The sequence below is a fragment of the Balaenoptera ricei genome, chromosome 2 (genome assembly GCF_028023285.1).
Source record: "Balaenoptera ricei isolate mBalRic1 chromosome 2, mBalRic1.hap2, whole genome shotgun sequence".
In the NCBI taxonomy this organism is placed as follows: Eukaryota; Metazoa; Chordata; class Mammalia; order Artiodactyla; family Balaenopteridae; genus Balaenoptera; species Balaenoptera ricei.
Window position 1 is genome coordinate 163,145,502 of NC_082640.1, and position 143,182 is coordinate 163,288,683.

The following is a 143,182-nucleotide window of genomic DNA, read 5'->3' on the forward strand; positions in this document are numbered from 1 at the left end:
GTCTGTCTCCTCTTTCTCCACCTCAGGCAGATGACACTCTGTGAGGGCAAGGACCTTGCCCGTTTTATTCACCATTATATCCTTAGCACCTACTGTGTGGCAGGCACTGTTCTAGGCACCATGGATCTAAATCCATGCTCTCATGGAGCTTATATTCTAGTGGAGGAGACAGATCAAAGCCATCTTAAACAAATGAATGATATAATTTTTAGTATTGATGAGTACTTTAATAAATAAAGCAGTGTAAGGGGATAGAATGTGTCTCAGGGAATGTGGAGGGGTGGTGGTGGTTAGATAAGGGTGATCAGGGATGGCCTCTCTGGAAGGGTGATGATGAAAGAGAGAACAGATTGCTGTGACAGAGCAGACCTTTGAAATTATGGGGGAACAGCAAGTGTAAGGGCCTCAAGGGAGCAGGCAGATTGGCAGGTTGAGGAAGAAAAAGGAAGCTGGTGTGACTAGAGTGGTGTGAGCTGGGGGAGATGGGTGGGAAAAAAAGGCTGGAGACAGAGGGAGTGGTAACAGCCATGGGCAGAAGGGAGGGCTGGGTAAAGAGTTTGTATTTTCTTCTAAGTGTGATGGGACACATCTGTACAGCACTATTCAGTTTCCAAAGCACAAACACCATCTCACTTGATCCTCACAAGAACCTCTGAGGTAAGTAGGACAGATGATAGTTCATATCTTTTATCAAGAAGGAAACCACCATTTTATTAAGACGAAAATGAAAGCTCTGCTAAGTGAGAAAACTTGCTTTAAGTCACACAGTTCAAACAAGATTGTGTGAATCCGTGGTGTTTAACCTTGGCTGTGCATGGAAATCCTCTGGGGAGCTCTGCAAAATCCTTCTATCTGGGTTCTGTCCCTGCAAAATGGATTTAAGAGCTCCAGGGTGTGTCCCAGGAGGATTGTTAAAGCTCTCCAAGTGATTCTGCAGGGGCTAGAACTCTACACTGCTCTCAGTCTACCCACTTTTCACTATATGAACTGCCTTCTTGCCAGAGCCTTTCCACTAAACTGCCCATTAAAATCACCATGGCAACTTTGTAGGAATTACTGAGGCCCAGACTCCAAAATCAGAATTTCTGGGGCTGGGGCTCAGGCACTAGCTTGTTTAAAAGCCCCTCACTTGCCTATCTGCTTTGGAGCCTCCCACATATATTTTTAAATTTTTTCTATCTGCTGTTGTCTTCTTTCTTGTTCCTTTTGAGGTTTATGCCTTTTTTATTCCTTTCCTGTCATTTTCATGGGATTTTAGGCAGGCGTGGATTTAAATGGGTATACTAAACATACCATGTTGAACTGGAAACCTGCTAAATTAAAAATTAAAAAAATTTTAAACTATTAAATTTTAATTATAAAAGTTATACATACATTCACTGTAAAAAATTCAAATATTACAAAAGGGTACAGTATAAACTGAAAGTACGCCAGCCCCACATCCCCCATTCCCGTTCCTCAGGGTTAGCTGCTAGCCTGCTGGTAACGATTTCATAGTTAAAGTTAACGTCCAATTAGAGTAACCATATTAAGTTTTTAATATATTTTCTCTCTCTGTGGTTTAAAATTTTCCATTTTAGTTTAAATGTCTTTATGTCTTTTACTGTATTCTTCATCTTTATGCTTTTTTATATGAATTTTCCTATGCCTGGTCTGCTCCCCAACACCCTTCTCCCGGAGAGCCCCTGTTCAACCTTTGATTCTCAGCCTATAAGTCATGTCTTAGTTTACAAAGCATTTCAAAATCTCCTGGGCAAAATTAATGCTCCCTTCTTTATGTTCCTATACCACTTTGTTCATACCTCTATTCTAACACTAATCACACCACTTGGAAATTATTCCTTTTTAAAAAAAAATTAATTAATTTACTTTTGGCTGCATTGGGTCTTCATTGCTGTGCGCGGGCTTTCTCTAGTTGTGGCGAGCGGGGGCTACTCTTCCCTGCGTTGCGCGGGCTTCTCATTGCAGTGGCTTCTCTTGTTGTGGAGCATGGGCTCTAGGCGCATGGGCTTCAGTAGTTGTGGCACGTGGGCTCAGTAGTTGTGGCTCACGGGCTCTAAGAGCGCAGGCTCAGTAGTTGTGGCGCATGGGCTTAGTTGCTCTGCGGCACGTGGGATCTTCACGGACTAGGGCTTGAACCCGTGTCCCCTGCATCGGCAGGTGGATTCTTAACCACTGCACCACCAGGAAAGCCGGAAATTATTTCTTTTTTTTATCTTAACACCTATACATTGCAAACTCGAGGTGGTGGCAGCTGTATTATGCAACTCTATACTACTGTTAGCTTTGTACTGTAGCCCTGTACTGCAAGTGTCTTCTCCCAGTTAGTGGCTTGTCTTTTTTCTTCATGCCTTTTGATGGGGAAGTTCTTAACTTTAACGTAATCCAAATTTATCGAAGTTTTCTATACCATTTTGCTGATGTCATTTAATAAACCCTTCCCTGAGATAGTAGGAAATTTTCCTTCAAAAGTTCTGATTTTACTTTTTCCTTTTAAATTCTTTAATCTATTTGGAATTAATTTTTTGTGTTAGGGCCCAACAGATAACCAGTTGGTTCAGCTCATTTGTCAGCTCTGTCATAGATCAAGATTCCACATGTGCCTGGATTGTTTTTGGGCTCTCTAGGCTGTTTCATTTTCCCTCTCTGCCTATCCCTATACTAATATCCCATAGTCTTAATTTTTATAGCTTCATAATAAATGTTGATATATGTAAGGATAAGTCCTTGAAACATGTTACTCTTCTTCAAGAGTGTTTAGGCTCTGCTTTGTCCTTTGTTTTTCCATACAAATTTTAGCTTAGCTTGTAAACGTCCAGAGAAAATCCTGTTGGAAAATTTATTAGAATTGCATTGAATTGATAGATGAATCTTCCACCCCATCTCTGTTCCCCCACGAAGTAGCTCAAGAGATGTTTATAGAAGGAATGAAGGTCTGATGATTGTCTCCAAAGTACATCTTATAAACAAACATTCAGTAAATAGAGGTCAATGAATGAATGGGGGACAAAATGACTAAGATCGATCAGCACTTTCTTACTATTCAGCAACTGTCTGTAAAATTCTTCTTTGCCTGTTGTTAATACACAAACCCACGACTCCATCCTCCTACTGAACACAAATCTATGACCAATTTGGATAGCTTCTTGAAAATAAGTTTTCAGGAAGGCTCCTGGCCGCAGCGCAGGCAAAGAAACAGGCTATCTGACAGGTCAAGTGTCTGCGACCCCTCTGCCTCCCTAGGTGGAGCGGTCCAGGGCGACCGCGGTTGTTCTTTGGCCCTTGTCCCCGCGGCTTAGGGAACCAAGAAGAACTACAACTCCCGGCAGGCCGCGCGGCGCCCCGGCTTCACTAAGAGCAATCCGGGGGTGGCGGCAAGCAAAGTTCCCCGCGAACTCCCGCCACCAGGCTGCTGCTGGAAGCCGGGAGCCGCGTCTCTGTTTCCCACGGGGTGAGTAGGGGCAGCTCCTCGGAGGCCCGCGCAAAGCCCGGGCTGCCACGGCCGCGGGGCGCGGGTAAGCCAGTATGGACGTGCCGGGCGCCCGCCTCCGCTGGGGCCTCCAGCCGGGAGGGAACCCTGGGCCGGTGACCTTATCACCCGGGGCCCGGCGCGCGGCCACGTGACTCGGGTGACTGGCAGTGCCCCATCCCCTCTGCGGCGACTCTCCAGCCTGGCTCACCAGTGGGCGGAAGCGTGGCGCAGTCCTGCGTGTAGGTAGAGCTGGAGCTGGAGGGAGGCAGCAGGCGGCTCACCCAGACCTCCTCAGCCTAGATGGTCTGTGGGCTCCGAGGCGCAGGCGTCCGGGGCTGGAGCGCAGGCTGGATAAGAGCGGGGGCGCGCAGATATCCTTGCCCTCCTCAGGGACCTGCGCGACCCCGGAGCGCGCCGTATCTATAGCACTTGGCGGGGCCCTGAGCTTGCGGGGACCTGAGCTTCCGGATCGCACAGTAAACGTGTGCTGATGACAGCGCTCTGTGGAGAGAAGCCTTTAGAAGACGTCTAGTACAGCTTTCTCCCCAGGTTAAGTGGCATTTCCTTTCTACTAACTAGGAAGTCATTCGATTCAACAAGTGCTTATTGATCACCTCCATGATTCTTGGCACTTAGTGGCTGCTCAGGAAATATTTGCGGTGTTGAAAGTGAATTAGACTTTATCCGTGCCTTCACACGTTTTCTTTAAGCAGTAGTTCTCAAACTTTAGCGTGCATCAGAATCACCTGGAGGGCTTGTTACAACACAGAAACCTGGACCCCAGCCCCCAAGTTTCTGATTCAGTAGGTCTGGGGTGGGGAGCGAGCATTTGCATTTCTAACATGCTCCTAGGACTTACGGATGCTGCTGGTCTGGGAACATACTTTGGAGTATCACTGTTTTGTAGGAAAAATTCCTGTGAACTTAAAGCACCAACTCGTCACTCCTGGTCCTGGGCCTTTCTGTCCTGGCTTGCCAGTTTAACTTCGGTAGTGATAGAAAACATGTACGTATTACTTTGTTCACTGTTTCTTCCCCCACATTATATACAGATTTTCATGTAGTCTACACTTGTGTCAATTTTCCTGGGTTACATCATATTGTATCTTTGGCCATTTCTCAGCAGCCCTCAGGATGTAAACTTTGACCTCTGCTGGGAGAGTTTACATTTTTTCCCTTTCTGATATACACTTATTTTCTTGTCACACAGGGGACCTATAAGACAAGAATAGTGCTTGGTTCATGCATTCCCCGCCCCCCCCCCAAGTCACTGAATAAACCATCTCAGTTTAGCTATCTACATCAGAGGCACTTCAGGGACCCACCTCAGGGCCCAGCAAGCCCTTGTCTCATCCACCTTGTGCTCTCTTGGCTGGAGCAGACACACCTGTATTCAAGTCCTGGCTGCATCACTTAGTAGCTTCCCAGCCATGTTTCTTACCTTTTCTAAAACTCAGCTTCCTGATCTGTAGAATGAGGCTCTAATAGGATGCACCCCAGAATGTAGTTGTGAGAGTTACATGAGATGTTTAAGCACTTGGCACTGTACATTTCCGGTTACAGTCTCACTCACTCTTCTCCTCTTGCGTGCTACTCACTCTTTGTGCTTGGTTTTCCACTGTTCTCCCTGAGTCCCCCTATCTCTGGATGAAGTAAGTGGAGAATTCTATTCCTGGCCTGGATGAGATTTATTTTTCCCATCTACTCTGGGACTTTGGCATCAGTTGGGGATTCCTTTAATCAATATTGATTGAATCACCTTCTGGGCATCAAACACTAGGAAAGGGAGTGATTACATTTGGATTACATTCCTATCTACAGGGCAGGGCAGGGCAGGCTATAAACCTGCTCAGGTCAACTAGATGGTCCCTCAGCATTGATATGAGACATGATGGTATCATCCACCTTGGTTGCTTTTTATCTACATCAGTAACCAGTTTTCCCTGAAAACCGGATCACTCTCTCCAAATGTATTATTGGGTCTTTTCCAGTCTTGGGAGCAGACCAAAAGAAATACTGCTCGTTTGTCTAACGGTCTCTCTAGGAAATGGGAGGAGGAGCTGTGGTCACTTTATGGGATTAATGGGATTGGAGCCCTAAATTCTTTCCTCTGTGGCTATTCTCACCTGTGCACCAAACAGGGAGCGGTGATTCTAGGCTTACTGTCCTGTAATGTGGCATGGGGAGCAGGCAGGAGATGGAAGGTAGCTGAAAAGGCCTAGCCCTGTGAACAGTAAGTGCTTGGTTCCCTATTTAGTTCTGTACAGAGGGTGGAATTTCATTTGACCATCAACTTTTAATTTGTAGAACTTCCCAGACGCTCCTCTTGCCTTGTCTCAATGCTTGCTAGTATGTTTCCTGTGGTCCAGCGAGATGGATTCCATGCTCATCCTTGATTTGACAATAACACAGCTCTCCTAAATGTTTCATAGCCTGGAATTGGTGGTTTCTAGTGAGGTGCTTTGGTTGATCTGTGACATACTGTTGATTTCCAGGGTGCCAAGCAGTGTCTTCCCTGTGCCTGGCACTGTTTGGGGGTGGTAGAGGGTCAGAAATCATAGTGACTGATACAGTTACTTGAGAATGGGGTTAAGAATGTTGGGGATTGGAGGTCTGCGAGTCCCTGTCAGGAAGGTCACGTGCCATAAAGAGAAAGGGCTGAAGGTCTACTCTGCCATTTACCAGCTGAGCCACCTGGGGCAAATCACTCACCCTCTCTGCTCCTTGGTTTCCTCATTTATACCTGGGGATGGTAGTAATATCTGTCTCACCTCACTGGGTTGTGTGGAATAACTAATGAGATAATGAGTGCAAAGGGCTGTGTAAAGATCAGTTATTGCTAATATTATTATCTAATGGTTAGGTTTTAGGGTCCAGTGGCCCCAGGCACCTCCCCCTCCCACCCCCAACCAAAGAAAAGGATGTGCTGTTAAAAGAAACAACTCAGGTGAAAGTCAAAAAAGGCAAGTAAACAGAACAGGGCAGGTGATTCATTAGCAAAAGATTTAATAATGAAAGGTGTTTTTCATCGACAGACATATTTCACGGCTGACAGGGTCTTTTAAAATTGCTACCCCGAGGGAAGCAACTCATTTACATGTTAAAGACTCACTGACACCTTATGGAAAACTCCAGCTCCAGTCTATTTAGATACAGTTTGACTCCTATATCATCTATTTTATGTTTTTCAATTTCCACCTCTTTTATTACTGAAGACATTTGCATGAAAACTGGGTCTTGGGAGTTGTGTCTGCTTTGCTGCTGCTTCCCCACTCAGAGGTGGGCTTAAGGCTGGGGTGGCCTCGTTGCCTAGAGGGACAGGCCTGGAGGATGGTGCAACCTGAGGAGGATGGGGCTTGGGGAGGGAAGTCTGGGAGGGGTGTTGGGGGTGACTGGAGGAGGATGGCTGTCGAATTGTCAGCCCAAGTTTGTGATTCTCACCTGGGAACCTGTGTTGTTACTGACTCTGTACAGGTCTCATAGGGTATAGTTTACCCCTTCATTAATTCATTCATTCAGTGAATACTTTTGGAGCACCTATTCCATGTGCTAAGCAAGGTTATGGCCATCTATAGCCTGCAGGCCAAATCTGACCACACCCATTACTTTACATACTGTCTATGGCTGTCTTTTGCCTTGCACTACAATGCAGAGTTGAGTAGTTATAACAGAGATGTTATAGCCTGCAAAGCCAAAAATATTTCTATATGGTCCTTTACAGAAAAAGTTTGCTGACCCCTATTCTAGGCAGAGAGAATAGCAAGTGCAAAAGCACTGAGGCTGGAATGTGCCTGGTGTGTTTGAGGAATGGCAAGGAGGCTGGTGCCATTGGGGTGAAGTGAGCAAGGGGGGACAGTGGAATGGCCTGAAACACTGGAGGGAACTGGGGAGTCAGATCATGAAGGGCCTCGCAGGTCATGCCAAGACCTTGGCTCTTTTGAAACCACGTACCTCAGACTGGGACTCGAACCCAATTGCACCTCAGATGGGATTCGAATCCAGCCAAAATTCCTATTGGGACTCGAACCCACGGGCTGGGACTTGAACCCACTGTCTTTTAATTAAAATCACTCACCTGGTGTCAGGACTTACTGAAGCTCAGGTTCTTTATGTCTCAGCGCAGAAGGAATTCAGTGAGAGGCAAAGTGATAGGCAAGAAGTAGATTCATTAATATAGGACACTTGTGAGGAATAGAAGCAGGCAGGCAAGGGGGCTCTGCCCTGAGAACTAAGTGGGAAAGCAGGTTTATTTCGTGAGATACACACTCCATAGACAGATTGTGGGCCGTCTCAGAAGGCGAGAGACCCTGAGATATGGGGTGGTTAGTTTTTATGGGCTGAGTAATTTCATAGGCCAATAAGTGGGAGGATTATTCCAATCATTTCTGGGAAGGGGTGGGAATTTCCAGGAATTAGATCATCACCCACTTTTTGGCCGTTTATGATCAGCCTCTGAACTGTCATGGCGCCTTTGGGTGTATCATTTAGCTAATGTATCACAATGAGCATATAATGAGGCTCAAGGTCCACTGGAAGTCGAATCTTCTGCCATCTTGGGCCTAATTGGTTCTAACTAGTTTATGTCATATCCTCAATGGCTGTGTCATTCTTTTAAAGGTTGTGCCCTGTCCCCTTCCCTCCTGTCTCACTTTGAGTGAGGTGGGAGCCATGGGAGAGTTTAGAGCAGAGGAATGCAGAGTTTGACTTAAGTTTCCATGTTGAGAATAGACTGGGGAAATTTTCACTCTCTCATTCATTCATTCAGTCTTTTTTTTTCTTTTTATTAGCAGACTTATTTACTCACTTATTATTTATTAGCGAATTCTGCCCTTTGCATTTAGTGGAAGAGGCAGATATAGGACCAGATTATTAGAGGTAAAAGCAGTGTACAATGAGACCACAGAGGAAGGAGCAAGGAATTCTGAGTGATTGGCTGACAAAACTTCATAGAGGGATAATGCGGGATTGAGTGTGGGGTGGGGATATTTTGGGAGATGAAGCTGGAAAGGTGGGTTGGGATGAGAATGGGGTGGGCCTTGAATGCCTTGCTAGAGAATTTAGACTTTTTGGTAGAGAGTGGGTAGGTAAGAGTGATAAGAATGCACTTGTGGGTTAGGATGATGATGACTTGCGTGGCAGAGTGAAGGGTGGCTGGGATGTGGGGAAGTGTTTGGAATGGGGAATGGTTGAATGGTTCAGGCAAGATGTGATGGGTTTCTCCCACCTCCTTTATTAATTGTACAAGGTTGTGCTGAATTCTGGTCCCTGAGAGCTACGAGTTCTTCTATATAAGCTCTTCAGCTTTTCAGAGAAGAAGAAATGAAGTTTAAGATAACAATAAGGAAAAGAAGTCTCATTTACTGAGCATGGTAGGCATTCTGTTAAAGCAGCATCTCACTTAATTCTCACAGTGACCCTATGAGGTAGGTACTATCAAGAGCCTCTTTTGTAAATGGAGGCTCTAAGAGGTTGTGGTTTGCTCACGGTCACACAGCTGGTAAGCAGTAGAGCCGGGGGTTCTTCCCAGCTCCAGAGGCTGAGTTCCTGACCACCGGTTGCTCTGTACTGCCTTCTTAGTGTGGGCTTTTCTGCAGGCCCCACAAGGAAGGTCCCTGGATCACCCCTCATGGACCTTTTCGAACTGATGATCTTGAAGGAGGAAGGTGTGTGAGGAGCTGAGGGCACTCAGCCTAATTTAAGGCCTGCGTCCGGGTCCAACTGGGAACCTGTGTCTTGGCAGAAACAAGGTGGAGGGGACATTGAGTGTGCTGCCCCTTTCGATAGCAGATACTACAGGCTGAGGGTGTAGAGAGCAAGATTGAAAGGTAGGGCTGGCGGGGGACTGCCAAGATGCTAGAAGTGGGGCATGCAGAAGTTGATAGGGGAGTAATAAGATCCTTTACTAAGCCTGGCATTGGGTGAAGACAGAATAACAACCACCACAATGGCGGTGGTGGTAATAGTGTTACTGGAGGGGGACCCCTTCTAGGGTCCGGGCGTGGGCTCTTGTCTAACTCGGAAATGAATTGTCCAAGGAGACACACGTACTGACAAAACAAAGGGCTTTATTGAAAAGAGGCACTCCAGCGGAGAGCAGCAGGGTAAGGGGACCCAGGAGGACTGCTCTGCCACGTGGCTCGCAGTCTCAGGTTTTATGGGGAGGGGGTTAGCTTTCTGGGTTGTCTCTGGCCAATCATCTTCTTTGTGCTCATATTTGGGGTCCTTCCTGGTGGCACTTGCATCTCTCAGCCGAGATGGTTTCCAGCGTGAGGGTTTCTGGGAGGTTGGCAGGACATATTATGGGCAGGGGTCTCCTCCCTTCTCTCGGCCCCTCCCCAATTCTTCTTTGGTGGCAGCTTGTCAGTATCCTGCTCCTTATTGGGACCTCCTGTTGTGAGACAACTCATGCAAGCGGTTATTACCATGCCTGGCCAGGGTGGGCGGTTTTGGTCCAAGGTTCCATAACAGTAGTAATTGCTACTGTGTTCTTACTGTGAAGGTGGCACCTTGCTAAACATTTTGCATGATTTCCTCATTCCTCACCACTTCGTCAAGTAGGCACTGCTATGATCATCCCCATGTTACAGACAAGGTCACGGGATTCAGAGAGAGTTAGCAGTCTGCCCCTGCCTACCCGATGTGTAAGTGATGGTGTCGGGACTCAAACTCAGGCCCACTGGATTCTGGAGTGCTTATTCTCAACCACCATGCGCTCTCTCATCTGAAAGGAACGAGTGATGGGGTAGGGAGGTTTTCATAAAACAAAGAAGATGTAAAGAAAGGGGACACTGCAAAGCAAGGTTTAATTTATTCTTTTTGTTTATAAACCCCTTTCTTGCAGAGTTAGGAACTGCTCCCAGGAGTTGGGCCAGAGCATTTGCTTTTAGTGAAAGAAATGAGTTTCTTAAATTATCCCTTTAAAAATAATTGCTTGCATGGGACTTCCTTGGTGGCGCAGTGGTTAAGAATCCACCTGCTGATGCAGGGGACACGGGTTCGAGCCCTGGTCCGGGAAGATCTCACATGTCGCGGAGCAACTAAGCCCATACGCCACAACTACTGAGCCTGAGCTCTAGAGCCCGCGAGCCACAACTGCCAGAGCCACAACTAGAGAAAGCCCGCATGCAGCAACGAAGATCCAATGCAGCCAAAAAAAAAAAAAAAAAATTGTTTGCAGTCATCCTTGTGGGGTGAATGCAGTCATCTGGGGTTGCGAGTGGGTAGGATAAACTTGGAAGGGGGCATGGTTTCACTGATGAATTTGAACATATGAAGCCTCTCTTTATTAAAAATGAAATATTTAGAAGAGTGGTTCTCAAACTTTGCATAAAAATAACCCATTATATTTCCTATTTCCTAAAATGCAGATTCCTGAGTCCTACCCCCAGCTTTGATGATTCAGTGGGCCAAGGGGTGGACTTCAGAAATCTGCATTTTTTTTTTTTTACTTTGCTACATCATTATCATTATTATTATTTTTTTGGAGTATAGTTGATTTACAGTGTTTCAGGTGTATAGCAAAGTGATTCAGTTATACATATATATTGTTTTTCAGATTCTTTTCCATTATAGGTTATTATAAGATATTGAATATAGTTCCCTGTGCTTTACAGTAGGTCCTTATGGTTTATCTATTTTATATATAGTAGCGTATATCTGTTAATCTCAAATTCCCAATTTATCCCTTCCCCCACTTTCCCCTTTGGTAATCATAAGCTTGCTTTCTATGTCTTTGAGTCTAGCAGAAATCTACATTTTTGAAATGGCACCCAGATTGATATTTTTTGCAAGAGTTCTTCAGACCACACTTTAGAAATGCTGGCTAGGAAAAGAACACTGCAAAGGGAAAAACAATGGGATTATAAAAAGAACTGGGTCCAGAAAAGTCAAGAAAGGAGAGAAAAAGAAACAGAACAGGTAGGAATATAGAAAGCACAGAAGATGGTAAAATTAAATCCAAATACATAAGTGATTATGTTAAATGCAAACAAAATCAACTATATGCTATTTAGAGAAACAGTTTAAAGTGTAAGTTGAAAGTAAAAGATTGGAAAAATATGTCCCTGTGGATACTTTAAAAAAATCTGTGACTATATTATGAGGCATGAGTCAAAATAGACTTTAAAGAAAACGCAGACAAGGCTGTTTGGAGCAATTGTTTCCATAGAAAGGGGAAACAGAGGCACAGAGCAGGGAGGGGATGGTCACAGACTGAGTCCAGGGCAGAAGCAAACAGGGTGATGACCTAAATTTTCCCGCTGCATTTGTGCCAGGTTTGCAGCTGCAGGTGGCTTGATGGTGGCACTTCTGGGTGGGACTTCTCCACTGGCAGCTGCAGCTGTGGTCAAGGACTTTAGTCTGATACAGAATTACTAGGAATTGAAGGGGAATCTGCCCACTGGCTACAGTGGCCCCAAAGACTGTGCAGCCACCTGGCAGGCTGAGCAGTACAAGTAGGGTGGGGAAGGGGAGCCGGGAGCCCACTTGGTCCCACTGAATGGGAGTGTGAGTTTGGTTAAACAGAGCAAATCAGCAGGTGGACCTTGAGCCCCTAACCAGAAAGCAGCCTGGAGGACTGTGAGTGGACAAGGTAGTAATAGGCATGGTGTTTGCCCTCAAGGAGCTTACAGTCTAGAAACGGAGCTGTCTATTCTAATCAAAATAAATATTTTGAAAATCAGTCAGACGTGGATGGCTTACCTGGCTGGTCTGACCAGCTGCCATCTTGGCTGTGGTTACTTCTGACCTGGGCATGGGGGCTAATGACGCCTGTGTGTGCTTAGTGGTACAACCATAGTTTCCATAAGAGTGGTTAACATGCACTCGCTTCTCTTATCTAAAACAGCATCCTTCATCACGTATTCGTCATCCTTCCTCTTACCCACTTTGATTTTCTTCTCAGCACTGAATACCTGCTGCTATTCTAATACATGTCTGTTTGCTTGTGATCTGTCATCCCCTCTAGACTGTAAGAACTTTGTCTGTTTTCTTGGCTCTCTCCCTAGTGCCTAGAACAGTGCCTGGTACTGTTGAAGGAAGAATGACTTTGACAGTTGACTTATGCTGGGTAATGTGCTAAGCATTTCATATACACGATCTCATTTTATCCCAACAGCTTGTGAGGTAGGTATCATCCTGTTTTACAAATGAGGAAACACAGGTGCAATGAGACTGAGGAAGTGACCCAAGGTCATACAGTCTAAGTGGCAGAGCCTGGATTTGAATTTGACTACCTATGAAACTCTTAACTGTTCCCCTTCCTCTGCTTTCCTTCTTCAGGTTCTGGGGACATGGCCAGGAGGGCTCTCAAACTTGCTTCGTGGACCAGCATGGCTCTTGCCGCCTCTGGCTTCTACCTCTACAGCAACAAGTACTTGGACCTCAACGACTTTGGCGCTGTCAGGGTGGGCAGAGCAGTTGCCACGGTAGGTTCTTCTCCTTTTGGGAGAGGCAGAGGAACTGCAGTATTACTTGTAGGTGTTCATACATGTAGCAGATGTACCTGCCAGTCACACATATGTGGAGATTCACATGTACCCTTACATGTGTGAAGCTCCCACTACACAGTTGCACAGGCATGGATGTGCACCCCTGTGTACCTATATCCCTGTTCACACAACCTCTGGCATCCTGAAGTTAAACAGAGTGGGATTGCACGGGGTCTCTGTTATGAAACCTTTACCTTTACAGAACCTCCTTATCTTATTTTAGTGACAGACTCAGGAGGCTGTCTTCTCAGGAAACACATGGAAAGAGGGCTTTGCAGCTTTGATTAAATTCTACCAGAAAACTTGGTCTGCCTCCAGGGAGCTCGTGAATGGTTTGTGATGCAGGGCTCATGCTCAGAGTATCTATGCCTTGAAGAACTTTGCAGATCCCCTCCAAGCTCCAAACTAACAGAATCTGAATTGAATATTTGACTGTTAGAGGTTTTCTCCAGTGGTTCAGGAACATCGTTCTGGTGTGATCACATCCTCTTTATCTCTGCTGAAAGTGGCTGTTCCAGACACCCCTACATAATTGCTCCATTGGTGGGTAGAGCGCCACATGCGTCATGCTTTCTTTCCTCCTTTGTCTGCTGCAGGATGAGCTCATGCTTTCTTCCCCTTGGTGTAGATATACTCTGATGCACAGTCTGTCTGGGCTGTTGTCTGATCATTTCCTTAATACTCAGTGTTGTCCCGTCTTCTTCCTAGCCTGACTCAGATGTGGTGCCTGCTCCTTAACGTAAACTGGGTCATAGACTCAAGATTAGCAAATAGATAAACAGGCCATGGAATATGTTGCGATTCCTAAGTGTTTGCTGAATGCCTTTTTTGGGCCCAGCATTGTCTTATATGCCTCAGGGGTAGAAACGAACTGTCCCACGCAGGTGCAGCTTTGAATGAGCTTCTGGCTGATGAGTGTTCACATGAATGGGTCAAAAAACAATCTAGGGCTTCCCTGATTGCACAGTGGTTAAGAATCCGCCTACCAATGCAGGGGGACATGGGTTCGAGCCCTGGTCTGGGAAGATCCCACATGCCGCGGAGCAACTAAGCCCATGTGCCACAACTACCGAGCCTGCGCTCTAGAGCCTGCAAGCCACAACTACCAAGCCCGCGTGCCACAACTACTGAAGCCCGCACGCCTAGAGCCCGTGCTTCACAACGAGAGAAGCCACCACGAGAAGCCCGCGCACTGCAATGAAGAGTAGCCCCCATTCGCTGCAACTAGAGAAAGCCCGCGTGCAGCAACGAAGACCCAATGCAGCCAAAAATCAATAAATAACTTGAAAAACAAAACAAAACAAAACAATCTAAAGCCATGTATTGTGTCAAGTTGCGTGACTCGGGTGACAGCTGCTGTGGGACCTCAGACACAGGAGTGAGTCCTGTGGGCTGGGGTCAGGATGAGTGCCTTAGGGAAAGTAGGGTTGGATGGAACCTTAGGGATTTGAATTGTTGGAGAGGAGGGAAGAAGGCATAAATCAGTGCTTTACAAACTAGCCACTAGGCTGTATATTCTTTAAAGGCCAGGGCTCTGGTCTATTTTTGGGGAGGTGATGTTTAAAAATTTTTCTGTATTGATGTATGGTTGCTGTACAATATTATATAAGTTGCAGGTGTACAATATAGTGATTCACAAGTTTTAAAGCTTATGCTCCATTTATAGTTATTTTAAAATATCGGCTCTATTCCCCGTGTTGTACAATATATCCTTGTAGCTTATTTTATATATAATAGTTTGTATATACCTCTTAATCTCCTACCCCAATTCTGCCCCTTCCCACTGCCCTCTCCCCACTGGTAATCACGAGTTTGTTCTCTATATCTGTGAGTCTGCTTCTTTTTTGTTATATTCATTAATTTATTGTATTTTTTAGATTCCAGGTGTAAGTGATATCATTCAGTATTTGTCTTTCTCTGTCTGACTTATCTCATTGACCATAATTCAGGGCTCTGGTCTTGATTAGCCTTGTGCACCACTCAGGCCAGGTCTTGCTAGTGGTTGGTATTCAGCAAGTATATGTGGAATGGAATAAAGATTTGGGAGTATAGACAAAGGAATGGACTCTTCTCAATACCAGCCTTGTAAGCTCCTTAATTTCTATGGGCCTCAGTTCCTCAGTTCTAAAAGGGAAGGTTTGGGCTCAGCAACCCTTAAGGCTCCTCTGTGCCTGAAGATACCTGGGAGCCTGTAATTTCCTGATTCACCAAGCATAAGGGAACCTCTCTTGGAGTTTTTGCAAAGGGACCCAGAATTAAAACTTATGCTATTAGAGCAAACATAAATATGAAATGGTGTTTATTTGTGATAAAGAGGGGTGGGATAAGTTTATCCAACAGCATTCATCCAACTAGTATTTATTGAGCATTTACCTGTGTGCCTGGCACTGTGAAAGGTGCAGGGGATACGATGATGAACAGGAAGGACATGCCCCTGAGCTTATAGAGCTTAATTTCTAGTGAAGTGGAAACCATCCATATACAAGGAAACAAATGAGCAAGGTAATTTTGGACTGTGGTTTGTTATGATAAATAATTGGGAGTTCCTGGTGGGTGGTGGTAACTTTAGATTGAGGGTCTCTGCAGGGGTAGCATTTGTGCAGAGCCTTGAATGACAGGACGAAGCCAGCCAGATCGAAATATGGGGGCAGGGCCTCTTAGAGGTTGGACCGCTTCTCTAGACATACCACCTGTGTCAGGGGGCTGCAGCTGCAGGCCTTGGACAGAGGAGTAATATTTGATGTCTGGTGCTAAGCCTTCCTCTTCCTTGGTTCACAGACAGCTGTCATCAGTTACGACTATCTTACCTCCTTGAGGAGTGTCCCCTATGGCTCAGAGGAATACTTGCAGCTTCGATCCAAGGTAAGGGACCTGTGGGACCCATCTGAGCCAGGCCAGGCCTGGATAAACCCTGAAGTGACTGCAAAGCCAGCAAGCTTCCTGTCTGCAGCTGGAGGTGGGCGGGGGCAGTGTAGGGATTGAGGCTGGGGGCTTGGGAGGAAGGAGAGGGGGTGTTTTAGTGCCCATGGGCTGGGCTGCCAAGCTGCCATCAAGCTGGACCCCCCAGGACTGAGGTTATAAACCTATAAGGTGCTGCTGGGGAGGCTGGTGTGTGTGTCTGGGGAGGGCACGTGTCTGGGATGACTCAGGAGGGATGAAGGCTCTGTCCCTGAGATAACTCAGCTGGCATCCAAACTGCCTTGTCAGGCAAAACCCAACTGAAAGAGGTTAATTGCTTTCCTGTCCTGTGAAGGCTACACCGGGGCCTGTTGTAGGTCTCTGAGTGGAGCTGTCGACCACACACTCTGTTCTCATTTGGAACAGGCTAGTTGATTTTGGTGCTATGTCTACATGTCCCAGAGAGTTGGGGGATTAAGCAAGAGGGCACTTGTGTGGGATGTAAGTTGAGTTTGAGGTCAAGTATAGATAACTTTGGTTCTCCCAGAGAGAAGTTTGTGATAGATCTGTGTATCTTTACTCAGCCTGGAAGGCCCTTTGCCCCTTAGAAAATTCCCAGTCATCCTTCAGGACTCAGCTCCAATACTTTTCCTCTGTGACACTTTCTTCCTCAGTCATCCTAGGTGGCTGGAATAATTAATTTTTTAATTTTTATTTAAACTTTTCATTATGGAAATTTCAACCATCCATAAGGGTAGAATCGTATGAACCCCTATGGAACTGTCATCCAGCTTCAGAAATTATCAACCTTTTGCCAATCTTGTTTCATCTACTCTCCCCTTTATTTATTCATTCCTTCATTTACGTCTTTATTCATTTATTTATTTATTATTATTTTTTGCTGAAATATTTAAAAACAAATCTCTGGCATCATGTTATTTCATTTGTAAATACTTCAGAATGTATCTCTAGCAGATAAGGACCTTAAAAAAAACCTTAACTACAGTACCATGATCATACCTAACAAAATTGATAATAATTCCTTAATAACCTCTAATAGCTAGTCCACATTCAAACCTTCCTTTTTGGGACTTCCCTGGTGGCGCAGTGGTTAAGAATCCGCCTGCCAATGCAGGGGACACGGGTTCGAGCCCTGGTCCAGGAAGATCCCACATGCTGCGGAGCAACTAAACCCGTGCGCCACAACTACTGAGCCGGTGCTCTAGAGCCCGTGAGCCACAACTACTGAGCCCGCATGCCACAACTGCTGAAGCCCATGTGCCTAGAGCTCGTGCTCCGCAACAAGAGAAGCCACCGCAATGAGAAGCCCGCGCACTGCAAGGAAGAGTAGCCCCCGCTCGCCACAACTAGAGAAAGCCCACGGGCAGCAACAAAGACCCAACACAGCCAAAAATAAATAAATAAATAAATTTATTTATTAAAAAAAAATCTTCCACGTTGTCCCCAAAATTTCTTTTTTAAGTTGATTCAAATCTGGATCCAAACAAGGTTCATATATTATGTTTGGCTGATGTTTCCTAAATCTTTTTAAGTCTATAACATTTCCCCTCCCTCCTTTTTTTGGGAGCTATTTGCTTGTTGAAGAAACCAGATCATTTATCCTGTGGAATTTCCTACATTCAGGATTTGGCTGATTGCATCTTCACAGTGTCATTTAATGAGAAGTAAATTCAACGGTACACAATTCAAAATATATAATATTTGAACATACAAAGTGACCCTCCTATCCCTGTTTCTCAGGTACCCAATTTTTCTGCCTGGAGGTGATCATCATTTCCTGTATATCTTTCCAGAGAGATCTTCCTATTTGGATTTAACCACTCTATGTTCTTTATTCCTGTCATAGATGATAGTTGGTTATGTCTTTCTCTCTCTTTAGACCATAAATTCTTTTAGATCAGGGATGGGTCTTTCTTTTTTACATCTTCTGTCTCTAGCAGTGATGCCTGGGACTGAGTTGAGTTAACGTCTGTCTCAATGCCAGGCTGTACCCTGCTAGCTCCCTGCCTTGGGAGAGGCCCCAGAAAGAGAGTAAGGTTTGTAGTCAGAAGACCTGAGTTTGTGCCTTGGCTTTGAGAAGGTCATTCAGACTTTTGGAGTCTGTGGTCTACAGATGGTTATACCACTTACTGAGGATTATATGGATAGTTTCTGAGACAGTGTGTTGTGAATGTAAATGTAAAGCAGGTATCAGGAATAAGTCAGATGTCTACTAGAAGGTATGCTCCATGAGGACAGAGACTTGATCTATGTTGTGTATCTTCACGTCTGCAGCACCTACTACAGTACCCAGGACACAGTAGCTCCTAAATAAAGGTTTGTTGAACGAATGAATGAATGAAACGTTAGTTTGTATTGGAAGATCTCAAAGTCCTTGTCTCTGAGACCTAATGCCCCCTGCTTTTCCCTACCCCCTTTTCTCCATCTAACCAATGGTATGGGCCTTGGAACCCACCAGAGCCACATTTTGCAGAGAGGTCCAGGCCAGGGCACAGGGGCAAGCCCTCTGCCTTGGGGAATCTGCAGAGCAGACAGGGGGATGGATGTCGTGAAGACAGTTGCCCTTCATGTGTAAGTCATCTGGAAAGCAGTGGTGCTGCAGGTCCTGGAGAAGCTTGGGGGATGCAGTTAGGAAAGTACAGTCTGGCAATTGACAAGAGAGCAGCAGCGCGAGGTGACTGGCACCAGATAACAGGGTGCAGGCTGGTCCCTGGGAGTTGTGCCTGGGAAGGGAGAGCCGGCCGGCGCTAAAGAGCACAAGTAAATACCGCAGGAGTGTTTTCTTGCATCGGAGCACTTATCTGTTCTGGTCTGTGAGACTGAAAAAGAAGTGAGTGAAGGGTAAAACATAATTATCTCACCTGTTAAGCCAGCGTCCCCAGGTCCCGGAGTGTGCCAGAGCCAGGAGCTTGGCAGGCAGTGACTTCGAGAACCACTTTCAAGGTTGGTGCTCAGCTGGCTGGGATCGCAGTGACTCAGCTCTGCTTCGAGAGGGGGTGGGAGCCAGCGTGAAGATGTGTTTTCTAGGGGCACAGTGGCACTTAGCTAGGCAGTGAGGGCATGGGACTGCACCCAGATGCTTTGGAGAACGAGACTCCAGGTGCCCAGGATGCTTATAAACAGAAAGGACGGGTGTGAACTTGCCTGTGCCTGAAGCAGAAAGAAGTCACTGCTGGTACAGATGTCCAGACAATGGGCTGGAGGAGGCAGGACTGAGTTGATTCTGACCAAGGAGTCGGGGTGTAGTGGACATATGTTAATTTTGCAGCACAGGAGCCATTCTTGTTTTAGGGAGCAGCATCTAAACTTTCCTTTGGGGAACCACTCCTATCTCATATACATGCCATGAGGTTTGAGTGGAGCTCACCCCACCCTCAGGGTGGGCATGTGACTTTGGCTATCAGTGTAGTCAATTCCTCTGGCCCTAGTGATTGATTCAAGGATGAGTATCTAAGCCAGTGCTGGTCAGTGAACTTAAATCAGCTCCAGGACTTTTGGGGGTGTCCCCCCTGTGACACTGTCTTTTCTGCTGGATTAGCTGAGAGTATCAGATGTTGGCTTAGAGCTGCTGGCAGCCATCTTGCCACCACGAGGGGAGAGCCCATCTGTGAATGGAGCCAGTATTGTGGAGAGATGTATTTGAGTCCTAAGCTAGACTACCACTGGACTTTTCAATTATTTATGCTCTGATAAACTCTTGGGGAAGCATAATTAGGGTCTTGATAGGTCACAGAAGGACCAGTAACTCAAGGAAAGAAATGAAATTCAGAAATTCCAAGGCCCATGAAGGATGAGGAGATAGAATGATGGTGCTGGGTAGAATTTGAGCCATTTTGGACCTAGAGCTCCTGGTCCGTCACCAAACACCTCTACTTCCCTAACTGTAAAGTGGGTCTTTGCCCCAGCTAAGTTTGTAAGAACAGAGATGAGAAGGTTTTCTTAATTAAATACTGTGGATTATTTAACCAGCCAGAGGGGAGATCTAGAAGCACAGTTTGCCTTGATAGCTCCTTATCATTTTAATGAACAAGTTAATTATTTTCTATTTTTCTTATTTTTACATTTATTAATTGGAGTTATTCTATAAGAAATAGCTGTCCCTTCTCAATCAGTTATTTATTTTTATCAGTATCAACTCATGGATATTTATTTTATCCTATGGGTTAGAGTCCAAAACAATCATTATTTCTTTTTATCACTCAAATTGTTCTGACTTTGGCCATTGGGAGCTTCTTCAGGTTGTCTCCTGTGTTCTTTTGATATGCCCCATCATATTTTGAGCACTATCTTAACTTTCTAGTACCACAAGTTGCCCCAGGCTCATCTTGTATTTTCATTGCCCAATCCCTGGAATCAGTCATTTCTCCAAGGAGCCCTGATTCCTTTTATTGGAGAATGGTATTCAGAAACCAAGATGTGGATGCATATTGCTACTGGGGTGCTGTTGTTTCTAGGCTCTTTCAGGAGACATAGCTAGGAAATATATGGATGTATACTTACTCATGCATAAACACATCTGTCTATTAAAAAACCATGAGTTCATGCTGATACCTCTAATTTCAATCTAAACTCACAAAGTTCATTATAGCCTTCTCCCTTTCCTTATATGTAACTTATTTCTCCGACAGTGAGAATGCCTATTATCTACAATATATTCACTTATTTGTTCAACCCTAGTATACCCCAAATTAGTTAACACCCCTAAGGCATACAAGAGCAGAGAGAGTGGCTCAAGATGAATTAAGGGGGTATTTGAGCTGGGTTTGGAAAGATGCATAAGATTGAAACATGTAGCATTGGGGGACAAGGTAATCTGAGCTGAGGTTGATGGGTAAAATTTTGGCGATTGTCTATAAGAAGCAGAGAGTAGTTCAGCGTTACTGGAGACTAGGTTATGAGTGAGTGAAGGGTTATACTGGGAAACAGAATTAGAGGTAGGTTGCAGAGGGACTAAAGGCCAAGTTTTATACCATGGACAGTAGGGAGCCCTGGAAAGTTCTAGAGTAAAGTTTTGTTAAGCTGTTAATGAATGAGAATGCTTAAAGTCATCAGTTACTGAATATTTTTTGAGCTTCTGCTTTGAGTTAGACAATGAGTAAAAGTGGTGTGTGTGTGTGTGTGTGTGTATGTATGTGTATGTGTGTGGAGAGGATAAAGCAAGAGAGTGAGAGAAATCGCATGTGCCTTTTCCTTTCTTAATCGGAGTCCTAATATAGGGAGGGGACCTTGATTGTTGCTGTGACTGGGACTCTTTAGCTGAATTCAGTTTCTTGTTATGGAGCAGGTCACTGGGCTCCTGTGGTGTGCTTCCTGGGATGCTTCAGGTCTGCAGTATGTGTGCGTCATATTAGTTACTATAGTACTTAATAAATATTTGGGCTTAGGAGGTAAAGATAAAAATACTCTTTTCCTCTTTGCCCAAGAAGCAGAACCAAGGAGATGCAGGACTCTGCCAGGTAGAGATCAAAACGTCAGCTTTATTACTGATAAATGTTGGGTTGGATCACGTGGCTTGGGCCTGTGAACAAGTGGGCTTGTTGAACTTCACCCCTGAATTTGATAGACTTGCCTACCCAGGCACAGACGTAGCAGGACAAGCCTCTCAGATGGGGGCCTGCCTCTTAGGGCAGGGAGGGACTGAATACCAGTGTTCTGCAGGTATATGCAGATCCCAAAAGGGAGGAGAGAGGAAGAGGTGAGCTGTTTCTTCTCCCAAACTCACCAATCCGGTTGACGATTCCTCCTCCCACAGGGAGGGAGGGAGAGGGAAGAGAGAGGTTGGGAGCTTTACACCTCTAATGGGGCTCCCTCCACGTGCCTGCCTGAAACTTAGTGAAAGGAGGTTTACCTGCAGCACTTACCCTCGGAGGGGGAGGTAGCTTTAAATTTGCTGTAAGAACCTTTTGTGCCCATTAAATCCTGCTAACCTTTACACCTGACCTTGTATAGGGACACAGGCTGCTTCGGGCTTGAATATGGGCTGACAATTTCAGCATTACTGAAATCTGCATTTAGAGGGAGGAGTCATATGCTGTCTACCTTTAGAATTATGGCATGTGGTAGGGTATTTTGGGGGAAAATGGACTCCACTTCTGACCAGTGGGTATTGGTCAGAGGAGAAGAATAAGGAGCTCAGATAAGGTGATGGCTATTTATAATCGTTCCATTGAACTTGAGAAAGACATCTTTGGCATCAGCTAACTCAAACCTGTAATGTACAAATGTGATACTGGAGGCCCAGAGCAGGGTGTGACTTCTTTAGGCACCCCCCAGCCCGCTGCAGGTTTTGGCAGATCTCAGACTTGGTCTTGGCCATCCAGATCTTGCCCAATCTCATGTTCTTTGCACTTTATACTTGGTTGTCTCCCTTTTTATCCACTTGCAACCTGGGGGAAAGCACCAAGTTGGATAGAAAGTAGAACCAAAGATGCCTGTGCAGCTTCTCCCCCTGGTCCGCGCCCTCTGGTGCGAGCCCTGAGGCTGTGATGCTGCCTGGGGTGGGCTGGGGAAACACAGAGGAAGAGAGAGAAGGGCAATAGAGCCTTCTCCCTGGGATTCCTTTACTTATTTAACCCATCAACCAAAGAGTTATTTATTATTATTTTTTTAAATTAATTTATTTATTTTATTTATTTTTGGCTGTGTTGGGTCTTCATTTCTGTGCGAGGGCTTTCTCTAGTTGCGGCAAGCGGGGGCCACGCTTCATCGCGGTGCGCGGGCATCTCACTGTTGCGGCCTCTCTTGTTGCGGAGCACAGGCTCCAGACGCACAGGCTCAGTAGTTGTGGCTCACGGGCCTAGTTGCTCCGTGGCATGTGGGATCTTCCCAGACCAGGGCTCGAACCCGTGTCCCTTGCATTGGCAGGCAGATTCTCAACCACTGCACCACCAGGGAAGCCCCCAAAGAGTTATTAATTCAACAAATATCTGGACTTTGCACTCCCCAGTGGAGGGGAGTGTAGACCCTCCAAAGGAATCAGTAGATTGCTTTGGGAGTTTCACCTCTTAAGCTATTGAGCAACTGCTGGTTTTGAGGCTAACCACACTCCCAGCTTAGTGAGGGTATGATAATTCAACAAGCATTTTAAAGCTCTTCTTGCTTTGCAAGGGGAACTGTAGCAGCGTTTTTAGGAATATTCTCTGAAACCTGGGACTATTCTGGCCAAACCAGGACATGTCTTCACCATTCTTCCATCCACTTGTTATTTTAACCAACATTAACTGAGCCTGCTGTGTGCCAGGTCCTGCGTCAGGCTCAGGCTCAGAGGATATAAAGGGAAATAAGACTCGATCTCTGCCCTCCAGTTGCTCACAGTCTAGTGGGGGAACCAGACGTGAAATCTCCAGTTGCAGAAGGTCAATGTGTTTTCATTCTAGCTCTGGCCCCTGACAGCAGCTAACTCCTAGCCAGGAGGATCGGGGTGGGTGGGGTGGGCGTGGTGGGCAGGAGCCCTGCGTGGGAGGGGCTGCTAACCCCGCCTGGGGGGGGGGGTACATGCCTAGAAGGCCTGGAGTTGCCTTTTCTAATTGTGTTGCTGTTCCTTTTGCACGTTTGGTGTCTGTCAACCTGCCGTGGAGGCTTTTCAGTGAGTTTTAATGCACTCTGTCCCTCAGATCCCCTTTTGCTGCTTTTGTTTGTCATCATGGAATATTTGCCTGAGAATATTCTGCACAGAGGAGGAGGGAAATTGAATCCTTGCTGTCTTGGTGACTGGCTTTCTCAGAGTTTGTGATAATTTCTGCAGGAACATGAGCTGCATTTAATTTGCTCTGGTTGGGTCATCTAAGGACCAGGCCTGTGGAGTAGGGAGACCAGAGTCTGCTACTGAATCTAGCACCTCCTTTTCAGTTTTCTGCATACCCAAATCTTTCTGAGTACTGCATTGCAAACCTACACAACTTGCTGCAGTGGCCCTGACCCCAAAGTCTTTCTGATTCAGAGAGAGTTACATAGCAGGAGGCTCTTGGGCCTTGGTGTGGGCTGGGGAAAGCCTTGGTGGGGTCCACTCCCATTAGTGGGGACCCTGGGGGAAAATGTGGTGTGCCTTGAGCTTCCCCAGGAGACTGGGCCCACTGTGTGGTGGCTTCTCTGTAGTTCCCAGGCAGACCACACAAATGCCAAGCTGTCTTCCTGGTTGCTCTAGACTTCTCAGTGACCTATGGACCATGGCCAATAACAGTACCCACGTTGCCATGCCTGCATACCTTTTATATTTTTAAAAACATGTGAAATATATAAGACCTAAAAAAAAAGTATAAAGAATAATTTAGTGATCACCCTTACACTCCCTGCTCAATTTCAGAAAAGATACCTTACCCATATAATTGTAGACCCCTAGGTATTTCTTCCCTGATTCCAGCCTTCCTCCTGAGTAACCAGTTGTCATTCCCATGCACTTCTTTATACCCAACTATTTATGTATTGGTATGATATTTTTCATTTCACTGACTCTTTTTCCTTTACTTGGTTTTGTTCTAAGCAAACATATCTGTGAAATTGCAGGTTTGATAGACTAGCTTTCTTTTTTGGGGTCTAATGCATATGCAAGTAAGACGTGTTCTGGATACCACCCAAAATTGCCTCTTGTACCACTTTTTTTTTTTTTTTTAACACTGGTACCAGGTCACACTTAGAGAAACACAGGCTGCACCATCGGTAGCAGATGCTGGGCCAGACTCTGGCTTGCGCCCTCCATTGCCTCGGTCTTTCCCCTGCTGGGTTTGGCTACGCTCTTTCTAGCTTTTCTCTTCCCCTAGCTCACCCTGTTTATCTCCTGGGGCTGCTTTGGGCTTGAAGCTATGTGATGGGATGGTATTTGCTCCTGCTGTGCAGAAGTAGCGATCCCTTTCCAAAGGGCACAGCTGAAATAAAACAAAATCAGAAAAAAAACCAAAAAAAACCCAAGAAAACCCCAACGAAATCAGCCCCTGGGTTTCCGGTGATGGGAGGCCATTGCCTGTGCTGGGCGTCTCTCATCCTGACCAGCACGATTATCACCATTAGCCAGTTCCTCATTTGCAGTGTCTGTAGCTCCCTTGCCTACATGGGCTGCCTTGACGCTCAGAGCTGGCTTTCTGCTGCTGCAGATCTGCTCTCCAGCTGCCCCTGCCACCTGGTTCTGTGGAGTGGCCAGAGGAAGGCAAAGGGCCCTGCTCCCCAGAGATGGTGCTGTGTTGAGGGTTTAGCCTGCCCGTAATGGGGCAGGAGCTGGAGAAACCCCAACTTCAGTCTGTTCTTTGCTCATCTCAGATCCCATCCCAGACTAACCAGGGCTGGGCTTCTCACTGCTGATTGCTTTTTCCACTGAAAACCTCCCTGCCGTTTCCTTTCTTGTCCTGGACTGGGTGCTTTCACCATGACCAAGGTCTTTCTACCTCTGCAGGGAAATGGAATGAAGCTGCGTGATGGGGGATTCGGAGTAGGCAAAAGCTAGGACTTCCTTACCGCTAAGGTTCTTTAGTACTGGACTGGGTTACCAAGGACAGATGTGAAATCTGTATCTGGAAGGGCAGCTTTCCAGAAAACAGCAGAGACTTTGTTGTGGAGCTCACAGATGGTTTCTCACCTGTCAGATGGGGAGCCTTAAAAGTACAGATTCTTAGACTCTATACTCTAAAATTTATTTTCAGTGATTCTGGGGTGAGGCCTGGAGAACCCATTTTTTAAAATGGGTTCCCCAGGTGGGCTTCTTTTTTTTTTCCCCAGGTGGGCTTCTGATGCTAAGAGCAAGTGTTTACATTGACTGAACATCACGAGACAGGCACTGTGCTGAGAGCTCTCTCTGTATTATCTCCTTTAACTTCACAGTGACCTCGAGGTAGATGCTATCATTATCATCCCTATTTTAGAGATGGACAAACTGAAGCACAAACAGATTAAGTGACTTGTCCAAGGGCGTACAGCTAGTAAGCAGGTATATTAGTTTCCTGTGATTGTTATGACAAATGGCCACAAGTTAGGTGGCCAATGACAACAGAAGTTTACTCTCTTACAGTTCTAGAGGCCAGCACAATGAAAACAAAGTGCCGACAGGGCCACGCTCCTTCTGGAGGCTCTAGGGAAGAATCCTTCCTTGCTGCTTCTGGTGGCTCCAGGCATTCCTTGTGGCTGCATCACTCCAATATCTGCCTCTGTCTTCTCTTTTCTTTTCTTCTGAGGACACTTGTCATTGGATTTAGGGCCTATCTGGGCAATCCAGGATGTTCTTATCTCAAGATTCTTAACTTAATTAAATCTATGAAGACCCTTTCTTCCAGTTAAGGTTACAATCATAGGTTCTGGGGGTAATAAGACATGGGCATATCTTTTGGGTGCCACCATTCAACCCACTATAGGGTCTTGGATTTAATCCCAGATAGGGTGGCTCCTGAGCCTATGCCTATAACCACTCAACCTCCTGGCTCTGTCTCCTGGACTGGATGAGCTTCTAGGCTTCCTCTAGGCCAGCAGTCGAGGCATGGATTAACTTGCTGTATCGGGGAGTTGACAAACCAGTACTTTCCTCTACCTCTCTCCTATCGCCTCGACCCTCCACCATTTCTCCTGAAACCCTTTGGGCTGTTCATCTCAGATGCAGAAATTCTCGCACCTTGATGTGCTTGGGAGGTGAGGCCCTAGGGGCTGTGAGGCCACACTCATACTGGCTTGGGCGAGATGCATTTTTCTTGCCTCAGTGGCCATGTCTCCAAAATGGGAATCGGTGGAATAGCAGAGGTAGATGGAAGGCCATAATACAACTAATAACGTTGATGGAAGGAATCTGCAGCTGTAAGGGTGATGGAGGCAGTTGTTAACAACACTAATAATCTAATAGCCTGTTCTTGATTTTCTACTTCTCACTGTCTTGGCCCCAAGCAGCTATTTTCTACCAAATTAAAATCCACTCAGCTCCTTTCCTGTTCCTGAATAAAACTACCCTCAAAGCTCTTCCCTGTTACAACAAGACTTTTTAATAGACTTTTCCTTGTAGAACTGTGAGACATATGTCCAATTAGCAGAATAACTTCACTTAAATATACAAATAAACTGTTGACAGATAATGGCGGGACATATGTGAAGCTAATTTAAGGCAGCATGGTTTGGGAACTGGGGCACTGCCCCCTCCCACCCCCAGTCTGTCTCCAGGCCTCTCCTTCCCTCCAGTTTCTTGCTTTTGGGATGGCTCTTCATGCCCCACACTCTATAGGATGAAGAGGGATGTCTCCATGCTGTGCCCGGTCACAGCCCAGAGTACCTGGGCCACTCACCGTTCATACAGTCAATTGTGCAGCAAATATTTTTGAGCACTTACTATGAGCCAGGTACTGGGCGAGGTGCTGGGTGTACAATGGTCTATTCTTGAGGGGATAGGAGATCATTAGCAATTGATGGCACTCACAAGAGTGTTTGGTCCAGGAGGGCAGAGACTCGATCTGTTTTTCTTGCTGCTGTATCCTTAGCACTTGAAACAGTGCTTGGCACACAACAGGCTCAGTGAATACTTTTTAGTGACTCAATGGGGTAAGTAAACAAGATAATGTCAGCTCTTGCTGACTTCCCTAAATGAGATAAAACGTGGTCATGGGATAAAGAGTGATGGAAGCTGGGCTTTGGAAAATCTCTCTTACATGGGGTTTTTCAGTTGAAACTGAAAAGTGATGAAAGAACCAGCAAGTGAAGAGCTGGGAGAATATTGTTAGAGGAAGAGGCAGGGCGGGCTATGTAATTTACAGGGCCCAGTGCAAAATGACAATGCAGGGCTGTGGCTGCGTGGGAAGTCAATCTCCCCTTCTTGTGGCCCTGCTGCCCCAACCCGCAGTGGATGAGAAGCTCCCAAGGGATTGCAGCCTCTGTGCTGGGATGTGCTCAGGCTCTGGATTGGGCATGAGTGAGAAGTCCTGCTGAGTCACCTGCTGAACTTGTCGTGGTGAGGCTAGACCCCGATCCTTCCTATGCCTGTACCCAGGCCCCCAGTAGGGACGAAGGGCAATGGAAGAATGTAGACCTCTCCCAGCAACATGACCTGTTTGCCATGCTGGGTGGAGAGCAGCTGTAATTGTGGGGAGGAGGTGAGTAGGCTGGATGGAGCCAGGGTTCTGGGCTTGGGTAAGGAATGGGCAGCTGAGGACCCACCGGGGAGGTGGGACTGTGTGTTCGCTGAGTCCCCCAGTGCATGCTCCGTTGTCCCATTCGGCTTCACTTGCAACACACAAATTCAAAGATAAAATTAAGAATTTCAAGACAGCTACTCTGTATTAGTTTCCTATTGCTGCTGTAACAAACTACTATAAACTTAGTGGCTGGACTTCCCTGGTAGCGCAGTGGTTAAGAATCCGCCTGCTAATGCAGGGGACAAGGGTTCAATCCCTGGCCTGGGAAGATCCCACATGCTGCAGAGCAACCAAGCCTGTGCGCCACAACTACTGAGCCCATGTGCCACAACTACTGAAGCCCGTGCGCCCTAGAGCCTGTGCTCCACAACAGGAGAAGCCTCCGCAATGAGAAGCCTGCGCACCGCAACGAAGAGTAGCCCCTGCTCACCACAACTAGGGAAAGCCCGTGCACAGCAACGAGGACCCAACGCAGACCAAAAAAAAAAAAAAACAAAACAAAACTTAGTGGCTTATAACAATATAAATTTATTCTTTTACAGCTCTGGAGGTCAGAAGTCTATAATGGTTCTCACTGGACTAAAATGAACGTGTCAGCAGGGCTTTATTCCTTCTGGGGGCTCTAGGGGAGAATTTCATTTCCTTGTCTTTCCTAGCTTTTATTGGCCACCTGCATTCCTTGGCTCAAAGCACCTTTTCTCCATCTTCAGAGCCAACAATGTCTGGCCAGGTCCTCATGCTGCTACCTCTCTGGTTCTCTTCTTGTGCCCCCCATTCCACTTAAAAGAACCATTGTGATTACACTGGACCCACCTGGATATCCTGAGCTAATCTGTCTCAAGGTCAGCTCATCGGCAACCTCAATTTCTTCTGCAACCTTAATTCTCCTTTGCCATGTAAGGTAACATATTCACAGGTTCCAGGGATTAGGATTGTGGACATCTTTGTTAGGGGGGTATTATTCTGTCTTCCACATTAAACCACAAGTGTGGAGCCTTTCTGAGTGCAGGGTGCAGTCTGACTGCACTGGTCACATGTCCATGAAGCTGGCCCTGGGAAGAGGAGGCTACAAGCCTAAAAGTCCCGAGATGGAAACAAGCACAGCTTATTCAAGGACCCGAAAGGAGGCTGGCGTTATGGACTAGAGTAGATGACAGGGCATGTGGTACAAAATTAATCAAGAGAGGCTGGCATGGGTCGAGCACACAGGGCCTCCTAGGCCACAGTGAAAGATTAGGAACAGCAGGTAGGGATCTGCCTTAAATCTGAAAAAACTAGCAAACAAACAAAAAACAATACCCCCCCCCCAAAAAAACCCAACTCCATATAAAAAATCTCAAATATAATTAAAAAGTAGAGAGAATAATATGGTGAACCCTATACCTGGCACCTAGATCTAAAATATGTTGCCATAATTCTTTCATTTATTTATTTATATTTTTTGCTGAAGAATTTTAAATTATAGAAATCATGGCATTTCAACTGTAATTGCAACATGCATCTCTAACAACTGACATTTTTATAAGTATTGACGTCATTATCACAATGAATGAAATTAACAAGAATTCTTTAACTTCATCGAATTCCTGTGTATATTCAGTTGTCCCTCAAATACCCTGCCTGTTGATCTTCACGTTGTACCTGAGCTTTGCACCTTTTCTTCTTCTGAGGTTAGAATGAGTCTTCCTTCTCTGTATCTTTCAGGATTTTGTTTTTTGTTCCTTCCCACTCCTGTCCCACACCCAGGCCCGTGGCCTGAACAGGGTTGATGGGGAAAGGAAGGGAAACAGACTGGATGGATATGTTATTCTGCTTGTGGCCTAACATTTCTCTCTCTCCCTTTTTTTGTTTTTGTTTTTTGCTTGTAATTGCCATTCCAGAAATGCCCTCACTCTTCTAGCCACAGAGCAACTGTTGAGAACAAATTAATTATGCATCTTCTCAGTGTGTGTGATTAAGGGACAGATGGAGGGAAGGGTTCTCTTCAGTTTTTCTGGCAACTAGGTTCCCAAATGGATGCTTTCCAGACCAAAGAATGAGTGCCCTGGGCTCCCATGGGCATCTGGGTTTGTCTCTGTAGTGGCAGGCTTGCTCACTGGCAGGCAGAGTCAGAAGTTGTCAGTAATAATATTATTAATCCCTTAAATTTGCAGCATATTTGCTGTTTGCTGAGGGCCTGCGCACTCACATCAGCTCATTTGATGGGATTTCAGGGATGCTGGAACAACTTTCTTTGCTTAATACCTCCCTAAATCATTGCTGATGCTTGTAATTCCACCATTAGAGATTAATTCTTTTGGCCCCAAACTGTTCCCTATTAAAATGCAAGTAGCCTTGGCAGCTGTGTAGCATGTTTTATTCATAAAGCTTTCTCAGCCACTAGTGGCTGCCCTCCCCAAATGCCCCCTCCCGCAACTTTCTTTTTAGGATGGGCTTCTCTGAAACAGAACCTATGTTTGGAGTCTTTCTCATTCCAAAGAGAGAACTCTGCTCTCAGCTAGTTGCTGAAGCTGGGAAAACAGACAGAAACTCATGCCAAGGTGTCAATGACTGATAATAATTTCCTGTGTTACCATCTCTGGGGAGTATTTGTATTTTAAGTGGAAATTTCTGGGAACACAATACTTAGTACAGAGGAACCTGTACCCCTTCATCCTGTTATGTCAGTGGCTTTGGCCTTAGATCTCCCTTTTATTGGGCTCCCTTAGAGAGACAGAGGAGAGAGAGGGCCAGCACATCCAGTTCATGTAACTACGATTAAGCGTTGGCTTGGAGTGTCGTCCACTGTGGGTCGGGGAGAAAGTGGAGCTGACCACGTGTAACATAATGTCCATTTTGCAGAAGGAAGATGGAAGTGTAAGGATAAAATCTAGTTAGAGTGGGGCTAGAATTAAAATTTTGTCTTCAGAACCCCAGTAACACAGTTTTAGATTTTTAGAGTCAGAAGACACCTTAGAAACAATCTAACTCTGGGAAAGCAAATGCATTTTATTCGTCAATTCCAGTTGATACATAGTGGTTGAGGGGAGGGTGGAGAATGAGTGAGTCTTCGCCTGGGCTCAGTGTGTTGTGGTCGATTAGTGATGTCTGATGGGTGCCATGGTAATAGAGGGGAGGCATGTATGCCGCACTTGTATTCCTGATTCTCTGCAACCTCTCATTGTACACATGGGCCAGCTGAGGTCCTGAAAGCTGGGATGATTTGTTCAGGATTATATAAGTAGGGGTTACAAATTAGGGGCAGAATTGGCCCAGAATCCAGGTCCCTTGAATCCTGGTTCAAAACCCTTTCTTTTGAGGTATCCAGGTATTCTAAGAAGCATTTCACTGTGGTTGAAGAGCATGTGGTCTTGGAGTCAGACTGCCTGGGTTCAGGTCTTAGTTAGCTGTGTGCCCTGGGCCAAGTTATTTAACTTTTCTGAGTCATTGCTTCTTTATCTGTAAAACAGGGGATAATAATTGTGCCTACCTTATAGGGTGGTTATGGAATTAAATGAGATAATATGTATATAAAGTGTTTGGATTAGGGCCTATACATAGTGAATACTTAATAAATGTTAGTAACTTAATTAAAATTTTTATTGCCTTGTCCTTCTAGATTATTGCTGGATACGGACACAAAACCTCCCCATGGTCACCCCCTCTGCAGTATCTTGCAGAGTTACCTCTCACACACCTGCTTCTCTTCCTTCCCTATTGAATGCTCTGGGATTTTCTGTGTTTGATGTGTTCCTGGAATTTGTAATTTGGTGATGAAAAGTCCCACAGTACCAACAACCAAGTGTGAGATGGTGCTGGGCCTGTAAATGCCCACGTTTGGGGCGTCACACTTCACACTCCACAGGAGTTTGTTTTGGTTTGGGGCATCGACAAAGCCCTGGAGGCCTGGTGGGGTTCCCTGAGGACCAGCTGCCAAAGAGGCCTTGGTGGCCGTTTTGCCTGGTCTCTCCTCTGATCAGAACATTGCTATAGCATCTCCCCAGACCATCCCTGCTCCCCTGAGCCAGTATGTGCTCCCATCCCCCAACCTAGTTTGCAGACTGGGCATCAGTGCCCAGCTGGTGCCAGCCCCCTCCCCTCACACCCACCTCTCCAGTGGGCTTAGAAAGCAGGGCCCAGGCAGAGCCTGGACCCATAACTGTGCTGGGGTCCTCTTCATGTCTTAGTCCAGCCATGCAGGCCCTTGTCAGTGGTCCCTTTGGGTGACCTTGAGGGGGACCCAGGGAGCCCTTGAGAGCCAGGAGGGGTCTGTGATAGTCCCGGATGTCTGGCCTGGGGTGATGGGACTTGGGGCTGACTCCCATAGGACCATGGTCTAACCCTGCATTATTTGACTTCGCCTCTTGGTAGCGTGCTCAGTTCCTCGTGGAAGCAGGGCCCGGTGGCTCCTCTTGGAGTGTATAGGGGAAGGGAGCTGCAGCGGTGGGGAGGGCTCCCTGGGTGCTGTGATGGGCGTGTGGCTTCCGTTAAGTGAATCATCTGTGATTCCAGTCCTGACTGGCTGTGGGGGAAAAGCCTCCGCTCTGGATCCTCAAATAGAGGCCTTCTTAGGGTCTACCTGTCTGTTCCCGGCAGACAAAGGGGGGAAAGGGGGCTGTGGGAAGGAGGCCATCCCCGTTGGAGGACAGTCACATCATTGTCCCTAACGTTTGGAAGCTCTGTTGCTTTGGGCCTTTCACCTTGGATCACAACCAAGTTTGGTGGCAACCTGGCCATGTCTGGGGTGGCTTCCCTGCTTCTCGTTGTCTGGGCCCAGAGCCGAGCAGATGATTACAGCCCCAGAGCTGCAGCATGCTCAGGAGCCCAGTTTTTTCTAACGGAGGTTCAGAAAAAGGGAGGATTGAGAGGCACCTTGGAGATGGAGCTCTGGCTCTGCTGTTAGTTCTGGGATGGTGGGCAGCAGTCACATCATCTGGGAGAAGGTAGACGGGGAGGAGAGGAGAATGGGCCGGGCTGGGACTAGGAAGAGGTGAGGGGAGTGAGGCCTGGGTCCAGGCTGAAGAGGATTTTGACAGGTGCGAAGGAGAAAGGGATGGTGAGGTTATGGAACTGCCTGTGCAGAGGCCGGGGGGCAGGAGATGGCGCAGGGCTGATCACTGTGGTTGGGGATAGGGAGTGAGTGGGGAAGGTAAGCGATGAGTTCAGAGGGCACCTGGGTTGCATCGTGATGGGCCTGGTAGGAGTTTGGATTTCATACCAAGGACAGTGGGGACTTCTGGAGGGTTATCATGGAAGGCTATTTCCCTTTTCCCACTGTGGCCAGTGTCCTGCCCCTTCGTGACCTGCCTGCCTGGGCTGTACAGTCTTGTGGTCTTGTCCTGTGTCTGTAGTGAGACACATTATGCCTCCCGGGCCTCCCTCTTTTCCTTCTCCCAGTGGCTCCCTGACAGCAGTTTGTTTGTGTGACTGGTGTTTTCCAGGCCCCTGTGTGCTCATGAATTTGTTCCTAATCTTGGTGTTAGCCGGCTGACTGGAATGGGTCCTGGGAGCCCAGACTCGGCCAGGTGCCATGGCGGCCATGTGACCTAGTTGTGGGAAATAGCTGGGGGCGGGAGTGGGGAGGGCAACACCCAGGACCCATGGCAGGCACTGGCCACCTGGGCTTTTTCCTTCTAATTCATGAAGAATGTTTAACAGTGTTTTTGGAGGAGCAGCAGAGTCTAGCAGAAGGAGATGGGTTTTGGGGTCAGAAGACAATGACTCAAACCTTGGATCTCCCATTTGCTGGCTGAGTAACCCTAACAAGGCCCCTAGCTTTTCTGTTAGGGGCCTTGGAGAGAATGGTAATACCCACCCAAGGGGCTCTTACCTGGATCAGGTGAGATAATGTGTGTGAAAGGTTTAATGCACTTATAAAGAATTGTGCATTTACTGCTGAGGACCATTATTACAGAGTGTGTGATGAACAAGGTTTTGTTTCCCAGCGGCTTATATCATATGGTGGTATAGTGAATCAACAATTCAAATAGAAGCTAATGATTATGGAGAAGAGTATGTGAAAATTATAAATTAGGGACCTATTTGTACTTGCATTGTGCTGACAAGTCATTTGGCATCTTAGTTTGGTCCTCATTTTAATATGAAATTATTAACTGAACTTGAGTGTTAGTAAAACCTAAGATAATAGGAAACTCATACATACTGGGCATTCACAACCTTTATCATCTATTAATGAGTACTGATAAATTGAATGAAGACAGTCTTATTTCAAAGGCTCAAGATGGATGTTTATATAAAGTGTGGCTAAAATATTATAATTGATTTAAAAAAATAAAATAATTTTTATGTCCTGGAATTAGATAGTGGTGATTGTTGCACAAGTTAGTGAGTATAGTAAAAGCCACCAAACTGTATATTTTAAAACGGTGAATTTTAGGGACTTCCCTGGTGTCCATTGGTTAAGACTCTGCGCTTCCACTGCAGGGAGCTCGGGTTCGATCCCTGGTCAGAGAACTAAGATCCCGCGTGCCGTTTGGTGCAGCCAAAGAAAAAATGGTGAATTTTATGGTGTGTGAATTATATCTCAATTAAAAAATAGAAAACTTAATTTAATTTATTAAAGCAGTAATTATAAAAAACTTAGAGATTCAAGAAAAAATCTATAATTTCACCAATTCAAACATTATGATTTTGATATGCTCTCTTCTAACCCTTTCCTATTATATCCATAGTTCTATCAATATAATTATCTGGTTTTCTGATTTACTATGTTATCTTTAGCATTTTCTATTTTGTTACAATAATCTTCATGGTCTTCACCTAAAATAGCTACTGCACTGTGTGACTGTTCCATAATTTACTTAACCCTTTTTCTACTTTTAGGATGCATCTATCTATGTTTTTCTTTTATAATTAGCACTGTGCTGAACCTCTCTGTACATAGGGTTTTCCCCCATGTCCTGGATTATTTACTTAGGAGGGATTTCTAAAGTGATATATATGAATCAAAACATTGCTGAGAGAAATTAAAGAAGACCTGATAAATGGAGAAATATATCATGTTCATGGGTTGGAAGATTCAATATTGTTAAGATGTCTGTTTTCCTCAAATAAATCTATAGATTCATAACAGTCCCAATCAAAATCCCAGCAGGCTTTTTTGTAGAAATTGACAATCCAATTCTAAAATTTATATGAGAATGCAGAGGGTTTTAGAGTCAATTCTAGAAGATAACACTGAAAAAGAACAAAGTTGAGGACTAATACTATCTGATTTCAAGACTTACTATAAAACTGTAGTAATAAGATAGTGTGGTATTGGTGTAAAGATAGACAAACTGATCTATGGAACAGATTAGAGGGTCCAGAAATAGACCCACACATAATATGAACAATGAATTTTATACAGTGGTGAAAAGGCAATTCAGTGTAGAAAGGTTTGTGGTATATTTATGCAGTAGAATACTACTCAGTTAAAAAAAAAAGAATAAACTATTGATATATGCAACAACATAATGGGTCTCAGAAAAATTATGTTGAATGAAAAAGGCTGGATAAAGAGTATGGGCTATATGATTCCACTTATATAAAACTCTAGAAAATTCTAGTCTATACTGATAGAAAGCAGATCAGTGGTTTTCTGGAGATGGGAGGTATGTGGAGGGATGGGGCTGGAATTACCAAGGGACATCAAAGCTTTTGAGAGATGATGGATATGTTTGCAAGCTTGATTATGGTGATGGATTCATAGGTGTATACATATGTCAAAAAGTATCAGATTTTACATTTTAAATATGTGCGGTGTACTGTGTCAAAATATCAATACCTCAGTGAGGCTGTTAAAACAAAAAATGATGTTAATGGATTATGATCCTTTGAAAAAATTAGAAATCCATGAGTCCATACTGGTATAAATAAACAAATGAATAAATTGAAATTTTGGTAAAGAACTGGCTATTTATAAAATTTGGAAGGACTTTCCCATAAAACACTTAATTATAAAAAGAAAACAAGTAACTTAAGTGAGGAAGTTAGGTGGGTAACCATCTTAATGACATTATCAAAATTAACATTGTCTCTAGGGAGACAAATCAAAATTATGCACCACCAGGTTGTAATGAGAAGAACAGAGCCTGTTTATAAATTGTTGGATTCAATTAGCTAACACTTTTTAAAAAAAAGAATTTTCGCATCTATGTTCACTATGAATATTGGACTATAGCTTTTTTTCCCCTTGTATTTTCTGTCTAGTTTTGATATTGGGGTTATGCTCGTCTCATAGAATGAGTTGGGAGGTATTCTGTCTTCAGTTTTCTGGAAGGGTTTATGTGGAATTGGCAATATTTCTTCCTTAAATGTTTGATAGAATTCAACTGTGACACCATCTCAGGTCAGACAAATTTCTTTGTCTGATATACACCATTCCAGCTTTATTTTAATTGGTGTTGGCATGATTTATCCTTTTCCATCCTTTTACATTTAACCTATTTGTGTTTTAATATTAAAAGGGCAATTTCTTATAGGTAACATATATTTGAGTCTTTCTTTTTTATCCAATTTGACAATCTCTGGCTTTTAATTTGGGTGTTTAGACCATTTATATTTAAAGAGATTATTGATATGGTTAGATTTATCTCTTTCATCTTGTTATTTGTTTTCTACTTGTCCAATTTATGCTTTATTCCTTGTTTCCTCTCATGTGTTCTTTTGGATTGAATATTTTTTTCATGGTTCCATTTTGTCTCCTTTGTTGGCTTATGAGCTATAATTCTTTTTGTTATTTTTAGTGATTGCATCAGTTCATAGCATAAATCTTTTAACTTGTCACAGTCTACATTCAAGTGACATTATACTACTTCCTTCACAGAGTATAAGAATCTTATAATCATGTACTTTCATTTCTTTCTTTCCAGCCTTTATGCTATTGTAATACGTTTTGCTTTTCCATATGCTATAAACTCCATATTACATTGTTATTATTTTTGTTTAAGCAGTCACTTATCTTTTAAAGAGATATAGAATATAAAAAAAGTTCTTATATGTTTACCTGAAGTTTCTATTTCTGGTCTCTTTTTCCTTTATGTAGATCCATGTTTCTCTCCAATATCATTTTCCTTCTGCCTGAAAGATGTCCTTTAACATTTCTTGTAGTGTAGGAAGATGAATTCTATCAACTTTTATATGTCTGAAAGAGCTTTTTTTTTTTTAACCTTTGGTTTTGAAAGATGTTTTTGCTGGGTATAGAGTTCTGGGTTTTCTTTCAGTGCTTTCAGAGATGTTGCTCCACTAACTTCTGCTTGTATTGTTGCCAGTAGAGATCTGCTGTCATTCTTATCTTTGTTCCTTTCTCCATAATGTGTCTTTTCTGTGGATACTTTCAGGATTTTCTCTTTATCACTGGTTATGAACAACTTCATTATGTAGTTTTCTTCATGTTTTTTATGCTTGGGGCTTGTTGAGATTCTTGGACCTGTTGGTTTATAGATTTTGAAAATCAAATTTGAAAAAAATTCAGTGATTATTTCTTTAAATATTTTTTCTCCACCTCTCCCATCCCATCTCCTTTGGGAATTCCAACTACATGTTTTCAAGGCTGCTTGAATTTGTCCCACAGATCGCTGATGCTCTTTTCATTAAAAAAATTTTTTTTCCTCTGTGTGTTTCATTTTAAATAGTTTCTATTGGTAGGTCTTGAGGTTCACTAATCCTTTCTTCTACAATGTCTAATCTGCCATTTATCCCATCCAGTGTATTTTTCATATCAAACATTACAGTGTTCATCTCTAGAAGTTTCATTTGGATCTCGCTCTCTTTTTTTATATTGCCCATGTTGCTGCTTAACTTTTTGAACATATGAAATGCAGTTATAACAGCTGTCCTCCTTTACTAATATAGGTTTCAGTTTTGGGTTGGTTTGATTGATTGATTTTTTTTTCTCATTATGTGTTTTATTTTTCTGTTTATTTGCATGCCTGGTAAATTTTTTATTAGGTGCCAGACATTGCAGTTTTATCTTTTTGGGTACTATATATATTTGTATTCTTATAAATATTCTTGAGCTTTGTTCTGGGACACAGTTAAGTTACTTGGAAACAGTGATTTTTTTTTCAAGTCTTTCTTTTAATATTTATTATGTGGGAATGGAACAGTGTTTAGTTTGGCATATTCCCCTTAACTGAGGCAAGCCCCTTCTGGGTATTATAACAAAAGCCTCAAGAATTATGAGATTTTCCGGTCTGGCTGGTAGAAATAGACATTATATGAACACTGGGTACTGTTAACCCTAGTCTTTTGTGGTTGTTATTTCTCTGGCTCAGGTTGTTTTCTTGTGCACATGTGCTGACTAGTACTTAGCTGAATATGTGAGATGGACCCTCTGCAGATCTTCAGAGTTCTTTCTTTGTACATCTGTCCACTCTCCAGTACTCTGTCTTGTGAACTCTAGCTACTTTGGTCTTTCTGGCCTCTCAGCTCTGTCTCTTCAATTCAGAGAATCTCCTGTTCACTGCCTGGGTTCCCCTTCCCTGCACTGTGGCCTGGAAACCCTCAATGCTGTAAATTGGGGCAACCATAGTGTTCCCCTTGTTTGCTTCCCATCTCTCAGGAACCACTCTCCTTCCTTTCCTGATGCCCAATGCGTTAGAAAACTTTTTTTTTTCTTTTCTTGGTAAACCTTGTCCAGTTTTTTGTTATTTCAGATGGGAAGGTAATTTTGGTCCCCATTTGGGAAGAGATGTTAAGGGTGACATCAATATTTATGGCTTTGGCAACTCCAAGCATAGAGTTGCAATTTCCTAAGATGGGGAAGACTGAGGGAGGAGTAGGTTTGGTGGTGGTAGAAGTGGTGGGAAAGTCACGCTGAGTTTGAGAAGCTCATTGGACATTGGGTGATGTCAGAGAAGCAGTTGGATATGTGAGTCTGGAGTCAGGGGAGAGGTCTGGGCAGGGGAGACACATTTGTGTATCATCAGTGTGTAGACGGTATTTACCACCATGATTCTGGGTGAGATTCCCCAAGGGAGTATAGCTAGAGTATTGTATTGATCATGTTTTTTATTTTCTGATGCTTTGAAACTGGAGGTACTGCTGCTCTCAAGGTTAACTAGTTCCAAGAGGTAGTAAACAACTCACCTGTGAGCATGCCTTTCATAGGCAAACCAACCAATCTGGAGCCCATACCTGCCAACCACCTCTGTTACTGAGCTGTTACACTCTGGGTCACTATCCACCTGCCTTATTCACCCCAGGGCCAGGTACCAAACAACTAGGAACATCCCCTATGCCCCAAAGCCAAATGAAATACTTAAAACTAGCCACTCCTAAGTCTCACCCATTCTTTCCCATGGAATCCACAATAAAAGCTTTACCCACATTTCCCCTCACTCCCTCTCTCTCCTGGCCAACCCTGGTGCTTCCCGGTGTGGCTTTGTGTGGCATGCCAACTCTCCTACTTGTAAGGAATTGTGAGTAAAAACTTCTTTCTTTATGATAGTCATTTCCATGTCTGTGTGTCTTACCATACCTTAAAACAAATTCTAGGTACCCTTACAACAAGTATAGAAATGCCAGCTCTGGCTAAGTGAAGTACATGCATTACCTCACCTCATTTAATCTTCACAGCAGCCCTGTGAGGTAGGTACTATTATTGTCTTTCTTTTATAGATGAGCAGTCAAAAGTAAACAGAGGTTACATAACTTGCCCAAGATCACCAAATTCTGAGTGGTGAAGTTGGGATATAGACTGTGGCAATCTGATACTGGCCCTGTGCTCTTAACCAGGATCTACCTGACAGGTAGTCAGAGGAAAGACAGAGGACACTCCCAAGGAGTGGGATTAAATTTGTGGTCAAGCTCCTTCAAGACTTTTATAAACTTCAACTTGTTTTTTTTCCCCCAAGACATGATGAGTTAGTTTTACTTTTTTGCTTAAATGAGAGCTTAAAGCAAAGGGTGACATCCAGAAAAGCAACCTTGGAGACCGTCCTGGCCTGATTTCTTGGGGATGAAGGAGTTGCAGTTCCATTTTCATGATGAAAAACACACACGTGGATCATAGCACCCTGGAAAATTGGGGAAGAGATTCTGGATTCTGCACCAAGCTGGTCCAGTCTGCATGGGAGAATCTTGTCAGCTGGACTTTTCTATTTCCAGCAGATGTTGAAGAAGGGATTATTTTTTAAAATTCTCCCTATTATTGATATAATACATATTAGTTTTAAGAAATTTGAAAAATACATAAAAACCTATAAAGAAAAGTACTCTTTTAATCTCACTGCCCAGAGATAATACTGTTTACATGTCAGTGCATTTCCTTTGGGTCTTGAATCTTTGATTAGAAGAATCCGTCAAGGGGCTTGTCTGTTTTGGGGTCTGTCTGTGACCTCGTCTTTCACTGTCTCTTTCTTCCTGTGATGTGCGTGGTATGTATGTGCGTCTGTCTCTTTTGTCTCTGTCTCACAATCACACCCCGAAATCCCATCAGAGACACTGCTCAATTCTGATGGGAAGCCGCTTTGATTCGGTCTGGCTTTGGTACCTTTCTGCCAAGTTTGGGGCTCGAGATCCCTACTCTTGGGGATTTAGACACGAGTAAAGGATTGCTCTCCTTGGGCCTTTGCTCCATCCCTCCCAATCAATAATTAATCAGTACTGAGTTGATCTTATTAGCTCTTCACTGCCCGCCTCCCCAACCCCAACCCAAGCTGGCTAATGACAATGCTTTTAATTAATATGAGGCAGATGAAAGCTCATTACAACAAGGTTATTGGTAATGAGATAATCATAAGGCAAGTTACTGAGCTGGGAGTGAAAACAAAGTTGGAGGAGGGGCAGAGAGACTGTGCCAGCTGTTCCTGCCGTGTTTTGGCAGGAACGGAAGGGGGAGTGTGGGGACTCTGCAGTGAGGACACGCGACAGTGACATACCCAACAAGCTCGTGAAACCAGGTGCTGGGTAAGGGCAGGCCTCGGGTCCAGTGAGCAAATGGGTGGGCAGTGTTAGGGCAGTGACATGTGTTGAGAAGCAAGAGCTGGTGTATTAAGACTATGTAGTTTATGACCTGATGAATGAGGGGCACAAGCCTCCTACGTGGGGTTGGCTGGTAGCTCCCTCAGCATCCAAGCTTCCACTGGGGACGTGAAACGCAGTGGGTTGTTTTGATTGAAGGTACAGTTTAAATACACCCGCACAGAGGAAGTAGAGTCACAAGATTTATTATTACTTACAGATCCCAGAAGCAAGGATGCTCAGTGAGCTGGGGGAAGGGCAATCCTCCACCCCAGGTACCAGCAAGCAGGACGTCAATGCTGACAGAGGGAGTTTGCACTAAGCCAGTAATTTCTTGAAATTCTGAGTGGGACCTGCCTTCTGATCCCAAAGGATGGTGGAGCTGTAGGAGCTGGAGCTAGAAAGGGATGCTGGAGACCAGAGTGCCTGCTCTGTTATTCAACATTTGTGTCTTTTGGCTTTAAAAAAACATTTACACTTTTTGGTTAGTGGCAGTGTCCCTCACCCCCATGTGACTCTGTGTGTGCGCGTGTGTGTATTTAATTAGAAGCTGGTTGAAGGTGACTTTGGGGCTTCTTTGGTTGAAATGTGGGTGCCATTTGCAGTAGATGCTGATTCAGCTTCATGGATGATGGTTTTGTGAGTGTATGACCCAAGGTTGTCATCAGTCTACATTTATAGCTCATGCATGGCTTGCCCTGGGGTACACAGAGTCTGCAGGGGACACACATGGTCTCTGTCCCCAATGGCTGATGTGCCAGGTAACCAGTGAGTCAGCAGTAGACCAGCCTTCCTGGGCTTGTATGACCAGAGAGGGCTCCCTGCATTGCCCAGATGGTGTCCCGAAGGTGACCATCACTTTGTGCCAAGAGACACCCTACCCAGGACTGGCTCAGGCCACAAGTGAGGGGCAACAGAGCCCTGGCTCTGCTCCTTGGTAGGAGGGCTTGTTAGGGTGAGGCTAATGCTTTCTGAGGGCTGCCAGCAGCAGAGATAAATGCAGATGTGAATCCAGTCTAAAGAAAATGGTGGAGCAGGTCTTCAGCATCACACACACACACACACACACACACACACACACACACACACACACACACACAGATACATGTTGTTATGTTGTTCTCTCGATCTGAAATGCCCTCCTTTTTTTATTCTAATCTTTTCAGGTTCAATTTCAGGGGCTAATCCTATGTATCAGCCAGGAACTAGTCATACCTGTAATTTAAATATAAAGACTTATTCACTAGGAGAAGGTAGTTAACTCCTAAAAGGAGTAAAAGAAGATTCTAAAGGTGCAGAAGTAGTAAATGCATAAAGCACCTGCTCCCTCTAGGGCTGAGGGGGTGGTGAACAAGAATAGAGCTAAAGACTCAGCTGGGGGCCTCCCACCTGCAAGGCTGGGATGCTGGGCTGCCCTGGTGATGAGACGTGGTGGCGGGCACGGTCCATGGGAACAGCCTGCCGGGTGGCAGAGAAATTTGTAGGAGGGTGCGACCTGGAGCTGGTGTGTAGGAGCCGCCTGCTGGGTGGTCAGAACCCTTGCTGGAAGGTATGGGGCCTGAGTTGGTCCACAGGAGGGGTCCATCAGGCAGTGGAGAAATTTACAGAGGGTGGGCTGGTCCGTGAGGGCCACCAAAGTGGTCACCCCCAAGCCACTGACCCACTGGCTGATGAGCTGAAAACAGTGCACGGGGACAATAAGGGAGCCTCCTTGTGCTGTGGCCTTGCAGTGTCCCCCAGAGCCCCCTGTTGACAAAGCCTAACAGCGACCCATCTGACAAAGGAGAAATGACACAGGGTCTAGTACCAGTATCACAGCGCACAGCAAAGAAGGGTGAATTTGCGGCTGAGAGGCCCTGTGTTCCTGAGCTGCACACACCCCGCTTCTCCCCAGGAGCCAAGCCTCTCTAATTCCAGCCCTCTTGTTTCTCCCATCTGTGAGCTCCATGGTCCTCAGTGTGATCCCACTGCCACGTGTCATTCTCTGTGCGTGAGTGGCTCTGTCACATCTCCCCACGAGGTGGAGGGCGTGGGACTCAGTCAGCCCCCAGTGAATACACAGTGGTTGATGTCTTTCCTGGGAGGGGCAGAGACAGTGGGGTGTGTCCTCCCCCCGCCTCCCAGTCCTTGGCCTTGACCCTGCAGTGGCCTTGGCGTGAGGGCTGAGCATGCCTCCTTGGGGGAGCTGGGTGCCAGGGCAGCCTCACCGGGAGCCTCTGGTGGGACCTGGGTTCCCGTCACACTGTACCTTAGGACAAATGGACTGTGGATGACTTTCTGGCTGCCTCTTATTCGGCAGGGTGGGAATTGGGGTTGATTATTTGAGCTGTAAAGAGTCATTTGTTCATAACAGCCTGGACTCAGGGAGGGTGGGGAAACGCCCAGTTCCATATTTGACCATGTTTGCCTTCTTTCTCACTTCCTCAGAACTTGAGTGTGGCCTTGGACCGTAGTGACCTTCTACCATCTGACACCGGCCAGCTCAGTTCCCAGTCCGCCCCCCCTGCTGCCCCCATGGGCCTTTTACTCATCTAGGGAGATGTGTTCTCTCCCCACACCCGCCCCGCCTTAATTCTTAGAGTCAATTCCCTTCTCTCTGCACCCTCCTGTCAGGGAGGAAAGACTCTCCGTGGCCTAGTTTGGACCAGGTGCCCGCACTGAGGCTGGAGCGCTCTGTTCAGGGGGGTAGAGTCATGGGGACGTAGGCTTCCCCAGTAGTGGGTTGGGGCGGGATGCAGAGGTGCCCAGCAGAGCCCTCGAGGGCCTAAGGACAGCTCGCGAGTGCCCGGAGTGTGGGGCATCCCTCTGCTGTAGAGGGAGTGGAGAGATGGCTCCCTGGCTGCTGGGACCAGGGTGTTCAGGGCCGCAGTGTTCTCTTCTCAGTTCCTAAGGTAACGGTTTTCTGTATGGTTCACTCAGCAACTAACTATGTAGGATCTTTGAACGTTTCTTCCATCTTTGTTGCCAACGGTTATTTATCTCTTCATGTGGTTTATTGCCTCCAGCACACACTTAATTGTGTCAGCATCCTTCATAGCACTTAAGAGAGTGTAAGTCCATCCTAGATATTCACTCTCCCGGTTGACTTATGGGTGGAAGAGGGTACCAGGTTCCCACAGGGCACTGGGCTCCCGTGTCTTTTGTGTGTGCCCATGGCTTCATCCTGCTTCAGGAACTGTAGCTCCAGGAAGGCAGGACCCTCAAAATTCCAAGACCCTCAGCTGAGCTGGGGTGATGACTGGGGATGTGTAGCCTGGGGGCGGATGGGGGCCACCTCCCGCTCTGGAAGGATAGGTGGGCATCAGGCTGCAAGTTAAGGCCGGCTTGTCCTGCACAGCCTGCCCGGCTGCCTACCCCGTGTGCCTGATGCTCCCTGTAAAGTCTTCCTTCAGTTAACAGGAGACCCCTGCTAAAAGTTTGCTGCGTTAAAGAGCTCTAGGTTTGAAGTGTTTTCTAGACCTTCCTTTGACATTTGTTAGCTATTTCTTGATAAGCAAAACATCTGAGTTTCTTATCCTTAAAGATACCCATACTTGCCTCCCTAAATTGTTGTAAGGATTAAAAAAATCATGAATGTGACCATGTTTAAAAATTGTAGACCTCCAAACAAACAGATAGTATTATTAGTATGGCTGAGGGGTGGGTGGCAAATGCGTGAACTCAATGCATCCTTGAATGAATCATAAGTAGATTAGAATTGGTTGAAAGCCTTGGACAAGCGCTAGTTTCTGAGGGAGTGGGACTTGGACCAGGTAAGTTTTGAAGGAAAGGCGATCAGAAGCATCGGGCCATGTCAGGAGGCTGGCTGCAGTTTGAGGTTGGAATTGACTGCTCTGGGTACCAGGAGACTGAAGGTGAATGACGGTGTGTGTGTTTGTGTGTGTGTGTGTACGTACACTGGTGGGGGGGGTGGAATCAGGGTTTCTAAGCAGAGGGGGCAGGAAGAGAGAAGAGCATCCACTGGACGGTGAGCACTCACATCTCTCCGGCCCCGCCTGTCTTCCTGCAGGTGCACCTTCGCTCTGCCAGGCGCCTTTGCGAGCTCTGCTGTGCCAACCGGGGCACGTTCATCAAGGTGGGCCAGCACCTGGGGGCTCTGGACTACCTGCTGCCGGAGGAGTACACCCGCACGCTGAAGGTGCTGCACAGCCAGGCCCCGCAGAGCAGCATGCAGGAGGTCCGCCAGGTCATCCGAGAGGACCTGGGCAAAGAGGTACCCACCTCTGCCGGGGGGGGTGGGCTTCCGAAAAGGCCCCCGCAGAGTTCTCGCTGCTTGGCCCCAGGCCCTGGGGCTCCACCAGTGGCGTGGAACTACGCTTCGCAGAAACTTTCAGTGTGAAAGCAGAGAGGTCAGAAGGAACCTGAGTGGCCCTCGGTGTAAAATATTAGTTGGACCATACGAAATCGTTGATATTTGACTGTTTTTGACCTGTAACTTAATATGATTCATATGGTTGAATTTAATAATACCTATCAATTATTGAGGGTTTACTGCGCGCTCACAGCTGCGCTGTTTCCCACATGTTATCTCACTTAGTCCTCAGGGCAAACCTATGAGGTAGGTACCATCATTAACCCCATTTTGCAGATGAGGGATGGAGACTTAGAGTGATCAGCTAAAGCATCCAAGGGGACGGTTAGTAAGTGATTCCAGTGCACTGCTCTAACAGTGAGCTGTCCTAATCATTCAATGCTATGACTTTTCCAGAACGTCTCTGGGCCACTGCTTGATTACCTCCAGTGACAGGAAGCTTATTCTCTTACCTGCTGCCTAAGGTGGTCCATTCTATTATCACTCATCTCTAACTGTTATACATGCTTCCTCCTAAGGGCTAGACCTGCCTCCTCAAACTTTCCTGATCTTCATCCACCCCCTGGAGCAACAGAGAAAGGGGCTGAGGGCCCTTCCATACACAGCCCTGGTCACACTCCTTTGGACTCATGCCAGTGACCTGCAGGATGTGTGGAACCCAGATTGCCACAGTGGTGTGGATCCTTGCTGACCTGTTCTGCTCATCTTGATTCTGGGCATGGGGAGGGATTGGAGCAGCTGTCTGCAGGGCGCTGATTGGCCGATCAGGCCCAGCCTTACAAATTATGTGCTATAATTTCATGGTACCCCAGAGAACGCTAATAATAAAAAAAAACTTTTCTCTCTTCACCTATTACTATATTTGAAATTCTCCTCTTAGAGAGAGAATCCTTTGGATCTAGAACTTTTCTGAGCAAAATAATCTTAAAGTCAAGCCTAGATCAGCTGATGCCTTTCCTGAGATTATTTTATTACCTTTAGTGCCTCCCAGTTTCCCCAAATAAAATCTTTAGCAGGACTTTCAAGGTCTACCCCATCCACTTGCAAGTTGCCATGGTCTCTGTCTGCCTGGAATCTCTTTACCCCATTCTCTCCCTGTCATGTGATTCCTTGTGTTTCTAGGCCATTCGTCCATCTGTCTACCAAATGCTGGGCACTGTGCTAGGTGCTGTGTGTCCCGGCCAAATCCCAGCTCTCCTGTGAAATCTTCTCTGACCCTCTGCACACCTTTGCTTCTTCTGCTTGTGCCTCTCGTAGTTTGGTTAGTTGTGTCTAGTTGGTTTCACTGTAAGTTGTAAAGTCTGGGGATGAAGACCATCATGGTCCTTTTAATCCTGTGTGCAGTTCCAGAATAGGATGTGGTATATCGTGGGCACCAGTGTTTGTTTAATGAACCAATGGCTGATAAGTGACAATTTCCTTAGGCTACTGCGGACTAGGCAGAGAGTAGGGGCAGAGGTTCATAAAGACCATGTTCCATGTTCTCTGGTCTGCGCGGAGCTGGCCCTGGCTGTTGGTGCCTTTCTGTAGAGCTGCTATCTTGTGCCCGGCATCCAGCCAAAGGTGAACCACTCCTCAGTGATGGCCTGGCCTGGGCTGGCCTCATTAACTCACTCTCTGGGGGGGGGGGGGTCTGGGTCACGCAGGAGGTGAGCATAGAAACCTCTGTGGATTCCCTTCCTACTGAAGAGGAACATCTCCTCCAAGGGGACGGGGGGAAGATTGAGTGAAGATTTAGGGCTGGTGTCAGGAGCAGACCACAGGCTGGGAAGAGCGGGGTTAGGACGCAGGGGCCGCAGGCAGAGGGGACGAGATTGGCATGGCACAGCCGTGTGTGCCTTTGCTTCTTGCCAAGACTGTTGGCCTCCTGCTTCCTACAGCATGAGGTGCACCCCCAAATTAAAACTAAATAGATCACTGTAATAACAGTGTGAAGTGCATCATTGCTAGCACGTGGCAGCTCAATGGGGGGGCGGAGGCAAGGGAGGGAAGGCAGCAGATTAACCCTTGGAGGCCGACTCGTCTCTGGAGAGCTGGAGGGGGAGGCAAGAGCAGGGCAGTGGCTTCCTCCGAGCCAGGGTGAAGCGCGATGGGAAGCTGGGGGTGTCAGCAGTCATGGTGTGCCCGCCCAGCTGGCATGTCTGGGGTTGGAGGATGCTGCCTGCATCTTTCGGGTCTCTTCTCTAGGCCCCCCGGCCAAGTCCTCCTGAGCGTGGTGGCCTGTGGCTTCTGACCCACAGCTTGACTCGAGCCCTCTGAGAAAAGGAGGCTCATGCCAAGGTCGTGGCTCAGAGGGCGCGCCCCTCACAGCTGGGAAGCTCAGAGACCTCTGGTTTCTTACCCGGCACCACAGGCGCACAGTCAAAGTCTTCCCTCACCCCTTCCTCCTCCTCCTTCCCGGGAAGATGGCATTTGTTCCCGGTGACACACTTTCTCAGCCTGTGGGTGGAGGGAGGGGAAGGGAGACGTGTGGGAAGCAGGGTAGGTGGGTGTGGGGCTGTGAGGGCGGGGAAAGTCACTCACTCTGCACTTCCCTCCTCCTCCGGCCCCTCCTGTGACACCTCTCGGGGAGCAGCCCTCCCCCCAGGAAGATGTTTGAGCCAGCCCCACTGATCCTGGGCCCCACGCCTGCCCTGGGCCCCTCCATTCGGTCCCTGGTTCCAGGAGAGTGGTGAAAGGAAGCCGAGTCTGCCATGCATCACCACCTTCTTTCTAGGTCTGAGTCCTTGTGTGGGCTCTGAGGTTACCTGGAGCTCAAAGACTGCATAGCTGCCCCTAGATCTCAGACTGAAGAGTGGGGAGAGGTGGCCAGAGGAGCTCGAGGCCGGTGCGTTCCAGCTTGCACTGCTTGGTTCCCTCTCTGCTCTTGGGCGCCCCTCCCATCAGCAGAGGCCTTGGCGGGTCACTAACACCCTCAGACTGATCCCTGTTCCAGGCAGATAGGGCTGGCCCTGAGGGGTATCCCCAGCATGGGGGATGACAGTGAGGTGGCAGCTCTTCTGGATCCCATGATTTACACCTGGTTCTGGATCAGTCCACATCCCTGGACAGCAGCCAGTGCCGTCAGTGCAGAGGTGAGGACAAGTGAAGGGGTACCAGCCTGGCATAGGGATTGGCCTAGATAGGGAGTCGGGGGGACCAGGTAGCTAAGGGAACGGCATGTGAGGGGTGGGACAAGACCTCAGATCTCCTGATCTTCTGGCCAGTGCTCTGTCTCTTATGTAACAGAGCTTCTGTCTGGCAGAAATCCTCTGTAAATCGCTTTTCTATGTGTCCGTGTATCTGTGCCTTGGAAGTTTCTACTATTATTACCACAAAGAAACTTACTTTTTTCTTTTTCTTTTGAATGTTAGGCTTAAGTCCTGAAGGACAGGTCCTGGGAATCAGTCAGAAGTCATAACTCTAGGAGGTGGGGTCATTTCTGCTGCCCCCAAAGTGACTTGGATCTGGAGTGGATTGGGGATGGTCTCAACCTTGGTCTCCTGACTGCCCTTGGGGCTGTAGGTCCAGGTGCAGTGCTGATCTCGACCAGCAGATGGCGCCTGAGCTCGAGAGTCAGGGAGGGGTGTTGAAGACTCGGTCCTTCCTCACAGAGGGGAGCCCTAGCAGCTGGCTGAGATTCAGATGATTTCTACTCCTGGGCATGGTCCATGCTGTGAAGGGAGCCTGGGCTGACACCTCTGACCCTGAATGGGGCAGACACAAGCCTAAGGTACAAGACTGTTGACCATCCTGGTCCCAAGGAGCTCTCGGCTGTGTGTTGGAGGACCTGGCAGGGTTCTTCACACTGACCACCAGCCTATCCTTACGGCTTCCTCGTTTGGAGTAGGAGTCCTCTAAGGCCCCCTGCAGGCTCCAACAGCATGCAGTTCTATGGTTCAACACGTTTTCCTTCATTTTTCCATTTCTTCTTTCTCTTTGTTGTCTAAGCAGCTTGACTTTAGTGAGAAAGGCACAGAGCTGGAAGCTGTGGCTGCAGCCAAAATGCGTAAGACCTCATTCTGGCCCCTGTAGTCTGGGGTCATCAAGAGGTACACTCATCACTGTAATACCTGGCCATGTAAGTGCCTGCGAGAGAGAGAGAGACAGAGAGAGACGGAGAGAGGGAGAGAGAGAGATAGATATTATATTTGGGTGGATAGAAGCTTTCTGAAGCAGGTGACATCTGACCCAGGATCTCAAAGATGGGTGGGATTGGAGGAGGTGGAGGTTGGAGGAGGGGATTACGGATTAATGAGATGTGCCAAAGATGCAGGCAGTGGAAAGCATAGAGTACAGAGAGTGCACGGGGAATAATCTTGTTGACTAGTATATGGGGTTCAAGCTGGTGGCCAGTGGAGCCGAGGTTGCAAAGTTGGGGCTGAGGTTACACTGAGAGGGGCCTTTGAATGTTCTTTTCATAATGTGAGCCTGGAGGAGAGGAGGACTTGGAGAGGGGCCTGAGCAAAGAAGGACAGAGTGGAGCCGAATTTTCTTAGTAACATGGGAGATGAGGTCATCTTTTACAGGTGGGGAAGGTGGAGGCGGGAGGTTTGAGGTGTGCAGAGAGCTTGGGGGTAGGGGTTACAGTGGGACTTCGGAAGAGATGACAGAACCCTCAGCTGCAATGGGACAGTTATCTTTGGTCATAAACACACACACATATCTCTCCCCACCTCCCCAGCACATGCAGACAAGTCCAATCTCCTTACAGTGTATTTCAGTGAATGATCCAGTTTTGTTTATTGTCCCAGAACATAGTTGTATCAGATAATGTTCTTTCCAACCCTTAAGTTCTATGAAAAACCAAAGGAAATGAGGTTAGGGGCTGGAGCACAGCACAGAAATACCTTTGTTAGGGGCAATGCTTGTGCTGGTATTGGGGTGCTGGGGTTTGGCTTCTGGGCTCCGAAAGATGTTTCATCCGTCTTTTACCCCTGAGCTCCCACAGGGTGGGGATCTAGACTTGACCTTGTTTTGTAACTCCCCATAGCTCCCAGGGACGAGGGCTCAGTGTTTTGATGGGCCGTCTGACCAGAGTTGCTATGAGAATGCAGAAGAGAACCACTGTGCTTCAGATGGGAAAATGCACCCGTCATTGTTTCATACAAACCTACAGGTACGGGTGGAGGGCGATGTTTAAGTTGTAAGCAGAGTTCAGAAAAAGAGATAAAGAAGCTCTGCTCCCAAGAACATCGTTCATCTCTCAAGCTTGGTGGGGGTGGCAGAGAGAAGGCACTGTTGACGTGAGGACCAGCGGAGGCAAAAGCAGAAGGCGGGGAGGTGAGGCAGGAACTCCTGGCCTGGGCAAGGGGTTCCTGGTGTGGGACCACTGGGTGGGGGCCGTGCAGAGACTGGAACAGAGGCTTGGGTGGAGGCCTCGGGGCTGCGGGAGGGAACCGTAGGCTTGGAGAGTGATGACCGGCTCTGGGCTGAGCCATATCATTTCTGCATGCCTGCACACAGGACTTCTGCTGGCACGCAGAGAACTTTGTGAGAACTAGGAAAAGGTGCCTGAGCTGGGCATCCCTTCCTCCAGGCGGTGACCGCTCTACCAGGGCTGGATTTTTATTCGTCTATTAGTCAGGATTCGCCAGAGAAACAGAACCAGTAGGATACATGTGTGTTCTTTTATCTAATAAATAAATCGTGATTGATTGATTGATTTTAAGGAATTGGCTTATGCAGTTATGGAGGCTGGCAAGTCAAAAGTCCTCAGGGTGGGCCATCGGGCTGGAGACCCAAGAAGAGCTGATGTGCATCTGCTGGCAGAATTTTCTCTTGCTTGGGGAGGTCAGTCTTGTTCGATTCTGGCCTTCAACTGATTGGATGAGGCCCACCCATATTAAGGAGGGCAGTCTGCTTTACTCAGAGTCTACTAATTTAAATATATATCTCATCCCAAAACACCCTTACAGAAACATCAGAATAATGTTTGACCAGATTTCTGGGCACTGTGGCCCAGCCAAGTTGACATGTAAAATTAACCCTCATAGTTCCCCACACGGCCCTTGGCTCGGCTTGCACGTTTGTACCCTGGGTCCTGCTTTCACACGGCCCTTGAGCTTCTTCTTGAGCCTCTGAGGTGGGCAGGAGCCAGACTGCCTGTTGGTTTACTGGCTTTGTGACCTTGGGCATGTTACGTATCTTCTCTGTCCCTCAGTGTCCTCATCAGTAAAATGGGGATAATAACAGTACCTGCCTCATAGGCTTGCTGCAGGGATTAAATGAATTAATGAATGTGGAGCATTTAGAGCATGCCTGGCACAGAGCAGATGACCAGCAAAGGTTAGCTATTGTTTCTCCGTTGTGCTGGATGCTTCATATGTGCCAGGAACCAAGGTTCTGAGAGACTTTAAATGGTGGAGTTGGGTCTTTAACCAGGTTTTCTGATACAAGGTATGGTCCCAGATACTATTTTGCTAGAAGAATCGGCCTTTCTCTTCCCCTTCCTGATTGGTACCCAGCATTCCGTCTAGTGGCCAGCCCCTTCCCTCCCACTGTTAGAAACCTCACACAGGCTGCCTTGGAGCCTGTCTCCTGGGCTTCTTGAGCACCACCCTCCCAACAGACCCGCCCCTAGGGGGCTGCTGGCAGCTCAGCGGGCAGTTTCCTGAGGCCCATCAGCAGCACCTGCTGTGTACTCTTGGTCTGATTCCACGAATGAGGTGGAGCCACGGGTGCCCAGGGCCATGAGTTGGCGGCTGTGCTGTGTCCAGGACCCACCGTGCCCTCCTCACTTGCAGGAAGGCAGCTGGACTCAACTTCCCTTGTCCTGGAGGAGGTGGGTATGGGATGTGCGCAGGGACGAACATGCCCTGGGCTGGACTAGGGCTAGAGAAGCGCTTAGGACAGAGGTAAGAGGAGCCCTTCCTGCCCCCGGGGCTGATTCCACCTGGGGGCCCGCGGCTGGCAGAATACTTTCCTCCCTGATGACACATGCCTCCGTGCTCTCATGTTCCTTGCCGCCTTCTCTCCAATGCCGATCCAACTTCTCCCTCTCCGTCTCTTATTTGTTCACACATATTTATGGAGCACTCCTCCGTGCCAGGTACCATGCCCGCCCCCGGGGGTCCCTGCCCTCTGGGGCTCCTGCCCTGTTCTCGCACACACTGGCAGGGGCCGGGCCAAGGTCAGCTCACCCTTTACCACCCCTGGGCTGCTCCACTGGCCTGCAGCTGAGGACCACCCTGAGGGCTTCAGCTGTCTGTAGAATTGCTTCTTTCGGTCTTCTTCTGGCGTCTGGTTTCTTTGTCTCCCCAGACAGCACCCCCTCCTCCCCAAGGCTACCGTGTGAGCGTTCTGGGAATGGAACAGAAGGAGCTGGAATGTGGAGGGGATGGGGTGGGGGGGACGGGCGGGGGGAGCTGACCCTCCCTCCCGACCTGGGCTCATCCAGCCTTCCCAGCAGCTCTCAATAAAAAATACATTTATATTAAAAACATAATGAAGAATAGAAAAACATTTTGCCCCCAATAATGCTGAACATCAAAAGGAGATTTTTATCAATTATGAGAGAGAGATTTGGGCCATAAAATGGTAATTTAACGAGTGGGAGACGGCTGGCGGGAAGCATTCCTGTCAGCCGGGACGGATGGCGTGCCATTAGTCACTGGCCGAGAGACTGAGGCAGCCACACTGGCCCTTCCTCCCCAGACCTCCTGGCCGGGCTCCACCTCAGGCCCTACACCCCTCTCCAGGCCTCCTCCTCTGGGGTGGGCGGGCGCCCATGCCGGTCTCTGGGGCGCCTACCGTCCGATTCTTCTGTAGCTCCTGGGTGAACCTTACCCAGCCTGGGCCACGTCCCTCTCACGCCTGTGGAATGGAGGCCCCCGGAGTGCAACTCAAGCGCTGCCCCCGCCCCCTGCTTTCTTTGCAGCCCCGCTGGCCTCTCCACTCTTCCCGCAGCTGCCCCCTGGCTGCACAGGGTTCCCCCATCAACCTGCGTTTGTACCTCAGGCCTGTCCTCTCATGTCCCTCCTTTATTTCTCAGGCTCTTTATCATCCTTTGATAAAGGATGATAAACACCACTGCGTGCGCTCACACACACACATACGCGCGTGCGCACACACACACACACACGCATACACACACACGCACACAGACACACGCACACACACACACGCACACAGACACACGCACACGCACACACACACACACGCACACAGTGAATGCCTGCCAGGTATCAGGCATTGCTTTAAAGCTTTCACATGGATCACCTCACTTCTCACTAGAACCCTCTGAGATGGATACTATTATTCCTTATTTTACAGATAGGAAACTGAGGTACAGTGTCTGGTGAAGTGGTCCCCCTGGGCCTCCTCATGTACTCCCGGTCAGGATTAATGGCTCCTTTGCACGTCCCCCGTTGCAGCTCTTATGCAGTTCTTTGTTGCGTTAGGATCGGTTGCTTTTCCGTCTTGAGTCCCCTATGAGGTCTCGTGTGGGCTCTGTGCATAGTAGGTGTTAGTAATGTGGTTGGGTTGACTTGTAGAACTACTTCAGATGCCCGTCCCCTTGAACAGGGCTGTCCTCTCACTTCAGCCTGGTCGTCTGGTCATCTCAGAGCTCAGTTTATGTTCTCAGGATGGCAGGTCTCTTCCCACTCATCTTGGGGTTTCCTCAGAGCTCTGTCCAGTGCTCGGCACACAAAAGATGCTTAATAATGGATTATAACACGCGCTGAGACACTCCATCCAGCGTAGGACGTCGTGGTGTGGGGTTGGAGGGCCTGGGGTCCTTGGGGTGGCCAGCTCCGCCCCTGGCTCGGTACTGGCCCCCTTGTTCCCTGGGACGTTCCCATCTGAGCCTGTGGAGGGCTGTGCGAGGGTGCGTCTGGGGCTATCTAAACTACGGGCTGAGGGCCTTCCCTGGCGGTCCAGTGATTAAGACTTCGCCTTCCAATGCAGGGGGTGCAGGTTCCATCCCTGGTCAGAGACCTAAGATCCCACATGCCTGGGGGCCAAAAAACCAAAACATAAAACAGAAGCAATATTGTAACAAGCTCAATAAAGACTTTAAAAATGGTCCACATCAAAAAAGTCTTTAAAAAAAATAAAATAAAATAAAAAAATAAACTACGGGCTGAGGCTCAGTCAGGGTCTGGCTTCTAGAAGGAGCAAAAGGATCATTTCTGAGGCAGCATGGCATGAAGTTTAATAAAATACGCTCTGAATTCAGAGGGCCTTGCACAAATCCCAAATGCTACCATATTCTAATTGTATCATTAGTTCTTTCTGAGCCCTAGTTTCCTCATCTGTAAACAAGAGTGGTAATAAAACCTTTGTATTAATAGGGCTGTGATGAGGATTGAAAGATTAACCCATCTAAAATGCAGTGCGCAGCGTATGGTGAAGCCCAGTAGCTGTTAGCTGTGGTTGTCGTGTACAAGGTTGTGAGGAAGAACTGAAGCAATAAGACGGGACCCTCAGATTATATCCAGCACCTCACCTGGTACTTGGATCTTCCTGGGGTTTGACAAACACTGGATCTTCTTGTTCAGCCCTCATTGTCCAGCGACAGTTGCTTTAGACACAAGTTATCCAAGAGCGTCACTAACTCATGCATTGTAAGGGTTTAGAAATCATCTGTTCAACCCCAGTTTTTCACAGGTGAGGGAACTGAGGCTCAGAGAGGGCAAGTAACTTGCCCAGGGTGGTACAGCTGCTTAGTAGTAGAAGCAGAACTAGAACCTCGGTCTCATGACTCCTGGTCCAGGGCCAGTGCTCCTGGACTGTTCTGTTCAGGGCTGGAAGCTTAGTGCCCAGAAGGAGAGGCCCCGCACAGGAAATGAGGCCGGTCTTGCTCTCAATGAAACCCACAGGGCCTCAGGTAGCTTCCACCCTACTTGGGACCTTGTAGTTTCTTGTGGACTTTCAGGAAGCTGTATGTTCCTAAGTTCATCCCTCAAAGGGATGGATTCTCTTCTTCGTATCCTTCTATCAGTCCTTGTCTGTGGTTTGGGGAGATTATACGCATGAGCTTACCAGTTCACCTTTGGCCCACAGGCCACGCCTGGGGTGCTCCCCTTCTCTGGGATCTGTCCTGCAGGGTGGTGCCCAAACCCTCTGCTTAGCTGCTGTGTCTGGGCTGTTCTGTGGAGAAAGAAAGGGCCTCAGCTCATGGTGGTCCCACTCACTGACTCAGGAAGGTTGGGGTGACCACTTGCTGCTTTGCTCACTCAGAAAATACAGGTTTGTTGAGCAGCTGATAGGTTCTTACCTCTGTGCCAACGCTGTGGTGGATACAGAAAATGTCAAAGCCACGTCTCTCCCTCCCCCCTCCCCCCTCCCCCCTCCCCCCCCAAAGCCAGGCAGACAAAACAATACACAGAGGGAGTAATTAGAGAACAATTAAGGCCTCACCTGTGGGGCTGATGAAGGAAAGGTTTGGGGGAAGTTCAGAAGGGGGTTCTTGTAGGAGGTGGGCCTTGAGCTGGCCCTTAGAGGATGAGTAAGATTTAAGGAGGGAAAGTACGATAGCACATGAGGCTGGGCAGTGTGGTGGCAAGGGCTGACCACAGCTTGTTTTGTGCGGAGAGCAGACCAGTGGGGTTGGAATGACATGGAACTTTGTTGGGGTGTATTAGTTTGCGAGGGCTGTTGTAACAAAGTACCACAAATTGGGTGACTTATACAGCAGAACTCTATTGTCTTGTAGTTCTGATGGCTGGAAGTCCAAGATCCAGGTGTCAGCAGGGATGGTTCACCTGAGGGCTGTCGGGGAGAATCTGTTCCCTGCCTCTCCCCTCACTTCTGGTGTTTGGAAGCCAATCTTTGGTGTTCCTTGGCTTGTAGAAGCATCACCCTGATCTCTGCCTTCGCTCTCACCTGGCGTTCTCCCTGTGTGTGTGTGCACGTGTGTGTGTGTGCGCGCGTGTGTCTATCTCTGTGTCTGAATTTCCCCTTTTCATAAACGCGGTCATGTTGGATTAGGGGTCCCCCTTATGCCAGCATGACCTCATCTTAACTAATTACACCTGCAAGGACACTGTTTCCAAATAAGTTCATGTTCTAAGTACTGGGGTTTAGGACTTTAACACCTGCATATTCAGAGGACACAAATCAACCCATAGCAGATGGGTGCATTGGGTCTTCTGTGGTTGTGAGGATCAGAACCCCAACTTGATCTAGCTGAAGCAAAAAGGCATCTTGTCTAATGTAACCACATCTTAGGAAGGCTTGGGGTGGAGTTGAGCCTTTGGGGAGCTCTTCCCGGACTCTTCTCTCTGTCTCTCCACTTCTTCCTGCAGGTCAGCTTCATTCATGTTCCCTCCATGACCACCTGGCACCGGTAGCTCTCAGCCTCACCTCTTTCCAGCTGTGGCCCCAGGAGGAATTCCCCCTACCACTCTGGTTTCATTTTATAAAATAAAGTGTCCCCCTTCTTCCCCCCAATTCATGTCTATCTGGAACCTGAGACTGAAATAAGGTTTTTGCAGATGTAATTAGGCAACTTAAGATGAGTTTACACTGGATTAGGGTGGTCCCCAATGACTGATGTCCTTATAAGAAGACCATGTGACAATGGAAGCAGAGATTTGAGTGATGTAACTATAAACTGAGGAACTCTGAAGATTGCTGGCAGCCAGCAGAATCTAAGAAGATTCAAGGAAGCATTCTCCCTTAGAACCTTCAGAGGGAACGCAGGCCTGCCAACACCTTGACTGCAGATGAGCTGAGCTTTTAGAACTGTGAGACAATAAATTTCCATTGTTTTAAGCCCCTCCAGTTAGTGGTAATTTGGTGTGGTAGCCCTAATTAGCAAATACAGTTGTCTGTTCCATACGGACCAATCACTGTGGTCGGAGGAGGTGGGGCCTGTAAGATAATTACCCCCCTCATTTAAACCCCAGGGTTTAGAGTTGGGGTCGGGTGGGAAGCAGCAAGGCAGAAGAAGGCATAAAGGTGCGTAAGGCCAACAGAACCGGAGATGTTCATGTCAGCGGATGATAAAGTGAGTTTCTTTTTATTTGGTACTTGCTATGTAGTACACATTGGCAGGATGTTTTACAGATATTGTTTCCAACCCTTAACAATAATTCTGCAAGTGTGATAGATTTTGCCGTTCCAATTTTCCATATGAGGAAGCAGAGACCCTGAGAGGTTAAGTAACAGCCACAGTCACATAGCTGAAGGAAGCAGAGCCAGGCTTTGAACTCTGTTGCCTAAGGCCTTGCCCCTCCTGCATTCCAGCTGCTAGCCCTGAGGGACTGGTTCCCGGAGGGCGTTAGAATGGACATAAGTGTTGGGCCTTGATGTGTAGGCTTTAGGGGGTGGCCCCAGGCCCCAGGAAGTAATGTTAAGTCAAATCAGCTAATTGTGTGTGTGTGTGTGCGTGCATGCGTACGTGTGTGCAAGCTCCCGTGACTGATGGAAAAAGACATTTCGGGCAGAGTTAGCCAACGTTGCAGGATGGATGGAGGGGCCCAAGGCAGGAGCTGTGGGAAGGGGCTCTTTCCATCATCCACATCTGGCAGAGGTGAACTCTCCCTACAGAGCCTTTTGTAGCTGTCTCCTGGGGCTTGGCCAGTTTCTCCTCTCGCCATCCCCCTGGAGCTCCGAGCAAATGTCCCAAGCTGGGCAGTGAGTCAGGAGGCTACAAGCCAGAGGATGAATGCCACGGTCACTGCTCTTGAAGGAGCTGGCCGGACAGCTGACCCCATGCCCTCTGGGACTGCTGGAGGGACTGCAGGGTCCTCATCTTCTCCTTGAACGAAATTGTGGCCTTTCCTCCCCTTCCCAGGGAGAAGGGGTGGGTTTCCACTTGCAACCCTCAGGGCTGGGGTTGGTGGTGTGGGCCGGCTGGATGTGCTCGCAGTGGTTTCTGTCTCCATGTGAGCCAAGCAGTTGTCTTTACTGGTGATGGCGGGTGGAGAAGCGATGCTCTGGAGGAGTCCCAGGTTCTGCCGCATCCTACAGGGGACGTAATTGCCAACCTTGGCCCAGTGCTTATGGCGTGAGAGGTGCTCATCCTAGCTGGGGGTTCCCAGAAGATGACTCCAAGAAAAGGGTTCCAGTGCAAGTGGTTTTGTGGGAAGCTCAGGGTCTTCCAGTAGGAAGTGGGAACGTGGTCCAGGGAAGAGAAGTCAGCCGGTGGCTGTGTGCTCTTAAACCAGCTGCCACAGTGGGTGAATGAAGGTTAATGCTGTGGGGAGACTGGGAAACGGTGCTAAACAGTCACCTTAGAATCATCCCACCCAACAGCCAAGGGAGAAGGTAGGGTGTTTATACACCAGCTTTCTAACTTCCTGAGCGATGACTGCCCCAGAGGGCTGTTAATTCCTGCGGCTTTGGAGGAGGAGTCCTCAGGCACAGATGCAAATACAGAGAATTGCAAATCAGGCCAGAGAAGGAGGAAAGACCTGAGGGAATGGGGGGACACTGGCAAACTTTGCAGGCATCATCTCCTATAATCCTCACAGCTGCCCTATGAGGGGAAGTACTATTATTATTCCCATTTTACAGAGGAGCAAACCAAGACCAGAGAGGTCGAGTCACACGCTTGAGGTCACACAGAGAGTACCAGGCAGAGTCAGGAGCAAAAGCCAGGGCTGACTGCAGAACCCAAGCTCCTAACCACTGTGTTCCCTTGTTCTCTGTAAGGAACGCTGTGCTTTTCACAAGGTTTCATATTTCTGGCATTTGATGGATTCTCCCAGCATTCCTGAGTGGGAGGCGGGACAGGCAGATGGGGAGCCTGGCAGGTCAAGGAACTGAGTGTTTATTAAGTGTTTTCTCCTTCCCTAGCATGTGTTAGGCGTTTTCAAACACAAGGTCTCATTTAGTCCTCACAACAGCTCAGCGAGGTAGGTATCCCTTTCCCCACTTTTTCCAGATGTAGAAACTGAGATTCAGAGACGCTAAGTAACTTACTCAGTATCACACAGCAGGACAGTGGCTCAGCTGGGAACTGAACCTTAGTGTTGTCTGACTCCAGAGACCCACACCCTTCATGGAGGCGAGGGGCTGGTTCAAGGCCACGCTGATGGGCCTGTGGGACCCAGTCTGCCTCTGAGGGCCCTGCTCTTTCCTCTGACATCACCCCAGTCTGCCCTCTTGCCTTCAGCCCTGGGCTGGCCCTGGGCCTATGTTGCCTCGAGAGCCAATCCGATGGTAGCTGAGGAGGTGCTCTAAGGAGCCTGCAGGGAGGTCATCAGGCTCTCCTCTCCATCTCACCTCTGGACAAGGTGCTCCCCCTGTGTGTGTGCAGGCAGGGGCTGGCGATGGGGGAGTGGGCTGCTCCCCCACGGACTTCTGCAGGGAGGGGCCCCCCTCTCCCCCCACTGCCCCCGCTCGCCGTCTACCTGATGCTGCTCCTTGGCAGCAGAGGGAGGCAAGCCCTCCACGTCCGCCTGATTTATGTTCATCGTTGAAACAATAATGTTTAATCTGGAAAGGGCTAATCAATTTTTTATGCTGATTATGAATAGGCCAGCTGTGCCTGCTTCTTTATTCATGGAGCTTTAGGAACAAGCCCATGTCCCAGGCCAGGCTCCCTTGGTGATTTCTGCCGTAGGGGGGCCCAGCTTCAAGGAGAACCTCTTGGGGGCCTGGCCTGTGCCACTTTGGAGGTGACTCCGTGTGTGTGTGTGTGTGTGTGTGTGTGTGTGTGTGTGTGTGTGTGAGACCAGAGAGGGTAAGCTGACTCCAGGTGGAGAACCGGATGTCGTGTGCATGGGTGCATGGGTGCCTGTGTAGAGGGTGGGATGGGCTGGGGAACAATTAGGGGAGCGTTGGATGGAAGGTAAGTGTCACAGGATCACAGAAGTGGGAGGGCGATCAAGGATCAAGTCCCCTGACACCTCCTTTTACAAGTGAGGAATTAAGACCCAGAAAAGGTGAGGCAACTTCCCTAAGGTCACGCTGCTGGTTGGTGGCAGAGGTGGGGTTAGACCCCCTTATTCGGAGGACAGAACACTTTCCACAGCAGTACAAGCAGGGCAGAGTCAGAGAAAGGTACTGTGTGGGCTGCTCTCCTTGAGTTATTGACATCATACAACTCTGACATCCCGGAGGAGCTTGTATTTTAGGTACAGAATGAGCTGTAGATGTAACTTAATGAGAGGTTAAGACAGGATGAGAGAAAGTTCTCTGAAGTTTGGGCCACACTTTTCAGGTGTTCTTGGAATCAGTGAATAGGGTCTTAGGGAGGGGTGAATTAGGACACTCTCTGAAGGAGGAGAAACCTGAGTGGGACTTCAGTAGATGTAACTTAATGAGAGGTTAAGACAGGCTGAGAGAAAGTTCTCTGAAGTTTGGGCTACAGTTTTCAGGTGTTCTTGGAATCAGTGAATAGGGTCTTAGGGAGGGGTGAATCAGGACACTCTCTGAGGGAGGAGAAACCTGAGTGGGACTTCAGTGCTGTAAAAGGAGAACGAGCAGAAAGGCCTGGAGAGGGCCTTTGGGCAGGTGGAGTGGCATGAGCTGACGGGCAGAGGCAGGGCTGAGGATCTCAGGGAGGCGTCTGAATCTGAGCCAGATCAGGGAGCCTGTACCTCTGGGCCTGGCTGGTGCGGCTGCGCCACAGGCTGGGGCTCCCGTGTGTGGACCCTCCACCTCCCTTCCAGGACGTCACCAATATTTTGCTGCTTCATTTATTGGCTCAGCAGATGCGTACTGAGCTCTGCCGTGCGGGCGCCGGGGGTTGTGTGCGTGAACAAGCTGCCGTCAGGGTGCTTGTGATCCAGTTGTGGGGATGGCAGATGCTAAACAAGCGATCAGGAAAATGAAAATCTAACGACACTTGTGATAAATGCCACGAGAGAGGAGGAGTGCTCTGAGTGTGGGGCTGGGTGGCCTTTCTGAGGACGTGAGGATTAAGCTGAGGCCAGAGGGTAATTAGGGGAAGGGGAGGCAGCACAGAGAGCAGAGAATGCAGCGGCCTCAGGGTGGGGAAGACAGTGGATCTGTCTGGGGGCAGAAAAGGGGTGGTAGTGGCTGGACAGAGAGACACCCTGGAAGGTGAGGCTGGAGAGGTGCTGGGCCCATTCGGGGGAGCCGAGGTTGGCACTGACCGGCTCCCTGCAGAGGACGGCGCGGCCCAGCCTGCAGACTTGCAGGGGATCAGGGTGGAACTGGGCGACCAGTTACAAGGCTCCTGTGGTCGTCCAGGCAAGAGGTGATGGTGACTTGGATGAGGCGTGGACAGACGTGCTTTGGAGGCTGAATCAACAGGGCCCAAGGATGAATCACATGGGGAGGGGCCAGGGAGAGGGAGGTGCCACAGTGGCCTCCTGGGGTTCTGACCACAGCACTGGAGGGGATGGTGAGGAGGGTGTGTTAGCAGGTCAGCCTGCAAGCAGTTTGGGGAAGGGTCTTTCTACAGGGCTAGGGTTTGCACAGTGGCCCCCTCTCTCCTTAGTGGTCAGAGAAGGCCGGAGAGTCCACATGGGTCTGAGTAATTTGGGGTTCAGCATTGAGAGACTGGGATCCAGCACTGGGTTCCTGGTTTCCAGATATTAAAAAAGTACCCTGATCTGACGTGAGCTCCAGGGCCGTGTGTGTGTGTGTGTGTGTAACGGATTTTGTAGAAGGAGAAGCTGTTACTTGAACAGCTGGAACAGCTTCTGCAAATTAACTATGTCATCAGCATTGTGATGAGGGGTCTCTCATGGGCCCCCACTGCTCCTCCCATCTTTGGTGTGTGAGCCGATGACAGGTAGTTCTGCGTGAGGACTGAAGCTCCTTGGGAAGAGGGGAAGATGCTGTTTTGGCCTGGGGGCTGGGAAGGAATGACATGTAGGCGGCAGCTGGGGGGGCAGAGGACGCCTTGCCCTGGGACGCGGGTGAGGACAGGACTGGCTCTAGGTGTGTCACCTGGCACAGCAGAACTGGGAGCAGCTATGTGCCCTTCCTGTTTCCACATCTCAGGGTTTGCACTTGACCTGTGCTCCCCCCACTGCCAGGGCAGCCCCTTGTCACATTCCCCAGCTTTCTAGCCCTGCCTCTTGTCCTGGGAAATGCAGCAAAACAATAAAAACCGACTTGTACTGAGAGTGTTACACTAATGCTCTATCTCAGGGCCTGTTTTAGGTTCCTATTGCTGCTGTAACGAATTACCACAAATTTAGTGGCTTAAAACAATACACGTTCATTATCTTATTGTCCTGTGGGTCAGAAGCCCTGAAATTCAGGTGCTGGCTGCTGCGTTCCTTCTGGAGGCTCTGTGGGAGAATCTCTTTGCCTTTGCCAGCTTCTAGAGGCCGCCTGCATTCCTTTGCTTGTGGCCCCTTCCTCCATCTTCAAAGCCATCAGCATAGCTTCTTAAAATTTTTCTCTCTCTCTTGTCCTTTCACCTCTGTTTCTGTTGTCATACCTCTGCTCTGACGCTGACCCTCCTACCTCCCTTTTATAAGGACGCTTGTGGTTCCGTTTGGCCTACATGGGAATTCAGGATACTCTCCGCATCTCAAGAGTCTTACCTTCATCACACCTTTGGGGATTGGGATATGGACATCTTTAGGGGGCCATTTTTCTGCCTACCACAGGGCCAGATGGTAAATATTTTAGGTTTTGCAGGCCACACACTCTCTGTTGCAACTACTTAATTCTGCCGTTGCAGGATGAGAGTGGCCATAGACAGTAAGTAATGAATGGGCATGCTGTGTCCCAATAAAACTTTATTCATGGTCATGGAAATTGAATTTCATGTAATTTTCACATGTCACAAAATATTATCATTTTGATTTTTCTCTCTTAAAAATGTAAAAAAGTATTCTTTGCTTGTGGGCTACAGAAAAGCAGGCAGTGGCCTAGTTTGGCCCATGGGCTATAGTTTCCTGGCCCCCTCTCTAGATGCATAATATCCTTTAACCTTTAGAACTCCCCTACCAATGGGTATTATTATCACTCCCATTTGCAGAACGTTAGTGCAGCTAAGCAGTTTGCCCAAGGCCACTTGGCTATATGTTGGCAGATAGGGTTAGCCCGGAGTGTGCGTGGTTTCCCCCAAATGTGAGCTTTATCTTCCCCGTAGATCCAGCAAGTCTGGGGTTACCTCCCTCTAAGTTTCCTGGGCACTGCTGCTGTCACATGCAAAGTAAATCTGGGAAACTTCTTATTGGATGGAACACGCTCAGGTGTTATAGAAAGATCGCAAGGGCTTTGGTACGCGAACCTTCTTGTTTGGGGCTCTGAGGCATAGGAACATAGCTTGGGCTCATTTGCCATGTGGCATTTTGCCACCTCTCAAAGGCTAAGGAAGTCTGTCCTGACAGCAAATGGTGCCACTATAAGCAAAGAATGCTTAGGCTTTAGTTTTTGCCTTCCTATATTTTTGGATGTAGGAACATCTGAAGGTTGTTGGGAGAAGGCCTTTGGGGTTTTGTGAGGGTGAGCCCATCTGGTTTTAGAAGTATGAATGCAAGTCACTATGGCCAGGCTTTCTCCGCCGTGGGCATGAGCTGTGGATGAGGACCCTCCTCGCCAACCAGGGGGAGACCCGGGGAGCCCAAGTGGGCCTGGATTCCAGGTTGGGAGTTGGTGGTCATCTTCTCTCTGGCTCTCTGCTGTCTCCATAACTTATTCCCCTTATTCAGGGTTCACACAGGCTGTCCCCTCTGCCTGGAAGGCTCCTCTTTCCTTTCTTCAGCTAGTTAACTAGTTAACTGGTTCCTCATCCTTCAGAGCTCAGTTCTTTGTCTCCTCCTCCAAGAAGTTCTCCCAGCCTGGGTTTAATCCTCTGAACACAGGCTCTTATGGTACCAGCTACCTCTCTCTTCATGCACTTATCAGAGCTGGACATTTATCTTTCTTTGTGATTTCGTGATTAATTCCTGTCTCCCTGTTGGACTTCACGTTCCTGTAGTAACTCCAGAGGCTGGTGGCCATACCCAATTTGGACTCACTCCCCACTGAGTCCCCACTGACCAGCACAGGGCCCTGCACATAGTAGTCACTCAATAAGCATTTGTTGGATGAATAAACGAATGACCTTTAGGGAATATATTCTACTCTGTACAATGGGGGTGATTGTATCTCCTCTACCTTAACCTCAAGAGAGGGTTGAGAATTACATAAGAGCAAGATATTATGCAAATACAAGGAATTACCCATGGTTGAGCATTCAGTGCCTGCAGAACAAAGATATCCTGACATCCCTTATTCCAACCAAGTTCAAGTTCAGGGAAGAAGTGGTGAGTCCTCACATGGGCAGGCATGCAGTGGAGGGTGTAGAGCTCAGCCTGCCCGGTTCTTGGGTCTGAGCTCCTGGCCACCTGTCTCTGGACCCTGGGATGGGGTGTGAGCACTGGACTCCCCGGGCGCTCTGCAGCCCCACGGACAGCTCATCATCTCTGTACTCTGATCACCCAGGTGATGCCTGCCCTGGTGGGGCCCAGGCTGTGGGAGTCCTCAACTTCATACAGCACTGCCTAGGATCTCTGGTCTCTTTACCGCAGAGATCTCTGTCACAGGCAGAGACATAGACCTGTCACCCTGTGCAGCTGGACAAGTTATTAAGATGGGAAATGTTGAAAGATTAGATTTATGACAGCCAATGGTGGGTTATGAAGAATAATTTATCAAATGTCAGTGCCTGCAGCCTACAATTTACAGAAGGTTTGCTTAAACTGAGAAGATCTGATTGGACTGTGCCCTCCCCCACCTCTAATGAATGACAGATCTAATGGATGGCTTCCCGGGCTGGCTGGCCACACTGGGTGTTTATCTGCTTTTTATTAATCATTATTATCACAACATTTCCATAGAGTCCCTCTACCCACAGCTCTCGAAGTGCCCAGCCACCTTGAGGGAACTGTAGCCACTTCCGGGAGGTGTTTTAGCTCTCCTGGATCAGCTGGAAGGCCTGGAGACCCCTCACCAGGAAGAGGATGGGGAAATCAAACCTCACATCCATTCATTCACTAGGAAATACATATTGGGCACCAACTGTGTGCCAGGTGCCTTGGATGCAATGCTGAGCAAAAACAGAAGTCTATCATCTAGAAGGAAGGAGGGAGATGAAGCAAATATAAATTGAGGCAAAAGTGCAGTTGTGTAATTGCTCTTGAGAAAGGCAATGAACTCTGAGAATGTACACAGGGAGGCTTCCCTGAGGAGGTGACAGTTGAGCTGTGATTTGAAGGATGGGTAGGAATTCCCTCGATGAAGAATTCCTATTCATTCCTTCTAGGCAGAGGGGATGGCACGTGCAAAGGCCCTGGGCAGTGAGGGAGCGTGCTGGTGGTCAAAAGAGGCCATCTCTTCAGGGCAGATGGAGCTTGGGGAGGGCAGAGGGAGGAGAAGGGGCAGGACATGTAGGCAGGATCAGACCCTGTGGGTTGTCCTAAGGATTTTGGCCCTGGGAAGCTGGTGAAGTAGTTGAAGCAAGAAGTGACATGATCAGCTTATGTTTGGAAAACTCACCTTAGCTGTATGGGGAAGATGGCTTGGCACAGAAAGGAACGTGAGTGGGCAGACCAGTTAGGAGTCTTTGGGTAAAAGAGGATGGTGGCTTTTACTCATTGACAGAACAGACCTGAGAGCCTCCTTATCCAGTGCTCTTTTCATTAGACCACTCTGTCCTCTTCATGGAGGCATCAGGTGGGGCACCCACTACTCCTGCTACAATTATTGGGGGCCTTCTGTAGGCTCTATTCTAGACCCTTTATGTATGTTGTTTCATACAACTCTATGAGGTAGGTACCCAAATTCCCATTTTACAGATGAGGAAGCTGAGGTACAGAGGGATTGTGTCACTGCCGAAGCTGATGCACCTTGGAGCCAGAATTTGAGTCGGGGCAGTTTGCCCCAGAGCTTGCACTGGAATCACTATGCCTTGCTGCCTCTCAGATCCGCCTGTCCTGGCCAGCAGGTGGGCATTCCCAGGGAGCATGCCCATGGCCATCCTAGGGTGGGCTGCTCCTGGCTTCTTGCTTCTCTTTCTGTCAGCTACTTGTCACCATCCTGCAGGAGAAAAGAAGCTTGGTCTGACCTGTGATGCCCTTGGCAGAGCCAGGTAGATGATTATCCTGTACCTGGAGGCTCTTCAGCAAACTGGTAAGAGTTTAGCATCGTGCCAGCCTCCTTGCAAGAACTTAGACAGGAATGCTGTTTTGTAATTTCTGGGGAGGACCCTTGTTGAGAAGGGCCTCAAGTTCTGCTGTTGGCCCAGCTTGGCAGTAGCAATAGCTAATAGCTCTGCAGAACCAACACTTTGATCTTTTAGAACCCCAGAAAGAACACAGATTCCATGGAAAACAGGTTCTAGGTGTCCTTGAGCTATTATTGTCATTACGATTTTTATTATAATAAATTGTTCTGAGTGGGAAGCTGGAGATGGGGCTGCTCCCACCTTGAGGCAGGGCAGCTATTGCGTGGGGAGACGGAGACACACCTGGATGCCTTGTCCCCTCCCCTGACCCCCCGGGGTCTACATGGCGATATTGGAGGTCCCCTCTTCTTACCTTGCCAGATGGTCTTTTCAGGGCTGGGTTACGCAGCACTGGGCAGGGGGCACTTTCTCCAGCAGGTACTGCTAAAATGCAGGTGTGTTTTTCAGAGGCTGTTGCCTTTTTCCAGTAGGACATTCTGCTGGACCAAGGTCTCCTCATGGCTAGGGACTGCCTGTTTTGTTGGCCCATGTTCCTAGCATGGCATCTGTCATTTGATGGGCCTGCAGTAAATATTCATTGGCTTAGGCTAAGAAATGGCAAATTGGTTTCATTTCATATCTTACCTTTTGTCAGTTGGTAGTGGCTGCGTGGAACACTGGGGTTGAGAGAGATTTTGAGGCATCACCTGGGCCCAGCAGGAGTGAAGGCTGTGAATGATTAGTGATGTCTGGCAGGGTGTGCTTGGGGTACATTAATTAGCTATTGCTGCATAACAAATTACCCCAAAACTTAGTGCCTTAAAACAACAGACATCTGATATCTTACAGTTTCTGCGGGTCAGGAATTTGGGAGTGGCTTACTGGATAGCTTTGGCTCAGTCTCTTCATGAGGTTCTAGTCGAGATGTTAGCTGGGGTAGAGTCATCTGAAGGCCTGAGTGGAGAGGGAGGAGCTGCTTCCAAGATGGCCCACTGTTGGCAGGAGGCCTCGGTTCCTTACCACATGGACGTCTCCACAGGTTGCTTGAGTGTCCTCATGACATGGCAACTTGCTTCCTCCTGAACAAGCATTCCAAGAGACAAAGCAAGGAGGACATCTTGGTGACAGTCTTGGAAATTGGACACTGTCACTTCCTCCATGTGCTATTTGTTAGGAGTGGGTCATTAAGTCCAGCCTCTACTTGGGGGGCAGGAATTGCAGCAAAATGGGGTATCAGCTGATAGGGTGACTGTGAGATGTAGGGCTTCCTGGTGCTGAGAGGGGGGATGGATTTTCTGCCCAAGGCAGACATCAGACATCAGTGTTTTTGCAGAGTCCTAGCCAGCTAGAGCTCTATTGTCTGCCTCAGGCTGGGGTGGGTACGGTTCACTCTAGCCACTTCATTAGCACGGGGACTTGTCCTTCTCCCCATCAGGCAGCAGTGGATGGCTGCTGGCACCCAGCCAGGTGTGGGGTGGGCCATCTCAAGACCTTGAGAGCCAGATGTTGTTTGCTGCTGATGCCATGGTAACCTGCTCAGGTGCCCTGGGCAGCCTTCCTGGCTCCTAAGTGGGAACTGCCTGGCCTTGGCATCAAGGCCTGGATTTGCTTCTGTCTTCATCCGGAGCTGGCCAGTTCAGGGTTTGCTGGATTTGTTAGCATTATCTTTTGGTGATGTAGTTTCTGAATCCAGAATATGTCTGATGTGAATGAGTATGGGGACAACAGGATAGAGTATTTGAAATTGGACCATCTTGGAAAATCTGGGACATCCCCCATCTTGTGACTGATGGGCCAGTCCCCATGAGGCTGGGGCTGCCTGGGCTGCAGGCTCTGGTGGGGCTGGCTAAGAGACCCAAGTGAAACTCCCCCCAGGGGTCATATTGAGGCTTCTCTAGAAGATCCTGACTTCCTGCCTCCTTATTTTGGGCTGAATGAGGACCTGGCCAGTGCTTGGCTGCTTAATGTGGCATTTTGGAAACATTGCCTGGTAACCTGGCTTTATGGGAATCCTCCTGGTTGATTTTCTGGAGGGTCTCTCATTCTGCCCAGTACCAGGGCATCATGTCACGTGGTCTCTTGATTCTTGGACCCCAGCTGAAGGCAGTCTGCTGACATTTTTTTTTCTTCCTGTTTTATTGAGGTATAATTGACATCCATCACTGTATTAGTTTAAGGTGTACAGCGTGATGGTTTGACTTACATATATTGTGAAATGATTACTGCAGTAAATTTAGTTCACATCCATCATCTCATATAGACGTGCTGAAGTCTTAACCTGAGCCCCTGGTCAGCTAAGCCCCTAGGAGGTGACACGTTTCTTCTTGCCCTTCTGATGTTCATAAACTCCCCACCCCTTACACACACACACACACACACACACCCAGACCATACAAAGCTAGAGAAACTTTTCCCCTGATTATTTTTCCTTTTCCAGACAGGGACATCGATATATTTGAATCATGGGCTGACAGTAATTAAAAAGCACATAACGTCATTTTAAAATGTAGTTGTTTTAGTTAATTGATTTTGCCGCCAGACCCAGAGGGAGAAAAAAAAGAACAGGGGAAAGAAAGCCTTAGAAGGGGAGAGAGGTTTCTGCGAGTGACTGGAGGCAGCTGAGGGCCCTGCTTGAATCTAATTGCTGCAAATGCTGCAGTTTGTTTCTGCTAATGGTTTTCTGCTAAAGGTCTGGGGGATGAGGCCTGATTGGAGGGGGGTGACGTTTGTTTCAGCTGCACGAGGGGTAAAATTCTGCTTTCGGGACAGGGTCTATTTTTCCTTACTCTCTATCAGCATAAAGTACTTCCAGCGAACACTTTGAATCAAGGTTCCATTTAGAGATACTTTATTCATATTTAATTACAGCCTGTAGCCCCAATCTTTAATTACGGTTCTTTATGAGCGGGCTAGGAACATTCACTAGCAATCAATAATTGTGTGTGTGTGTTGTGTGTGAGTGTGTGTAAGCACAGGAGGGTGTGGGTGTCTGACGTGCTTACTGATAAAGGGGAAGAGGATGGCTGCAGGGGCACCCCGGAGGTGGTGGGCGTGCATGGGTGGGGTGGGGTGGGCGGGATATCTGCCCAACAGGTTCCCTGGGCCGAGTGAGTAGTGCATCCTCACTTGCCATGCCTCTTTGCTTCCACTGGTCAAATTGAGGATTTGGGCAAGTCCTTACAGCTGGGCCTTGTGCAGGGTGCTGAATGGGCACCTGGGCTTTGGTGGTATCTTGGGACCCCCCCCCCCGACCCCTGGTGGGAGCAGGGAACTGTGGGAGGCCCCCCTCCCCATTCCATGGGGATATGGGGGACCAGTCTTCCTCTTACCCTGAAGATTGGGATATGCTTGCCTTGGCGCGTTCCTCCCCCTGCACCCCTCCCCGCCCCCTGCAGCGCTCCTGGCAGCTGTTCCTGCCACACAGCACTAGTGATGCCATGTCACTCGTCAGTTGCAGTGACTCTGCAGCGTCCCTGCAGTGACTCTGATTTGAAGACTGGTTGTCCTTCTCAGAGAACGAGCAAGTGTTCCCAGGGAACCAGGCGGAGGCTTGGGGTGGGAGTGGGGTCAGATGACCCCCAGGTCCCCTCGCCCATCCTAGCTGCCGGAGGTGAGGGTCTGAGTTCACAGCTTTTCTCCAGAAAACATTCTCCTTGGTGCTCCTTCAGGAATCACCAGAGGCTTTCCAAGGAAGTGGTGTTGATCTCATTATGTAACGGACAGGAATGTTGCTGAAGTTCCATCTCCCTTCGGTTCCTGGATCCCAGTCCCAGCAAGAGGGTGGGGAGGAAATGGAACTGTCACATACTGGCCTCTTGGGGGTACCGGGCACCATGCCCAGGTTTCTTTTATCTATCCCTGCTGGGGCCTGAGAACACACTGCGTCAGTCAGAGCCCCTTCAGTTGTGTGTGACAGAAAACAACTCAAACTACCTTCAGCAGAAAAAGATACTATAGGGTGGGTATCCAGGCATGGCTAGACCCAGGGGCTCAGCCATTGTGACCAGGATTCACTCTCTCTCTTGGCTCTGCTTTCCTCTTTGTTGCTACTGTGTGACCCCTGGTAGCTCCAGGCTTCAAGTTCAATATTCAGCTTCAAGTTGAGCAGAAAGAAAGAAAAGCGCTTCTACAGTTCAAGCAAAAGTAAAACAGTTGAGTCTGATTGGACCAGTTGGGTCACGTGTCAATCTCTGATGTAATCAGTGTGGCCTGAGGTACCCGGGGTTCTGATTGATCAGGCCAGGGTCTCACCCCACTCTGGAGTAACAGGTGGAGTCCACCTAGGTAAATCCCACTCGTGACATGTGCTTTTATGTTTGAGGCCTTTGGAATAGTAGCAGTGTGGGAGCAGGATCGTCCAGCCATTTCAAAAGGAGGAAAGAGCTGATACAATCCCTCTCTAATAGAAAGAATAGTGGATTCAGTCCTTCAACAAATACTTGTTTAGCACTGACTAGTTCCAGTCCTGTTCTAAGTGTAGGGAAGTCAGCAGCGAACAAAACAGAAAAAAATTGCTGCCTATTTGGAACTGATGTTCTAACGCGTTATGGGGCCGATGGCCCTTTCGTTCTTAATCTAAGCCCAGGTCCAGGATAAAGGGTTCTTGTGTGGAGAGACCCAGGGTGATTCAGGGGGATGATGTGGGAAGAATCTGGCCCTTAGGGAGCCCAGAACTCACGAGAGAGGGAAAAAGGCAAGTTGGGGAAGGGGGCAATAGGAGGGGTACAAATAAAAACCCAATAAGGAAGAAGGGGGACGGGAAGCCAATCTGTACCCATCTCCCGTGACAGAAAAGGGTAGGCCCCTCCCGTGTTGCCTGGACCTTTGGTCCCCGCAGGATGTTGATAAATGGCATGGAGTTAGTGAAAGCCACCAAAATGATGACAGGACTGGAGGGAGTGATTTATGAGATGAGATTAGCAAAGTGATGGTGCAGCCTAGCAAACAAAGGGATGGGGTGGTGGCCGTGGGTCGTGTGACCTCTGAAGTCCAAGGAGAGGAGGGGGGCTGAGGGGTAGGATGGAGTGGCTGCTGCAGGAGGGGGACAAAGAGAGGCAACAGGGGCACGGACTGAGTGGACCTCAGCGTGAGAGCCTGGGCGGTGTGAGGAGGAGGGGAGGCGTGTGGCATACATATACACATTCGCGTGTGTGTGTGTGTGTGTGTGTGTGTGTGTGTGTGTGTGTATATCTGGCCTTTCCAGAATTGTGGGGCTATACAGGGAATTCAAGAAATGGAAGGGATGGGAATTTCAGGCCTGGACAATTTTGCAAAAGGCTTTTGGGGCCCTCCTTCCCATCTGGTAGAATATTCATATCTGGACCATTTATCTGACCACTCAAGTCAGACAGACTTTTTCCTTCAGGAGAACTGGAATGGCATTTCTAAGAGGGAAGAAGGGAAGGAAGAAGGGAAGAGAAGATGGAAGAGTAAGGGGTATATGTTCCATTTCCTAGAGAAAGTGAGGCACAGAAGGGGCAGGGATCTGCCCAAGGTACTTGGGGTGGCATCACACATGAAGACCGAAAGCAGGGCTCTGGTGTGCAGAGATCTCTGCCAGGTGGCTGGGTCAAGAGCGGACTTGGGGACCCACGTTGAGGCTCAGGCAGCAACAAGTGGTAGCTGTTGGGTTTGGAGCCTCTAGCCTGGGCTTCCTTGAGCTTTCCAGATTGGCGGGGTTGGAATATCTTCCATATGATCCCCGGGCTTGGGCTGCCCTGGACCCAGGTTCTGTTAACTTTTGATCGTTATCCATATGTGGGAGCCTCGGAGACACAATGGTGGGTAATTAAATGGGTGGATGTTGCACGGTTCTGAACACTCGAGATGGTACTTTTTTGGCTTTAAATGGAGGTGCTCAGGGTACCCATGCACAGGTATGAGACCCACCCTCCACGTGTGTTTTCTGTCTCACTCCCTGCACGTGGCTGGTGTGAATTTCCATGGCAGTAAAGGGCCCAGGCAAAGCAACTGATAGAGGAGAAAATCTGTCTGGGGGGCACTAGGCAGTGCTGGCCCTGGCCCATCCTCCTGGCCCCTCTCACTGAATCGAGTCATCTTAATTGCTCTGTCCTCTCTCCACTCTTGACAGATTCATGATTTGTTCATGAGCTTTGACGACACCCCTCTGGGAGCTGCCTCTCTGGCCCAGGTCCACAAGGCGGTGCTGCATGATGGGCGGACGGTGGCCGTGAAGGTCCAGCACCCAAAGGTGCAGGCTCAGAGCTCAAAGGACATTCTTCTGATGGAGGTGAGAGCCTTCCACCTTCCCGTTCCTTCATACTCATTCTACATTTCCCTGGGATCCAGGCAGTCCCAGTGAAACTGGTTCAAGGCCTATAGTTTGGAGTGTGTGTGGCCCTTTGAGCAGCAGAGTGAAAGAGGAGAGCTTGAGACCACAAAGGTGTCATGACAGCGCTGTGACCAGGGGACCCATGGCAGGGTTGCTTGATTTTTGATTCATTCCTGGGAACTGTCTGTGGGTGGTCTCAGAACACGGTGGGCAGCTGCCGGGGCCAAGGAGACCTCAGGGGGATATTGTAGAAATGAGATGACCCACAGGTGATTTCCTTGGGGGTAGAAAAAGTTACTTCCTAATTTGTTAAATTATAACAAAAGAGAGCATGTGGTCAATCAGGGGATATGGAAATGACAGGCAGATCACATAGAAATATTTATGCAGGTTGCACATTTGCTTCCCTGATATTTTGTTTTGAATGAACAAAATGTGTATGCCCTAAAATGGCCCTGGGACAGCTGTAGTGGGGACTGTGCCTCTGGACTTTTCTAGCTCCACGCCTGGAGCAAGGAAAAAGGGTGAGCGGCCAGGGCTTGGGCGGTGGCCAGCACCCCCAGTGGAGGTCAGCAGTCTGCCTACCCTGCCAGCTTGTCCCGCTCCTTCCTTTTCTCTTTCCCTTTCCTTGGTTCCCTTTCCTCACCTTGGACACGTAGTTTATTCTTTCAGCTCACTTTGACTAAACTTAACACAGACATAGGACACAAGAGTGAGTGACCTGCATCTTCATCTTCAGGGGAGCTCCCCATTTAGTGGAGCAGACAGGCTTGTACACAAAACAGCCCTTGACTATGAGCTCCGTCAAGGGGGTGTTTGCGGAGTGCCGTGGAGCCCTGTGCCTGGACTGTTGGGGGCATCAGGGGGGCTTCACCAAGGCACCCACGAGACAGCCGGGCAGGGGAAGCATGACCCAGCCTGTGCGAAGGCCCTGAGTCTTAGGGGAGCAGGGTGTGCTTGGAGAGCTTCAGCTGGTTCAGACGGAACGAGCTGGGCGTGGGTGCAGATGAGGCTGGGAAGGTAGGCAGGACAGAACATGAAGGGCCTCGTATTCCAGGCTCAGGCGCAGAATGGTATACATAGTAAGTACGTATTTACTGTGGAACCGAGCAGATCTGATTTTCTTCTGTAGTCAGTGGGGAACCATTTAAGAATTTTAATCAGGGGAATGTCGTGATCAGATGTGCCTTAGAAATAAAAGTCTGTTGACAGTCTGGAGGATGTATTGGAAGGCAGAAAGACTGTAGCCAGGGAGACTAATTGAGGGGCTGCAGCCTTGGTCTGAGAGAGAAATGATGATGTGAACCAAGGCAGTGTAATGGGGGTGGAGGAGAGGCATGGATTCACAGGGTGGAATCGTCAGGACTTTGTGACCAGCTTTACGTGGGGTGGGGGAAAATACTGGTATGAATGAAAATGAAAACAAATTGTAAGTTTCTGGCTTAAATGATTAAATTTCGGTGCCTTTAACGATGTGTATCAGTCGGGATTCAGTTGGGGGGGGAAAAAAGAACTTGCTCTAGGTATTTCAGAGGGAATTTAAAACAGAACATGGGGTTCACAGGGGATGGAATTGCTGAGAAGCCAAGTGGAATGGTGAGATAGTCACCAATAGCAGCAAGCCACTGCCACCCTCCAGGTGGAGGGACAAGGAGAAGAGGTGGTTCCCTGGAGCCCAGGTGCTGGGGCCACCTGAGGGGAGTGGACCACAGACCTCGGGCCTGTCACCTGGGGTTGGAGCCACAGATGCTGTTTGAGGCAGTGGGTGTTTCACCTCCTCCTGTTCCCCCCCGCCCACCCCCCGTATTCCACCAAACCTAGCTGGAAGCCGGTTGGCAAGGGAGCCTGGGGAATGTAGTTTCTTATGAGATTAAAGGGGTGGGCTGGATGTCAGAGCAAGTGGAGTGGGTGATGGAGCAAGTATGTTCTGTGAGACATTGCCGTCAGTAGTTTTAGATCAGGATCTCTCTGTCGGTCTGCAGTTCAGGCTGGAAATACAGATTCTGGATTTATCAGCAAGGAGACTCATGGGAGCCGAATCTGGGGCAGTAGCTGAGATGACTTAGATTAGCTGTATAGAGTAAAAATAAAAGGAGGGGGCAAAGAAAGAACGGTGAGGAGCATCTTCTGGGGAGTGTGCCCAGGAGGATGAGTTCCTGAGGGAACTAAGAGGGCATGGTCAGAGGGATTAGAGGAGAACCAGGACTGAGCAGCTACATCCAATGAAAACAATGTAAAGAAGAGAGCACTGTCGGTTATCTAGCATCCCAACTGATACAGCCACTAGTCTGCATGATGAGCCACCTCAAAACGTAGTGGCTTAAAACGCCAGTCGTGTATTTTGCTCATGACTCTGCAATCTGGGCAGGGTGTGGTAGAGAGACTCATCTCTGTTTTATGTGGCGCCAGCTGGGGTGGCTTAACTGCAACAGGAGGACCCACTCACACGGCTGGCAAGTGGGTTCTGGCTGTTGGCTGGGCGCTCAGCCGGGGCTGTGGGTCAGGGCCTTAGATCCTCACCAAGGCCTCTCCAAGGCTGGTTGGGCTTCCTCACAGCATGGTGGCTGGGTTCGAAGAGGGATTGTCCCAAGAGAATAAGGCTGAAAGCACATCATAGTTTTATGACCTAGCCGTGGCAGTCACGCAGGTTACTTCTTCCTTACTTTATTGGTAAGAGCAAGAGTCACAAAGTCCCCCTTGGTTTAAGAGGCAGGGAAACAGACTCTACCTCTTGATGGGGGAGTGGCACGGTTCCAGAAGAGCATTAGAGTGGGAGGTATTGTTGCAGCCATCTTGGAGAATATAGTCTGTCAGAATTACTTCATGTTGTCAAATGCAATATAAATTCGTAAAACTCTGAAAAGAGTATTTTGGATTTGGCGACTTAGAGTTCTTGGGAAGAGCAGGGAGAGTGGGGTGAGTGGGGTGGAAGAGAACTGAGGCCTCAGGGAGCAGAGATGGTTAATGTAGACTGCTCTTTTCATGTTTAGCCATGGATGGTGGGGGAGGGTGAGCGTAGTGGTTAGAGCAGAGCACAGGATTAGCGGCGGGGACCTGGGGCAGGCTGTAGCTGATGGGGAAGGGGCAGCGGAGTTGGGGACTTGGAGATTTAGGAGAGAGAAGTAACTGATAGATCTGGTTTAGGAGGAGCCTGGAGGGATTGGGCTCCAAGGACACAGGTGGAAACATTAGGCTTTGGCAGCCTTTGTTTGAGGCTAGAGGAAGGTAGTAAGGCTGGGTACAGATGAGTGAGTGGGGCAGAGGGGGAAGGTGGGGAAAGTGGACAGCTGAGTTGTACCAGCCTGATAGCCTCTATTTTTTCTCTGAAGTAGGAGGTAAGACCATCTGCTGAGAAAGAGGGGGTAGGAGGTGGCATGGAGGCTTGAGCGGGGAGATGAAGGTTTGGAATATTGCTGGGTGCAGTGGAAAAGGGAGCTGACCGGGGCTCGGGGGCGGGGTTGCCGAGTGGCATGGGGCAGCCACCTGGAAACCTTAGTTTTCTGAAGCTTTCTGAAGCATCAGTCAGTAGCTATGGAACAGCCATAGATGCAAGTGCACTGTGAGTCTCGGAGGATCCCTGGGTGTCCTGGGACCCAGCAGCCATGCCTGCATTAGCTGGGAACCTGTCTCTGCCCGGTGGTGCCAGCAGACCCACTGGGGCTGGGAGGACAGCTGACATCTTTTCTCTCTTTTCTCTGCTCAGAGCCTCACTGCTCCCTAAGTAATGGTGGCCGTAAGGTCAATATCAATAATAGCAGTAATAAAGATTTGGCATCTTCCTCCCTGAGATAAGCATCAGATGCTTTTCGTGGAAATTACCAGCCCTGTGACTACGTGCAGAGCACAGAGCGGCTCCTTCGCAGTGGCTGGGGCTGGGATCGTGAGGCAGATCAGAGAGCCGCACTCACAGCCTTCAGGAGAGAAACTGGAAATGAGCCCTGAGGTCACCACCTCCATGCACCGTCCGCGTTAGCAGCAGCACAGAGTGGTACTGCCTTGTCACTGGGCTTGGCCTCTGGTGGGAAAAAGTCCTATCTGGTCACCCTTCTCTGCTTTACAACTAAGAGGTGCCAACTGGAAAGCTCATTTTGTTTTATGTTTGAAATGAGTATTACTATTTTTTTCTGAGTCCAGACCTAAATGGTGCCTTGATTTTAGGAATGACACGTGCTCCAGTGTGCTTAGTAGGAAAAAAATGATTTCTAGGAGGCATTAGGGCTATCGTACCCACCAGAAACTTAGAGACAGAGGGGAGGCAAAGCTACTTTTCTGCAGAGCCTTCTGGTGTTTCTTTTCATGCCAATTCCAGGTATTGTGTGTCCTCATGCTTCTCTCCCACTGCCCACTATTCTCTCTCTCATCTCGAACCCTGTGATTGATCACAGCCTGTTCTTGAGAGGAAGAAAACCTGATTAAAGTAGTTCATACTAAGGAGAGAGTGGCTAATAGGCTTAACCTCTGGATATTTGCAGTTTAAGAAGTGGGCTTGTAAATCCAAACACGTATCTGCTGTAAGGATAGAGGTTTGCAGGAATGCGACTTTTGAGAATAAGGAGGTGGGGGCTACTAGCTATATCAGTTAGTATGCTTTTAACTGCATGTATCAGGAAATCCAACTAAAAGTGGTATAAATAATAGTAACCTATATTATCTTACATTACAGGACATCTGGAAGTAGGGTCAGCTGTTTCAAGGTTGACTAATCTATCACTTCTTTGTGGTTTTTAAGGACCTAGGTTCTTTATGTCTTCCATTCTGCCAGCTCAGCTTCCTGGCGTGTCCTTCTAAGGTAGTGCCCCTCATAGCCGCAAAACAGCTGCAGGGTTCCTGCTATTACTAGTAGATGACGTCCAGATGCTAGAGAGGGCCTGTTTCTTCCCTCATATTAAAAAGTAGCCCCTTAATAGAATTCCTTTCAGTTTTCATTGGCCAGAAGCAGGCCCACATCCCCAAGCCTGAATCAGTCTTGGCAAGAGGATTGGGACCACTTTGATTGGCTTAGACCAATCATGATTTGCCTTCTCAGGCTAAGGCCTGCCTTCCTTGAAGGACAAGAAAGATGCAGAAAATTGAGGTTCTGTTAGCCAGGAAGTTGGCACCCAATAGCATGTGCCACCCTGGTGCTTTGTGTCTCCTTCTCTTGGGGAAGGGGATGGTCTCGGTGATAGCTGTTGACCAGTGCTAGAGAAACAGAGACTGACTCTCAGTAAATGGTGATGAACCTGATGGTGTCGGTGACTTTGCACAAAAGAGAAAGGCACGGCCAAGGGTGTTTTCAGCTTTGTCATTATCACCTGATATTGTCCCTTTAATATTTGGGGCAACTCTACTTCTAGATGCACGACCAGTGACTCTTATTGATTTGAGTGGCTGTCCAGAGCCAGACTAATTGGGCCCAGAGATTGGAACAGTGATTCAGCAGCAAGGGGAGAACTGACAAGGCAGAGTCTGTCTGCTGGCGGGCTGGCTTTGCAGCAGTTCTTGCCTGCCCACGATAGCAGGGAGCTTAGCAGGCCAGGTCTCACTGCCACGCTCACCGTTTGAGAACAGGGTAGGACTCAGTTGACCCATGAGGCGGTAGTAAGACCATCATTCCCAGGTCCCAATAGCACTATCCCGTATCACTCCCTGTTATCTCTTAAGCTTCTGAAATTGATGATGAACACCCCCGTGCTCTATCACCCCCTAAAGAATCTAACTCATGGCCAGGCGCCCTGCCCTTCATGTACCACCTGTCCCCAAGGTGCTCTGCAGCATTAGGGTAGAACTCTCTGATCTGAGCACCAGAATCCCATCCACCATTTGATGTCATCCAGCCCATACCAAGGGACTCTAAAAGTAAAGACCTGTGACAGTTATGTTTTTGATTTTTTTTGAACAACATTTTCAATGCATGCTGTCTGTCATCTTGTTTCTTTTCTGAATGTGTTGATTGAACGGTGGGTGGCTAGGTAATGTTTGTGTCGGCACAGAATCCAACAGCTGATTTTATTTTTTTTAAATACATTTTTTAAAGCCCCAGAGATGTAGACCATCCCATGGAAACTTCTCTTCACCCTGTAATTCTGCTTTCTAAAAAGTATGCACTTTAATAAACCCCATGAATGGTAAGCTATTTACATCACTCTGAACTGATCTTCGATCCTTGTCGAACATCCATTTTTACCAGTTCAGATCTGTGTAGGCGTTCTATTTAGTGTCCTGTTTTTCCATAGAACATTATTTCTTTTATAATATATAATAACTTGATAGCAGTAACTCGAATTTCAGTTGCATTTTACAGTTTACAAAGCTCTTTTTATGCCTTATCTCAAGCTTCCTATTGTATTGTCCTGTATTGTATTGCCTGAGACAGGGCTGCATAAAGAAAGAAGTGAAAAAAAAAACAACAAACCAACACGTGGGTCCAAGTCCTGCATTTGAAATTAAAAGCTATGTGACCTTGAGAAATGCTTTAACCTCTTGGATCTGATTCCCTTCTCTGTGAAATGGGCAAGAAGAGGAAGAAATGAGAGCATGTGTATAAAGTGCCTCATAGCGCAGTGCCTATGCCTGGATAATGATAATTACCTTTTTTTTTTTTTTGCTATTATAAATAGCAGTCACTAGTTTTCAAACTTTTATGTGACTCTCAATTTTTCCATTACATTTCTGTGTGGCTCATAATTTATTTTTCCTACTGTGAGCCAATAGCCCTATAGGAGAATGATTTCATTATTCTACCTTGAAGGAAGTATTACTTGTTGAATATACCTTGATTGATTAACAAGACTCCAAATCAAGTAGAATATTCTCAGGCATCTTAAAACTGTGGTTCCCCAAAATTCAGAGGTAGTCCTTTCTCCACCAAAATCTTAGAGGCATAAAAACTTAATGCATTTGGGTAATGCACATGTGAACATATAATTATTTCTGGGGAGAGGGCAAACCTTTTGGAATGTTCATTTATTCATTCACTCATTCATTCATGTGAATATTCAGTAAACATCTGCTGGTTATTGAGTACGTGCTAGGCACTGGTGGAAAATTGGCTGCTGGAAGAATTTTATGGAGAAGATAAATTTGGGAGAAAAATCAAAAAGTCAAATTGATAAAAACACCTGTTTTATTTTCGTTGGTTGCATCTGTTGTCAAAAAAGAAAAACTTGAATCTACTTAGGGCAGGCTCTTAAGAAGGGAATTGAATAAAAACAGAAGGTGAAACTGAGGAGTTTTATTTTATTTTCCCAAGCCAAGAAAAGTCTAAAGTGACAGCAGCCCAAACCGTTTTAGACTTGGACCAGACAACTTTTAACCTGACCCCTCTCTCCACCCACTGTGAAGTTCAAGGGGTTGATAACCCCCCTGAATTATGTACAAAATTATGGGAGTATTTACATTTTCTGGGCTTCATAGCTGGCATCAAAATTTCAAATTGGTGACTTCCTATAAAGGGGATGGTGTCCTATAAAGCTAAGAACCCCTGACTTCCATTCAAACAGACCCTCTCATTTTAAAGTAACCAAGGAAGTGACAGGCCAACCACCACAGAATGCTTTTGAGACCAGTTTTATGAGTAGTGCAAAGTTTTTTGGGTTATGAATTAGTTTACTGATTAGTTATTAGCAATTAATATCAATCAATAAAGTCTTTGGCTGCTTTTATGATTCATGACATTAAGTATTAATAATAATCAATAGTACTAGTAATGACTAATCACATAATTGATTAGTAACAGAAGAGTCTTTAAAGTGCCTTTCAGTGCTGTTTGGATGTAAATGATAATTAAAAATTTCACAAATAACAGTGACCATACAAATGATGAGGAGTTATTGTGTGGCCAGAAGCCTCATCTCCTGGTATAGACTCCACTGGGCTACATGTGGGTCTCTGTGTATACCTGCGTCTGGTCCAAAGTCATTACCAAGAAGGTAATCAGTACATTTTGATTGAACAAATGAGTGAGACTCATTGTGGCTCCTTCCTTGTCCCTCCTGGGTGAGAAGCTCTGGAATCTAGGCTGGAGCAAAACACCCAAGAGGGTTCTTGCTTGAACTCAGAGCCCAGAGATTGGAATTCAGGGGCCTCGGATGACAGGTGTGCCCTTGGCCTGGGCCAGGCAGGTGCTTCTGTTTCCTGTGCACCAGCTCTGCCTCCCCTTTGGTGACAGCTGAGGGCCATCTGAGGGCACGGTGACGCGACGGGACGCCCGGCTCTGACACATGCGGCCTGGGCCTCACTGTTGCCACCTCTTCCTTCTTGTTTCGTGTGACGGAAACAGAAACAAAACATAAACTAAATCGATTATCATAAGGTCACAGGTCTAGCCCCTGAAAGACTAGACAAGACTTAAAGGAAATTAGACTGCAGCCGAATGTAATTAAAAAGTGTTTGAGAGAAATTGAGTATAATAACCCTGTGTGATGATTCTTTTAGAATGGCGTCTGGTACATTGCCTTGGACATAGGATTTAAAAGCAAAGCTGTAAAATGCCTTGTAGTTAATGGCCCTACTTTAGATTTATTTCTTTGTGCTGCATGTGCCTAGTACATTGTTGGACATCATATCATAGACCAGGGCAAACAGAAGCATGAGACAAGGCTCATAGCTGGGGCTCAGTAAGGCCTTCTGGATAGACTGGGTGGTGTCTTGGTCAGCTCAGGCTGCCATAACAAAATACCATAGACTGGGAGGCTTAAATGACAGACACTTATTTCTCACAGTTCTAGAGGCTGGGAAGTCTAAGATCAAGGTGCCAGCTGATTTGGTTCCTGGTAGGAGCCTCTTCCTGGCTTGTAGACAGATAGCTGCCTTCTCCCTGTGTCCTCACCTGGCGAAGAAGCGGAGAGCTCTGATCTCTCTTTCTCTTCTTATAAGGACACTAATCTTGTCACAGGGGCCCTACTTTCATGAGCTCATCTAGACCCAATTACTTCCCAAAGGCCCCACCTCCAAACACCATCACTCTGAGGTTAGGGCTTAACATATGAATTTGGGGGTTACATAAGCATTAAGTCCATAACAGATGGGGAAGGTCTCTTGGTACCAATAAGTCCATGGTTCTTTAGTTCTTGTTCCTTATCTTTCTGCTTTAGCCAGGGCTAGAGATGGGGATTCTCAGAGAACTTGAACCATAATCTATACCAAGAATTACTGGGAGGATCTGTCAGTGGTTCTCCCCAGGACCAACTTTGAACACCAACAGGAGGGCTTATAGGAGAACAGGAGAGGTGCCTTCTGTGTCCCTCCCTCTCCCCACCCCCCGCCCCCCCCAATGCTGGAACATCCCCCATGTCCCTGGCATCACCCTTGCTTACCCACTACAGTGCTATAGTCTGTGAAGTTGTGAGACCATCTCAAATCCAGAGCTCCAGTGGTGGGGTAGCCTCAGAACTGAGTCCCTGCCCATGGAGGCGCCGTGGTGTGCTCTGCAGATGTCTGTGGGCTCTTGTTCTCTGCCAGTGATGTTTGTTTCACATAATTAAACTGACAACTGAAATGCCAGGTAAGTCTTCTGAAACTCACTCTTTCATCATGTCCTGACTCAAGAGTGCACAGTGGGCCCAGATTTCCAAAAATCCAAGCTTTTTACCCAATTGGTCAAATCCCTTATCTCTTACTCCTCTTGTCTTATCCAACCTTGGTTTGTTATTCCAATTTGATTTTTTATCATGAAATATTTTAGACGTATTCAATACAAAAAGCATAGAAAATAATATAAATGCTCAGGTACCAACCACTCAGCCTAAGAAATAAATAAAATGTAGCTGCTGCCCCCTCCCAGCCCTTTATAAACAGGACCACGAAGCACAAATCTGGGAGAAGCAAAGGCAGCAATTCAGCAACGTGCTTAAGCACAAGGGTTTTGGGGCTGGGTAGACCCAAGGGGAATTCTGGCTCTGCTTCCTTGCTGGGCAAATTCAGGAAAATCACATAACCTCTCAGAGCCTCAACTTTCTTAATCTGTAAAATGCAGATGATAAGGGTGTGTACCTCCCAGAGACACTGTGAAGAATAAATGGAGGAATAAGGCAGGTAATAGTGCTTACCCAGTGCTGGGCAAGTGGGGTGCGCTCAGTAAATGGTGGTGGAGGTTTCTGCTCGCGGCTGTTGGACTTTCATAATCTTGGATTTGGACTACAGAGATGGGCCCCAGGGGAACCGTTTCCCCACCCACCCTTACTCCAGGGGCGGCCTGGGGACTTGTCAGCGCCCAGACCCAAGCAGGAGGACAGAGAATGTACCTCCCTTGGTGGGGGCCATGGACAGACTGATGGGGTGCTTGATGGGTTTTAGGTGCTCGTCCTGGCTGTGAAGCAGCTATTTCCAGAGTTTGAGTTCATGTGGTTGGTGGATGAAGCCAAGAAGAACCTGCCTTTGGAGCTGGATTTCCTCAACGAGGGGAGGAACGCCGAGAAAGTGGCCCAAATGCTCAAACACTTTGACTTCTTAAAGGTAGGAGGTCAGGGCCATGGGGCCCTGGTGGTCGGGCGGAAGAGGGCAGGGGAAAACTGGTCCCAACCCTGAGCATCCCGCCTTGCAAGACATGAGCGGGGACATCTCCTTCCTGAGTCTTCTCTCTGAGGGTGACTGATTTGTCCCTGGTGATGCACATTAAAGCCCTTGAAGGCAAAGTTATTGATACAAATTAGCAAAGGGGATTGTCGACTTTTTTTTTTTTTTTTTTAAATATATATTTTTTCTGTGTTTTTTTTTTTTTTTTTTAATTTTTTTTAAATTTATTTTATTTATGGCTGTGTTGGGTCTTCGTTTCTGTGCGAGGGCTTTCTCCAGTTGTGGCAAGCGGGGGCCACTCTTCATCGCGGTGCGCGGGCCTCTTGCTATCGCGGCCTCTCCTGTTGCGGAGCACAGGCTCCAGACGCGCAGGCTCAGTAGTTGTGGCACACGGGCTTAGTTGCTCCGTGGCATGTGGGATCTTCCCAGACCAGGGCTCGAACCCGTGTCCCCTGCATTGGCAGGCGGATTCTCAACCACTGCGCCACCAGGGAAGCCGATTGTCGACTTTTTGAACAAATATTTTTTTATTGAATGACCTACAGTTGCAAGACCTTGAGCACCCTGAGAAACAGAGACCATGTTTATACTGTACTTCTGCTATCCGGATTGATTAATAGAGATGGGGAGACTGAGGGTGCATCTACCCTAGCTGCCTGAGAGTCCTAAAGCTTGGTTCACGGGAGGAAGACCTACAACTGTGATGATCAGTGTGGCGTCTTGATACGCTGATTTGGTGGAAGGTGTAGCCACTGGCAAAGTTCAGCTTTTTGAGTGAGTTGTGGGTCAGGTCTGTCAAGATGCCCCCAGTGTGCTTGACTGGCTTTTCCTTAAACAGCCCTACAAGGCAAATGCCATTATTTGTACAGACCCTCTTGCTTGGGCAAATCCAGATGATCTGGTAACATTGCCCCAGCCTTGAGCTTCAAACTACCAATTCAATGAAAACTTGGCTTTCTAATGCAAGTAATAATATTAACTAATTAGAATAATGCTGTGGGATCTGAATTATGCTTCCACTTACATATTCCTTTTCTTTCATTCCATTATTCCACATTTATTGAGCATTTTCTGAGCCTGTTACTGTGCTAGGATCTGGAGGGTACCTAGATGAGTAAGAGATGGTTGGCTCCTGCCTGGGAAGACTTCCCGTCTAGTGGGGGACAAACACACAACATGTTGTTATCGTACAGGTTGGTTAGCACTATGCCAGAGACTGATCTTTGTTTCTGTGGATGCCCAAGAGGAAGTACTTAATTCCACCCAGATAAGGAGCTCAGAGGGGGCTTCCAAGACGTGTTGATTGTACAAAGGGATGGGCAATGTTTACTGAATGTTTCTTCTGTGGCACTGAACACTATGCTGATACTAGGACACTGAATCCTTCCAACAACCATCATCCCATTTTACAGATGGTAGTCTTAGAGGAGAGGAGTTAGGGTACAAACAGGATTTTCTGACTTCAACTCTGAGGCTCGTCTAAGGACATTCTGTTGCCTCTTAGCCGGCAGGGGTGGTCCTCCGCTCCAAGCAGAACCGTCTCCTCCACTGTTCCCATGGAAACAGCAAAATCATCCCCTGGCTGGGGCCAACTAGCATCTGTCAGACCAAGACATGTAATAATAATAATAATAACACAAATTTTTGAAACGAGGATGCCAAATGGGTAAATAATTAGTGTAATGATTTGACCTGCTGCTTCTAAAACCCTCACACCATTCCTAAGACAATGTTAGAATTAAGGCTCCTGAGTAATTAATTTTCTCTAAACACATAACAAGTGGGAAGCAAATTTTGCGTTGCGAACCCAGTTCAGCTCTTAAAACAGGAGATAGATTGCTTTTGCACACTGGCACCCCATCACAACATCTGTGCATAATTAAGCCTCAGCAAAGAGTTTACCTCTCGGTGTGTGAGGCCTCTTCCAGTGGGGTTTAATAACCTCAGCCCTGCGCTATAAATCTCTGAGCCTCAGACAGGCACTGAATGCAAATGTGGTGTCGGGGAGACGGGGAGAAGGCGAGGGGGCAGCCGGCCTAACGGTCAGACCAGGGCATTTGTAGATCTGGCATCAGCGTGTGTGTATGCTGTGGGGAGGGGACAGGACAAGCAGTGAGGTTTGTGACTGACCTTGGGGACAACTGGGACAAGATAGAGGGAGAAGCCTTACAACCACAGGGTTTGGGACTGGAAGGGATGAGGGTGTGTCTGTATATGTGGAGGTGGGGGGCCTGGTGGGGGGTTGTCTCTTGAGCAGGGGCCACACCAGGGCTTTTTAGTGCTAAGTAAGGGGCCTGGGACACTCCAGAAACTGTGGGCGAACGCTGAGGAGATGAGCATGCATTTGGTGAAACACCATAACTTCCTAAGACTCTCAAAGCTTAAGAAGCGCTGATGTGTAATAATTAGTGTCAGTTAATATTTTTTACATGCCTATGCTGTGTTAGACACTTTTAAAGTGCTTTATGTATATTTACTCTTTAATCCTTATACAGCCCCACAAGGGAAATGCCATTATTAGCTCCATGTCAGCAGCGGGGAAGCTGAGGCCCAGAGAGATGAAGCCACTTGCCCAAGGTTACACGGTTTCCTGGTAAGGGACAGAGGCAGCCTGGCCCCAAGCCTGCATGTTAAACCTCTGAGCTCTTCTCCCTCTATAATAATTTATGGGCAGATCTGAGTTATGCTGAACTGTCTGTTGCATTAGCTCTCAGCCCTGGTTGTGTTTCAGAACCAGTGAAATTCTACGTGGCTGTCATATGGCAGCTGCCGTGTTGAGCTCCAGGACCTCACACGTGCTAGTAGGAAGTAAGGAGCGTCGCTTTCCTTGTAACTGTCGTCACCCTTTTACAGTGAGGGAACTGGCACTCAGAGAGGTTATAAAACTCACCCAAGTCACACAGCTTGGAGGTGGCAGAGCAGGGGCTCCAGCCTGACAGTCTGACTTCAGGTCTATGCTCTGCTCCACTGGGCTCGGCTAATGGGACGACTGTGGCCCTGGATGACGGGGGCTGGCCCGGACAAGCCGGGTGTGCTGACCAAGCACAGGAACAAAGAGGAAGCACAGGCCAGTTAATGAGGCTGAGGCCAGGGTTTGGGGCTGGAACTTTCCATAATCTGTGCCCTCCTTCCGAGGGTCAGGATTGGCTCTGGTGTGGGGGCAGGCAGAGCCTACAGGAGTGGGGCCTCAGCTCTGTGGTGAGGAGTTTAGACGCCAGACCCAGAGGTCCTGATGGCCTCCGTGGGGTCAGCAGTCACCCTGGCCAGGAGCCTCTCGGGGTTTATTTTTGTTTGGGCAGGGGACAGCGTGGTTCTTATCGCCTCTTTAAAAATTTTCTCTTTCATTTTCCATTCCTTGATGGAAGAAACTGAGGAAGGAATGGTGGTGAAACATTGCTGTTGGGGTGAAGTAAATTTCACCTTACAGCCCCAGAACCTCCTGCTCACATGATGATTTAGGGGCGAGTCACTTGACCTTGTGTCCCCTGTCAAGCCAAGTTTCTTCTAATTGAGCAGGAAGCGCATTTGCATTTTGCAGTCATTTCCATGTTACATTCATCCAGGGGCAACTGCAGCCCTCCCTGAGCTCCCAGGACAGACCCTTCTGCCTCCCATTTTTTTGCTGTCTCTGCTGTTTCAGAGCTAAGCAGCTGAAGCAGGCGCACATTCCACTGGGAGACTGGGTTGGTTGCATCTGGGGGGAGACTGGGGGGAAAGGTGGAAGAGGGGGAACCCAGTACACCGGTGACCCTGACTAACAAGCCCAGGGAGTCTCCAGCTTTTGGGTTTTGTCTCTGGTCTGTGGCTCTTTCTTGGCTGTTTTCCCTGTTGCCCCAGGCGGGCATGGAGGCGGGGTCTGACCTCCAGTTTCCAGAGCCCCAGGCACCCACGGCCAAGCTTGGGTCCCAAACAAAGCAGGGGAAGGACTTAACCCCCAAATGTGTCCCTTTCATTTGGAAGCCACCGCCAACAGCAGCAAACTTGCACTCATATTTTTAAAGAGATTTTTTGAAAAATGCCAAGCGAGACTGAATTTTAAGTTCAAAGTAACATAGGGTCACAGATTTCTCTAATGGCCTAGATTTTCAAATGGCAAAAACTGCAGGAAAGGAGCAAACCAAAATGACACCTTGATTTCAGTAGGAACTTTTGTTCCAGGGAGCCCAGGGTGTTCACTTGTATGTATGGCACCTTTTGTCCCCAGAGCTCCTTATTGAGATGGAGCAGGAACAATCTCCTTTCTAATGAGGGAAACTGAGGCATGGAGGAGTTAAGGGTCTGGACTCAGACACAACAGTTGTTAGCAGAACCAGGAACAAGAAAGGTTTCTTGGCTTGAGGGCTGCTATCTTACTGCTAGGTGAGCTTTGGGGGTTGGGATGAGGGAAGTCCTTATTCCCCAAAACACTTGAATTAGGTGCCCTTGCTTCTTCATTTGAAAGTGGAATAAACCCATTAAGTTGTTGAGGAATCATGGCATGCTGAAATCCTGGTCATTCCTCCCTCCTGGCCATGGTGGGACTCATAGGTGTCACTCACTCACATGGCAGCCCAGCAGTCCTTGGTGCAGCCCAATCTCTTGGCTACTCCTGGGGAAATCTGTTCTCTTTTTGGCTGTTGGGTGTCCTTAGAGTCAGAGGGGGTTGGAGAGCATATCAGTTAGGAATGCATTTGTCTGCAGGTAACTGACAGCTCCATTCAGAGTGTCTTAAACAAAAAGGATGTATCTTCCTCACATAGCAAGAAGGCTTGTAGCAGTTGCCTGTTGATATTGTCTCAGTGGTTGACAGTATCAGAGCTGGCATCTCTGTGATTTTCTTAGACTTTTCCTCATGGTTATAAGATAGCTGCTGCAGCTCCAGGTATCACATTCACTCTCAAGGTAGGAAGAGAAGGGTAAGAAGAGTTGCAATATTTACAAACATCCCTTTTATTAAGAAAATAAAAACCTTCCTACACCCCCTAACAGACCTCCACTTATGTCTCATAAGCCAGAACTATGTCACATGGCCATAATTATTGCAAGGCAGGCAGGGAAAGTATTTAGTTTCCCCTGTCTCGGGGGAAGAGGAGGATTGGGAATAGGTATTGGGTTAGGCTTCAGCACTGCCTGCCACAGGAGGCTTGTAGGAAACAGGCATGAGAAAACTCATGACTTCTTGAAAAATTTATCACTCAGCAAAAATTCATTCATTCAATCATTCATACATATAATAACACCCATTGCACAGGTGAAGAAACTGAGGCAGAGGGTTTATATTCACATGAGGAGCCTGAAATAAGCCTGGTGTGACAGAGAAATAGCTTCTAACACCAACTCTGGCTCAGATATGAGAGGTTCCATGCATTTTCCCCTAAGTCCCAGTTTTAGTGTGGGCTCTTCATTGTGTCTGGAAGACGCTGAGGAGGGTGGGAAGCCCTTCTCTGGTCCCCAAGCAGAAGGGGTCACTAAAGGAGGCCTGGCGCCTCGCTGGTGGAGGCGGAACAGCCTACCCTTCTCTCTTGGCCTGCCTCCCGCTTCCCCCACCAATCCCTGCTGGGGGTGGGGCTTCCCTTCTGTTCCTGGGAGGAACGTGTGCTGATGTCTGGCTCATGTGCCCGTCTGCAGCCCTTGCCCGCAGCTTCCAGCCTCTTGCCTCCTTCTGACCTGCCCTTTCCTGTTCCAGGTCCCCCAGATCTACTGGGAGCTGTCCACCAAGCGGGTCCTTCTGATGGAGTTTGTGGACGGCGGGCAGGTCAACGACAGAGACTACATGGAGAGGAACAAGATTGACGTCAATGAGGTAAGGTCAAGGGTGCTTGGCTGCTGGCGAGGGACGCGGGCTTGGGCGGGGCTGCCTAGTAAGGGCAGGTGTGTCTGGGTGAGGTCTCACGGCCTTGAAGTGGGGCCTGTTGTCTGAAGAATTATAACATCTCTGAGCACAAAGCAGCCTTCCAGGTCCTCTATGGCGGCTCTCTGCCCATCTCCTAGAGCTGGGGTTGGCAGCAGGCAGCGGGGTGGGGCACGTGCTGAGCCCCACCTGCCCCCCCCAGCAGCTCCTGCCTGGACAGGGGATTACCATCTGTCTTCTTGTGCCATCTGAGCCCCGCAGTGCAGAGAAACTGAAGAACAGTGGTGCAAATCCATGGGACTTAATCCTCTGCCCTGCGGGCCCTGGACGCACCTCCTCCCTCTTCCTGCCCTCCCCAGATCTCCAGGTATCAGGCCAAAGGGGCTCAGCAGTAGCCAGCTAGTGGCCTAGAGTGAAAAAAAGAGGGGCTTCTGTCTCCCGCCTGCCACCTGATTGGCCTCAGAGAAAGCTGACCGGTGGGCTGGGACCTGTACCCCATTTTCTTCTTCTTGGTCACCATGGGGTCCCACAGGTAGGGATGGGGTTGTCCTTTTTCCACCAGCGTTCATCATTTTTTAGTCCCTACTCTGTGCTAGGTGTGAGGGTTCAGAGAGGAACTAGACACAATTCCCTTTGTCAAGGAGTTCCCAGCCTAGCATTGGAGTCAGACACACAACTCTATCCTTATAGCCATCTCTCAGGCAACGCAACGAGGGGTGAGCCAGTCCCCAGGGAGCCACAAGGAAGAAGTGCTCACCTCTGCCCCAGGCCGGCTTCCCCAGCAGGATGAGCGGGAATTTGCCAGGGGTGTGTGTGTGTGTGTGTGTGTGTGTGTGTGTGTGTGTGTGTGTGTCGGGGTGGAGGAGTTGGGGACGCAGAGGTGGTACTGCAAAGAAGGGTAAAGGAGTGGTGAGGTTTTGCAGGGCTGCAGGCAGATGGTGAAGGCCTTGGGCATGACCCCGAGGTACTGGGGAGTCACTGAAGGGTGAGGAGTGCAGTGACGTGACCATTCTGGCTGGTGGGAGAAAGGAAGGAAGGAAAGGGACCAGACCCAGTAGAAGTGAATGCTCTTGGCTACTCCCTCTCGGGCAGCACACGAAGATGAGCCTGGGGTCCCAGTGGTGGCCCAGAGGAAAAAGCTATACTTTGGCTCAGCAGACGAGCCAGTGGGAACGGCAGGAGAGTGTGCAGATTGTGAGCCCAGGCCTTGGGTGCCTGTGTGGCCTCTGCAATGCGGACGATGATAGCCTTACTTCTAAGAAGGTTGGGAGGACCTCAAGAGTTAGTGCACAACAGTGCTTAGAACGGTGCCTGGTGTATGCTGAGCACTCCAAAATGGCAGCAGGACTGTTGTTTTCACTCTTTTCTTTGGGCTCTGGCCTTTCCTTCCTCCTCCTTTATCTCCTTTTACGGTTAATGTTTGCTGAATGCCTGACTCCCTGTGCCAGGCCCTTTCCTCCATAATAAACTCAGGAAGGAGGTCTTATTGTCTCCATTTTGCAGATGAGGAATCAGAGATTCAGAGAAGGAAGGTAACTTGCCCAAGGTCACACAGCTAGTAGAGCTAGGATTGAAACCCAAGTCTCTCTGACTCCAGTACTCCTCTTAGTTCGTAAAAGGAGGGCCTGCAGCAGAGGGTATGGAGCTGCTGCCAGGAGCATGTTTAGCCACAGCTGGCCTTGGATGCTGGGGACAGCTATTGTCCCCTGACTTAGGGAACAGTGCTCCCAGAACCCTTCAGGGGCCTCTGGATGGGTGGGGAGGCTGGGTGGGCCTCTCTACTCCCTACCCTGCTTCACCCAGGGCAGCTCTGCCATCGCCTGAGTTGCCTATTGGGCTCTTTTGGAAGAGATTTGCTGCTCGGGGGCTGGGGGCAGGGGGAGGATGAGAAAACTACTGTTCCAATTCAGGGGACGCTCAGAGAGATAGCAAATGTCTTTCCCGAGGTCACCTGGCAGTAGCACAACTTGGGGCTTCTGACTCTGTTTCCCTCACTGTTGGCTAGGGGGTGTCTGGGCAGAGCTTCCTGCAGAGGAGGGAGTGGTAAGACCTGCTTGCCCATCTCTTCCTCTGTTGGTTGGGGTGGGGGTATGTCCCTGCATCTAGCCAGGGATCCTTTGTCCTTTGTCCACCAGGACTCTTGAGTACAAAGTCTTTGGCGCCAGTGAGGAGGGGAAGGGAGGGGAGGAGAGAGGAGGGGAGGGGAGGTCACCTCTTGTTTATCCTGAACAGTCTTAAAGGGGAGCAGGGTCTCTCTGCCTGCTGATCAGGAAAGACTCCAGGGGCCTCAGGTTACTGGCATTTAGTTACTGCCAGCTGCGGTGGGCTTTTCATGCCAGCAGCACCCCTAAATTCATTAATCTCTTTGGATCCAGTGAACCCAGGGCTGTAATGGCATTTAATCAGGCAGCTTTGATTTTCAAAGACAAGTGCAGACAAAGATGTGCTCTGGTGTAGTTGCTTGCTCTTGGCTGAGTGAGGTACCTGGGAGGAGGTTGGAGGTGGCTGGTGGTAGCTGGGGCTGGGTGATGCCATCTGAGGGCCTGGGTTCATCTGCTCCTGCTTCCAACCCTCTTGAACCAGCTTTGCAGATAAGGCCAGCGTTCTGCGCAGAGCAGACCCTTGGTGGACATCCTATGAATTAGCAAACAGATTAAGCCAGTCTCATGCCCTGGATTGGCCTCTATGAGGCAGGGCTGGGGTAGAGTGTTGGTTTTTGTTTCCGTGGACATACAGAGTCGGGCAGGCTGATATCAGAGTAGTTTGGGAAAAACAATAGCAATAATTATTATAAGCAACTTATATGTACCAAGCATGTGACAAATATAATCTCTACTCCTTACAGATGTCCTCCAAGGATATATCGTTAACCCCATTTATAGATGAGAAAGGTGAAGCTCAGAGAGGTTAAACAATTTGCCCAACATCACACAGCTAGCAGGGGCAGAGTCAGGAGTCAAACCCAGGTCTGCATGACTTCAAAGTCCTTGCTCCTCCACCTTCTCTGTCTCCCTCCCAGGGATTTGCCTGGGGCTGCAGTGGATCCTGGGGCCACCTGGTTGACAGCCATGCCAGTAACTCCTCGAAGAAGGAGTTGGAATACTGACAGAAGTTTTGCCCAGCTCCCAGGGCACCATCTAAATGCAGCCCTTCTCTCTCTAGCTTACATCAAGTTCATATTACAAACGTTATTCCATTTTCTAGAGATGTTGTGAGGACTAGATGAGCCCTCCTAGCACAGCTCCTGGCGAGTGGCTAGAACTCTGAACTGGTAGCTAGTTGATGGTTGTTGCTGTTTTCATTATTATTATCATCACTGGGCCCTGCCCTTTCCTCCGTCACCTCCTTTGACCATTAACGTTTACTGACTGCCTGACTCTAGGTGCCAGGCCCGGTCTGCATTACAAACTTAGGAGGGAGGTCTTTTCTCTGTTTTGCAGATGAAGAATCAGAGACTCAGAGAGGGAAGGTAACTTACTTGAGGTCCCAGATCTTCATGGTACACCTCAGTGAGTTTTCATATGGATATACCATGTACTCACCAGCCAGATAAAGGGACAAACCATTTCTAGCCCCCTGGCAGGCCCCCTCCTGCGCCCTCCCAGTTGATACCCTCACCCCCACCAGAGCTTCCGCTATTCTGACTTCTGTCACCATAGATCACCTTCTCCCTTACTGAATTTCATGTCAATGGCATCATACCATATAGTAATTTAGGCCTGGCATCTTTGTCCTCAATTGGCTGTGGGTCTTTTCTGGAAGCTCTATTCTCTTCCATTGGTCTGTTGGTCTGTCCTTGCAATAATAACCATACTGTCTTAATTCCTTATTTCCTTAATATCCTGCCCCTGGCTTCTAGGGTTTGCATGACCTGGGAGCCTCCTTGGTAGTATTCTGAAATGATGTCATTAAATACTTCCACAGGAACCTCAGGCTGGGCAGTGGGCGCTGGGCCACGTGCTCTACTGTGCCGTTGCTGACCATCGGTGAGGTTGGGAGACTAGGGACAGGCCCTACTGTGCAGAAATTAACCTGTTATGGCTCTTACCAACCAACCTCAAAGCCACAGGCCTCATGGAAGACTAGTGGTGTGTGTGTGCATGTGTGTGTGTGTGTGTGCATGTGTGTGCGTGTGTGTGTGTGTGTGTGTGTGTGTGTGTATGTGTAGCATGAAAGACTCCACATGACTGAAAGTTTCTAAAAAAATTCTGAGGTTCTAAAACCTCAGTCTAGGACTGTGGGACTGAGTGGGCCTGTCCCTGGAGTGACTCTCCCTCCTGAGGACAGCCTGGCTGTGAGTGTTGCTTGGGGAGGGAAATACAGGGGACAGATAGGAGTGACAAGGGGCAAAGATCGCACCGCAAATCCTGGGGGAGAAGATAGTTAGTGGCATCTTGGCTGCTACAAGTTGTTGACTCAGCTGGAAGATGGGGCTCAGCAGGAAGTGGCTCTAGAAGGAATTGTTCCCGAGGGTGCGGAGGGCTCTAGACCCCTCCAAACACTTGTTAGTCATCCCCACTCCACTTTGAAGAGGCCTCCTCACCCCGCAGCGTCCCAGCCCAGTTGGGCTAGTATGTGAGGACCTGAAGACCAGTCCAAGTGGCCAGTTCCCCATAGACTCAGGTAGGGAAACACCAGTTTAGGAGACAAGAGACCTGGGTTCAAGCTCCATCTCTGCCAGTGGCCCACTGTGTGACCTTGGACACATCACTCCCCTCCTCTGGGCCTCAATTTTCTTACCGAAGGCGTTGGGTTAGCTGGACTCTAAGGGTCTGTCCTGCTTGGATACTTTACAGAACAGCGACTCTTGGCTTGCTTGGAGATAAGACTTGAATGCGGATTCCTGGGCCCCACCCCAAACTTACTTATCAGAATCTGGGGTGGGAAGGGTTGCAAGAATCTGCATTTTAACAAACCCTCCAGGTGGTTCAGGCACTCACTGGAGTTCAGGAACCACCTGCCACAAGACCAGGGGGTCCCTGGCTGCCCCAGGTGAGCCCACAAGCCTCACCTCCACTGTTCTGCACGTCCAGGCCCTGCCCGGGTGTGTTGTCTGGCCAGGGAGCACGGAGCCTGGGGAGCCAGCAGCCTGCAGGGGCCCTCGTTTGTCTGTGCTCTGAGCCCAGAAGCAGCATATTATTGAGGGCCTGACCTGGTGATCATATTTGCCAGTCACTTTAAGAGCTGGTGACAGTGACTGTCATTGATTTCATTAAGAATAAAGGTCGTGCAGGAGCACGCTTTCCTGGGCTGAATGGAGCCTCCTTAAGCCACAGGACGACTATTGATTGCAGGACCTTTATCGAAGGTTAATTGGATTTCAGTGAGTGTGTGTTTAAGACCCCACATGGGCTGAGGCCCAATTGAATTTGTGTGAAATTAGCTGGGAGAAAGGTGACAAAGTCCGGAGCTGGGGTTGGGTGAGACAGGGACTGGAGGCCTGGTGGGCAGCATCTGCAGCCTGTGAAGGACGGGTTGGGTGCAGGGATGTCGGGCTTGCAAGAGACGCCAGTCTGTCCATCCCGGGGGCCCGGGAGCCTGCTGGGGAGAGAAGGCCGGGTGCTCCGCAGTGGTCATTATGTGGACTTTGACCGAGTCCTCTGTCCCCATGATGGCCCTCTGGTCTGTGGTGTGGCTTGTAGAGCCTGTCTTTTTACCACTCCAGAGAGTAAATCTTGTCTTCCGTAAGGATCTGAAGGGGATCTGGAGGTTTAGCTCTTGCTCTGGACTCCCAACCCATGTATCGGAGGTGCCAGGGCCCGAGTTGCTGGCCTCTCTAGGCTCCGAGACAGCAAACATCAAGTTCCCCCACTGTCGGCTTAGGGTGCCCTGTCGTCTAGCCTGCTGAGCCATTTTTCAGTAGCTGTCTGCTCCCCTCTGGCAAACACAGCCTGGCTAATCTCTTTGTGTGCTGTTTTTGGCCATTTTACTCTCTGTTGCAGTGGGGTCTCGGCCTTATTTGTTGCTTTTAGAGTCATTTTAGCGGGGCTGGTGAGGGAATGCAGTCAGTGCCTGGGTTCCATCTGCTATGTGTAGCCAGCCGCCCTTGCCATGTTTCTTCTTTCCAGTCGTTTTTCTACTCCGTGTCACTGGAGAAGCAGTGAAAGCATCTCAAACGCGTCTTTCAGCAGACGCTTCTTGAGCACCTACTAGGTGCAGGCCCCTCGTGTCAGTGCCATAGGAGAGGTGTGAACAGAGCGTGGGACAAGTGGGCTGGTCAGGCGTCACCGAGGCTGCGTGTATGATGGGAGGGGCAGAGGGTTCAAAGTCGGGCCACCTGGGGTTGTGTGTAGCTCTGCCATTTATTGGCCAGGTACCCTTGGGTAAGTTACTTAAACTCCGAGTCTGAGTTTCCTCATCTGTACAGTTGGAGTGATAACCATACTTCCTTCACAGGGTCGTTGTGTGGCTTTGCAGGCTGTGAAGTTCTGTTAAAACAAAAAAAAAGTCCTTTATAATTCATGAGGTTATTAGTCACAGAGGCATGTCTTCCTCCACAGAATCTCCAAGAATCTTCTTGCTCCTCTCCTGTCCACCTACCTCTGTTGTCCACGAGTATGTAGACTCCGGGGTGATCAGTGGTCACTGACTGAGCAAATGGGCACCCCCTTTCCTATCTCTAAAAGCCACGCTGCCCAAGTGTTTCCTCTTGTCTCCCGACACCGGCTCGGATTGTGTAGGACATTTGCTTTGTGCTCAGCATCACCCACCACCTGGCGGGTCACTCTGGTTCGGTGCTGGAAGGCGCTCAGAAGACTAGGGAAGAGAAGCCAGAGGGGCACAAAGACCCCCGGGTTACTGAAATCACTAGAATGAAAACACCTCCTCCCATCGTCCACCCTCCGTACCTTCTCACACCAAATCTTGAGAAGCTTGGGGATGTTGGAGGGGTCCAGGTGCACAGATGGGTTCCTGGAGACTTATTTCCCCAACAGCAGGTGTGTCAGGAGTGGGGAACAGCGTCGCTTTGGAGTTGGCCTTCCTGGCTTCTGTTGCTGGCTCTGCTGTTTGCGAGCTGTGCCGCCTCGGTGGAGCTAATCACCCTTGGGAAGGCCCAGGTTCCTGCTGTAAAGTGGATACAAGAGAGGATCAGGGACTTCCCTGGCGGTCCAGTGGTTAAGATTCCACGCTTCCACCGCAGGAGGCACGGGTTTGATCCCTGGTTGGGAAACTAAGATCCCGCATGCTGTGTGGTGTGGCCAAAAAAAAAAAAAAAAAGTATTGTATTGTTTGATGATTGAAACATGAAGCAGCTGGTGCAGTGCCCACAGTCCATGCTCATCACAGGCTGTTTTGCTGGAATTCTAACCCCCGGCTCCCTCTGTGGTGCTGGCAGTAAAATATTAGCCAGAAGAAGGGGGAAATGTAGGGAAGAAACCCTTTGCTCATTTTCTTTATCCTCACCCAGGAAAGGTGGACGGATATGTGGACGTATTTCTTTGGAGCGAGTTGCTGCCCGAGGCAGGGATGTCAGAGATCAACACGTGTGTCTTCCAGTAGTCGTGGCCCCTGGGATCCACTCCCCGCCACTCTGGTAGCTGTGACCCTTTGAGCCTCACTGGCCAGGAGCCCTGAGGAGCCCTTATAGGCCTGTGGATACCCCATGCCCTGGCTCTCAGGTGCTGTCCCGGTTCAAGCCGAATCTAGAGAAGCTTTCACCAAGCTCCTAGAGGCTCCGAGATTAGAGAAACTCCCCCAGGTTCCTGTAATTAACCCGGCTCCTCTTTCTTCCTCATTACCGCACCCAACACCACGTGTGGCTGAAGAAGTTCCCACTGCCTTCACACTCAGGGACTTCATCTCAGCGTTTGCTGGTCCAAGATTGACCCGCTCTGTGAATGGGCAGCAGCGAGGGACCTGAGGCTTATACATCCCAGGGGTGGTTCCTGGGGGTGGGGTGGGCTGGAGAGTAAAACGCTCTAGGCAGTGGTCCGGTCTGGTCCTTGGGGCTGTGGTTCTGCCTCTAGAAGCCTGGGTGGACTCCAGGGGAGGGGCAAAGAGAGCTTGAATTATTAACCTCCTTATACTTAATATCGGGCTACTTGTGTGATTATTAATACCCTGCAACACCATCCTCCTGTTTCTTTCAGAGATCTGGACCTTGCTTCCTTGACACCCCCCAAGAACATTAATAGACTTTCCCTTGGGGGTGGGAATAAATTCATCCATGCAATTATAGGATAATTAAAGTACCTTCAGCCAATTCAAGTTTTGAGAAAAATCCAAAAATAACTCTTTGATTTAAATATTATTTACTAAATTAATTCTTTACTCAGACTTTTTATAGATTCCTGGGTTTTCCCCTGCCTACTGTTAGAACATAAAGGCATTGCGTAATTATGGAAATCACTTACGTGAGCGGCACATTCTTTTTACATGGAACAATTAAAGACTTGTCACTGATTTTTTTTTTTTTTTTTTTCTGAAAAGAGCTGTGGTATGGCTTTAGTTAACAGTGTATTTTTGGTTAGACAAACAGCTCTGGATTTCCCACTGCGACTCTCTTCTCCAAACGGAATGCTTTCTTGGTTGCCGTGGGGACCTGCAGAGGGTTTTGGTGCAGCTCCTGCCACCAGGAAGGAGCTTCCCAGTGAGTGGAGAGGCAGGAGGGGCTGGTGATTGAGAGCTTGTTCCCTGGAGTCAGGCCACCTGGGTTTGGATCCCGGTTTCACTAACTGCTGGCCAGGTGACCAAGCTTCCTCCTCCTTTTGTATCTCGCTTCCCTCACCTGTCTACTGCAGAGGTGGCTGTGAGTCCACGTAACGTACCTGGAATGGTGCGTGGCACAGAGCGTTAGCTGTTACCATTCTGAAAAGGTGGGATTGCTTTCCTTATGCAGATGCTGCCGTTAACAGGGCAAGGGGCAGCCTTAGAGGAACTGAACCGACATTTCTCCCAAGAAGGTATACAGATGGCCAAGGGGCACATGAAAAGGTGCTCGACATCACTAATTGTCAGGGAAATTCAAATAAAAACCACAGTGAGAGATCACCTCACACCTGTTAGAATGGCTGTCATCAAGAGGACAAGAGATAACGGTGTTGGTGAGGGTGTGGAGAAAAGGGAACCCCTGTGCGCTGTTGGTGGGAATGTAAATTGATACAGCCACTATGGAGAACAGTACGGAGGTTCCTTAAAACACTGAAAATAGACCTACCATATGATCCAGCATTTCCACTTCTGGGTATACGTCCGAAGGAAACGAAATCAATATTAAAAGGATACCTGAACTCCCATATTCATTGCAGCCTTATTTACAATTGTCTGTTCTTGAGGAGGAGACATAGCTAAGTATATGGAAGGGGTGGAGAGAGGGTTTTGTGCCCAGTGATGGCCTTAGGTTTCTCCTGGGACTCTCAGTGCCTCTGTGAGTAGGAAGGGGCTGGCTGCCTTTCTCTGGGCAAATTGGTTCTCAGAGACTATTTACTGCAACTCTGATAGATGTTAAGAAAAATTACCTAAAATTCAGAAAAAGGAGTGTGCGGTTTGTCCTTTCAAAGTCATTCTTGGGCATTGTTCAAGCAGCCTACCTGAGGAGTTTTTCATATCTAAGGGAATGTACTTTTGTTTGACTTTGCTATTGACAATTAATTAAGGGCTCAGACTGAAGTCATATGTCAACCTGTGGATCTTATCCAGTAGAGATGCAAATAATTTCTCCCTACTAGAAAAGATAACCCAGAAGGTTATGATTTCCTTATTGCCCAGTAGGCCAGTAACCAGTTTTGTATCTAATCTCAGAATCTTAGTCTCTTATTCCTGTTTAAATACCCATAAATACCCAGTCCCTCAAAATTCTCTTTGAACCAGCTCTACTTTCTTACTTGCTCCTTTACTGATGAGTTACATACACAGTGTTTGACATGTGTTCATTCTATATTTGTGTGAAAGTCAAGTTTTTAACTTTTCGAAAATTACTCTTTGATGGTGATAGTGGGTATATTTTTTTCCAGGTTTAAAGTAAGCTACCACATGACAGAAAGCAAACAAGCACATTTGTGTCGTAGAGTGTAGCAGATAAAGTGCCTTCCCACAAGCAATCACATTTTGACCTTGAATCTCGAGGTAGCTCTGTGAGGAAATAGAGTAGGTGGGGCTAGGCTCACCGAACAGCTCAGGGAACTTAGACCCAGATTGAGAAGGGAGGTGACTTGTCCCCCAGGTCACCCATGCCCACAGTGGCAGTGCCAACAGGGCCCCACAGTGAAGCCAGTGACATAGGCTGGTCCTCCCTCCTGTTTCTGCTTTCCACACTTGCCTATCCCGGTGAGATCTGGTTAAAATGAACATCAGGAACAGCCCGTAGAAGGAAAGACACCCAGGTAGGGGCCATTGGAAGAGGAGGGCTGCTCTGGTGGCTTTGCCTGCGTGTATATGGGCCGCAGTTGGCAGCCTCTTCTCCTCCTCCTATAGCAGCCGCTCGCTCCTCATGGGCCAAGGCTCCCCCAGCCTGAGTCCCCGGAGCCCTAGGGGCCACCTTTCAATGTAGTAACAGGGGGCCCGCAGTGACTAGCAATATTTCAGAAAGCTTAAGGGAGGTCATACATCTCCCCATGACAGGTCTGCCCAGACTAAATGAAATGTCATTGCTCTGCTTTTGGCTGGAATTCTGTCAGCTCTGTCTGGCTGCCCTGCTTATCTTGGGCTGATCAGGAGCCCTGATCGGACCTTATAGGCGTCCTTGACAAATAAAAATGAATTATTACTTAATAAATGCAATGGGTTTGGCAAATATGGCCTTTCAGAGCTCGTCTCCGTAGAGCTCCAAAGAGCCTAACAGGAGGGGTTCTCAGTGGTCCCGAGGTGGGGACCTGCTGGCTCATCCAGGACCAGCTCTGGCCGGGCCCCCTCTCCCAGGAAACAGAAAATGGTGGCCCTGGGGCACCCAACATCTCAGCCTGAGTCTGGGAACTTGACACAGGGTAAAGTTCCGTTCTTGATGCCCACAGACACTGAGTACTGGGCATTCCTTTCCCCCAAGAAAAATGTCAGGAGCGTGTGGTAGCAGGGCACAGGGCGACAGTCTTAAGTGTCAGGACTTTGGATAGCCTCTTTAACCCTGATTTCATCATTTCTTAAAAAGGTACAATGAAACCTAGTCTGCCGCCCTCCCAGGAATGTTATGAGGAATCAGGAGCACCTAGGAGAGGTTACTAGGTCCCGAGTCCCAATGATACTCTTATTTACCTGACAGTAGCCCGTGAGAGTGGCACTATTATTATTTCCATTTTGCTGAAGTTGAGAGTATGACTAACTTCTTTAAGGTCACAAAGTTCAATTGAGAAGTGCAGAAGTCGGCATGAGCCAGTATAGAATAGTGGTTACTGGAAGGCTGTGGGTCACACCTGGTTTGAATTCTGTCTCCACCTCTTTCCAGCCAGTTAGCTCTGGGTACATTAAACCTCGACGAGTCTCAGTTCCTAATCTGCAAAATGGGGATCATGATTGTACTTACTTTTAGGGCTTTTAATAAGGATGACAACTACTGTTACTAAAGTAGACTTATTCTTGATGATTTATTTGGAGGCCAATTATCATTGATTGGGATTCAGAGGAGACTAATGGGGTTAGGATAAGCATCAGAGGCCGGCACCTCAGCATCCCAGAAAAACGTGGAGAGACAAGGGTCTCACTCATGTTGAAGGCAGAGTCCTATACTCACATGTTTGTCCTGTTACAGGCAAGGGGATGAATAATAAAACCAGTCTATGATATGTAACTTAGGCCTCAATGAAGCTGTTTAACAAAATAGAGCCAGTTCCTGCCATCATATAGGAGCTTATGATAGCGGGCTAGGTGGTTGTTAATCAAATAATAGTACAAAAAGTGTGCTAGTGATAGAAAAGTGTGAGGGTGTATGGCAGGAGAACATCACTTAGTCTAGGAGGTCAGGGAAGGCTTCCCCAGGGAGGTGATGCTCAGTTGGGGTAGAAAGGAAGAGAGGAGTGAACCAGGTGAAGGGGAGATGAAGCAATGTTCCTGGAATATCATGTGCAAAGGCCCTGAGGTAGGAAGGCACAGAGACTATTAGAGAAGAGGAAGAGAACAAATAATGGCTGGAATGTCAGTGTGGTACAAGATGAGACCAGGGAGGGAGGCTGGGCCTGGTTGTACAGGACTTTGTAAACCAAGGAAAGGACTTGAGTCTTTATCTTAAGACCCTAATCCTATGTTCCCCATCCCACGGGCCCCAGCTCCTCTCCTCTAGCTGGGATATGTTTGTTAGTGACCATGGGGTCTAGCTGAGGCTGAGGGATGCCAAGGGCAGTGTGTGTCCTAGGGCGTCAGCTTCCTGGGTTAAGCATCTCTTTGTCCCGTGGAAACCCATCAGCAGACCATCTGTGGGTCCGGATCTGGCTCTGTTCAGCAGCTGTTCCCTAGTTGGGAAGAGGCTTTTAGCTTTAATAAAAAGGGAGTAGAGATAAGGAGGCTGCCTCGGCAGGGAGAGCAGCAGTGACAGGATGATTTAAACGGCCTCTCCAGTGTCATTTCTTCTATGCAGACATCATAAATCAGATTAGCATTGGGCTCTGGCAGGGAGGGGAGTAGGGAAAGGGGCCTGAAGGGAGAGGGGAGAAGGGCTTGTGATTCTGGGTCCTCCTGGGACTGGCCTGGAGCTGCTGGGGCAGCCCCAGAGGGTGATGGGGTCATCTATTCCTGATCCTCAGCCCCCTGGCCTTGTTCTTTGGAAAAGGGGCAGGTAGAGTGATCCCTACCCCCACCCAGCTTTCCAACCCATATTCAGCTTTGGGGGAAAAAATGAAGAGGGACTGATAGAAGAGAAAAACCAGGGAAGAGTGGAGGGGCAGGTGTGGGAGGTGGGTGTTACAGCCTTCAGAAAACCTAGAAGCAGCGGTTCTCCTACCTTGCCATCCATTAAAATCACCTTGGGCACTTAAAAAAATACTGATGCCTGGGTACCACCCCTAACATTTCTGAGTTCCAGCTGAATCTAATGTGCAGCTGAAGTTAGGAAAAGCTGGATGAGCGTTCAGCTTCTATCAAGAACTATGCAATCTCAAGCCATCCCTTCCACCGTGATTGCTCAGGCCTTCCTCTTGAGAGTGGCCAGGTTGAGGGGCCAGAGTAGAAATGTCTGAGGCATGTGGTAATGAGGTGCAACTCCCACCCACCTCCCTTCTCTTTCAGATCTCACGCCACCTGGGCAAGATGTACAGTGAGATGATCTTTGTCAACGGCTTCGTGCACTGTGACCCTCACCCAGGCAATGTGCTGGTGAGGAAGTGCCCGGGCACAGGAAAGGCGGAGATCGTCCTGTTGGACCATGGGCTTTACCAGGTAGGAGAGCCCTTTCCCCTCCAGGGTCTGGTCCTGCCTGGGCTCAGAGCCCGCTGAACTCCCCTATTGGCCACAGAAATGGGAAGCAGATAGCAAGGTAGCTGAAGAGGGCCCAGCCCTACCCCTAGAGCTGTTATTTTGTGGAAGTCAAGGTCATATGAGCTCTCCAAGCTCTTGGAGCGTCAGCTTCCTCCTAATAGAGTGAGAATGATAACACCTCCTTTAGAGGCAGCTGTGAGGGGTAGATGAGATTGTGCCTGGATGTGTGAGTGGACTTTGTCAGCTGCAAAAAAAACCTTTTTCCCAGGGAAGCCCAGGCCAGCCAGACCCTGGGAGGTGAGCTGCCCTTACATGAGCTGGACTTCAGGGGGAAGGGTAACTCAGCCCCAGTGAGGAGGTCATATGTAATGGGAAAGGGCGCAGGGAACTGATAGGGGTTGGATGGTCCTGACTATCCTCTGGAACTTGGGACACAGAGCTGGTTCCAGCGAGCCACGTGTTCCTGCCTGGAAGTTGAGAAGTTCAATGTCAATCCCAGGACCCAGGTCCTGTCTTGATTCCATGAGGCAGGTGGTCCTGGGGAGGTTTCCCCGATGGTCTCCTGCTCCTCCCCTCAGAGCCCTGATCCCACATCCCCAAATCTGGGCTTCCTTTGAAAGGCTCAGTGATGTTGGGCATGTTAGTTTAGGGTAGACACAGCCCCCAAGTGAACGATGGCCTAAACACAACAGATGTCTAATTGCCTGCTCACACACCAGTCTGGGGTGCGTGGAGGAGCCTGAAAGCAGGGGCTGACCGAGGCTGTTGCTCCCAGGTCTCCTTGGGGGTCTCGCCACCCACCAGCAGCAGGGGAAGAGCTCAGAGGAGCATGCATGGGAAAGTCTTCATGGACCAGGCCTGGAAGTGGAGCTTCTGCCACATTCCATTGGTCAGAGCTCAGGCAGAGGGCTCCGTCTAACTAGGAGGGAGGCGGGGATCTTAGACTGTACTTGGGAGGAAGAGGGGAATATAGATTTTGGTGGGCTGTTGGTAGCCTCTGCCACTCAGGACCAAGGCTGGCCAAATAGTGGCTTTGTACTTGGACCTTCAAAGATGGCTGACTGTGGGAGAGGAGCAGGCATTGTGCAGGAGCTGTGGTCTCCCTCCGCTCCCCTTTGCAGTGGTCACACCAGCCAGGGACTAGGTCTTCCATGGGGAGAGGGGGCCCAGGTCCTGCCATGCTGCCCCCGCTGTAGGTGCTCACGGAGGAGTTCCGCCTGGATTACTGCCACCTCTGGCAGTCGCTGATCTGGACCGACATGAAGAGCGTGAAGAAGTACAGCCAGCGCCTGGGAGCCGGGGACCTCTACCCCTTGTTCACCTGCATGCTGACAGCCCGGTCGTGGGACTCAGTCAACAGGGGCATTGGCCAAACTCCAGTCACTGCCACTGAGGTGGGTGCCCCACCCTGGTCCTGCCCTGTCCCGGATGCAAGGGCCAGGGCCAGGGATGGCCTTTGGAGCCCTGCCAACCCAGGGTCTGGGGTTCTATACTGGTGGGCTGTGGGGATGGAGTAGGGGGCAGAATTAGAGATGTACTGGATTAGAAGGGAGGGAGGGAGGGAGAAAGAGTGTGCCTGGATGGACGGCGGGAAAGGGGACGGTGTCCCACTGTGTCCCTCCTGGCCTTATCAACCTGGAATATAAGTAGGTCACGTTAACTGTATAATCCAGGCTCTGTGACTTTCACTACAACCTGCTCTCCTAAGATTTCAGGCTTCCACCAAGTTCTCCCCCAGGACTTCTGGGAATCCCCAGGGACTGTCTGGTAAATACGTCTGGCACCACCCACTGTCTCCTGCTGGGCACCATCTCCCATCGTGGGGTTGCTCTAGGGCACCCTCCTGGGCAGGAGGCTTCACTCCTCATGCCGTACCCAAGGGCTGCTTGTCCCTTCATTCCTGTGGAGTTTTTAGTGAAACAGCTCTTTTGGTCTTGTTTGTAGCTCATTCCTCCATTGGATCTGGAGTCTGGGCTGAGACTGATCCTAGGAACACCTTCTCCCTGTACTTGTACTCACCTCTGCCCCTCCAGTAGGGACTTACCGGGTAGCTCATTCTTCCTGGCTCAGGGAGAGCTGCCTCCCAGGCTTCTTAATCCCTCATGGAATTGCCTTCTGTCTTCCCAGTCTGTCAGTTTGCAGACCTTTGCAGACTCGCCCTTGTCCATGTGGAGAGGGGCTTATGCTCACCACAAGGGACAGGGTCCTGCTTGCGCAGTAGAAAGACCTGGGCTCTGGTTCCAGCACCTGCTTCTGGTGGCCTGACCTTGGATGGTTCTAGTCACCTCTCTGAGCCTCAGAGTCCCCCCTTGCGAGCTGCCTTGTGGTGGGGGCTGTAGGAATGGCTGGGTCCAGAGTCTCCAGCGATGTCACCAAACCACCAACCACCTCTTGCCATCTCTTGGCTCTGCTTTCCTCCAAGTTGACATCATTCCCCAGCAAACTTGGTGGCAAAGATGACCACCAGTTTTACCCCAGGCTTACACAGCTTTCAGCTCATCATCTCAGGAGAAGAAAAACAATCTCCTTCATTTGTTGAATAGAGATGATAATTTCTGCTTTATTGATAATGCGTGTAAAATGCCTCCTCATAGTTTCTGAAATTTGTTCATTGAATAAACATTTGTTTTTGCTGGACCCTGGACTGGGTGCCTGTGGATCCAGTGACGAGCAGACAGACAGGACTTCCATGTAATTTGCACTTGTAGAGGAAGACAGACAGTAAACAAGTGAATAAACAGGTAAATGGAATAATTGCAGGTTAGAGGTGCTGGGGGGTGGGGCGGGAAATAAGCAGGGTGCCGTGATGATGGGTGATGGGGGGATGCTGTAGAGGAGGTCGCTCTGGGGAGTTGACATGTAAGCTGAGGCCCGAAGGACAAGAAAGGCACCAGCCACAGGAAGGGCTTGGAGAAAGCACTGCAGGCAGAGGGCACGCGATGCATTAAGGGGGCAGGGTTGGGTGGTCTGGAGTGTGTGAGGAGGATGGTGGACTGAGAAGCGTTTGGATGGCTGAGCTGGGAGAGCATCACACAGGGAGAATTTCAGATTCATTCTCAGGACAAAGCAGAGCCTTTGACAGGTTTTGAACAGAAGGATGTGCTCAGACTCGCTATGTTAAGTGTTTCTCTGGAGTGGGGCAAGATGAGCAGTGGGGCAGGACTCCAGGTGGAAAGATGATGGGGCTCAGACTACGCTAATGGAGGTGGAGAGAAGCAGATGGAGCCGAGGTGTATTTTGGACATAAGAGTGAGAGGCCTTTCTGTCGGCTTGGACGTGAGGGGAGGAAAAGGGGAGAGTCAGAGTTGCATCGTAGCTTTTTGAGGTGAGTTATGGGGTGGAGGGGGCACCACTTCCTGACATAGGAAGACTTGGGGAAGGACATGTTTGGGGTGGGAGGGTCAGTAGTTCTCGTGAGCATTCAGATAGAGGTGTTGTGGGCAGTTAAGCCTGGTGCTCAGAGATCCAGCCTCGAGACATACAAGTTTGGGAGTCCTCAGCGTATAGATGGTGTTAAAGCCACAGGGACGGACAAGATTGCGTGGCACACAGTAGGTTCTCAGTGAATGATACCTGTTTTTATTAACTAAGTTAGAGTTTTATTTTTGCAGTCGGGTAGACATCCAGCAGGTTCCAAGCTTGAAGGCTGTGCTGTTCTGAGAAAGAGCCCATCGGGGTAGCCTGGGTGGACACAGGGGCTTCCGTTTGGGCTGAGAGGGGGTCTGGTGAGCGGGACCTTGATCTGGCCTTAGCCCCCGCAAGCAGGGCGACCTGCAGCTGTGCGGGAGGTGGCGGGGAGGCAGACAGCCTCTTGGTGTCTGGCTCGTGTTGAGATGTTCCAGTCTGATAGCTCCTGCCTGGGGGACATTTCAGGTTTCACAGCGGCTCAGTTGTCAGCGGTGCACGCGTGTTGCTGAAAGAGCCGAGAGTTCTGCTCCTGCTGCAGAAAGCGGCTGGGCGGGGTGAAGCGCTTGGCAGCATTGCTGGGCCCTTTGGGGTGACTTTGACGTGTCCCACGCGCCTCCCCGTACCTTATCCCTGATGACCCTCTGGGTTCTGCTGGGAGGTGGGCACAGACGGTGTTAACATGCCCAGTTTTTTGGGGAGGACACTGGGTCACACAGTCCTCTGTGAGATGACAGGCAGTGTAGTGGTGAGGGTGCGGGCTTGGGAGCTGCACGGCCTGGGTTTGACTTCTGACTCACCTCTTACTAGCTGTGGACCTTGGGGAGGTTACTTAACTTCTCAGTGCCTCAGTTTCCTCCCCTCCCCTGGGGGTACACGCTCGCCTACCGGGGTTGCCGTGCGATGAGATGAGTTAACACGTGCAAGCACTGTCGCAGTGCCCGGCTTACTTAGTGATGCTCCGTACGTGTGGACCGTTGTCGTCCTTGTCACCATCACTGTTTCTCTGGAGACTGGGAAGGGATCAGAGCCTCACTCTATACTCAGGACTCTGGCTAGAGGCAGTTTATCTGCCCAGAACCATGCAGAGCTCAGGGACGGGGAAGGCTGGGAAGCCAGACCCCAAACTTACCCACCAGGATGGGGCAAGGGCTAGCCCTGAATCCTGCTCTGGGGATAGGAGGACCTCGGGCCATGGGCGGGCTGACGCTGGCTCCAGCCTGGAGGACAGTGATAAGCGGTGGCCAGGCGGGCAGGTCTGGTGGGGCGCTGGGCCAGGCAGGGTATGGGCCAGGACTTTGGATTTGGGTTTGGGGTCAGCAGCTCAGACCTCTCAACTGCACCAGCCTGGGCTTGGCTGGAGGGATGGGGGGACACGACTCAGAAGCACCAGATCCCAAGGCTCCTTCCAGGCCTGGCCTGAAATCGGTGGCCAGCGAAGAAGCCTTAGAAAACCACACAAGGGTGGACCCCGGGCTGAGAGGCTGGACTCATCAAATGGTTGGTGGGGAGGTAGACTTCCTGCCCCAGTCAGTGTGGGCTTGGGGGCTTGGGGGCGGGGTATGGGTGACCTCGGCTGCCGGGAGCTAGGATGGCAGAGGCGGCAGAAATGCGGCCTGGCTCCTGGCTCCTGTACTGCGTCCGGTGCTTGGCTAGAAGTTGGGTGACATGTCCCATCCAGGTTTGTCCGGCTACAAAGCCCCTGGGGCTGGGCTTCCCTCTGGGGAGGATTCTCAGGGCTGCTGAGGCAGCTGTGCTAGACGCTCCCTCTCGGAGCTTCCTTGCAGCCCCTCAGGTCACAGGCTGCCCGGACCACCCGCCACCCGGGGCCCCACTTCCCATGCCAGCCGTCTGTTTGTCTTCCTGTCTCTGCTTCAGGACTCAGAGATCCGCAACAATGCGGCCAACTACCTCCCCCAGATCAGCCACCTCCTCAACCTCGTGCCGCGTCAGATGCTGCTCATCTTCAAGACCAACGACCTGCTGCGGGGCATCGAGGCCGCCCTGGGCACCCGCGCCAGCGCCAGCTCCTTCCTCAACATGTCACGTTGCTGCATCAAGGCCCTGGCCGCGTGAGTATGGGCTCTCGCCGCTCCTCCCCTCTAGCTCCCCGACCAGCCCCAGCGGTCTGCACACCTCCAGTTTTTCCCACCAGTCCCCAGGGCCGTGCCTGAGCTCCCCAATCTCCAGCTCTCCCTGCAGGAAGTTAGGGGCAGAAAACAGCTCCAGTGACCTGGCTGATGCCTCGGGGCTGTGTTTTAAGGTGGTCCAGAGAGCCGCCTCTACTTGTTAAAATTGTGGATTCTAGGACCTCACCCTCCCGGGCAAGCTTTCCAGGTGATTCTTACCCTTAGTAAAGTTTACAGTGTTTTTGGAAAGTCTCAGTCCCGTTCAAGCGTCCCCCGGACTTGGGATCGGGATGCCCGGGTTCGCATCCCATCTCTAGCTGGTCCCGGGACTGTGTCCCCAGCGTTGGGCAGGCAGTGAGGCCAGTGTTCTTTTCCCTGCAGGTGTGGCTGTGACTCAGGAGAGTGTCACCAGCAGGCCATCTCGGAATCTCAGGTCTTTTTAGATGTCTCAGCACCCTTGAGGTGTTGACGAGGAAGGGAAGGGTGCTTCCTCAGGGGGGTAGTGACAGAGGAAAGAGGGTTCTAGGCTGTCCTACCTGACAGTAGCAAATACACAGGAAGGCCTAGCTCTGGCTGAATGTTCTCACCTGAGAGGGCAGGCCTGGACTGTGGTCAGCTCCGAGCCTGTCCATTCTAGGCAGTGAATGGGTCGTTCTGGTAAATGGGCGAAGGGAGTGTTGACCACATACATCATGCACCCACTATCAAATACTGAGTTAGATTACAGGAAAATAGACTGTATACACAAAGGGCCGAACATGATTTATTCTTCCTCTGAGGTTCAGGAAACAGTCTCGGGAGTTCCCGGGCGGTCCAGTGGTTAGGACTGTATGCTTTCACTGCCGGGGCCCAGGTTCAATCTCTTGTCAGGGAACTAAGATCCCGCAAGCCACACGGCACAGCCAAAAAACAAGGAAACAAGTCTTGAATAGGTGGTCATCATAAACACCAATTTTCATCATGTCCTTTTGTTGGTGCAGAAGAGATCGAGCTGGGCTGAATCCACAGTGGCCCCAGCTTCCCAGGACTACCTTGATTAGGTTTCCAGGTGATTCTTACCCTCAGAAAGTTTGGGAAAGCTTTTACATTAGGGTTTGGGGGATTCTGATTTGATAAATATTAACTATACTTTTGGAAAAAGGGAAACATTGGAACGTGCTACCCACTGGGTCCACTAGACCTTTGATGCGCTGTGAAACAACTGCTTTTGCTGACCCCGCTTACCTGGGAAATGCCTTTGGAATAGCTGAGTTCCTCTGGTCCCTGAGTGGGCCGTGGTCTGATCCGTAACCAGGAGTTGTCCACTGGGGCAGGGGGCTGGTGAGTTGGCAAAGCCACCATCTTCCATTTTTCTGATGATACTGAGTATTTCTTACCTCTTTATCTCCTGTTCTCTCCTTCCTTCCTGCCCCTCCTGCAGGCACAAGAAGAAGAATACCCACTCATTCTTCAGAAGGACCCAGATCTCTTTCAGTGAGGCCTTCAGCTTATGGCAGATCAACCTTCATGAACTCGTTCTGCGTGTGAAGGGGCTGAGGCTGGCCAGCTGGGTCTTGGCCCTGCTCTGCTGGCTGTTGCCTGCTCCACACTGAGTGGACTTGCTCTTCCCTTCCCGGTGTGACCTTGTGGTGGCCAGGGGGGCTTTTCACTCCTCGCTCTTCCATCATGTCTCTACCCACTTGCCCCGTTTCTGCCAGCTGGTGGCCTGGAGCCCCAGGGTCGCTGTCCGTGGCACCGTTACGCTCCACCTCTGAAATTCCTCTCCTTTGGAGCCCTTGTCGTGGGACCCCCCCAAGCTGCGCCGTGTGATAGGTTTCTTTCTCTCTGTATCCAGGGAGAAGGCACGGCAGTCTGCTTTCCCACTCCCCGTGTGGGCCATTGGGTTGGATGCCCCCCACTTCCGTTAACCCTTCCTGTTATCAGGATGGACCATGAATCTCACTGAGGGCACATTTAACTTGTAGGAAGTTTGATTTTGCTGGAGGGGAGTGTGGTCTCTGAACTGGAGAGCAGTCTCCTCTCCTTGCGCTGTCACTCCCCAGAGGTGCCGACCTTAGCCAGGTGGCTTGGCACCCGAGCCAGGCTCTGTTGCAGCTGTGAGTTCACTGCTGTCGTGGTGACCCCTTTGGTGTTTTATGTACTGTGATTCAATAAAAACCCCTTTAGGGTTGCAGAGCAGAGCTTGGTCAGTGGGATTTTTATTCCAGGTTGGGAGTGAATCCACTTTGGCCACTAGGTAGGAGTGGATCTGGATGCCGTGTGCCGTGTGCCATTGTGATCTGCTTGGCTTCTTGTCCCTGAAATCCTTCCACCCTTCCACTGTGCCGCAGCTTTCTGATTCTTGTATGTTTCTCTCACTTTCTAAGACTGAGACCTTGGTTGGAGTTGTTAGGAAGCCCAAGGCCAGGCACTCAGAGGCTCAGCTGAAACCTCTGACTTTGGTTCCCCCAGCTTCTCACCTCATTCCCTGAGACCTGGCACCTGCCTTGTTCTACCAATTGGCTTCTGACTTAGCCCTTGGATTCATCATTTGATACCCCCAGTCCTGGAGACTGTAGTCTAAAGTTCAGTCATCGTGGCTGGGCTTTCACTCTGAAACCTCTTTGTCACCTATCTGGACTCTACTTCTACCTTATTGCCTGTTGCCAGCCTGCCCCTCCCCCCACTCGATCATCTGGTCCTGTTTTGGGGACACCCGCAAACTCCTGCTCTAACTCCTGTGTCTGTGTGGTCTCCAGATCCCTAAGACCCCAGATATGGCAGGTCCTAGCCCTCACTGAGCACCCAGGCTCACAGAGAGTAATTGTGTTTGAATCTCTCCGATCTTACTTCACTGCATTCATGAGGGCAGAAAAAAATCTAAATTTAAGTCTCATTTTCTGTCCTCTTTATTCATAATACAACAAGCAGATTTTTCACTGACCAGAGATGATTCGCAATCCCTTTATTTCCTGAAAGAATTAATTGTTCCTAGTGACCAGTTGGATGCACCCAGAGACCTGAGAGAATAATTTGCAAGATCTGTTATGAGTCATGAGGATGCACGCTGCATATTATATTTTATGGTGTCTTTTATAGCCACTGAAGTAAATATAAATGTCCTTTTTGTTCAAGGTAATGGTTACTTGCTTTTCACTTTTGGTTTAATGGTTGGCTTCCTGCTGCCTTGGGATCTAAAACATCAGCATGTTGCCAGAACAGTTATCCAGAGAGAGCTGAGAGGCTGGGAGAGTTTGGGGTACAGAGCAGTTTGAGAATAGGAGGGGTCAGTGTTTACTGAGTGCCTTCCATGTGTGAGAGAACATGCTAGGTTCTTTGTAAATAAGTTACATCATTGGTTTGTCTCATCAGCTCTATGAGGGCGAGGGGTCGTTAGCCTCATCTCACAGAGATGGGAACTGAGGCTCAGGGAAGTTTAGTAATTTGCTTGAAGTCACACAGCTGCTGAATGAGGGTCCATGCTTTGCTTTTTATTCCACAGTGCTGGAGATATGGATTACGCCTGCTCCGTGAGCTGTCATATGTGCCTGAATTGTGACTCTAACACCCTGACTTCAGAGAAAGTTGGGTTTTCAGTGGAAGTGGGGGAGTGGATGGGTAAAGGAGACAAAAAGTTCTGGAAGTGCAGACTGAGTCCTGCATGTTCCTCGGGCCTAAGACAGGATGGACCTGGACCACTGTGATACTGCAGTGCAATTCTGATGCTGATCACCTGGAGTTAGTACAGACTCTGTTCCCTTAAGGGCATAGTTCCCATAAGACTGCCCTCACTTCAGACACAAGTTGCAGGTTTGGGGGTCCCTAGACCATCTACACTTTTGGCCAACAGACTACAAATTTGGGGGTTCCCACAACCCCCTCAGATTTGATAATTTGCTGAATGACTCACAGAACTCAGGGAAGCACTACACTTGTGACCAGGCAAATGAAGAGACACATAGGGTGAGGTCTGGGAGGATCCTGAATGCAGAGCTTCTGGGTTCTTGCTGTGAAAGGAACCTCTTGGCACAGAAATGTGTTCGCTGAGCTTCAGTGTCCAGAGTTTTTATCAGGGTTTCATTATATAAGCACAATTGATTGAATCATTGACCACATGATTGAACACAATCTCCAGCCCCCCTTCCCTCCCTGGAGAAGGTGGGGCTGCTATCAACCCCATCCTGAGTCACTTAGCATAAGCTCAGGTGTGATCCAGGGGGCACACCATGAATAACAAAGATACTCCCATCACTAAGAAAGTCCAAGGATTGAGAGGTCGTCTCCCAGGAGCAGACAAAGCAACAAAGACCAGGCAGATTCTTCACTATACAACAAGCACTCTGGTGTCTCCTCATCCTCTGTACTTGGCCTGAGGTGCGTCTTTATCGACTGACCCCACTGGTCTATGCCTTCTGCTTCGCCAGGTGGAGCCGTCTCTGGTGGATCCATCTCAAGATCTCTGTTCTGCAGTTCAGAGAGTGCGCACGTGAGTTTATACGTGGGACCTTTGCCCTGCTCCCTTCTCTGTCCTGTGGAACTTCCATACATTGATTTGGGTTTGGTGCTTCCAGTAAAATCCTGCGGCTTTCTTCTCCCAGCAGTTACAATGTGTCAGAAAGTCAGCACCAGCTTACTTTGAAGAGCGCCTTCTCTTTTAACCCTTGGATCCTTACTCAATTTAGGTGTTGGCTTCTTTGATTTGGGCAACATGGCTATAGTTCCCCTTCCCTCTTCTCATCCACCAGAGGAGAATTCCAACTCGATGGCCCATTTGGCTTCTCAAATATGTACCCAGCTCATAGGAAGTGCGGATGTCCTGGTTTGTAGTAAGTGCTCAATAAGCACGCAAATATTTAGACTCTCAGAATGCGTCACTCTTTTCAAGGGAGTTGAAACCTGTGTATTTAAAAAGAAGCTGCACGTGCCAGTCTCCCTCTGCTAGGAACACTGCCTTGTCTGATTGTCAGGTTAATTTCCGCAGTGTTCCGAGCCCACTCCCGGGATCAGGGATGGTCACTCTCAGCATGATGGACTGCTAGGTGGCCCCGTCCTCCACCACTTCACGGCTGTAGGGACTTCTAATGACATCTCAGAAAATGAGTGTGGCTCCAAGCGGCACAAATCCTCAGGGGCAGTGCTTTGGAGGTTTGGAATTACCCTCAGTGTAAGCAAATGTGAGAAGGGTGGGATGGGGCCTTGCCGAGGGGCACCTGGGGCTTCAGCAGTCTCAGGGTGTGGCCAGGCGGAGCTCGGGTCTGAGCTGGGAACTGGTGACTGGGCAAGATCTGAATAGACAGGATGAACAGGGTCGCAGAGAGTCCCTGGCAGACTGGCCTGCTGGGGGTGATGTTTGCTGGGCTAGATCGGGGCTGAGAGGCCTTGAATGCCCGGTGACCTGGTGCCGCTGCTGTTTGTAACTGGCCAAGGGGGACTGGGGAGGCCCCGTCTCCTAAGCCTTAAGTCTGCAAATATTTTGGTAAAAACCCATTTGTTCAGAAAGACTCTGCTCTCACCTCCTTTCCCTCCTCCCTCCCTCCTTCCCTCCTTTGGAGTAAAGCTTATTACAAAGCTGCTCTCTCCTTTTCTAAAGGAAGGATGAGGGGCCCTCAGCAGAGTAAATTTTAAGCCTTGGGCTGTGATGTCCATGTTCCTACGGCCAGTGCCTCCTGGCCCGGTTTACTTGACTTCTCTGGAGGCTGCCTCAGCCCCCGTCATCGGGTAGCTCCTCTTCTAGCCAGGTCACCGTGCCCCTGGCCAGCACTGCCAGGGACAGAAAGCACTCTTTCTGCCCAGTTCTGCCTTTGGCTTAATAATAGCAAAGAGCCTCTGGTGTTTCTTCCTGTTTTTCTCTTTCCCGTGTGTAAAGGGAAGTCCAGGCTGGTGAAGTGGTGAAGTGATGGGTATCAATAGCCCCCTGACCCCTGACATTTCAGCTCCCATTTCCTCATCCCTTCTTCCTGAGCCGTGCTTTCCAAACTTCCCTGTATACGTAAGTAACCTAGGCTCGTGTTAAAACACAGGCTCTGCCTCAGTGGGTCTGCGTGGGGCCTGAGGTTCAGCATCTCTAACCAGCTCCCAGGGGCTGCTGGCGCTGCTTGTCTTAGGATGATGCTTTGAGCTGCAAGGTTCTGATCGGTGGTTCTGAAGGTGCGGTCCCGGGGCAGGCGGCATCAGCAAAAGCCAGGAGCTGGTGAGAAATGCAGATCTGCTGAAGCAGAAACTCGGGGGGTGGGACCCACCAGTCTGTTTTAACAAGCCCTCCAGGGAATTCTGATGTACACACTCACGGTTGAAATCTCTGGTCTGTAGTTCTCAACTCTACCTGCACATCGGGATCACCGGGAGAGCTCTGAATGCCCAAGATTCTGATTAACTTGGTTTGAATGAGGGCCAGGCATTTAAAACAATTTTTAAAACCTTTTTATTTTGAAATAACTTTAGATGTACAGTAGGTTGTAAAGATAGTACCCAGAGGGTACCCACATAGCGTTCACCTAGCTCTCCCTAATGCTAACAACTTACATAACCAGGGTACCTTTATTAACACTAAGAATTAACATTAGTACAACACCATCAACTAAACTATTCCAGTTTCATCAATTTCCCCACGAATGTCCTCACCACGTCCCAGGATCCAGTCTAGGACGAAACTTACATTCATTTGTCACGTCTCCTTAGTCCCTGCTCTAGGACAGCTCCTCAGACGTCCCTTGTTTTTCATGACCTTGACACTTTGGAAGGGCACTGGTCAGGTATTTGTAGATTGTCTTTCAAGTTTGGTTTGTCTGATGTTTTCTTGTGATGAGAATGGGATTATGGGTTTGAGGCAGAATACCACAAAGGAGGAACACCCCTCATCATGCCGCACCCCGGGAAACATCATATGGACGGGGGTGGGGGGATGTACTGATTTTGTTCTTTAAAGCTCCCCAGCCAGGGTTGGGGCCCAGTGTTAGGCTCATGCACCTTCCAGGTATCTTCTGGAGAAGGAAGAAATGCAGCTTGTGAACTTCACAGGTGGGCGTTAGGCAGAGCCCCTTTGAGATTAAGGGAGGCCTGGCTATTTCCAAATTAAAAGGCCCCCAGGAAACTAAAAAATGCAGCTATACCAACACAAGGTAATACACATGGCTGTGTAATTTTAATGTTTACATTTACCACACGTTAACTCTTTAAGCAAACACACAAATGTAGTGACAAATGGATGTAACATCAGAAGCGTGAGCACCAAACCCCTCCCACCAAAAGATAGGCCTGGCACTAGCAATTTTGTTTTCCAGGTGTGTTTGCAGTCCTAGACATGGAAATCACTAGCGGGAGGTTGGCAGGGAGCCCTCTGGCCAGTCACCCCTGAGTGGTGGGCCTGGTGTCCTCTGCATTAGCCTGGCCTGGCAGCCACCTCCCAGTGCCCAGAGGGGAAGTCAGAGCCTCAGCTGGGCTGGTGGCCGACTGTTTCTAGCCCATGACTGACTGCCCAAGCCATGAATGACGGAAGTGCTTGGTGATCCTTCCTCTAGGTGAGTAATAACAGAGAGGGAAGGCTGGAGGATGGTGTGCCAGCAGCAGGACTTTCCTCCCTCCAAGGGGACACTGGGTGGGACATGAAGTCCTTCCAGGTTGATGAACTGGGGACAGAGGTCAGGGGCTCTGGGTATTCCTTGCCCTCTTGGAGTTTCCAGGGCTGTGTATAGGTGGGGGTCTTCTTCCCTGGCCCCTGGGTGCTTGCTCCTTTTTGTGCCAAATGTAAGCATGTGCACATCAGAGTATCTACAAACATCTGTTGACAGCGGCTGCTGCCATCATGGAGGTGATGCCCTCCAGCCCAAGGGCCTGGGCTCTACAGTTGGCCTGAGTTCAAATCCTGTTGCCCTCAGTGTTCTGTGTGATCTTGGGCAAGCAACACAACTTCTCTGGGCTTCAATTCCTAGATTTGAATAGTGGGAATAATAGTACCTACCTCACAGGGTCATTGGGAGGATGAAGTTAGATAATATATGCAATGTACTTGCAGAAATGCTTAGAGAAGAGAAACCATAGCAAGTGCTCAATAAATGTCACTTATATTTATGATTAGCCCCCATGGCAGACCGTATTCCCAATGCCTTTTCTTAACCCTGCCCTCTACTTGAGAGGCTGAAAAAGTGAGGTCTTGGTTTCCCAGCTTCCCTTGAAGCTGGTGGTGGCATATGACATGGCAGGTGAAGAGGAATCTTTTGGAGCGATTCTGGGAAGTTTTTTTTTTAGATATTGATAAAGGTATAGTTTGTTAGTATTACCCCTTCTTCGTCATTCCAGCATGGGAGACTGGTGTGTGGTTTTGGATGTCTGGAACTTTAGCAGCCGTTTTGTGATCTTGAGGTGGTAGGTACAAATTGATGTTTTATTTGGGCGTGTAGCAACCTCTGCTGCATGCTGGACATCACTCCTCCCAGGCACATGACAACCCTATGAAGTCTAGGGACCACTATTATCCTCTGGGTACAGGTGAGTAAACTGAGGCACAGAGGCTTAGGTTGTTTGCTAGAGGCACACAAGCAGTGAATCGTGGAGCCAGGCTTTGAGCCAAGGTAGTCTGCAGCCAGAGCTTCGGCTCTCAACTCCTGACTTTCCATTTTCCTCTGCTGGAGTGGACTGCTTCCACTGAGCCTGCTAGAGGTTGGACCCGTCCTGCCTTCCTGCAGCCTCCTCAGTCTGGAGCTAGTGGGTTCCTGCAGTGGTGGGCTTCTGTGCTTCCTGCAGTGAGTGCAGCTGGTCAGTGGCACCCTAGGAGTAGTCATTTCTCTGCAGAGGGTGGGCCTGTATGGCCCAGGGCTCACCCAGCCAGCGAGGCCTCACATCAAGCCTCTTGGGCAGCTCTGGATGCTGGAATGCATCCCCTTCTAGGGAAATCCTTATAAGGGAAGTTGACATTGGCAGAGATTCAATTTTGCCCCATGGTAAGTAGGAATGTAGAGGAGGTTCTGCCTTTTTCACTTCTTCCTCTCCCTCCTGCCTCCCCTCAGGTATGCAGGGAAAAGTGATGACTGACATGGGATTTAGGAGAGAAACCAGGAACATTCAGGATGTTATAATGAGCTGATGAGAAGTGAGTTCTGACTTGTAACAGCTTATGTCCATAATAATCAGATGGCACAATGTGTCCAGAGTAGGCTCTGATCTTTTTCCTACCTTTGTCCTGGACCGTATTCTCTGGACAGGGGCCAGTGTCGCCTACACTGAGCCGGGCAGCTGGAGGTCAGGCCCATCAACCTAATTCTGCTATCACTGGGCAGGTTGTTTTGGTTTCTGAGCCTCTGCTTCCCCTGCTGTGAAATGGAGTGGTTGTCCATAGGTTGCCTTTCTTGGAGGACTGATGAATGTGAACAGATAGTGCCAGTGAAAGCGACAGGGAAAAGCAACACTCAGAAACTCACAGGTACACAGCGTGCAAGTGAACAGTTTATCTACCCAGCATACCTTGCAGCTTTAACAGAACTCCCTTCTCCTGTAGCGGCACCCATTCCTGCGAGTATGCTGATCCAGTGTCTCCCACACGCCGTGGGGGTAGACAGATGGCCATCTCTCTGGCCACAGACATTGTTTCCAGTATGGGCTCATGACTCCAAGGGCATTCCTGTGACTTTCAGCGAAGACTATGGAGGATGACTATCTTTCCACTGGTTGCTAAGTTCCAGTGGCTATCTTGCCTGCCTCTCTTTTGAACTCCTAGATCCAGCCAATCCTGCAGGCCAGATCCACCTTTGTTTTTCAATTACATGAGCCAATAAATCTGCCTCTCCCTTTTTTTGTGTGTTACTTTAAATTGGGTATTTGCGTTTTAACCAAAAGTGCCCTTATCATTGCAGCTATTATCTTTAAGGGCCCTGGACCCACGTTTGGAAGATGTGGAGAGCCCAGAGGAAGTCTAGAGGAGAATAATAGACATGTCTACAGGGATAGGAAATAAAGAGACAATTATAGACTGGACACTCTCCAGAGAGCTGAGCAAGAGAAAACAGAGTTAAATTACAGTAAGGTCTTATTGTTACTGCTGTTGTTGGGAAAATGAGAGTGAGGGCTGCTGATTGGTTACCTTATATGTTATTTTCTGGTCAAAACCAACACAAAGGCCATGCCATTCTGGCTGGATACCAGTTGTATGGACACACTTTCTATAATAGTCACGGCTATTTTCTGATGATCCACAGGGTATTTAGAAACTGGCTTTTTGGCTGAAATAGGCTTAATTTCTCTTATTGATTCTGCTAGTTGCTCTCCACCCAGGTTACCACCAGAGAGCTGGCAGGAGCTCTTTCTTTAATCACAGTATTAGTTCGAAAGAGACATCCTGGGAGCATTTAAGATAAAGACAGCCTCACGTAGGTGCTCCGCATTGGCCTGAGAGCTGAGCTGGCCAGTTCACAGAGCCCATGTTTAACCAAGGATGAGTTTGGGAACTGGACTGTGTGTGTGGAAGCTTCTCTTTCTTCTGCTTTTCCTACTTCACACGTCCGGTTGAGTGAGATGAGAGCTCATGTGAGGGTTGTCGCCTCTCCCTGCCTGTCTGGGTTGTGAGATTCCTAAACAGGCTGATCTTGATGTCTTATAGACATCAGGCTCACCCCATCTCCATGGTCTTGCTCTGGGTGTTCACTCTGCCTCTCTCTGCTTTTCCTTATATCCAAGCCCTCTGCTTTCTATATTCATGACAGCTCTCAAGTCCTGCCTTCTATAGGGAACTTCCCAAGATCACTGCCCTTGTTGAGCTCCTCCTCCTCCTCCCAGTTCTCTTGATACGTCTCTCTACCCCCACTATCCACACTCAACTGTCTACCTGCCCTGTGCAGTCCTTGGAGGGCAAGGGCCACTTCTTTGTCTCTTGCATGCTCTTTGACACCAGGACAGTGGAGGCCATAGTAAGCCTTTCATTGGTCATCACGTGGCCATTTACACATGCCTCGATTCATGTATGTCACATGCATTCCTTCAGTGCCCTTTTGTCAGGGAGGGGAGTGGAGAGACAAGATGAATCAGACATGACGCCTGCCTTTAAGGAACTGGGGTATCTTTCACAAGAGCAGCTGGCTTTGGGTAAGGAGAGAGCCTCCTGCTGGTGGGGGCAGTGGTGAGCCAGGAGGTCTGTGGTCTGGGAGGAGAGAAAAGGGTTGAAACAACTCTTGGGAACCAGTGATGCCAGTCAGCAGCTCTACCTGGAAGCAGGATTTGATGAGACCTTCTCTATCTCTCTTCGGGGCCAGTATTTCGCCAAATTTCATTTTTACCAAGGGACCTGCATTCACTGTCTTAGTGGTTGGTGCCACCAGCAGTCACCCAGGTGCAAAAGCCAGGAGTCAGCCTTTGAAGTGAGGGTCTTGACCTTCATAGGAATGCCCCATAAACTATATCACCTTGTATGTCCTGTATCCTTTCCTCTCCCACTCTACCACCAGCATCCTGGTTCAGATCTGATCCCCTCATCGGTCTCCTAGCCTCCCAACATGTCCCACCAAACTGGCTCTTGTTCAATTCACCTAAAGCCAACTTGCCTGGCTTTATGTGGCCAAAAACCTGTTTGCCCAAGGATCGATTCTCCCAAAGACCAGTTTACCTCAAATTAAGTATTCTTGGATGTTTTCAGATCCATTTAACCTTCCTATTATTTCTTGCCTTTTTTTTTTACTTTAAAGATTTTTAAAACCAATTCCTGCAAGAGTATTTGACTTAATTTTGTATTTCTAATAAGTATTTATTAAACAGGCAGCTCTTTGAATGATTATTTTGTATTCCTATGGACATCTTTTTCTAGATTACCTATTTTCATTAACTTTAAAGATAGCCAATATTTAGCCATTTTTTCTAAAGATACTTTCCTTAAAATATGGCTGTCCTAGCAAAAAAAAAAAATATTCAAGGCATTAATTATAATCAATTGCTATGCACTGTGTCATCTTTTTTTTTTTTTTAACATCTTTATTGGAGTATAACTGCCTTACAGTGTTGTCTTAGTTTCTGCTGTATAACAAAGTGAATCAGCTATATATATACATATATCCCCATATCCCCTCCCTCTTGTGTCTCCCTCCCACCCTCCTTATCCCACCCCTCTAGGTGGTCGCAAAGCACTGAGCTGGTCTCCCTGTGCCATGCAGCTGCTTCCCACTAGCTATCTGTTTTACATTTGGTAGTGTATATATGTCAATGCTACTCTCTTACTTTGTCCCAGTTTACTCTTCCCCCTCCCTGTGTCCTCATGTCCATTCTCTATGTCTGTGTCTTTATTCCTGTCCTGCCTGTAGGTTCATGAGAACCTGTTTTTGGTTTTGTTTGTTTTTTAGATTCCATATGTATGTGTTAGCATACGGTATTTGTTTTTCTCTTTCTGACTTACTTCACTCTGTATGACAGACTCTAGGTCCATCCACCTCACTACAAATAACTCAATTTCGTTTCTTTTTATAGCTGAGTAGTATTCCACTGTATATATGTGCCACATCTTCTTTATCATTCATCTGTCGATGGACACTTAGGTTGCTTCCATGTCCTGGCTATTGTAAATAGTGCTGCAGTGAACATTGTGGTACATGTCTCTTTTTGAATTATGGTTTTCTCAGGGTATATTGCACTGTGTCATCTTGATCCCTTAACTAAGGGTACATCAATTTCAGATGGAAAATGGTGGGTATTAATGCTGAGTTTTGTGTGGTGCATACTATTTTATGAATTAGAGACCTTGGAAAAGGATGATTCTTACATGCAATATGACAGGTTTGCTACATCTCCCCACTGCCAATGACTGATGCATAGTGTATGCTCAACTCACAGGTCCTGAGTGAATGAGTGAGATTCTGAGATGAGAGTCTAGTACTGCCATTTGTAGCAAAGCAATTTGTCTCATGACTCAACTGTGTCAACCATCAGGAAGGAGACATTTGCCTCAAGTTTTAAACAGAGAAGCCAGTGGTATAAAATAGACTGTCATTGGCAAAGCTTTTGACCTAGGAAAATAGATTGGATTTGTCTAGGGTTCTAAGACAGACATAACAAACACCTGGCCCCTACCATGGCCAATGCAAACTCCACAAGTTGATCATTGTATCCTCTCATGTTGAACTGGGATATGGCTCCAGAATCCTTCTTAACACAGCACACACGTCAACTGCTCCTGATTGAGCAGTGTTGGCATGTAATGCCTAAGTGCTGTTTTGGGCCTCAAAGTAGGATCCCTTCTTTACCTGGGAGAGTTTCAGAGCTCTCATAAATGAAGACAGGAGGACGATCAAGTTAGCTTTCTGGTGGTGGGGAGGAGACATCTTGGGCTCATTTGGGCAGATTAATTGAAAGGCATTGAGATGTCATTCCCTAGCTTAGAGGACTTTATTCGACACTGTATGGCTGTGTTTTCCTTTGTAGGGACTTTGGTCTTCTGGGGCTGTGGGGAGCAATAACGAATCTGTGCATGGGAACCAAAGGAGTTCCGGCCAAAAGCCTGATCTCCTCCCGCAGGGTTCAGCTTGGAAGCTGCAGTGTGGAGCTAGGAGGGATCCTGGAATGGGAGTCCGGAGACCGGTGGGTGCTGACCAGCTGGTCACTTAGGGCAAATCTTCTCCTCCCTAATCCTCTGATTTCTTACCTGCAAATTAAGGAGACTGGGCTAAATGAGTGGTTCTCCATGGGGGTGCTACTATCCCCAGGCACTTTCTGGAAATGTGTGAGGACATTTTTGGTTATCATAATGACCAGGGGTTTGCTACTGGCACCGATCGGGTTGGGTCAGGGACGCTAGACATCTTCTTATGGGCAGGGCAGCTTTACCCAACGAAGAATTGTCCTTTGACCAGTGTGGTGTCCAGGGTATTCATGTGGTAAAAATCCCGACTGAACTGAATCTACAGCCTAACTCTGTTTTACATATAAAGGCAAACCCTTTTTTTTTTTTTCATGGTATTAATACCTGTTGAATTTTCCAGGAATGCAATTACCATGAGCGTTGAGGGGTGATTTGTTTCTTTAGGAATTATTGGTCACTCTTCTGGGAAAGCACATAACCAATGACAATGCAGAGCCTGCATTTGAATGGCCAGTGTACCTGCATCAGTCTGACTTTCAAAAATTATGCAAGTAGATTAATTTTATATATACATAGATAGATTATAGTTTCTATGGATTTTGTTTCAGGATGGTCAGGGGCATTGCAAAATATTTGTTGTAAAAAGGGTGCATTAGGTCTGACTGGGCTAAAAAGCACTGGTCTAGAGATCCCCAAAGAGCCTTTTTAGCTCTGACATCCTCTGAGTGTGAGTAGAGAGGAGACTCACTTGGCATGAATAATGGAAAACATGCAGCAGTAGCAATGGATCAAGGCAAGGATTGATGTCCCCTAATTGAGCAGAGTCTGTGGCTGAGAGTGCCCACTGCCACAGAACCCTGGTACTGGGGTGAAGTCTTTGATTTTGGACTCTGTGTCCAGATGGGATTCAGGATCAGAATGTCCTAGTTACATACACAGCCACATGCATCTTTGACTGTCGGCAGGGGGTCTGACTCCATGGGCAACTATCGTACGTGGAAACTTACCTCCCCTCCTTCCCTCTGTAATCCTTCCTCATGCCCCATTCTCATGATGTAATTTTAGTAGAAGTAAACTTGAACAGCCCAAAATTATATAATTAATTACATTCAGCTTCAATTACAATCACTAATTGATCCAAGCCTGCTAGCACAACACTTTCATTATTTGGCACACAATTATTGAGTGCCTACTTTGTGCTGGGAATAAAGTAGGAAATGGTCAATTTTTCCTGAGGAGAGGGGTTAGAGGGGGGTTAGGGTTGTCAAGACAGGCCTGCTACCGACAAGGGGTAGTGGCCAAGGCTTTGCTGGGGAAGTGGCAGGTGCGTACAACCCACTGGCCTTCTAGTTCAGTTGTGAATGTTCACAGGCTAAAAATCTCACAACGGCCATGCTGGGATCAGGCAGGCTGGTTTTGGCATGGGATGTCACACGTTGTGCTCTAGGTCTCTTTGGTTTTCTTTTGACTGTTGAATAATAATTAGTTGCATCACCTCACTGGTCTCCCCACTCCTAACCCTTTCTCTGTAATCAAAGGCCTTGCTACTCAAACCTGAATCCGTATTCTTGTTAAATGCAAACTCTGATTCAGCAGGTCTGGGTGGGGCCTGAGGTCCTGCATTTCCAACAAGCCCCCAGGTGACGCTGATGCTGCCAGTCTAGGGACCACACGTTGAGTCGCAAGGTGCCAGGATCACCGGGTTACCCTCCTTTCAGGTGCTGACATTCCTTCTCCTTGAGGGAGAAGCCAAAGCAAAGTTATGACACCTAACTGCAGTCAGGGGTCTCCTGACTGAGCGGGACAGTTACTCTCCAATTGCACTGGGGTTACTTCCTCCTTGTCTGCTGTGTTTCTTTATGGGGCATGTGTTCTTATTTCTCCTGGTAGTGGCTGTATTAAGTAGCTCACTAGGTGAGTTCAGAGGTGGTGACAAAGGTGACACGTCCCAGAGGTTGTTAGGCATTTGTGAAGTGATTAATTCACCGAATACTTCGTGTCCACCTTGGAGGAGCTGGGTCCTATAGAAAAAGGAGAGACAGAGGTAAAAAGAAAGATATCCCTTGGGGTGGGAAAGGCAGGCAAGCAAACAAACACATGGTCTTACAATGTGATCAGTACCCCATGTGGAGCAACCTGTGTGGCGCTCTGTTCCAGGGGACGCTAAGGACCAGCTGTGCCCTGGCATCAGGACGATTGTATGTCCACTTTACCAGGGATGCGAGCAGCCTGGTCCACTTGGGAACCTGAGTCGGAGGGTCATCTGGGAACCAGCTGGTCAAATGGAAAGCCTCCACTCCCAGAGTCCTTTACCTCAGTCTCCTTCCACTCGCCTCTGCATTTCTCCTTGTCCTCCACCCCTCCTCCTCAGTTTCCAGTAACACCCCATTGCTGGGCAATCAGAAAGGGAAAGGGGTGTTGGCCATTGGCTGTTTCTCAAAGAGGAAGAGCTGTAATCATGTCTGTTGTCGTTGCAGCAGGTCTGATGATGTCTCATCAGCCTGAGAATCCCTGAGCTGTGGGACTGCCTTCTCCTCCTGGCTCAGCCTCTGCCTGCCTCGGCTCCCCAAGCAGTGCTCCACAGCCATGCTCTTCCTCTCTCACAAAGGAGGCGGGGGTCAGGAAGGCCACTGGGTCTCTGCAGTTCAGCCTGAAGCCCATTCATCCAGGAGGGAGAGGTTTCATCATAGTCATTTCTCCCCCGTTTCTGAGTTCTGAGGGTTTCCATGGGGCCAAAGCATCCCCAGGGGCCGACGTGCCCCCGATGCTGTCTGACCATGCAGGCATTCGCTGGGCTGGACCAGTCCTCGGCTACTGCTTACCTTTCCTGGAGACATTTACCTTGTGAACCTCTAACACCATGTTTGCCAGAATGACCCTCATTCCTCTCTTCTCCACCCTCTCAGGGCAACTTCGTCGTGACTTCTGGGCACAGCAGTCACCAGACGGACCACTGTCCTGAGCCACACTGGGGCACAGGGAAGCGCTGAGACCGTAAAAGTAGAGACACTAGGTGACCATTCTCCAGTCCAGAGGCAGCTCTACCTAGGAAATGCTCACACGTGTGCTCTGACCACACACCGCTCTGGACTCCTGAGACCTAAAATAGGAGTACAGTAGAGGATGTAGGGCTCCTTCTCTGGGACCCAGTGATGCCTCAGCTTTCATCAGGTTCCTCTATCTCCCCTCTTACCACCTCTGGGGAAAAAATTTTTTTTTGTCGTTGGGGTTGGATTGGGGGACGTGTTGGAGGGTGTGGGGGGAGGAGGGAATCTTGCTCTTTATCCTAATGTTTTCTCCCAGATCCTTTGCTTAAGTTTTGAGCCTATTCCATGCCCTAAAGAAAAATCCAAATAGCTAGCTTTTTGAATCAAAAGCTAGTAAAGGCCCCCCCACCCTGCCATTTTGCAGTCTTATCTCTTCCCAGCCAGTAAAAGGGAGAAGGCTTGTTGCTGCTTGATGGTGGGGATGCGGAAAAGGGCAGGAACAGCAAATGGGGAGGGGAGGGTCCCAGCACTGAAGAGTGCAAAAATCTTAATCTGTCACAATATACCGAGTCTTCCATTTGGTAAAGGATGCATAATGAGATACTTCTGATCTTTCAGTTCTCTTTTGAATTGCAGGACCAGCCCACTGCCAAAGGACGCCTCTCCCTTCCTTTGGCCCTGTTTCTCCCCCAGAATACATGCCTGCAGGTTTCCCTGAGCTCACTGGAGCTCTGGTGGTGAAGCAGGAATGTGAAAGTTCACTCAGTGGGAATTTTTTATTTTTTTTATTTTTAAAAATGTATTTTTGGCTGTGTTGGGTCTTTGTTGCTGCACGCGGGCTTTCTCTAGTTGCTGCAAGTGGGGGCTACTCTTCCTTGCAGTGCGCGGGCTTCTCATTGCGGTGGCTTCTCTTGTTGAGGAGCACGGGCTCTAGGCGCGTGGGCTTCAGTAGTTGCAGCACGTGAGCTCAGTAGTTGTGGCTCGCGGGCTCTAGAGCGCAGGCTCAGTAGTTGTGACGCACGGGCTTAGTTGCTCCGCGGCATGTGGGATCTTCCTGGACCAGGGCTTGAACCCGTGTCCCCTGCATTGGCAGGTGGATTCTTAACCACTGCGCCACTAGGGAAGTCCCTTCTTTTTTGACTTACAGTGATTTTGAAGTTTAGGCATTCTCTGTCTTCCAGCCATGCTGAGGGTGTGGTTTTTGTGTAGCTTTAATTTTTCTTCTTGTTCTCTATTGTTTCTGGAGCAAATCTGGGGAGACAGACATGGGTAGCCACCATTGTCTCAGTAAAATGGAAGGGAGAGGCATCCTCTGGAAGGTGGGTGGCGAAGGGGATAAGAAGCAAAAAGAACCATTTAAGATCCCACAGGATAGTAGGTGATCAACAAAAGTTTGTTTGCATGGAATTTGCCAGACAGAGCTGGGTTAACTCTGGCTTTGCTTTCTACCAGCTGTGTGGGTCCTTGGACAAGTCATTTACCTTTCTATTCTTCCGTATCTTCCTCTATAATACAAAAATAATAAAGATACCAACTTCCTACCTCTTAGCGTTATGAGGATTGAATGGGAAGAGGCTTGGGGCATACTAGGCCCTTAATAACATTAGCTATTATTATCATTACTACTACTACTACTATTATTATTATTCATTCACTATCTCAAAGAAACTCATCCTTGACAAACATAAGCTCTGATAACAGTGGTTTAAGAAGACATGTTTCAACATTAAACATTTTCCCTTTAATTCTCTTAGGAAGCAGCAGTGACAAGTTTCCAGCTTTGGTTTCTGATCCTGATTAAGTTCCTGGTCCATTGCCTTGCATATAGTAAGTATGTACTCGGTAAATACTTGTTGAATGAATGATACTCCATATTTTCAACTATAACAAAAATAATGGGGCCATGTTTTTTTGTTTTTGGTTTTTTTTGGGGTTTTTATTGTTTGTTTTTTATTTATTTATTATTTTTGACAGGCTCATTAGTTGTGGCGCATGGGCCACGGCATGTGGGATCTTCCCGGACCAGGGCCCGAACCCGTGTTCCCTGCATTAGCAGGCGGATTCTTAACCACTGTGCCACCAGGGAAGTCCCTGGGGCCATGTTTTAAATCATTTCTCTCTCTCTTCCTCACACACACACACACACACACACACACACACACACACACACACTCAGGAAGACCCCGTTTTAAAACAGAGTTCAACAAGGCTTTAAGCAGACATAGAATATATATTAGTTTTCTGTTGCTGTGTAACAATATCACAGACTTAGTCACTTCCGACAGCACACGTTTCTCTCACACTTTTGTAGGTCAGGAGTCCCACATCTTAGCTGGGTCCTCTGCCCAGGGTCTCACAAGGTTATGATCAAGGCTGAACACAGAGTCAGCCTGGTTGTGTTCTTTTCTGAGGCTTGAGACCCTCTTTCAAGTTCAGTGAGGTTGTTGGCAGAATTCAGGTCCTTGTGGTTGTAGCATGGAGGCCCTCAGCTCTCAAAGGCTGCCCCTTTCCACAGGCAGTTCACAACATGGCTTTGCTTCTTCAAGGCCAGCAGGAGAGTGTGTCTCTAACCTCAGGAAGGACCTAGTCCCTCTTTTAAGGGCTCACCTGATTAAGCCAGGCCCACCCAGGATAAGCTCCATTTTGGTTATCTCCAACTCAAGGATGCTGCAAAATCCTTCCACCTTTGCCAAGTAACATGACCAAATCACGGAGTGGCATCCCATCATATTCAGTCTCATCCACATTTAAAGGGAGGGGATTATACAAGATGTATAGGGTTGTGTGTGGGAGTTGAGGGGGTGGGAGTCTCAGGGGCCCTCTTAGAATTCAGTCTATCACAGAACATCTCGTTCAGCTCAGTAGATATCATAACAAGTAGAAACTCCAAACTGGGTTTCTACATTCGAGTTGATATAAACTAAAAGAAGGAGGGGACCTTACTGAGGGCAGTCCCTGACTAAAGCACCATAAAGTCAGTGACCATAGTAGTTTCTGTATGCCAGGTGCTCTTCAGTACTTTAACATCCTTTATTCTAATTCTCACAACTACTGCATTTTACAGAGGGGGCTGGGATATGAACCGGTGTGTTTTGACTCTGGGGCCTGCTCTAACTCCTGTCCTAAATTGAATTTAGAAAAATATGCAGTGACAAACAAATGCATGATAAGTGATTTAAAATGACGAGAGTGATGGCAAGTCTTATGCATGTGCTGCATGTTCTCTCTCTTTCTGTCTCCGGCTCCTCTCTCTCCCTTCCCTCCCTTCTGCTCTCTGACATTAAATGCTTGGTTACTCAAGGCCACAGTTACAGGATGTTTCAGTAAACAATCCCCCCTCCCCACTCTTTTTTTTTTTTTTTTCAAGACAAGAAAATGGAACAGAACATTAGGGAAGGAGGCTTCTCGGCGTCTCAGAGTGGCTGACTGGCCTGTGCAGAGGCTGTGCGGCCACCCGGCCCGGCCCCCTCCCGCTGTCATGGCCGGGGGGACCCTCTGCGCTGCTGTAACCACGAGCGGCTCCTCCCTGGGCGCCAGGACGTCCCTGCCCCGTGCGTGTCTGGAATAGGCACTTAGATCAACGCTGACTCTGGAGCCCGTCCCTGGGTCCTGCAGAAGGGGCCAGGAGGTCAGCCAGACGGGGCTTGTCACTGTCTCCCTCCCCTTCCTATGCCACCATCTCCCCACAAACCAAAGCTCAGCTTTTGGTCTCGCACAGCCTCTCGTGACCCCACCCGAATTGGCTTTCCTGCCTCCTGCTTTTCGGAGTGTAACTGTAGCATTCGTGCCTGCTCACCAGGGGTCGCAAAGTCCTGGCTCGCTTACCCCAGCTGAGTGGGTACCATTTCTGAGTCCAGGGGCCAAGGGAATTTACACACATACACCTGGTGTTTGTATATTTATCTAATAGGAATCTTTTTTTTTTTGTTTTTTTTTTGCTTCTGTCAAGAAATAACTAGCTCTCCTATTTTTTTTTTCTAAACACACGCGGCTGTGTCTTTTATTTATTTCTTCCGAGTATATAGAAGAAATAGGCAACACTTTTTCACTCAGAAAGTCATTCCACAAGGTTTGGATAGGGCTAAACACCCTCCCCCCCCTCACCGCTCCCATAAGCTCAGGAGTGGGAACAACTCAGGCCTCGCCAATCAGATTATTCTGGCCACAGCCATTGGATAAGGGATGGTTTCATGGGTGGTGCTGGACCAATCAGAGTGCTCCCTGAGACTTTCCTATTCCTAATTTCTGGGAGGAGAGCTCTTCTTTCTGAGGCTAAGCTGGACTCTGGGTGCTGGCAGCTGTTCCTACCCTAGAAAAGCTCTGGAGAAAGTTTGTATGAGAAATGGAAATACAGGCAGAACCCTAGTGATATTGATTGAGCTCCTGGATCCCCCTATGCCAGAAGCCTTCATACTGCTTCACTTTGGGGTTATATATACACACCAACCCCACACACATACCTTTTTTTTTTTTTTCTTTCTTAAGTTGGGATCATCTGGGATTCTGTCACTTTTGATTGGAGAGTCCTTATACAAGAACCAACATTCTGGAAATTTCTACCATGTGCCAGGCACTGTGCTATGCATTTTAAATACATTATCTGTTTTAATCTTCTTTTTAAGGGCCTTGCATGGTAGGCATGATTACCTCAGTCTTACAAACTGGAAAAGGGAGTCTGAGAATAGGTAAGTAAATTTCTCATGAGCATACAGCAAGTGGCAGAGCAGAAATCTGTGCTTTTTGTCCTGAACTTCTATACTACTTACCATCTTTGCTGTTCATTGGCATTTGGGCTCATATCACGTATAGCATTATTTCATTTCTCCATGGCCTTACATCTGACTAAACCATTTCAATTGTAAGATCCTTGATGGCAGGGATTGTGATCTGTTTGCTGGCTCCACTGTCATCACCACTACACAGGCCCATAGCACCCAGCATCGGGTGAGGCATATCATAAATCTTGAACAAACCCTTGCTGAACTCATGACCTGCCCATGGCACTTCACAAAAGGCTTGTCATAACCCGAATCATGGGAGATGAGACATGGGGCAGAGTGTGCAGTCACATCTGCTGCGCTAAACATGCTTTTTGCAATCACTACAACCAGTTCTCCCCAGGAGCTGACCCTGATGGGTCTCCATCTTTCATTCATTCAATATCCATCCATTCTTACATTTGACAAACATTTTCTGAACATTTATCATATACCAAACATGTTGTAAGACTCAGGATACTAAGTGAATAAGACATGGCTCCTGCCCTCAAGGATCTTATTTGTAATTGCCTTTTAATTACCCTGCAGCAAATTTTCCAAACCATTAGCATGTTGCTGTTAGAATTGTTGACCAGCTCTCTGGATTGTTCATCACTGGGGCTCAAGCATTGTCCAGGAGGGGAACATCAGCCCCCATATTGGTCTTTGTCAACCAACTTAGCCCCACTTCCACCAACAAGGCTGCCACAATGTACAACTCCAGGGGGCACCATTCACATAAACTAATGACATTCTCAGAAGTTGAGCAATGCACAGCCTGTACAGCTGTACACAGCAGCCTTGATAACTCAGACAGGACCCATTAATGATAGCCCTTCCCATTCACAGTCACATTTGTGAAGCACTTTACAGTTTACAAGGAATTTCACCTCCATTATGTCAGTTGAACCGAGAAACTCTGTTTTGGTTCCCATAATGCATTCTCTCTCCTCTGACCTTCACCCATGGGATTCTCTGTTTGTTCCATGAGCTCCCCATAGCCACGCCCTCTCAGATGGTGACAGTCCAACTGAACTGGTGACAATTACAAAGCACCAAGTCACATTACCAGCCCCAGGCTTTCTTCCACCCAACAGCACCTACCTGGAATTAGCAGTGGCCACAGCTCGGCAGAGGTGACTGTGCTGGTGATTATGAACGCATTTCTTTTTTTTTTCTTTTTGAACGCATTTCTTATTTGTCTTTTCAGCCCTGAAATCCTGTCAGTGAGGAGAAGCGATAATAACATGTTATTAAGTTCTTTCTGGGTAATGTAATTCAGGAGTCAGGAGGCATTTTGGTCATTTATGTCTTTGAAAAGCTTAGAATAATTTTCAGTGTCATTATCCCCCATTTTAAGCCAGGCTCTAATATATAAATATAGATCTGGCCACTCCTGTGGGTATATATAGATACACATGTACTCTTAGGTGTGCACATGTGATGTGTATATACGCATGCACACAAAACACAGGATGTGGGCAGGTATGTGTAGAGTCAACACAAACTTCCAGTTATTTATAGATCTATGTATATGCATAATAACTCCTCCTTTTAGGATCATGGCTGCTATAAGGTTCTATCCAGGTCTTCAGGAATTAAATTTTATTCCTAGCTTCTCCCTTGACATGTTGCAGAGTTTCCATTTTTTGCTCATCATTATAATAATGATAGGAAGAACTCCGTTTACAAATACACCTCCACGTTGTGCAGTGCCAATGTATAGGGACATTTCAGTTGCCCAGTCCTCTCCATCACACTGCCTTTCCAAGTTATGGTTCCTAGTAAGCTTCTTAGAGCTTTTGATTCCATCAGAAAATGTCTTTCTACTAACTGCCAATTATTTGTTGATTTTCCCCTAACACCTTGTACCTGGTGTTACAGGAAAGGTGCGTCTATGGTATGTGCTACTCGCACTTGCTAATGGAGTTGGTGCTTGTTTATAGACTGGAATTTCCAAACTGAAAGGAATGTGAGATTGTATGAGTTGGCTTCCTCTTTGCAGAATGAGGAAGGGGATGGTCAGAGCAGGCAGTTAACTAGTCCCCGGTTCCTGAGAGTTAGTGACAAAGTCAGGATGAGAACCCATGTCTCCTGGTCCTCCACCCAAAGCTCTTTCTGGTAATGAGTTTCAGCCCTCATGGACCACTTCGGCTCACTCTAAGTGTGCTCTTCCTGCAGTTCTTGTTGAGCACAGTGATGGGGACTGGAGATGGGGCCCTCCACAATCTTGGTGCAGTCCTAATAAGCTCTTATCAAGGCAGTCACAGTGCAGTGGGAAAAACACGAAGACTAAAAGCCCAGTTTCTAACTGCAGCTTTGCCAAATGGCCCTGGCCGAGTCTCAAATGCTCTCTGCTCATTTAGTTACCAGTAAATTGGAAATAGTAATAGTATTGAACCCTTACAGTTGCTGTAAATTAATACATATAAAGTGCCTGACATATCTTATGTGTTGGCTCTTACTATTGACCCTCACCTGCCTACAACATTTTCATCTTGTTCTCACTAAACTCTTCATCTCCAGTTTAGACACTTAACTTTTTTCAATTGAAATATAGTTGACTAGATACTTAACTCTTAATAAGACTTGTGACCTAGTATTTCCCATCTACAGCTTTACCTCCTTTAAGGTAGTTTCATCCACTCCCATTGCTCCCCAGATTTACATCTTCTGGTCCCGTTTACATGAAAGTCCCACAGGTCTTATATTAGCTTCATTCATTGATTTAGTCATATAGATATTTACTGAGTGCCTGTTATGTGCCAATAACTTTCTAGGTGCTAGGGATTTAGGAATAAATAAAATAGCTTCAAATCCTTGTCCTCAGGGAGCTTATAATCCTAGTGGGGGTGGTGGTGGACAGTATCTCAAGTCATGATATGTGCTGTGACAAGAAAGCAGGAAAAGGGGACAGGGAGTTCTGGAGAGAGGGTAGACGTTACTATTTAAATAAGAAAGGCCTCCTTGATGAGATGGCATTTGAACACCAAGGAGATAAGGGACCAGCAGCTTGGCTATCTAGGAGATTATTCCTGGCTGAGGGACCAGCAAATACCAAAATCCCTAAGGCTGGAATGTGCTTGGTCTGTTTGAGGTACAGGAAGCCTGTATGACTGGAGTAGAGTATATGAAAGGGAAGTAGTAGAGATAAGATTGGAGAAGTACTGGCCAAGAGGGCTGATCAGAAAGGGCTTTGTAGACTATTGTAAGAGCTGAATGTTACTTAGAGTAATATGGGAATCCAATGGAGTGTTTTGATTGGAGTGACTTGATAGGACTTATGTTTTAATGGGATCATTCCGGTAGGCATACCGCCAGTAGATGGTAGGGAGCAGGGAAGTCATTTGGAGGCCACTCCAATAAGCTAGGGACCATGACGGGGCTGTGGACATGGTGTTCTAGATGAATTTTTAAAGTAGAGCTGGTAGGTTGCCGAGGATTAGATGAGGAAGTGCCGAGATAGAGAGAGGAGTCAAGGACGACTGCTAGGTTTTTGGCCCAGGCAACTGGCGACACAGTGTTGTGCTATTAACTGAGATAGAGAAGACCGTGGCAGGAGGTTTTATTTTTTTTGGAAGGGAGGCATTGAGTTTTGATTTGGACATGGTTAGTTTGAGATGACTTTTATACATCCAAGTGGGGATTTTGAATAAGGGAGAGGTTGGAGCTGGAGATACAAGTTTGGGACCCTCGGTGTAGAAATGGTTGAAAGCCCTGAAACTAGACGAAAGCACATGTGAATGGGTGTCAATGGAGAAGGTCCCAGGACTGAGGCCTGAGGCAGCCCAATGCTACAGAGGTGGGGAAATGAGATGGAACATACAAAAGGAAAACTAGGAGAGTATGGGTCCTGGAAGTCAAGCACAGTAAGTGTCTGAAGAGCCCTGGCCATCTTTGTTAAATATTGCTAGTAATATAAATAAAATAATCAAAGATTGATCATTGGATTTGGCAACGTGGAGGTCTTTGGTGACCTGACATCACCTAGGGTCCAAGCCTTGTGGTTGCAGTGGGGTGACATAGCAAGCTAGTGGCATAATGCACAGAAAAAGAGATTCACATAATTTCTAAACATATGGAAAGGTGTTCACCCTCACTGATAATGAATGAAATGCAAACCAAAACTACACTAAGATACCTTTTTCACCTATCAGATTAGTCAGAAGACTAATAATAATAAAAAATTTAATAACACAGTGTTATTTTTTTTAAATTATTTGTTTATTTATTTATTTACGGCTGTGTTGGGTCTTCGTTTCTGTGCGAGGGCTTTCTCTAGTTGTGGCAAGCGGGGGCCACTCTTCATCACGGTGAGCGGGCCTCTCACTATTGTGGCCTCTCTTGTTGCGGAGCACAGGCTCCAGATGCGCAGGCTCAGTAATTGTGGCTCACGGGCCCAGCTGCTCCGCGGCACATGGGATCTTCCCAGACCAGGGCTCGAACCCGTGTCCCCTGCATTGGCAGGCAGATTCTCATCCACTGCGCTACCAGGGAAGCCCCACACTGTGTTATTTAGGGTAGGAAGGAAACAGGCACTCTCCAGCTTTGCTGATGGGAATGCAAATTGGTACAAACTCTGGAAGAGTATATCGGAGGTCAGTTCAGGGAATCAGAAACCATTTTAGGCATTTCAAGCGGAAAGGGATTTAAGATAGTGAGATGGTAAAAACCACTGGCGGGACTGGAAGAGCAAAAGTTAGGATTATAGGATTATGCCATTATTTTTTTTTCTTTTTCTTTTTGATCACACTGCCCCAAGCTGTGATCAAGAGGTCTGAAAAGCTATTGCTGCCACTCAGAGACTAGGAAGTCATAGCTCCTTACAGTTTGAGGCCACTGATTGGCTGGTTACTACAAAAACTCACAGTGGCCAAAGCTTGTATGAATGTCTTCCACCCCCTTCAGTCTTTCACATTTCATGTGAGCACATCTCACTGGCAAAAACTAACTGTATTCATAGCCCAGTTGGGAAGGAAGTCTCAAGTTTCTAGTCCCTGTGATTCTACATCATATTTCCCATGGGAGAGCATAGAAGGGAACAGAAAAGGTTCCCTGAGTGCCAGTGGATAGGATCTAATATGGCTTAGCCCTTTGGCCTCTCAGCATCCATACATACCCTTTTGTCCATATTTAAATTTCCAACAGCATCAATAAGGACAACATGCTTCCATCTAAAAGAAAGCATAGTTACATAAAATAATGCAAATGAGAAGATAGCCACCCTCTCCCCCAAGAGGAAAGACCCAAAGTCTCATCAGTCATCGTGTCCATCTCTGACTGATGTTTTTCTCCCTTCTACTTCTCTCATCATCTCATTTGATATTCTAAAGACTAAATTATAAGATTAGCTGCCACTAACACTCCTTGTATAAAATAATAGGGGAAAGAAAGAGGAAGAAAAGACCTAATAAAGCAAGGAAGAATATATGCATATTTACTACATTTTTGCAACCAGCCTCTGTTGATTATTGTAACTTCCTTCTTCTGCCATCTATCCCTTGTTCCTTTTGTTCTCAGCCAGCATTCAGCTGTTCAGGGTTCTCTATCTGGTAGAATGACCCAAGCCTTCCTTCCTGAAGGGTGTGCTCTCTTGGTGGTTCTTCTTGTATTGCTGTAGTTTTCCATTAACTTTTACTAAAGGACATAGATATGCAGAAAGCTATAGGAACCCAATGTTCAAAATTAGTATCATTAATTGTGGGACAACTAGACATCATTTGCCTGCAGATGTGATAAATAAGTTCAATAGGAAATTCAAAGCATCCTTTTAAAGTATTTTGACTTTATGTGTTAAATCTGAATCAAACCAAGCTTTTAGATTACGACTATTTGCATTTGTCAAAACACATAGAACTGTAAAGTAAAAAAGATGATGTTTTACAGATATAAATTATACCTCAATAAATATGGCTTTAAGAAACCCAAGCTTTGGACTTGAGAAGAAGCAAAGATGGCGGAGTGAGGTGCATCGAGGCTATCTGGCCTTTGAGCCAGGGGGAGGGCCGGCCCCCTGGCGCTCAAGTACTTCTGCTGGCCCGTGTGAGGAAGAACGTTTTCCTTGACTTGTAGGTACTTTTATATTCATCTCTGGAAAGAAAACAAAATTCTGAACTCAGGATTTGGCAAGTTTTGAATCAGAACTGTCTCGTCTTCAAGCAGAAGAGGTTATTCAAGCTCAGTTCGGAGTTGAGATATAACAAAAAATAAAAAATTACCCAGATAAAATGCAAAAGAAAGAAAATAAATCATATTATCCTAGTAAGCTATTTTATTTTCCTTTATCCTTTGAAAGATTACTGGATGAAGAATCAGGAAACGTGGATTTTAGTTCTAGTTACACCACATGGGAATTAATTATATCAGACGAACCACAGTACCTATAGACAAATGTCTGTAGAAACTAATAAATGGCACAGAGCTGGGACTTCCCTGGTGGTGCAGTGGTTAAGAATCCGCCTGCAAATGCAGGGAACACGAGTTCGAGCCCTGGTCCGGGACGATCCCACGTACCGTGGAGCAACTAAGCCCGTGCGCCACAACTACTGAGCCTGAGCTCTAGAGCCTGCGAGCCACAACTACTGAGCCCGTGTGCCACAACTACTGAAGCCTGTGCGCCTAGAGTCCATGCTCCACAGCAAAGAGAAGCCACCACAATGAGAAGCTCGTGTACTGCAACAAAGAGTAGTCCCCGCTCGCCACAACTAGAGAAAGCCCGCGCGCAGCAGCGAAGACCCAACGCAGACAATAAATAAATACTTTTTTTAAAAAGTGTCTTTAAAAAAATAAATAAATGGCACAGAGCAAAATGTAAAGAGATCCCAAAATTATGCATAGCATGTAATATATAACAAATATTTCATTGAATCTTAGTCTGCTAATGGCCCAGGAATGAAGGTTTGCATCACAACAGGTAAAGCACTATGATCATCTGAGTGCCTGCTGAAGGCAAAAGGAATACAGAATGGGTAGTGGAAGAGGGTAGTTATAAATACCAGCTATGACCATGTGACCAGTTACAGGAAAGTAATTGTCATGAATATCTCCTCATTTTGTTATGCATATGTTTACGTGTATATGCGTGTTTATGTTTTCTTCCCTTTCTTTTCCCATATGTAACATAAGATGTACTGACTTTTTATTATAGTATTTAAGTATTAATTTTACATCATAGTATTTAAGCTATGAGATATCAAGGAGAAAAGTATCACTTAAGGATTTTACCTCCTTTTCTGGAGGAGGGTTTAGTGCGTTTTTAGTTGTATGCAAGATAGCTATAACATGTTAGGAAGAATTACAACCTTGTTATTGTCTTTATTTGGAGATTAAGTATGGGTTTAGGAGATGCATGTGGATGCCAAGTTAGCACGTAATGATTAAATTTATGTGTCAGCTTGACTGAGCCAAAAATAAAAAAAAGAAACCCAAACCTTTAGATCTACCTCATTTCGTGGGAAATTCTAGGGATTAAATGACAGCATAAGGAGATAGACATATTTAGAATTTAGGACATTCTATATGACAGCTGGCCTGACCTCTTCAAAGGGTCAATGTCATGAGGGGGAATTGTCCTAGATGAGATAAGACTTAAGAGCCATAATAAATTTATTGTGTGAAACTTACTGGATCCTGGTTTCAAAGAAACAGGTATAAATTTTTTTTAGGACAGTTATAGAAATTTGAATATGAAGTGAGTTTTAGGTGATACTAGGGAATTACTGCTATTTTTGTTACATATAATATTGGTATTGTTAATTGGAGAAGTATCCCTACTCTTTGGAGATACATGTTAAATATTTAGGGATTAAGTGTCATGATGTTTTTAATTTACTAAGAAATGATCCAGTTATGAGGCAAAAAAAGGCAAAATATTAATAATGGTTAGAACTAGGTAGATGGTATATGGGCGTTTATTGTTTTCTTTTCTTTCCTGCATGTATGAAATTAGAATTAAAATTACATTGAAACAGGCAAACAAAAAACAGGAGGAAGCTGCTGCCGGATCCATATAGCTGCCCTACACAGCCTGCAGACCCAAAGTGGGTGATAGACCATAGAATATAGAGCCTAATGGCCACAGCAAAAATTCATACCTGCTGGGGTTTCCCTGGTGGCGCAGTGGTTGAGAGTCTGCCTGCCAGTGCAGGAGACACGGGTTCGAGCCCTGGTCTGGGAAGGTCCCACATGCCACGGAGCAACTGGGCCCGTGAGCCACAATTACTGAGCCTGCGCGTCTGGAGCCTGTGCTCCACAACAAGAGAGGCCGCGATGGTGAGTGGCCCGCACACCGCGATGAAGAGTGGTCCCCACTTGCCACAACTAGAGAAAGCCCTCGCACAGAAACGAAGACCCAATACAGTCATAAATAAATAAATAAAAGAACGTGAATTTCTAAAAAAAAAAAAAAAAAAAATTCATACCTGCTGAAACTGGCGCTTCAGCAACTGCCACTGGCAAAGGAAGAAGGGCTTCTGCCTCCCTTCCACGAATCATGGGTATGTGATTGACCAGATGAATCTAGAACCCTGCTGGCCAGGGGCATCCTACCATGCAGGTAATGGAGCTTAAGCCTCAGAGCCCCTCATTTGCATAGGCATCTTCCAAGACCCCAGAAGGGCCTTAGCAATGTGTTCATGGGGTCATATGCTTTTGCAACCATCTTTGCAGAAGTAAGATATGTCAACTGAAAATAGTTAAGATTGCTATTTTGACTCTGATTTTCCTTGTGTCATGGTATTGGATGACCATGTGTTGTGTTGGATGGTATTGGAATGGCCATGGGAATTTTGGGGATCCAGCTAAGAGGAAGTTGAACTGTGGGTGCATGTAGTTGGTGTTTGACTGTATCTGCTTCTGTGGTTTGCGGTCAATTCCAAGTTGTCCTGTTGTAGGAGTGGCTTCCATGAAGACACCTACTGCTCCCTGTGCCAACTCCCTGGGCTTTATGATATCAAGGTGCAGGGCCAGAGGTCATATCATGATGTGAATGTGTCCTATGCCCATCCTCAGAAGTATTTAGCAGTGGTGGAGGAGAAAAAAAGGCTGAAATGTACAAAGCCAGAAGCTAGTCTGTGTAATATTCTTCCACTTACCAGATGTATAAAATTGTAAGTGGAGAATTTGGTACTCACTGGTGCCTAGTAAAATGGAAGATTTCTCCTATCAGGAACATGCTCAATAACTTAGCTTACACGTTTACAAACACCAAATACTTTTTGATGGGCATTATGAATCATAGAGTTTATCAGAATTCCTGTATTTGTAGGGCAAAACCTGCAGTAGTACTACAAATAGTATGTTTCATATGTTTTATGCATGTCAACTATCAACAATAAAAATAAATTTTAATGAACCATGCTGAAAGAAAAATTCAATTATCTTTTTATTTATTTTCCATTAGATATTACAAAATCTTATGGAAAAGTGATCAAAGATCATGTAGCACAAAAAAAGTAGAAAAAAAACCTGTTATAAAGATATGTTGGGAAGGTGAATAATTATTTTTCCTGGGTCTAGTGATGTTTGTGTTATTTCAGCTTTTAAAAATTTATAATGCATTATGATTTTTTCCCTCATTCTAAATAATTATTTGTAATTTTGTGTTCTTTTACTTAAAGAACACCTGCACAATGGTATAAGCTTTAGACAGGAGATGTCAGAGCAAAAATATAGAATTCTGGTCTCTATGACACTTAGAAGCCCATGGCAGCTCTGGATGGCCCATCTCCAGACTCCTTTTATTTAAGGGAGAAATAAATATCTTTCTTGTTTAAGTGACTGTTTTTTTTTGGCTTTTCTGTTGTGAGCAACCAAACAGAATCTTAACTGATATGCCCTTTGACTCAGCAGTTCCACTTCCAGGAATTTGTCCTACAGATACACTGGCACATTTGCAAAATGATGTATGGTCAAGGTCATTCATTGCAGCAAAAGATGAGAAGCAGTCTTTATGCTCATCAGTGGAGACTGGTTGAATAAATTATGTACATCCATGCAGTGAAATAGTAAGCACTGTATATTAGGAGGAAGCTTGTCGTATTGACATGGAATTATCTCTAAGGTATATTGTTAAGAGAAAAAAGTAAGTGCAGAAGAGTGTGAATACCATGCTATTATTTGTGTTAAAAAAGAAAAATATGCCATTGGTTGCCTCTGGGGGCAACTGAACGGCTGAGGACAGAATGAGAGGGAGACTTTTTACTGTGTTCCTTCTGAATAATTGTGAACTCTTAATCTATTAAAAATAAAATGAAAATAAAAGCTAGAAAACATTCTTATAATTAATACTTGTATAACAAAACATATTGTTTGCTAAAAAAACTCTTTTCAGATAAAAAATAAATAAAAATCCCCTAAGTCACCCATAAATAGAGATGCCATATGCCTGGCTTGCCCAGACAGTCCCAATTTATGCCTCTTTCTCTGGAATAATTGTCATTATCACCTCACTTCACTCTCAGCGGTGTCCTGGTTTGGATGATAAATTGTCTGGTCAACCCACCCACAAATTACATCAGACACCTTAAGAAGTCCAGCCCAGCCAGTGATGAAAGTGATCCCACCTCTTTGACTGATGACCAGATGAAGTAGTTGGCTTTAGTTTAGGGACCTTGAGTGAAGAAGAACGTGTTTTTAATGATAAATGGATGTCAGTGAGGTGGGCAATGATCACACCAAGAAAGGCAATAGGGAGTGGAACAAACTGAAGGTCTAATAGCTTCTCTTTATCATCTTGTGCTGACGCTGGGGCATTGCTTAGTGGCAGGAATGGTGGATGAACCACTGTGTTATTTCTCTGATTATTTTCTCTCTCTCTTTTTGCTGTATAATTACATGAACAAATGTTGCAGGCACATATGTCATGACTCAACTCTGTAGAACTTACCATGTTGTATTTGCAATCTGCCTATACCTCCTGGATTGTGAGCCTTGTGAGGGCAGTGACTGTGATTTCTCCCTGTGTCCTGGCACACAGTCAAACTCACCAAATGTTTGTTGAATGAATGACTGAACTCTGCAGAGACCTGCACTGACATCTGGCGCTCTCTTCCCCACAACCTCTGGTTGTCATATCTTGAAGACTGTAATATTTATGAAGGCAGGAGCTAAATTTACTTGAATCAACACTGGAATCTCAATGCAGAGTACTGGTAGATAGTAAGTGCTAATAAATATCAGTACATGCCTGGTATATAGTAAGTACTAATAAATGTCAGTTTAATGGATGAATGAATGGTGCAGTTTTTAAAAATTTTATTGATGTATAGTTGATTTACAATGTTATGTTAACTTCTGCTATACAGCAAAGTGATTCAGTTATACATGTATATATTCTTTTCCATTATGGTTTATCACAGGATACTGAATATAGTTCCCTGTGCTATACAGTAAGACCTTGTTGTTTATCCATTCTATACATAATAGTCTGCATCTGCTGACCCCAAACTCCCAGTCCTCCCCTCCCCCACACTCCCTCCCCTATGGCAACCACAAGGCTGTTCTCTTATGTCTGTGAGTCTGTTTGTTTTGTAGATATGTTCATTTGTGTCATATTTTAGATTCCACATATAAGTGATATCATATGGTATTTGTCTCTCTTTTTGACTTACTTCACTTAGTCTGATAATCTCTAGGTTCATCCATGTTGCTGAAAATGGCTGAGTAATATTCCATTGTATATATTGTATATACCACATTTTCTTTATCTGTTCAGTTGTTGATGGACATCTATTGTAGGTTGTTTCCATGTCTTGGCTCTTGTAAATAGTGCTGCTATGAGCATAGGGGTGCATGTATCTTTTCAAATTTTGTTTTGTCCAGATATATGCCCAGGAGTGGGATTGCTGGATCATATGGCAACTCTATTTTTAGTTTTTTGAGGAACCTCCGTACTGTTTTCCACAGTGGCTGCACCAATTTACATTCCCACCAACAGTGTAGGAGGGTTCCCTTTTCTCCACACTCCCTCCAGCATTTGTCATTTGTAGACTTTTTTTTAATTGGAGTATAGTTGATTAACAATGCTGTGTTAGTTTCATGTGTACAGCAAAGTGATTCAGTTATACATATACATATATCTATTCTTTTTCAAATTCTTTTCCCATTTAGGTTATCACAGGATATTGAGCAGAGTTCCCTGTGCTCTACAGTAGGTCTTCGTTGGTTATCTATTTTAAAAATAGTAGTGTGTACATGTCAATCCCAAACTCCCAGTCTATCCCTACCCCCTACCCTTCCCCCCTGGTAACCATAAGTTCCTTCTCTAAGTCTATGAGTCTGTTTCTGTGTTGTAAATAAGTTCATTTGTATCATTTTTTTCAGATTCTGCATATAAGAGACATCATATGATATTTGTCTTTCTCTGTCTGATTTATTTCACTTAGTATGATAATCTCCAGGTCCATCCATGTTGCTGCAAATGGCGTTATTTCATTCTTTTTAATGGCTGAGTAATATTCCATTGTATATATGTACCACATCTTCTTTATCCATTTGTCTGTCGATGGACATTTAGGTTGCTTCCATGTCTTGGCTATTGTAAACAGCACTGCAGTGAACATTGGGGTACATGTATCCTTTCAAACCATGTTTTTCTCTGGATATATGCCCAGGAGTGGATTTGCTGAATCATATGGCAGCTCTATTTTTGGTTTCTTAACTAACATCCGTACTCTTCTCCATAGTGTCTGTACCAATTTACATTCCCACCAACAGTGTAGGAGGGTTACTTTTTCTGCACACTCCCTCCAGCATTTGTCATTTGTAGACTTTTTTTAAATTGGATTATAGTTGATTAGCAATGCTGTGTTAGTTTCTTGTGTACAGCAAAGTGATTCAGTTATACATTTACATGTATCTATTCTTTTTCAAATTCTTTTCCCATGTAGGTTATTACAAGATACTGAGCAGAGTTTCCTGTGCTATACAGTAGGTCCTTGTTGGTTATCTATTTTAAATATAGTAGTATTTTGGATGATGGCCATTCTGACTGGTGTGAGGTGATATCTCATTGTAGTTTTGATTTGCATTTCTCTAATAATTAGTGATGTTGAGTGTCTTTTCATGTGCCTCTTGGCCATCTGTATGTCTTCTTTGTAGAAATGTCTATTTAAGTCTTCTGCCCATTTTTCAGATTGGGTTGTTGGTTTTTTTGTTATTGACTTGTATGAACTGTTTGTATATTTTGCAAATTAAGACCTTGTCGGTCACATCATTGGCAAATATTTTTCTCCCAGTCTGTAGGTTGTCTTTTAGTTTTGTTTATGGTTTCCTTTTGCTGTGCAAAAGCTTATAAGTTTGATTAGGTCCCATTTATTTACCTTTGTTTTTCTTTCTATTGCCTTGGGAGACTGAGCTAAGAAAACATGGGTATGATTTATGTCAGAGAATGTTTTGCTTACATTCTTTTCTAGGAGTCTTATGGTATCATGTCTTATATTTCAGTCTTTAAGCCCAAATGATTCAGTTTTTGCCTCAGTCATCTGAGGACCAATCTCTTATACTGACCATTCTCATCACTGGTGTTATGGACTCAATATCTGTGTCCTCCTCAAATTCATATGTTGAAGCCTCTAGCTCACAATGGGATGGTATGTGAAGATGGGACCTTTGGGGGATAATTAGAGTCATGATGGGATTGGTGGTCTTATAAGAAGAAGAAGCTTGCACACACTGAGGAAAGACCACATGAGGACATAGAGGAAGTAAGCTCTCCCCAGGAAGCCAATCTGCTGGCACCTTGATCTTGGATTCTCCAAGCCTCTGGAACTGTGAGAGATAAACTTCTGTTGTTTAAGCCACACAGTCTATAGTATTTCGTATGACAGCCAAGCAGACTAAGACAGGTGGTGCACCTGGCCCTGGAGTAGGGCAGGGGAGCTCTCTCACCCTGGTGGAGGAAGAGTGCATGGAGAAGGCAGGGTTTGGAGACCTTCCTGAATGAACACAGGGCGTGCTTTACAAGCTGCTGGGGCTTCCTCTGTGTCCCAGCGCACTCCCTCCCCTGCCTGCAGCTTCTCTACAGCATTTCTTCCCGTGTCAGGGAATATACTCTCCTGGGTATTCAGGTTTTGATAAAGTCTAAAAAAATTGGGTGGGAGAAAGTAAAGTACTATGATAATTTCTAAATGCCACACCTACTAAGAATACACAGGTCCTAATTATTCACTTGGATTGTGCCATGTCCAA

The 143,182-nt window shown here is 47.7% G+C and overlaps 1 protein-coding gene across 3 annotated transcripts; it reads left to right on the forward strand.

The window, feature by feature from the left end:
• The first annotated feature begins 3,358 nt into the window (after positions 1-3,358).
• ADCK1 (aarF domain containing kinase 1) lies at positions 3,359-110,784 on the forward strand. Of its 3 annotated transcripts, none has more exons than XM_059915801.1 (11): positions 3,359-3,451; positions 12,752-12,897; positions 15,739-15,822; positions 44,923-45,126; positions 72,330-72,488; positions 82,806-82,964; positions 88,690-88,806; positions 102,004-102,153; positions 103,389-103,586; positions 107,476-107,669; positions 109,147-110,784. In XM_059915801.1, exons 2-11 carry the CDS (start codon positions 12,763-12,765, stop codon positions 109,316-109,318), a joined length of 1,572 nt encoding a protein of 523 aa, XP_059771784.1. In that variant the 5' UTR covers positions 3,359-3,451; positions 12,752-12,762; the 3' UTR covers positions 109,319-110,784. The 3 variants fall into 3 exon arrangements, with proteins under 3 accessions (XP_059771784.1, XP_059771783.1, XP_059771785.1); XM_059915800.1 differs by lacking the exon at positions 3,359-3,451 and adding an exon at positions 3,671-3,711; XM_059915802.1 differs by lacking the exon at positions 3,359-3,451 and adding an exon at positions 3,785-4,021.
• The last annotated feature ends 32,398 nt before the right edge of the window (positions 110,785-143,182 follow it).

What these genes read in the sequence shown, in the direction of transcription:
- ADCK1 (XM_059915801.1), top strand. Translation starts at nt 12,763, where the DNA reads ATGGCCAGGAGGGCTCTCAAACTTGCTTCGTGGACCAGCATGGCTCTT. An exon ending in ACTTGCAGCTTCGATCCAAG is followed by an intron (nt 15,823 to 44,922) that starts GTAAGGGACCTG and finishes GTCTTCCTGCAG; the next exon opens with GTGCACCTTCGCTCTGCCAG. An exon ending in CTCCAGTCACTGCCACTGAG is followed by an intron (nt 103,587 to 107,475) that starts GTGGGTGCCCCA and finishes TCTCTGCTTCAG; the next exon opens with GACTCAGAGATCCGCAACAA.